The following is a 144,179-nucleotide window of genomic DNA, read 5'->3' on the forward strand; positions in this document are numbered from 1 at the left end:
TAATAATAATAATAATAAAGCTAGGTATGGAAGTAAGACATTTATAAACAACTAAAAAAAAGTAAATCCCAATTTTATCACGTCTAAAAAAAATTTAAAAACTTAAATTTTAAATTCAAATAAATATTTGTATTTTAAAATCTATCTATTTTTATTTATAATTCTATATAAATAAATAAAATTATTTAAAAAAAGAAAAGAAAAGAGTTGTTTTACTCTCATAAAAGACGAAATAAGATAATTACATATATTTTTTATTATAAACAATATCGTAAGTACATTTGTTTAAATATAAATTTATTGATATTTCTTTAATTTTAAATTTCATAAATGGAAATTTGTGTTTACAAATTTTATTATGTTACTTGTACTTTTTCTCTTAAAACAAAAATACAAGTTTAGATTAGGAAAAAAATTATTTCTTAAGCTTATATATTTGGTAAATATTAAAATTTGTAATTATTAATATTTTTATTTGATAAATACTATTTTTATTCAAAATAAAAAACGGAAAAGGGTTATGAATGGGACTAGCCCCATGTGCCAACCACTCTCCGCATAGCACATGGAGAGGTTTTTACTAATCAATGTAAAAATCGGGCTACAAGTGATATGGGAGTGAAATGGGCAAAATGGGATGAAGTGGGGAATGGAGGATGGAGTCGGGAAAATGGGTTAGATTAAAAGGTAAAATTACTTGAATATCATTCCTTATGGGTTAATACTTATATGTTTGTATTGTATTAAATAATATGAATAATAGTTTCGTGCTACAATCCACCCCCCTCAGGACCTAGCGTCCTCGTTGATACATTTTCGATTGAAAATCAGGCTCTTATACTAATTGTGACGACTCGGCCTTGCGAACATCATCCATACAAGACTTTGCTTTCTTTAAAGTTTAAAGACTAAGATGAAGATATTATCTTACAAAAGGAAATTAACTTGTAACTAGATATAATGTATTGGATTAGCACAAGGAAACATAATTACGAAATTAGATATTCATTAACCTTTCGACATGGAAAGTTTTTAGTGCACAAAAGTAGCCTTAAGGCCCTTTTACAAACCTTGTACAAATGTGCGAAAATGGCTATATGTCTTGTTATTCATTATCCAAAACTTGCTTGATATCTGGCTCAGCTAGATCCTCATCCGAAAAATTTAGGGAACTACAAGGTGAGTAACTCATTGAATGATAGTATAATGCAAGTTTTAGGATAATCAATCCAAAATGACAAAATTTCATTATGCAAGTAACAACTTAACAGAGATAATATTTAGTATAGCAAATAGGCATACAACATTGGACAACCCAATGTATAATCAATCAAACACATGCATAATCCATGGCTATGATACCACTCCAACTCTCAAAACATCCTAATATCACTGCTATAGTGCTGCCCCTTCCGACCTACATCGGCATATATCACATATGCATTTGCAAACGTTATATATCTTATATAACATGATGTCATATAGACATAGTGCCCTTACATCTCTCAATACGCTTTTCATCCAAATTTCTCCAATGCTTTTTCATCTCTTGGCACAAAGATCACAAAGTCCACCGGCTACAATGTGTCACTCCATCTTTACAACACAATATAGATCTGAGTTATATAACAATCACATCCATAGTAAGAATGTAAAGTACCATGATGATAGTACCAATGATTTCAAGTGAATAGTATGTACTAGGTAGGCTCCCAGGAAAGACTAGAGAGGTCACATTGGTCCCGCTTAAAACTCAACCTCCCTAGACAAAGCTTCCCTAAATTGTACTCATCCCTTCATGATCACCGAATAGTCTTAACTATTTATATACACATATATAAGGGATACAAAGAACATATATCTATTATAAACATAGCATTTGACTACCACATTTTTAAAGTATATCTCATGATATTTAAAAATATAATGAATACATATAACATTTAAAGCATAAGATACATAATTCTATAACCAAGTAAAATCATGCATTATAAGATCACTAACAATAAGAATTCCTAACTATAATTGTAGTAGCACTTCTGTTACGTGAAATAAATATCCTACTTCGCAATGATAACACTATATGAGTTTCTTCACAATTTTATCTTCCTTTCCTTTGTAAACACTCCTATTTGTAGTAAACGCTCCTATTTGTAAGAATCTAAGTAAGCAAGCCCATAGGTGACTTGTTGCATACTTTAGCTAGGTGTCATCCAAATGAAGTAGATTAGTGTCTGCCTTATTTTATGGCGAAGACACGTGGTGACCTACTTAATCCTTACAACTACTTTACAAATAAAGTAACTTCGTGAGTCAACATACTTATTAGGTGTCAATTGTTCACAATGGCTTGGTATCCTTTATGTTTATGGTATTTTAACCTGTCATTTCAACATCTCATGCTTGGTTGCATGCTTGGACACTTTATGCTTAGTTGCATGCCTTGGAATCTCGTACTTGATTACATGCTTGGACACCTCATGTTTGGTTATAGACCTTGGACACCTCGTACTTAATTGCATACTTGGACACCTCATACTTGGCTGCGTGCCTTGGACACCTCGTACTTAGTTGCATGCTTGGGGATAAACAAGAAGGTGATTAAAAGGAATACTTCAAAAGCATCCTTCATGAAGAAAACTTGTGGTCAAAACAACCTTGGTTTTAATAATAATACTTTTGAAGTTTCTTTTTAATCACCTTTTTACTAAGCAAGTAAAAACATCACCTTCTTTTTTTATCCCTTACCAAGTATAAGGTGTTAAAAGCATGCAACCAAGTATGAGGTGTCGAGAGCATGCAACCAAGTATGAGATGTTGAAGGCATGCAGACAAATATGATGTGTTGAAGGCAAGGAGACAAGTATGAGGTGTCGAAGGCATCTAAACAAGGATGAGGTGTCGAAGGCATGTATGCAAGTATGAGATGTCGAAGAGCATGCAAGCAAGTATAGGGTGTTAAAGGCATGCAGGTAATGATGAAGTGTCGAAGGCATTTAGGCAAATATGAGGTGTCAACAACATGTAACTGAGTATAACTTGTCCAAAGCACACAACCAAGTATGAGGTGTTGAAAACATGTAACCTAGAGGACACCAAGCCGCCTTCATCTCTTGACACCTAGTATGACATGGTGACTCAGAAAATTGTTGCACCTACCAAGTAACTGCAAGAATCAAGCACATCCCATAGGTCATTTCCATGTAATAAAGGAAACACTAATCACTTCCCTTTGATTGACACTTAACGAAAAATCTCCCATTTGTTTATTTACTTTAGTTTCCTATAAATAGGGTGTTCACCTACCAAGAAAGGAAATATGAAATGAATGAAAAACTATTATGGCAGTGTTATTACAAATATTAGATCTTGAGTAGTCATAACGAAGGTCTACGGCAATTTCGGTCTAAAAATGAGTTATCTTATAATGCATGATTTTAATTGATTTTAGAATTATATATGTCATGCTTGAAATGTTATATGTATTCATTATTTTTTATATATCATGAGATATGCTTTGAAGATGTGTTGATTAAATGTTATGTTTATAATAAATATGTGCTTCTTGTATCGTTGATATATATGTATATAAATAATTAAGATGGCTCAGTCATCATAAAAAAATGAGTACAATTTACGGAAGTTTTGTTTAAGGAGGTTAGGTTTTAAGCGGGAACCATTATGACCCCTTTAGTATTTCATATGAGCTTACCTAATATATACTATTCATAAAAATACCAGTACCATCATTATTGTACTTTATATTATTATTATGAATGTTATTGTAATATACTCTAGACCTATATCGTGTCATAGAGATGTATGGACATATTGTAGTCGATTGACTTAGTAATCTTTTGTGCTGAGAGATGATGGGACATTGAAGCAATTTGTATGAGAATCATGTTGAGAAATGTAGGGGCATTGTGTCTATATGACACCATGTTATATGAGATATATGTCGTATGTGGACACATATATGATATATACCAATGGAGGAAAGGGCACTATAGCAATTATACTGCATGACATTAGGATGTGTCGAGTGTTGGAGTGACATCATAGCGGTGGATCATGCATGCACTTGATTGATTATACATAGGGTTGTCCGATGTTGTATTCCTACTTTATTGTTATACCATATATTATCTACATTGAGTGTTACATGCATGGTAAAACTCGTTTTTTTATTTTATTTTAGACTAACCATCTTAAAACTTGCATTATATAATCATTCACTGAGTTATACTCACTTTATAGTTCTGTAAAATTTTCAAATGAAGACCTAGTAGAACTTGACATCAACAAGTTCCAAAGGACGGTCAACAAGGCATATAACCCTTAATGTCTCTTTTGCTTCTTTTTTAATAGATTACTGGCATCTAACCATTTCCTTATGTATGTGCAAGTTTTTGGTCTCTTAAGGCCAACTCTTATGTGCTCAAAACTTTATATCTTAGAAGAGCAATGATTATATGGTTTCTTTAAAATGTTTTTTTTGTGCTATACACAGTTTATTTAACTACAAGTTAATTTCGCTTTGTAGTATAGTATATCCATCTCAATCTTTAGACTAGAAAGAAGGCACCGTCTTGCAAGGATGACGTTAACTTATAACTAGATATAATGTGTCAGAGCAACATAAGGAAGCATATTAAGGGACTATATATTCATTACCCTTTTGAGATACAAAGTTATAAAGACAAATCTTTATCTTTTACAAACATTCTTATTATTTTATAATTTAAAAAATAAGAAAATCACAAACACCAATTAAAAAAAGCCATTACACCTTACCAATTTTCTTTTAATAAATAGAACATATGAGAAGGAAAAAACCACAGTAAACCATATTTTTAGGTTCTGTTTATAGAAAAAAAAACGTTGTCTTTAAAATAAATTTAAATAAATATATAAAAATAGTTTATTAATTTTAAATATATTATTTATTCTCTTTTTCTTCTACTTTCTCCTAAAATTTTCAAATTTCACAAGAACTAGAATTTAAAACATTTTTCCATGACAAATAAATTCACGATACCTAAATTTTTTTTAAAAAAAAAAAAAACTATTTTTTATATTTACCCTACAAAAAACTTTATTTAAAAAAAAAATAAAGAATAAGAATCCAATTACTATTAGGGGGTGTTTGGTATGTCGGAATAGGGAATGGAAATAATATTTTGTTTCCTTTCCTATTTCTTAGTGGAATGGAATAATTTGATGATTCCATTTCTAGCATTTGGATGAACTTAGGAATGCAAAATTGGAATGATTATTTGTTTCAATTCCAATGTTTGATAATAATAGGAATGGAAATGAAAAAGAAATAAATTTACAATAATATCCTTACATATAATTTAAAATATTTTTTTATTTTTACTTTTATTTTAAAAAAATAAAATTTGAGAGGTTTTTTGTTATTAAATAATAAGACTAAAAAATATATATATACTCAATAAATAAAAAATTAACCATAAAAAATCGTATAACCCTAATGCACAAATATTCAATTATTATTTTTATTAAAAATTTGAATAATTTGTCATGCTTAAGTAGTTATAAAATTATATTTTTCAAAAAAAAAATTATTTATTATAATATTTAAATTCTCAAAGCTAGCAAATGTTTTTCCTATTTTCAAAAGAGGAAATAAAAGAATTCAAATTTATTCTAATTTTCAACAAGTATCATATCCGATAAAATCCATAACCTTAAAAAATTTTAAATATTCGTTTTTTTTAATCAAAATTTTAAATAATTTGTCATGCAAAAAAAGCTATAGAATTATATTTTACTAAGAAAAAAAAAGAGAAAAAAAATATAAGAACATATAAATTGTCAAAGCTACCAAATACTTATTTCTTATTTGCAAAAAAGGAAATAAAAAAACACAAACTTCATTCTAGTTCTCAATATAAGTACCATATCTACTAATAAATATTAAAAAGATTAAATATTCTATGTTTGACCTCACAATCATGGGTTTTTTAATCATTAAATTTATTGGTTGTTTAAATAATGTCCATAATTTGCCTTAATCAGATGCCCACAACAGAATGCCTGGGAAGATCAGTAGTGACAATGGTACAGAGCTCATCTTGACTTTTTCTTGAAGTTGCAGATTTTAATTTAACCCCACCTAAATATTTTATTACACTGTTGCTTGAATCTTTCTATGTGCCATCGGTCGGTCATTTTGGTAATCTAATTTATTGGATCTGGAAAGGTATGAAAATCATGTTTTATTGGCACTGGTGTTGTGATGTGATGTGGCTTAGGTCGGGAGATTTGCATCATACAAACCTCCTTGGGTTGTCTACATCAAACTTAAAGTTGGGCCGATATAAATCAATAGCAGCTGGAATAAAAAAATTAATCAATGTTGGTTTCTCGGTGCTTAATGGTTTGTTTACTGTTAAATAACAATGATATGAAGAGATCTTCACTGTGGCCCATGCTAAAGTTCCAAAATGAGCCGGAAATGCAGCAGATTTTCTGCGAGACGGCAGAATCCATAGCTTTAACTAGGAAAGGAAGACGCCGATAATAATAAACAAAGAGGAAAAAAAACCAAAAGTTTTGTTTTTGTTTGTTTTTTTCTTTTTATTTTTTTCCTAACCATTAAAAATTTTCAATATTGTAAACACGTGAAATCGAAAAATCTTTTTCCAACCATTTCAATTTTTCTCTCCAGTTTCCATTAATACAAGATAAAGAAACATCAAAGATTCCAAACATAAATTAATAAAAAAAAAATTAATCGATTTATAGAGAAGAATAAACACATATAAAGAAGTAGAAGAAAAAAGAGAAAATAAGGTAAACCTGATCGAAGATGTAGAAGGGAATTTTCAGAACCTAGTTGCAGCAAACAATGACGAATCGTAGATCCAACAATCAAAATAAACATCCAAAACCCTATAAATTAGAAATTGATTTTTTTTTTTTAAATATCGTGGAAGGTTTAATTGATTCAATTTGAAAGAATCACTTGTTGCAGAGAATTGGATGATGAGTGGGTCTCTAACTTTGCAAAGAAGATAAGAAGTGAATGATGAATGGATCTCTACCTTTACAAAGAAGATAAACATCGGGTTTGAAGAACAAGATAAGAGGGTAAAATAGTAATTTAGGTTATTTTATATTATCAAATAGGTTTAATGAATTAGAATACCACCTACTTTTAATGAATGCAAATCCGACTCATAAGTTGTATGAGTCGGATTTGATTTCTGCCGGAATAATTTTTTATTTCATTTCCGCCTTCTTAACATTTATCCAAACATAGGAATAAGAGAGAAAAGGAATGAGATGTGTATTCCCACTCCCTATTCCCGTGTACCAAACACCCCCTTAGGTTCAATCTTAAAATTTATGTAACTTTCTTCATTGTATGTAACTTCCCACACATATATATATATATAACCAATGTTATAGTTTGAAATTTGTATTTTATAAACTTAATTTCGATTTTTTTCCATATTATGAAAACACACTAATGTGTAATGGGGCTGGGGTTCATTCCACCTCACAATCTGCGCGCACACACACACATATACGTGTATGTATATAAAATCCATCATACATTATATTATATACATAATCAAATGCATGAATATTTAGTAGTGAATTTTAGGAACATACCCAATCGGTAGGACACAATGCCCGATAATATTTCGCAAACATCTCACAATCCACTACCTCATCACCCTTCTTCTGCCTGCACTTAAACCAGCCACCATGCCTCACAATTTTTAACCTTTTCTATTATTTTATTCAAATCTAAAATCTTCTCCTTTTTTTATTTTTTATTTTTTATAGTTAAAAAAAAAAAAAAAAAGTGAAGTTTTACCTGTGGTACTCAATGTACCGAGTGTAGCTGTGGCGGGTCTGGTTGGTGGTGGGAAACCGGAGTCGGCCGGCGCAGTCCGCATCTCCTCCACCTTTTTGGGTAGGTTGGGCGGTGGGGGCGGCGCTTGGGAGATTGAACCGAGTTCAAGAGTTGGGCGTGGAGCTTGTTCCCCTCTCGCCACTTTGTTAACATCTCTTGCTCTCATCTCATCGTGTGGAGCCACTACTGACCATATCGACATCTTGCTGTCTCTAAAACACCACACTACTCGCTTTCTCTCTCTAAACCACACTTTCTTTTTCGTCGTGGGAAATTGCATGAACAAGAGGAAGAAGACAGTGAAATTCTCAAACCCATGAAGACACCTGGCATTTGAATAGACACGTGTGCTCTCATTGGGGCGACGTGTCTGTTGTTGAGGTGTTTTGCAGCTCTGTGGGACATGACTTCACGACGGTTAATGTATTTTTAAATTTCAAAATTCAATATTCTGGAAGCCCCTACTAGCCCACTGGTTGCATCTCGAAAATTACAAATTATTTTTGTCTTTTAATAAAAACTTTTAAATGTCTTTCTGTAGAGGGTGTCTTAATAATAATTTAATTTAAATTATTAATTAAATTACATATATTTAATAAAATAGTTTAACGGTGGGACTTAAAATGAAAAATAACTGTAAAAAAAAAAATTAACTTATTTTTCAATATATTTTTTATTTTACTTTTTTACCACTATTTATACTAATTATTTCCACTATCTTTTTTATTATTCTACAACCTACATTATTATTTGACCTCTTTTAATCCTAATTATAATTTATGAAGTTAAATATATCAAATTGATAATTTAAAATAAATTTTATTAAACAACCTTAATACTTAAAAGAATAATTAAATAACAAGTTTTAAATTAATATAATTTAGCTTAAGATCTACTTAAATCATTAAATAATAAATATTAAATTTTATCAAACATCTCCTATAAATCAACTTAATATGATTTAATAATTTAATTTAAATTACTAAATAAAATAAACATATTTGGTAAAATAATTTTAATGTTATAACTTAAAATTATTTTAAACTCAAGTATTAAATCAAAATTATTAACTTATTTTTAATCTTAAATCCTTTCTATTTTATTTACCGACTCTCTTATACTTTACAATTATGATTCGACTTTCATAACTTGTTTTTTATAATAGATTTTTTTATAGTTATTTTATACATTTGTAATCCTTTTAAGTGTAAATGTTTTATAAATAAATTTATTACTTAAAATTAATGAAAATAAATAAGTTAAAATTAGTTAACACAAATATTAGTTAAAATTAATAAAGATGAATGTGTCAATTTAATGATTTAAGATAAATATTAAGTTAACTTTATTAAATAATTTTGATACTTAAAGTAAAAAAATAAATCATAAGTTTTAAGTTAATAATTTAAGAGTAATTTGACTGAAGTTATTAAATAATAAGTATTAAGTTTTATCAAATATTTACTTAATTTTATACTTAAAAAAAAATTACAAAAGCAATGGTGCTTCTGTATTGTTATAAATAATTCTAATCTTATATTACCATATTATTTTTTAATTTTAGTTAAATTAAAAAGTAATATCAAGTTAATATATATAATTATCCAAACTTATTATTCAATGTCTTGCTTAATACAATTAATATAATAAAAGATGGTCTCATCACATAATTAGTTTTTGTTTTCAAATAATTCTCAAACAAAATCAGATTATTTAATAAAAATAAACAAAATCAAATGATTAAAATTAACTAAATAATTTTTAAAAATAAAAAATAAAAATCATGATTAATAAGATCATTTAGCCCATAATGCTAAATCATCCATTTGTTTTTTTTTTCTTAAATTTTTTATTGGAGTCAGAGATGGGATTATATTATTTCAGTATTCATCATTAAAATATGAAGTTATTAATAATTTTCCAAAAAAATTAAGAAAAAAAAAAGGAAAAAAGCATTCACAACCCCATAATTAATGTGAGATGGGAGTGTCAACTTTATGCTTTCTTTTTGTTAGAAAAAGATAGAAGGTAGTTGATAATGGAGGCCACTAAAGCATAAGGGAAGTGTTTTTGGTAATTTGATTCATCTCATATGCTGTCACATGGCAATGATCATACTTTTCAAGAAGTAATTGAATGTGTACAAGAAAAAAACTTTCCATGGAAGAAGATCCCACCTTGGAAAAATGGCAAGGATCCCTATGGTACATGGTTGTGGGTCACATGGCCTCATTAATACCTCTTTCTATGGGATTAATCCCAAACCCTTTGTGATCTAACTCTTTAATTTTATTTTATTTTATTTTTGGTCTATAAAAGCTCCTTTTTAATATAATTATGAATTAGGGCTTTTGAAAAAGAATTGGGCAAAGAACCACATGATTGCCCTATGGCAAATAGGCCACTTAGTGATTGGTCCACTATGGTTTTGCCCAATGCTTTTTTAACATTTTAGAGCCAAATGATGTCTTTACTTTGAGGATGTTGGCTTTTCAATCATGATAGAAAAATCAAATAGCCCTTTTGTGAATTGTGGTATAGGGAAAATGGTATGGACAACAATAGGCCCACAATGAGTAGCACATCAAAGAAAGCCCATGGATAAAAATTCTAGGGATGAACATGAGCCACCCATTAAAGGCATGGGGGGGCTTGACAAATATGGCCAGGCTCATATTTGACCCGACCCATATCAGTAGCCATTAAACCAACCCATGGACAGGTGGCAGGTCCCATGTGCTTAGGTAAATTAATAGCAGCTTGTTTGTTTAGCAGACCATGAAATCAACCTAACTCCTACATGGGATGTTTTCTTTTTTCTTTTTCTTTTTTTCAATTTTGTGAATAAATTGGGTTGATAGATGTCTAGTTTTTTTTAGGAAATAACAGATGAGGTGGGGAACAAGGAAGATGGGTTTTGCTTTAACAAAAGAGCAGATGAAATGAGAAAGAGGTGAGGTTTGTTTTAGTGGATGAGAGAGACGTGTGGCTTGTTGTAACATATGATGGTGACTTGGTGAGACGGTTGAGGCATGTATAGATGCCTTGTGGGATTTTCCATTTCTATTCTTAGTCTCCTTCTTCATACCTAGGCTTTAGGGTAAAGCAAAGAACCTCTAATGACATCATCTTGGTACCTTTCAGTTAAAAAGCAATGCTAATTTGCTTAAAAATAAATAAATAAATATTCTATTTCATTTGCCAAAATCACATTGTCTCCTATATATATATTTGCACCCTTCTCTACAAATTTTTTCTAAAAAGAAAGAAAAATGAAGCATTCATTAGTCCTAATCTATGCATGTATTTCTCTTCTTCTCTTCTTCCATCCTTCGCTTTCCTGTCAACTCATCCATCAAACATGCAAGAGAATTGCAGACAATGATCCCAATGTGAGCTACAATTTATGCGTCATGAGCCTTGAATCAAATCCCATGAGTGCAAATGCGAGCCTTGAAGAACTTGGAGTCATCGCGGTCGAGCTAGCCTTGTCTAATGCGACATACATCAATTGGTACATTAGCAATAAGCTTTTGCAGGAGAAAGGGTTTGATCCATATGCCAAGGCTTGCCTAAAAGATTGTCATGAACTTTACTCCGACGCCATCCCTGAGTTAAAAGATGTGCTCGATGATTTTAAGGACAAAGACTACTACAAGGCTAATATAGAGTTGAGTGCGGCCATGGAGGCGTCGACTACTTGTGAAGATGGTTACAAGGAAAGGAAAGGTGAAGTGTCTCCCTTGGCAAAAGAGGACAACAACTTCTTTCAATTGTGTGCAATTGCTCTTGCTTTCACTAATATGTTGCATTGATCCAATATTTCGTTGCAAGAAATATGAATCTCACAATCTTTAACCTATATATATAAGGTTTAGATTTGTTGTTTTTCTAACATATTTCATAGCATCTCTTTCAGCTGTGTAGTATTGATCTAATATTGCTTCTTACTTCAGCTTCATCTTTGGAGTCCTCTCAATTAAACTAGGGTGCCTATGCTGCTAATCAGATAGTGACGTTGCTTCATCTATGGCTTGTTTGACCATCAAAGAAATAAATTAAAGGAGAGCTGCACTCCTAGGAATAGTATTAATGGACCTAAGATTTGAGCAACATTTCTATGTCAAATGTTTCCTAAACAATCAGTTCCAAATTTATAATTTTGCACAAAGTTAAAGTTTTTTATTTGGGATGATCGTGATTAAATCTTTGTCAAAGGTTTAATTTTCTCAAACATTCAACTATCACAAATATATCATATATAATTAGTTTCAAATTTTATATCTTAAACCAATGGTATTCAAAATCCAAGAAATTGCATGGTAAAATTATAAAAAGAAAAATTTCTTCGCACATTTTGCTATTTTTCATTCAAAATATAAAAGGTTACCTTTTAAATTTACAAATCAATATCGACGGACCTTTATACTTTTGCACATGTAAAGTAACTTGTTAATGGAGCCAAATAACATATATAGAGTGGAAAAGAAAACGTGAAAAAATTTGTGGGAAAAACAAAAAGTATAATAAAGAAACTCAAAGGCAAATAAAGATGAAAAGAATGAATACCGTCTATCTTGGTATTGAAGTTGAAGTCTATCTTCAATCAATTTTTTTTTTCATAATTCTATTATTATTTGTTATCAAGCAACAACATTAGAATCTTAATAAATACCGTCTCTCCCACAATTTACATAGGAGGTGAACTAAAGTGAGTCACTCTTCATTCTTGACACTTATAAAAGAAGTCTAAATGTCATGAATTTTTCCATAAAGAAAAACAAAAAGATAGAGTTTGAAAATGAGAATAAACAAGTTCTCACTCAATCTAAATTATCATTATTTGCCAAAAAGCACAAGACATATATGAAACTTTGAACAAAAGCAAATAATAAAGATGACTCTAAGAAAGAAAAAAAAAACTTCATCTAAGTCAAATCTAGTGGAATGCTATAGTTATGGTGAAAAAAGGCACATTGGGTTAGATTATCTTAGTCTTTAAATAAAAATAAAAAAAAGAAATACAAATGACATGGAGTGATTTTGAGCAATGTTTTAAAAACTAGACCGAACTAGTCGATTAGACCATTGGCTATATTCCAATCTAATTCAATTCGCTACATTAGGTCAGAATTAAGTTGAACTGCTCCACCTAGCAATCCAACCTTTGAATTGTTGAGTCAGCTTGGCTAGTTCAGTTATAATAGATTGCCATGTATTGCCCTAGTCTTAAAAGAATGATAATAATAATAATAAGTAATACAAATGACTTTTTCAAGTAATGTTTTAAAAACTGGATCAAATTGGCTGATTGAACTATTGACTAAAGCCTAATTCGATTTATTTCAACACATTAAGCCAAAAATGAGTTGAAATGGTCCACCTAGCGGTCCAACCTTTGAATTGTTCGTTATTTGTTGTCGAGTGGCAACATTAGAATCTTAATTAGTACTATCTCTCCCACAATTTACATAGAAGGGGTACTTTAAGTAAGTTATTTTTTATTCTTGCCACTTGTAAAAGAAGTCTAAAGGGTCAACATGAAAGCTTCTCTCCAAAAGCACCTCACCCAATCTAAACTATTATTGTTTGTCAAAAGATTCAAGACATGTGTGAAACTTTAAAAGAAAGCAAATAATAAAGATGATTCTAAGAAAGAAAAAAGGAATATTACCAAGACTAAAAGTAAAATAAAAAAAAATAAAACTTTATCTAAATCAAATCAAGTGGAATGCTATAATTGTAGTGGAAAAGGGCACACTACCTCACATTGCCTTGGTCTTAAAAGAATTAAAAAAAAAAAAAAGTAATACAAGTAACTTAGAGTGATTTCGAGCAATGTTTTAGAAATTGAATCAAACTGGTTTATTAGATCGAAACTTGATCTAATTCAATTCAACACATCAACCCAAAAATGAGTTGAACCACTCAACGGAATAGTCCAACCTTTGAATCATTGAGCCAACTTGGGTGGTTCACTTATAATAGATTGTCTCATATTACCTTAGTCTTGAAGGAATTAAAAACTCACTTATAATACACATTAATGAATGACAAATTTATAAGCTACTTTTACTTCCTACATTTCCAATTAGGCAAAATGTCAAACAAGTGAACCATGATGGGCCACCAAGATACGCTTATGTCTATATAAAAGAAAAGCATTTAAAAAATATTTATACATTATTACAAAATTTAAAATAAATATAAATATTTATGATTTATCTTTAATAAATATCAAAATGACATAAATAAAAAACTCATGATTTTGAAAATAGTAAAATATGTGACATTGAAATCCAAACAAATTTAAATAATAAAAATTATATTTTATCTTAATAATTAAAATTTATATATTTAACAAAATTAAAATTACTAATAATTTAATAAATATTTGTGTTATCCTTATTATAATCTAAGTAATCAATATTAATAATGAAATGTGTTTAAACATTTTTATTATTTATATATTTTCTAATTTATTATAATTATTTTTATTTTAATAATACATAAATTATATATTAATGATGTAATTAATTCAACCACAGTACAACCATTAGTCTAAACATTGAACCATGAACTGATAACTTCTTTAATTTAATAATTGATCTGATTATGAAAACATTGATTTTAGGTCCAAATGAAAGAATTTAACGATATAAGAGCAATGAAAAATCAAATTTTGTTGCTTTTTATAACTTCTATGATAGCTATACAATTAGGAAATCACAATACTATTGTTTCAACTTTATAGTAATCGAGAAGAGAGTGAATTTGATAACTTATCAAATGCATATAATACTTTATACCATGAAAGCTATAAAATAAAATGTGAGTACATTAAACTAAAAGATAATATTTAGAAAGAATTCTTATATTGAATTTCGAGAATTTGAATGTATGATATTTGATAAATTGAATTTTCTTGAATTAGAAAAAAAAAATGAAATGATTGATAAGATTAAGGAACTCAATACTTAAAATAGTAATTTGCTTGAAATATGTTGTAGACTAATAAATCTCTATCTTCTAAGCTAAATAAATTTAAAAATAATTTGGGGAGTAAGAATAAGGAGTTGTGAGCATAAATGTAAAATTTCTTAAAATATAAATGTAAAATAAAAATTCCTCACCCCCTTTAAAAATAATAATAAAATATTTTATAAAATTTGTTTAATATTCATGATTTTTTAAAAAAAAAAAAAATTGTTTAAGTAATCATTATTCTAATATATTTTGTATTTGAATGTTTCTGTTTTATTAAGAATTTTCAAATCAAATCAATTTTTTTATAATTTTTTAGTTGATATTTTATTAAATAAGCTTCTTTGGTTTTTTTTTTTATTTCTAATTTTGAAAATTTTTAAATATATTTATTTTCATATTAAATTTTATGCTATACTTGATTCTGTAACACATGAAATGTCAAAAATGCCCTAATGGATCAAGAGCTAGTTGCTATCTAGCCTACTAGTCATGCTTACCCTCTGAACAATATCAACCTACTTTCTAAATAATTTAGTTATATTATTTATGTCAATTATAGTTTTAAAATAGCTGTTGTGGAGGTCCAGTGAGCAGTTGGGAAATGCCAAACTGTTTGACAGTGACTATCTAGGAAATTTCCTTTAGGAAAAAAAAAAAGGCCCACAAGTGTAAATCAGACAACTGCTTGCATGGTTCTATCAATCAAACAACAACATATCCAACATAGGAAAGATATGGAGGCATGGTTTCCTTTTCCTTCCCTTTGTTTTTTCATCTTCTTAAAAGCTAACAGAGATATCCCCCTTTCTGGCTGTTAAGGAAAAAGTTTGTGAGCAACAATGCCTGATTCTCAGTCATCATGACCATCTAGGAAGCTTCCCTCAAATAAGAGGCCCCTTCAAGTAGAAGCCTCTTACTGTAGCTAACTATAAAATGAGGGATTTAATTTGTATCCAACAGAGAAAAATGTTGCATTCTCCACTCTTTTCCCTCTCCTTCTGCTTTGTCTTCTTCTTCTTCGTCATCCTGATTCCTCAACAGAACTGTTCTCCTCTTCCACTCTCAAGACACCGCCCGAACCCGAAACACTTTCCTGTTGGTGTTGATCTGGTGAACACAACCTGCGAGCTGTGTGCAAATGCATCAGCCAGTTTCAACTACAAGTTCTGCGTATCCTCTCTCGAGAGGCTTCCCATTAGCCATGCTGCCAATTTTCAAGGACTGGCGATCGTCGCAATGGAGTTGGCGGTGGAGAATGCCAGCAACACCGTTTTGAAAATTGCAAATATGATGAACAGCGGAACCTTTGACCACCATGATATGGGTTGCTTGGAGGATTGTATGGAAACATACTCGCATTCAGTCACGGCACTGCTGAATTCCATTGGAGCTTTCATGGCCAAGCATTACGGTGTTGCCAACACATGGATGTTGCAGGTTACGAAAGGAACGAGAAGGTGCGAGCTAGGATTTTCCAGAGGGAGAAAAGAAGCTTCTCCATTAAAAAAAGAGAATTACAACATTCTTCGACTAAGTGATATTGCTCTATGCATCATCCAATTCCTGGAACCACCTACACCTCCTCGCTCCTCTTAAACTCTGTTGCGTTGATAGTGGAATAGGACCCAAGACCCAGTTGACTGTTAGCTCCATTTCCTTCTCTTACAAACTATAGCAAAAACAAATTGGGGAATTTGCAAAGATGGGTATGTACCCAATTCCTCTTTTCAGACCAATTTAATACCAAGATGCATACGTAATAGCAGATTGGCACCAAAGGCCAATGGTCTCCACCACATATTCTCTAATATCCACCTCAATTGGGTTATACCTTATTGTTAGCTCTGCATATGCAGTCTTATAAATTTGTAGGATCCAAATCAATTTTTTCTTTTGAAGCTACCTTTTTAATAGAACATGTAGCAATTACAAAATTAAGTTATTTTCAGGGTCCACTTTTTCTTTCTGCAAATCCCCACCACTTTGTTTTTGTCTGTAATTGTTGTTACTCCAGAATGGAAATGCGTAATTTCTCTCCATTTTTTACTGAAAAAATATTGCCCCAGGTCATGAAACCAAAAGGAAATTAGGTGACGGATGGGCCCTACAAAGTAAGAGTGATTCACAGAGAGATAATTACAGTTGAAGACGTGGCACATGCCGATACAAAGCTGCGAATACCAATGAAAAAAAATTCCCATTCAGATTTGTGTTTTTCTAATGTTTTTTTTTTTTTTTTTGTTCATCTATTCAAGTGAAAGAAGAAAACCGCTATAGAATAGTACAGACATGGCTACACCAAGAAAGTCAAACATTGGATACCGTCAACGCCACATCGGATACCGTCAACGCATGAACAGGATAAAAAATATTTGGTCTTCATGGGACAGTACTTTACAACCACTTAAAAGTGGGCCTGCCCTTGCAGCTTCATTGCAATTTCTTTGATTTCAGGTTTATACAGGCACGCGTTTCCCTCGGTACTTATCAAAGAACTGCAAATGAAAGAAACAAGCAAACTTCGGTTCAAAGGGTTGGACACATAAAATCCATTCAACAATGTAGAAACAACTCACATGCATGCATGGCTCAAGGGTTTTGTTTCCATTTTAGCTTTTTTCCCCTTTGTTCTTGTGCATGTGTGGGTGGGGGTGGCTTGTGTTCGTTTGTTTTGTTTAAGAGTGGGCAACAATTCATTTTGCTGCAACAACTATGGTAATTATAAGAAAACTACAAATGGCAAATGCACCCTGCTGCTCCTTGATTCCAGGGATGATACCACTTTCCAGCAAAGTCATGTGTTTGGGTGATGTTTAAGACAACCAAATCCAGTCTTCTCCTTTTTTGCTCAAAAAGCAGAGCTTTTAGAAAGGATTTTAGACCCCCGTGTGTATTATCTCACAGAGAAAGAAGGGGATGGATCATCTAGAAACATAATCCAGATTATATGATGCTAACATTAGATTATCCCCCATCCAAACAACTTCTCAGTCCACCATTCTCTCATTTCAATGCATAAGGACAAAGCAATTCCCTGTATAAACAGATCAATACTTATAACACCATAATCTATTACTTGATAGCTTATGGAGTAACTCTTTGAATCACAACTGATTCAACTTAAAGCTCAGGAAGAAGCGTCATGCTATTGACTCCTTAAAAACATAAATTTGGTTAAATCAAATTACTTAGATCTAAGTCTATGCATTTGTTTCATTCCATTGGCCATAGGGTCAGCCACATCATGTACCAACCTCAGGTGACTAGTAGATTTTTGCATCTAGCTATTCTAGATTTTTAAAAACTGTTTTAAGGCTTATGCATGAAGATTTTTTTTTTTTTTGATAAGTAACAACAATTGTATAAAGAAAGCCTGAAGTACACCTGAAAGTATACAAGGCAACTAGGCCAAAGGGAAAGAAAAAACAAAAAAACCCTTACTTACAACCCAACCAATCAATGAAATCGAAAATGAATTTACATGCACCCTAACCCAATCCGAAAACATGTACAAAAAAGATCATAAAATAGCTTGATCCGCTAATTTAGTATATTCAAAGATTCTTCTATTTCTTTCCTCCCATAAAGTCCAAAATAAGCATAAAAGGACTGCATTCCACGCCTTTTTTCTTTTCTTTCCAACAAAGGTGTCATTCCAACCAAGAATGGTTTCCATGATAGAATTGGGCAAAACCCAATGAACACCAAAAAGAGCAAAAATAAGGTGCCAAATCATAGCTGCCCTGGGACAATGAATAAGCACATGATTAGCTGATTCTTCATCCGCTTTACACAAATAACACCTACTTGGTAAGGCCCAACCCCTCATTTTTAGTTGATCCATAGTTAGAATTCTTCCCCAGATAGCCTCCCAAGCAAAAAAGCTGACTCTTTTTGGAACCCAAGGATTCCAAACTAAGCTTGAAGGGAACTCTCTACCAATGCAAGGAGCTAGGGAAGAGAAGAAAGACTTAACTGTAAAGAGATCTTTCTTTGAAACCCTCCAAGACATGACATCCTCAATCCCCCTTCTAAGCGCATGACCATGTAACCTACTAAAAAAAGTTTCCACCTCTTCCATCTCCCAATCATTGTTAAGTCTTGTGAAAACAGGGTTCCAATAACCCAAATTCCTAGACTGATCCCATAACTGAGCTACCCGAGCATCCTTGGAGGAGGCAAGATATTACAATCTTGGAAAAGCCTCTTCCAAAGAATCCTCTCCACACCACCTATCCTTCCAAAAACGCACTCTTCTACCATCCCCCACCTTAAAAGCCACCCTTTTGCTAAACTTCATCCACCCTTTCCTAATCGCCTTCCAAAGCCCCACTCCATGACTCTCCCTTGAATCGCCAAAGCACCAACCACCATCTCTACCCTTATGCATGAAGATGAGGATTAAAAAAATACATCTTGTGTCTTTTTTAACCCCGAATCAAAATGCTTTATCCAAATAATGAATATCATGTGAAAATTTTCCTATGTTTCTCTTCTCCTCCATTAAATGTTGAGGAGAATGTAACAGGATTTGCCCCAGAGATCTCTCTTACATGAAGTCAAAATCTAGTTTATTGAGTTATCCCATTAATTTTTACGATTGCATTGTATACCCTATGCAACTCCTGCAAGTTCAAGGTACAACCTAATCCCTGAGGAATCAGGTCAAAAGACACATGAAGACCACTTGATTAACCTATTCATCAGCTGCGGGTAGATCCATTAGAACTGCTAATTGACTCCCAGAATTACCAGATTGATCTCCTAATCAGTTTTCAGAAAACCTGAATGTCTCTTCTCAAAATTAGACACACTGTGGTTGTCCCTGATTTGGTTGGCATTTTCCTTGACAAATTTTCATGAAGCCTAGCCAATAATGCAAATGAAACTTGGCTCAACCTAACTTTTAATCAGATAGCACCTAAAGCTTATTTCGATCATTTCTCTAAACCTCCAATGAATTTATATTCCTTAATTTTTTCTTATAGTGCATCCCAATAATTCAGTTTAAGTTGTTACTCATTGTAAAGGTAAAGATAAAGATTTCCACCATGAATGGAAACTTCATATTTATAATCAAAAGAAAAACCCTATGGTGGTGTTTGTTTTTTTTCTTAATTCTAAATAAAACTTAACTAAATAGTGTTTAATAGTGTTAAGTATTAAGTTATTTGTTTTTGTAATATTTTACTTCTATTAAGCATTAAAAAGTAAATAAATAAAAAAAGAAAAATCAATATATGACCTTTTTTATTTAGAAAAAATCACATATTTTGACTTTTTGTATTTAGTCAAAATTTTATAATAAGACATGAAAAAGTAAAAAAACAAACAACCTAAAGTCTGAAAGCAAATTGTTTTCAGTAAAAAGATAAAAAAACAAACACCCTTTATGTCTTTTGCCATTTAAGGGAACATTATTTTTTCCTTTTTCCCACATTTTCTCCTTGCTCCCGCACCAGATCTAGCCCATTGGACAGGCTACACACACCATGAAATCTCTGCCTAAGAATGTAAGGCAAGTTTCACATCTTTTATTTACCAAATTTACCCCTAAAATCATCCTATCCTAACCATTCCCAGTCATGTACAAAAGTGACACCATTTGACCCAAAATGTCTCTAAGGGAGACAAATCACCCACCTTCTTTCTGGAGAACTCCCCTTGACAACTCCACACCAAATGGAGCTAAAGTTCACTGGCTAAAGAACCACCACTTCGCCAGAAGGATGAAGCTTCACTGAAAAGAAATCCATAGCCTCCTAGCGCAGGGAAGGCTAGAGTGATATACAACAAGAAAACGACTTCTTTCCAAATGCACATTTTAAAATATGGGACCTATTTTATTTCTATTCCTCCTTTTTGGGCCTCTACTACTAAAGGGTTAGGATAGCAGAGGGAGGAACATTGCTCTGGGTCCATTTTGGTAAGGTTCACACCAACCCTAAGGGGATGTTGAGAAGCTTTTATCGTGTAAGAATGTACATTTCCTAGTATTTCGAAGAAGACTCTTCTTTTGATCAGAGTGTAAATTTTGAGAAGGATTCCTCATCCTTTAATTGTATTTTTATTTCCATATCAATGAATGTTCCTGAAGGAAAAAATATCTAAAATATCTTACTATTAAATATATATAGATAGATAGATAGATAGATATGAATTTCAAAAGAAAACATACCGATCTCACAAATGGCTGTTGGAATACCCAACCAAGAAAGGGTATCTTCTGCAGAAAAACAGCCAGTGTTGGCCAGAAGCCACTGCACAATATACAACATTAGCAATTATGACTTCAATATGAGTGAACCACCATAAAAGCCACAAACACTGAAATTAAATCCAACAGACCTGAAGAGCACGATAAATCCATATGCCTCCAACATCATACCCAAGATAGGCCATCCTATGATAACAAAGAAGAAGCCAACACCAAAAGAAATAGTACCCTGTAGAATACAAAAACAAGGCACCGAGGGTTAAACAGAAGCAAGAAATGCATGCATTTTGGAGGGAGGGAGGGAGGGAGGGGGAGTGAGAGAGAGAGAGAGAGAGAATCATTAGGCTAACAAAACCTTATAATTTTGACGTTTCATGAAGAATTGAACAGTGGATTTCAGTCCGATGGTTAATGTCACTCCTGAGATGAAGAGGATCTGATTAGGTAACAAAAGCAAAGTAACGTTAAGCAGGCACCACATGAAGGATAAGAAAAACAGAAAGAAAAGATACTGGAAGAATATGATAATTTACACTTACATTTCCCATCGCAAGCAACCCCTTGTCGAATAAGAAAACGATACCCAGGAAAGAGAAAAATACACCAAATGCTGTCAAGCCTAGCCCAATCTCTGTTTCAAATACAGGTAAAGGTAAATAGATTTCTTTTCTCCTTTTTAATTCATATTGCAAATGTGAGCATTTTGAAAGCTATATTCCAACCACACAGGAACACATAGAAAAAGCCATATATATGGTATTTATAGTTCCAAGTTTCCATCCCTACTTCATAATGCCTTCCAAGAAGTTTTAGAAACTCATCATGGAGTCACCACGATAATACTGGATGTGATGCAACACAATATGCAACTTGCAGGTTCAGATCCCCTCTATTTGAACTGGTCCAGCAATTGCTTTTTATGTGGAAAGAAAAGAGAGTTTGCCTGCAACTCTGAAGGGATTTACCTATTGTCCTTGTATCTCCAGAACTGTCATATTATGAATTCATTAGAGGCTCATCTCAGGGCTCTATGGTTTTGTTCCTACTTCATAATACCTTCCAAGAAGTTTTAGAAACTCATCATGGAGCCACCACAATAATATTGGATGTAATGTAACATGATATGCAACTTGCAGGTTCAGTTCCCATCTAAACTGGTCCTGCAATTGCTTTTTATGTGGAAAGAAAAGTGAGTTTGCCTCCAACTCTTAAGTGATTTGCCTATTGTCCTTGTACCTCCAGAACCATCATATTATGAATTCATAATCGGCTCAATTCCAGCTTAAAATCAATACAGCATTTAATAAAGCTTATAAACAAGCTCCTCCAACAAAGATTCAACACCAAAAAAAAACAGCACTAACTTCCCTCTATGATCTAAATGAATGAAGGTGCTGCTGCCATCCTCATATACTCTCCTACATAATTTCTCATAGACCTAATGTGTTATACAACCAAAATATTATAAGAGATCAATGACAGGAAGTGATTTATATTTAAATCACAATAATATAAGCACCTCCAATTGGGTCTTGAAGTTCCAACTACCATATAAATCTTGGAAACACTTTCAAGCATGTCGGATGCCCTTTTTTGTTTTTGGTTTTTTTTTTTTTTGCCTTATTTATTTATTTTTTTACTGGTGTGAAGGCAACAATGGGCTAAGGGGGGTTGGGTGGGGATTGCCTGCCCTACAAGAGGCATAAGCTCCTTAGGTTTTTTTTTTTAATATTTTTTTTTATAAGAAAATGTATTATGATAAAAGAAGGTATACACGATGTATATAAAACAACCAAAAGACCCAAAAAAAGAAGCACGATGACACAAAAACTAGCAAATGCACCCTACAAAGAACCTAACCAATCCACAAATTCTAACACTGACAAATAACCATCCCCAATATACAATTTAACCTAATCTCAAAAAAGGTTCAAGAAAGAATTTTTAATTATTTGGTCTAAGCTTTCACAATTATTGAAGGCTCTCCTATTTTTGCTTCCTCCATATGGTCCATAACACACATAACAAAGCAACCTTCCAAGTCTTTTTTCTTTTTCATCAACAAAAGAACCACTCCAACTTAAGAGAAATCCCCTAACCAAAGAGTGCATCACTCACTATACACCAAACAAAGCAAAAATCAATTGCCACAAATTGCGTGTGCAATGAAGGAAATTATGATCACTCGTCTCTTTATCCTCTTTGCACATATAACATCTATTAGGGACCCTCCAACCCTTCCTTTTGAGCCAATCCAGAATCAAAATCCTAGCCCGTGTAGCTTTCCAAGCAAAGAAGCTAACTCTTACTAGAACACAAAAGTTCCAAACTATATAATGAGGGAAAGGCTCTATTCTCCTACTAGCCAAGAGGAATAGAAAGACTTAACTGAGAAGTTACCATTCTTTGACCCGAACCATACCACGATATCCTCAAAGCCCAACCTAATGGAATGGTCATACAATCTCCCAAAATATACATCAACTTCCTCTAGCTCCCAGTCATGCACCTATCTAACAAACCTAGGGCTCCAACAACCACCACCGTAGACGTCCTTAGGTTAACATAGTCAATCCATATCTCTGCTACGACTACTTAGAAGCTTCATTAGAAAACCTACTAGATCCTGTGAATGCCCTCACAAAGGAAGAAATGTGTATGAATGTTTCCAAAGATGAAAGCCATGTTTAATTGTGCTATTCTAGTCCCAACCAATAACTCCCAACTCAACTGGAGCCTGGAGGCAAGTAGTTGTGTAATGACAACCCATATTTATTAGGACGCTATATTACTTATGATTCTGGTGTCAAATGTGAGTATCTTTAATATACTTGGCATTTTTAAGCCCCTTGTTTTAACATCAGGATTTAACTTTCTATTAAAAAAAAAAAAAATTGAAAAGGATCACAATATGACCAACAGACAAAGCCCTAGGAATTATGACACCGGTTACTTTCCAACAAGCATAGGAGCAAATGCAGATGTAATGTGTGCATTATCAAACAGCAGGACAGAGATTTCTGATGTATATGAAATACACCTAAATTTCATATCTGAAAGCAACTCAAATACAATATCAAGAAACCATCTTTGAGTTGCCACAACCCAAAAGATCAAGGTTAGTGAAAATGCAATATCTTCAGCGCATGATTGACTCAACAACCATAATAGAAGCAAGTAGTTGTAGAAAAAGAATTTGCCCAACTTAGCTGTGCCTCAGGAAAAAATAATAATAATAGTCACAAGATTTCAACAAGGAGAAGTCCATTTAGATGATACAAAGAAGGCAAAACTGAACCTGCAGCTAATCCTTTTGAATTGACCCACGTCCATTCTAGTTTTATGAAATCGGAGAGTATGTCCTACAAACCCATTCAAATATATATATATATATATATATATTGATAGGTAAATAAAAGATCTATTGAAAAGAGACGCCAAAAGAGCGACTCAAGGTATACTTTACCTATACACCCACCACCGAACCAGCCAAAAAAGTACAAGCAAAACAAGCTCCCAAGTGGGTAAAAAAAAACCTTAACTAAAGTCCAACCAATCAATAAAACCAACTAAAGTTAAAGGACAATCAACTATAAACAACTTTGCCTCACCAACAAACCCATTCAAACATGTCAACAATGAAAATTACTAATTGCAGGTACCTTAATATTATTGTGGATGAAACCCACTGATAGATGGGCAAATTCTTATATTCACACCTCAGAAAAAAAATGGAACATATGGTTAGCCAAATATAGGTTCCAGGCATTCTTCAGACCAAACTCTGAAGCTAGCCTCAAGGAGTTCTTGGATTCAGAGAAGAACTACTTCTAGACCTTAATAAAAACACTTGTACGTATATAACTTTTTATGGATCTCAACAGCCATATCAAGCAATACATGTTTTGAAAGAAACCTATTAGAAAGTAGGCTGAACAGGGTTTTTTGGAGGTCAAAAGAAACCCATCAAAAAGAAAACCAAAAATAAAAAGGAGAGGTCAAATATTTAAGAGGAATTCTAAATCTTCATTTATGACACTGGAAATAGGCTACTAAAACTTATTATAAGGGTATCATACATATCATCTCTGCAACATATATGAGAAAGATGCATAACAACCATACACATAAATGGGCAGCTTTAACAAAAACAATCAAAGAACCCTATTTCCACCAGTAATTTTGAAAATACGACCAAATCGCCAGCTCTTTCTAAGCAAGGTTCGTTCTACTTGAACACACAATTCAATGGATAAAAAAATTAGCATATAAAGCAGTTTCATTTGAATACTTTCCCATAAATATAAAATAGTGAGAGTTTTCACTTACTTTTCCGGTCATTCATCTCAAATGAAACCATTTTGTTGGGTCAGAAATGATGAAATGCGCCAAATTCAATTCACCTTCACTGCACCAGAAATGATAATAGAAGATAAATAGATGATGGAAGAGCAGAAACAGAAATAAATAGGCATAAAATTTGGTCCAGTACTTAATGCTTTGTCCGGTTTCTCAGATGCGGAATGAATAATAATACATAAATAAATAAACTAAATTAAGTTCGGAATATCAAATTTTCCCCATTAACCGCAAAAAACCAAAAACCCTACTCGAACTGAACCAAAGGCAAAAACTGCCGCGGCTTTGCGTTTTCCATTTCCAACATCGAAAACAACAGCACGAGAAAATAAAACGCAAAAGATTGAAAACTAAACTGCTCTAGTTCTCCTATTAACCTAAGTTTGAAGTTTTCATTTGTCATGAATCCAGCAGAGCAAAAAAAAAAAACAAGATTCATAATTCCATTTTCCTTCCTTTTCCTCTCAGCATCATCCAAACAGACTTGTCTAGGGTTAGGGTTTGGACTATGAAAATTCGAATCAAACAAGATCTGCAGCATTAATTAACCTCCCTAAACCCTAAAGAAAGAATTCAAAAATCACAGATGAATACACATCTATGGAGATAGAGAGAAAGAGAGAGAGAAGAGAAGAACCTGAGAGCAGGAATCGGGGCTTGAGAATGAAGAGAGGAGATGCGCGTGTCACTCACGGATTTTTGAGCTTCATCTGGAAGAAATGGGATTTGTAATATATATATATATATATATAGTGGGATGAGGTGTTGATGTCGTTTTCTAGTCTGTTAGGCTAAGAGAGTTTTATTGGTTGGTGATGTTGCTCCGCCAATCAAAAGGGTGGGGATTTTTATAGAAAGGAAACCACATTTTTGAAGGGTTCATGTGGATTGAAATAGGGGCAATCATAAGATAAAAATATGTTATTGGTATATTAAGCCAAATTTGAATTAAGAGGTGTTTGGTAAAAATTAATTCTTATTACTTAATCAATTAAGATGATTCTAAATTAAAATATATTTAAGTTATTAATTTAAAATTTCTTATTAATTGTTATTTTAAGTATTAAGGCAATTTCATAAAATTAACTTAAAATATATTTTAAATCATCAAATTGATGTACTTATCTTTATAGATTATAATTAGGGCGAATAAATTAAGGTGGTGTTTGTTTTTTTGGCTTTTTGTTGAAAGCAATTTAGTTTTAAAATTTAAGTTGTTTTTTTTTTTCTATTTTTTCATGACTTACTATAGATTTTTTACTAAATAGGAAAAATCAAAATATGTAGTTTTTTCTAAATAGAAAAAATAACATATTGATTTTTTTTTTTACTTTTTAATACTTAATATAAGTAAAATACTACAAAAACAAATAACCTAATATTTAACACTATTAAGCATTAAGGTTCTATTTAAAATTAAGTAAAAAAACAAATACCACCTAAGTAACAATAGAAGTGATGGAGTAACTAATGAGATCGTGGAAATACCTACGAGGGTAAAAAGGTAAAATAAGAATGTGAATTTAAAAATAAGTTAATTAATTTTATTTATTGTTTAAAATTATTTGTTTATTTTAAGTGATACTATTAGACTATTAAGTATATTTTGTAAAATAACTTAATAGTATAACTTTAAGTAATAAGTAAACAATTAACTTATTTAATTTATTATTAAATACACATTTTTATTTTACCTTTTTATCCTCATTTGTCCTATTACTCCACATTCTCGTTTACTATTCCATGACCCCTGTTATTACTCAAACTTCTTTGTCCTAATTATAATATATGAGCATAAATATGTCAATTTAATTATTTAAAATATATTTTAAATTCATTGTATTAAATAATCTTAATACTTAAAAGTAATAATTAAGTAATAAGTTTTAAGTTAATAATTTAAATATAATTTAATTTAAAATTAATTTAAGTCATCAAGTAATAAGTATTAAGTTTTGCAAAGTTCAAAAAAATATAGATTTTTGTAATTGATCGCATTATTTATATACTGATTGATTATGTAATTACCTTTCGAATCATGCCCTAGTTCATCTCATTATTTTGATCAAATATCGGGAACATGACTAATACTATTGAAAAGAGACTTATGAGTTTCTCTACTTCTTAATTGTCTAAAATTCTTTCACCTTAAGAATTGAATCCACCATTTTCTTATGGGTAGGGAAGGCAGTTTCAAAAAGTGTTTTGCCAAACCCTTTTATCCAATAAAAATAAAATATCTTTACAAATTAAGTTTATGAATGTAAAAATATTTTCCTACATAAAAAAAATCCTTAGGCAATGTTTGGTTCCCGAAAATGTAAAGGAAAATGTTATTTTTTTCACTCATTATTTTTTTTTCAAAATTTCATATTTATTTTATATTTTCTCTCAGATTTTTCAAGAACCAAACATAACCTAAATAAATTTATTAGGGAATTGCAAGTTGAAATCTAGACTTGGGCATAACAACCTTAATACTCATCCAACCAAACATATTTTTGAGTTTCATTTCCAAAAAATGAGATTTATAATATAGAGTTAATTTTGTTCCCCTTTCCAATATTTTAGCTCGTTCTCATTGGTTTGAAATTATTATTATTATTTTTTATCTAAAAACCAGTTTAATAAAATATAAAAAAATATATTTCTTATAAAAGTCTTAACTCGATTTATGTAAGAAGTTTTTTATTTTTATTTTTTTTTATCTCTAATAGAATTTGTATATTATGAATACTTTCCTTTTTAAAATGACCATTTTAGACTTTTAATTTCCACTTCAACTTTGAACTTTAAAGACAAGCAAGAAAGACCATCCCAAAAATGGCCCTTGAAGGGGTACTATACCCAAGTTTTGAATCTAATCATATTATTAAAAATGTATTAGATGCATGTCATTTCAAACCAATTCAAGCTTTGTATGATGCAAATTTTATTTATTTCCAATTTTGTTACATTATTAATATAAATAGTTCTTAGATGTTACTTCATACAATTTAAAAAATCATTAAAACCTATCTTTTAAAAACATCTTATTCTCATAATAACTATTTAAAAAATCATTTTCTATTTTTTGAGTTTGAAAATTTATTTTTAAGAACAAAGAAACTACGGGAAAAAACTCGTTTTCACATATTTATGTGAAAATGATTACAAAATATAAATTATTTAAAAATAATTTAAAAGTCCATTTGACAGTAATTTTAGAAAATATTTTTAATATTTATAATACTTGAAAATTTTTATCATTAAAATATTAAAAATGATAAAAATATTTTTTATATTCACTCCTAAACGGTTCTAAATTTTATATACTAAAATGGTTAAAGATGGCATTTAAGATGATTAAAGATAATTATTTTTAAATAGATGTTTCAAAATTTTATTTTATAGTCAAGTTTTTATTTTATGGTTTTTTTTAAGGAGGGTATGAAAAGACACTTCTCCTAAAACTATTTTTAGAAAGAACCCAAATCTCGAAAATATTTTCCAAATTGGCCATTCAGTTTTCCAATTTTCTTGTTATTTTGGGTCGTTTGCGGTTTGCCCATAACTTATTTGAGATTTGGGCTGGATTAAAATTTTGAGACGACATCTATCCGGGGCGACATTTGGATCGTCCCTTTTCTTTAGTATGTGTCTTTGTGCAAAACAAGTACAGGAGCAATGGCCTCAGCTTCACGTTCGTCTACAACCCCAACCGGCGGCAGCGCCAGCGCCGGAAGAGGGTCAGCAAGGGAAAGCACAGTCAAAGCCACAATGGCCGATCAAATATCTCAGTCCGTTCAATCCACCTCCAATCTCCTTCACCTCATGCAACAATCCTCTCCTTCCCATGTAACCTCTCCTTTCTCTCGGGTTATCGCTTTCTTTTTCTCTATGAATATGTGTATTTGGTTTTTTTTATGATAATTTTTTTTTGTTCATTTCGGCCTTAATTTCCATGTAAAGCATAAATCCTACTCTTTATCTCGCTGTTCATGGTGTGAGTTGAACAGATTTTGTTAATGCTGTTGCTTGATTATAAGGAAGATGATGGAAGTTTAGTTCTGCATATGTTGGCAATACGCAAATGGGCCTGTTTAGTATTTGATAACAACTCAATATTGCCTTTGGGTTCTTATTAGGTTTAGGGTAAATCCAACTCTTTATTTCATAATTGATGGTGTGATTTGTCCAGTTTTCATTATTGGTTTTCGGTGATTATCGGAAAGAACATGGAAGTGTGCTGCTATAGGAATTGGGAATGTTTTTCAAGTTGGGTATTGACTAGGCTTATGGTTTAGATGAAAGTTTGGGAGGTTGATTATTATGTAGATCAAATATCATTTTGGTGAATAGGACTGGTGTTCTGAAGTGAAAACATTTCAATTATTGAGGCATTTAGTGCATTATGACTGTAGAAGAGTTAGGGTTTCTTGCTTCCCCCTCCTAGGTGGAATGTGACTTAGGCGCATTAAGGCTTGGAGAGCAGCCCCTACTTGCATCTTCTGGACACTTTGGAAGGAAAGAAATAGGAGATTTTTTGATAATGCGGAATTGTCGGATCAAAGGCTAAAAAGTTTATTCCTAAACAATTTCTGTATGTGGCTTAGGGTGTATATAGGTGGGGGATATACAAATTTGATTGATTTCATAGAGTGGTTGGGCATTGGGTGAGGGAGGGAGCATTTTTTGTACCCTCCTTTCTACTTTTTGCTTGTTTTACTTGTTTACGGCCTGTATACTCTTGCGCTCTTTTTGCACTTTTTTTAATACAATTTCTTACTTATCAAAAAAAAAAAAAAATGTGTGTGTGTGTGTATTCACAAGTGTTGAATAAAAGAGGTTGCAGGCCAAGTAATGCAGAAGTACATGATCATTCAAAGAATCAAATAAAAGAAAAAACGGCTCCAGATGAGCCCTAGGCTAAGTCCAATAGATGTTTAAAATTCTAGAAAAGAAGTCTTTCACTGCCCATAAATTTACTCAATGATAGAAATGGGTTAAGTAATAGATTTTTTGGCTGCAACTCCAGTCACTCTTGACCTTCAAATCTTCATTGGTTTTGTCCTTCCATAAACTACATATGAACTAGTGAAAGTATCCTTACTAACAAAGGCAACAGCCAAGAAATGCCAAAGGTGTAAGACAACAATAATCACAAACTTTGAGTCACTATACAATGGATGAGAATGTGACTAGCCGATTCCTCATCATGTTATACATACATGATACAACTGCTAAATCACTAATGTCACTTCTCATGAAAGAGAAAAAAGAAGAAACAAAAAATGAAAATCAGCCTTGGAAGAAGCAACAGATGCCCATACCATTGTGGATGGAAAAGAAATGCTAGAATTCAAACTTAGAGCCTTATAATAGGATTTGATAGAGCGACAACCTTTCTTTGAACAATATCTGAAACTAATGAAAAAGTGAAACTTTGTGGAAATTTGATGCGGCAAGCCGTTTGCTAAAATTTTCCAAAATATGCTTGTCTTAAATGTCAAATGGTGTTAGAATGTTGTAACTATGGATAATGTACCTTTGATGTAAACACAAATGGAAATTGAAAACTAAAAGTAGAAGAAACCAACAAAAACAAAACTAAATGAAACTCTGAAAAATGTGCCAGTACACTACACACCTATTGGTAAAATATAAAGGAGACATGGTCAAATGTGTAGAAACTCCTATCATACCCAATTATCTTCATTGGATATGTTAAAAAGATTTCAGTGGTTTCACAAATGTTTGTTTAAGATATTATGCTATGTATTTAAATAATGATATGAAAACTGGGAGAAAATAACCCTTTGAATTGGAGTCTAGAAAACAAATATGAAGTTAAATAAAGTTGATTGAAACATAAGACTGTAAGTGGAACTGAAAAGATTTATTCTAGGAAAGTGCTGTAAAAGAACAAAATAATTTGTGAAACCTTACTTGTCATATTTGTAAAATGCTGTTGGCACATAATTATATATATTTTTATAACTTTATATACAAAAGAGTCAAGTGTGTGCTTTATATTTTTTTTCTTTATAGTACTTAAAATGTTAATACATTTTTTTTATTACTCTCTTCCATATTGAAGAAGGATTTAATTAATATAACTTTATTAGAATTTGAAGGGACTTGGTTACTTTTTCATTTGAGGGTTTTGTGCTTAGTGTATAGGATTTTACCTCTTGCTTATTCTAAAGCTAGTGGAGAAAGGGAAGAAACAGGTGGTGGTCCTATATGGGATTATTGGGCTCCCATCAAAAGGGAAGGGGAAGATATTTTTAGTGATCATTGACTAATGAGCAATGATAATTGTAAGGCCTGGAACACTTAATTACATTTGGTCTTATAACTGTTAATGAACTGATGGAATGGTCAATGTATCAAATCAATGCTTTCATATCTTGCAACATTCCTAGAATGCTTTTGCGGAGGGAAGACAAATTCTAGATGCTTCTTTGATAACTAATGAGGCTATCAACTCGTTGTTGAAGGGGAATGCTTGTGGTGTAATTTGTAAGCTGGATATAGAGAAGGCCTCCGATAATGCCAATTGGAATTTTCTTCTTTTGGTTCTTAACAAGATGGGGTTTAGTGATAAGTGGATTAGGTGGATTAAGTGGTGTATTTCTTTTGTGAGCTTCTGAATCCTTGTTAATGGCTCCCCAATGGGTTTCTTTTGTAGCTCTCAGGGTTTGAGCCAGGGGGGCCCTCTCTTGCCCTACTTATTTGTGATTTTCATGGAGGCTCTCAGTTGTTTGCTCAAGAGGGCTAAGATTGGTGGTTTTTTGTTAGGGTGGAGAGTGAGTGGTAGAGATGGGTAGGGGGTGGAGGTCTCTCATATGTTGTTTACTGATGACACTTTAGTTTTTTGTGAGCCCTCTCATGATCAGTTAACCTACTTGTATTGGTTGCTCATGTGGTTTGAGGCCATTTTAGGGTTAAAAGTTAATCTAGAAAAGAGTGAGCTAATTCTATTGGGGAGTGTGGAGAATGTAGAGGAGCTGACTCAAGAGTTTGGGTGTAAGGTTGGTGTCCTTCCCTCTTCTTATTTGGGCCTTTCGTTAGGTTCTCCTTTTAAGTCTTTGGGACAATGTGGAGGAGAGGTTACGCAAAAGACTAACTTTGTGGAAAAGACGGTACATTTCTAAAGGCAGGAGACTCACTTTAATCCGTAGCACTCTTTCCAGTATGCCTATTTATTTTATATCCCTCTTTTGTACCCCGAGGACAATCAGGTTGAGGCTAGAGCAAATCTAAAAGGATTTCCTTTAGGAAGGAGGGGCTCTTGAGTGGAAACCCCTTTTGGTTCAATAGGCCATTATCTATTTAAGTAAAAACAAGGGAGGGTTGAGGGTGAGATGCTTGTTGACCCTCAATAGAGCATTGTTGTGCAAGTGGAGTTGGCGTTATGCTGCAAATACGAGGGCTTTTTGGCAAAAAGTCATTAGCGGAAAATACAGGGAAGAGGATGGTGGGTGGAGATCCTGTGAAGTGAGAGATGGTATGAGGTTGGTCTCTAGAAAGCCATAAGGAAGGAATGTGACTTTTTGGGAAGTAGAGTGACTTTCTCTGTTGGTATTGGGAAGAGGGTGAGATTTTGGTTAGAAAAGTAGTGTGGAGATGAACCACTAAGGTCTTCTTTCCTTTCTTTATTTGTTTTGGCCACTTCTAACGAGGCTTGAGTGGTAGATGCTTGGGGCATTTCTTTTGATAGGGGATGTTAGGCCCCCCGCTTCTCTATGAGGCTCGATGATTGCGAGGCGGATATGGTCGAAAGGTTTTTCCTGAGATTGCAAAAATGGAGGGTGAGTAGAAATGAGGAGGATAGATTGGTGTGGGTAGGGGAAAAGAGTGGTAAATTTTTTGTTAAAGCTTTGTATAATGTTTTACAGTTGAGTGGTCCTTCGAATTTCCTAGTTGCAGTCATTTGGAATTCTTGGGTGCCACCTAGGGTGAGCTTTTTTTCATGGGAGGCTACTTGGGATAAAGTTTTAACATTGGATCATTTAAAGAGGAGGGTGGTCAGTGGCAAACAGATGTTTTCTTTGTCATGAAGAGGAAGAATCGATTGATCACATTCTCATTCATTTTGATAAGACTTAAGTTGTTTGGCATCTTCTGTTTTCTTTATTTGGTGTGTCTTGGGTGCTGCCCTCTTCAGTGAGAGAGTTGCTCTCAAGTTGGCAAGGGTCCATGGTGGGTAGGAAAAGAAAAACGGTTTGGCGGGCTGCTCCGCTGTGTCTATTTTGGATGATTTGGAAAGAAAGGAATGAGAGGGCATTCGATAACAAAGAGCTGCCTGTTCAAAGAATTAAACTTGCTTTTCTTAGTAATCTTTAGGCATAATCCAATTTGTTTATAGTTCTAGGTTCTTTTTGTATTGTAGATTTTGTGGATTGGTTAAGGGCTCGATGAGGGGTGTTGTTTTTTGTTAGTTCCTCTTTCTTTTTTGGTGGCGCTGTTAGGCACCCTTAGTATACTTCCTTTGTGTACTTTGGGGTGCTTTTTTGGCGTCTCTCTTCATAATACACATTTTCTTTTTACCTATCAAAAAAAATATCTTGCGACACTTTTCTTAAGTTATGATTTTGAGATTTTGTACTACACCCTCAGGCTTAACTTAGGGGGGCAGGAGGTTGGGGTGGTGGTTGAAGGTTCCAAGTTCGATTCCATATAACATCAAAAAGGCAGTTACCTACCAAAAGAATTTTATGTACACTTTTACAAATTTCATTCTTTCAATATGGGATGTTTTTATATGCATAAGTTTTCCTAGTTATTTGAATGAATCTCAGGTCATGTTTTGGAACTCCCATCGATGGGGAACCGTTTTGTTTTACCTTATACAACATTTGAAGGTAATCCAGAATGAGGTTATAAATGAAAAGGGAACCTACACACTGTTTTTGGGAGGATTTCTCATCCTTCCTTTGTACCTTTTGATCCTTATTTAATATATTACTCTGTTGTTTCTCATAAAAAAAAAAAAAAAAAAAAAGAAAAGAAAAGAAAAGAAAAGAAAAGAAAAGAAAAGGGAACCTACACAATGCTTGATTCTAAAGTGCTTTGGGTTTCATGAAATGATGTTCTTTTTGTTTCCCTATCATTTGTATGATATGCCAAGATATTGTATAGGAAATCAACTTTTACTTGGTGTCAAAAATACCTTGTTCTTTATCTTGCTATAACAATATGAAATACACAATGTGATACACTGCTTGGAATAGAAACTGATTGTATAAGAGACAACTGCTCATATCCATCTTTTAAGGAGAATTATCATGTTGTGTCCTCTTCTTATCGTCTTATGCATTATTATTGTCATTGTTCTTATTATTCTTATTCTTCTTACTCCTTCTTGTTCTTCTTATTCTTCTTAACATCATTATTGCCATTATTGATGTTGTTTTTATATTGTTCTTATTGTTATTTTGATATTTTAAGTTTTCAAATTTTGAATAGATGAAAATATTATCAAAGCATCTAGATATGCAAAATTTGAGGGTTTTTTTATTTTTGTGTATGTGTGCCAGAAAACTTAAAGATGATTGATTTACAAGTGCTAGGACATCACAGTTGTTTTGGTCCAAAATTCCCATCCATCACCCATTATCTCTTTCAATCATTTGGTTTGTCAATATGTGTAAAGCCATGGTAAGGATCTTGAAGGTCTTTCTGGAGAGGAAGACCTTCTTGGTTAGGTTGGAAGGCGAGCACGAAGGAAATTGGTGCTCGATTACTGAGCACAGTAGAGGCTCTGTTTTTGTCTTAGGTTTTGAAAAGGATGCAGTCGGGTGGATGATCAAACATTTGACGAAAGCCATCGAAATGAAGAGTCACCTAGGATTCAACAGAAAGTTCAGGGGAAAATGCTGTGTCCACTTGATGGAAGTTGGCTTCAACTACCACGGAAAGTTCATAAGGATCTTGGAGTTTGCTACCAACAGAAAATCTTCTTTTCTGATTATTCCTGAGGGCGAGAAGGGCAGAGGATGGGAGAATATTAAAAGCGCGCTGTCTTCAATGTTGGTGGTCCCCCATTCGAATGCAGTTGAAAAAGGAAGGCAATATAGAGGGGAAAGATTTTCATACAATCACGTGGGTCCTCTGCATTGGTCATTCGCGAAAGTAGTCAGTGGAGAAGGACCAAGAGGAGGAGGCCTTGTTCCTGTTGGGAGGTGAGTGCGAGCCATGGTGTGTGAAGGCAATGATGGTAGCGTTAAATGGGTTGAGGTTGGCCGAGCGGTGGTGAGAAGCTTAGGGAAGAAAGGTGTAGTAACGATTGTACCCATCTTAGGTGGAAAAGGAGTATTTTTTGTTGAAACAACAAAGGAAGCTCTCTTTCTCCAAGATTTGAGGAATTTAAGGGTTGAGGGAAGGAATACAGTTCAGTTGCGAAGATGGTCGCTGAAGGAAAATTCGGAAATAGAGGGGAAGTTTAGAGGAGGCTGGATTGAATTTTGGGGGTTGCCATTTCATCTATGGTTTGAGGTACACCTGAAGAAAATTGTGGAGCAGTGGGGGACGGCGACTGAAATTGATTGGCAAACGTTGAAACTGTTCGATCTTAGCAAGGCGAGGGTAAGAATCGCAATGAAGGATAGGTTAGTCCTCCCAGCTTTGATCGAGGTGACAGACGGGGATTGGGTGTTTACAGTTTCCGTCGTAGTGGTCGGAGATGAAGACGGTCGAAGAGGTAGCATAAGGGGTGAGTCGACTTGGGAGGCTTTTGCATTTCAATCGGGGACAGGTGGAGGAAGGCGGGGGGAGAGAGTCAGATCAGCGGCTGGGGGAAGATGCCGTGTCGGGGAAGATAGCAGAATGAGGAAGGAGGGAGAAAGGGGTATGGCTGCGTTTCTTTCAGAGGGGACACGTGGTAAGGGTGGTCAGATTCCATTGTTGCCTAGTTTGAATTCAAATAAAACCGATGATGGGCTTGTTGGGACTGAGGAAGCGGGAGGAGTTAGGGCCAGAGGGGACGAGGCCTCCGCTGTTAAGGACTGTCGGGCCTACGAGAGGAAGGCCTAGTCATTGTCTAAGACTGGTCTAAAATATGCAAAAGTGGGCTGCAATTCCAAAGGCCCGTCGGGGTGGGGCCTAAGCCTAGGAGGAAAAAACCCAGATGAGACGGTGGTGTTGTTACGAAAGGAAGAAGATCCTTCTATAGCGGGAAAGGGGAAAACAACTTCTGTATTTCTTGAGGTTCAGTCGAGTAGTTCCATGAAGAAGAAGGTGATGTTCGGTTCAAAGAAGCTGTGGTCTACCCTTTTTCCTCCAAGCTCTGAGAGCCGACAAGGTCTTCGATGTTGTAGCGAGCCTTTATTGCACGGGAATAATCAGGCAGACAGAGAAGAGGACCCAAAGGAAGAGGCTTCCGGGGTCGATTTTCAGGCGGATCGAGGATCTAGTTCGAGTCCTCTCTTTTCTCCTCGATTTCCAAGGTTTCGGAAGAATTGTTTGGGGGAAGGGGCTTCGTCGTCAAGAAACGAAGTGACTTTGAACAAATTTTCCTCCGACGAAGACAGGGAAGGATTTTTAGGCCAAGTGGGGTCCGATTTTCGTGGCTCAGCAATCATGGTTTTGCCCTCTACGCTTGAAATAAGAGGTAAAGGGCTTAACTTTATGGGGAATTGTGGATTGTTGGTCGCGGAAAATTTGGAGGTAATCCCGTCTTCACCTATTCAGTCACCCTCGTCTTCTATACCCCCTTTTTGTGGTTTGACTTCTTCCTTTCTGAGTCCTTCTGTTCCCAATCTTCCCAGTTCAGTCTTTCAGTCTCAGTTTCCTATGGAAAATCAAGTAAACTTTGAATTTTTTTCCAAAAAAGACGACGATGGTTCTGTAGGTCAATCTTTTGTTGGCATCCCTAATCTTGTAATGGACGTGATCCAGCCTGCTTATCCATACCAGATGACCGAGAGTGTTAACCCATTTTTGCCTAAACCAATTTCGCCTAAAAAGGCCTCCAACCTGGTTACAGTTAGTCAGGGTGTTACTGCGGGCTCCCCATCGGGTGAGTTCCAAATTGAAGGACTGTCCCCCAGGAAAATAGTAAAAGTGCGTGAGGTTTTAAAGTCTCTAGATATTAAGATATTCTCCAGGAGGAAGAACAGATGCTCCATAGGTTTGTGAGACCTGTTGGAACTGGATTGGAGGATTAGGGTCTGTGAGTTTAATCCATGAAGATAATTAGTTGGAATACCAGGGGTTTGGGTTCAAGGAAAAAGCGAAGGGTGGTTAAAGATTTTTTGAGATAAGAAAAACCAGATGTAGTGGTGATTCAGGAAACAAAAAAGGCGGAGTGTGACAGAAGGTTCGTGGGTAGTGTTTGGACAGTTAGAAATAAGGAATGGGCAGCCCTTCCGGCGTGCGGGGCTTCGGGTGGGATTTTGATTATTTGAGACTCTAAAAAACTGCGTAGTGAGGAGGTGGTAATAGGTTCTTTTTCGGTCTCAGTCAAGTTCACATTGGATGGATGCGAATCGTTATGGTTATCCGTAGTTTATGGCCCAAACAACACAGTACTTAGGAAGGATTTTTGGGTGGAGCTTTCAGACATTTTTAGACTTTCTTCCCCGTGTTGGTGTGTGGGCGGCGATTTCAATGTCATAAGGAGAAGTTCAGAAAAATTGGGAGGTTTTAGTTTAACCCCAAGCATGAAGGACTTTGATGATTTTATAAGAGAATGTGAATTGATAGATTCACCTTTAAGGAGCGCACCATTCACTTGGTCAAACATGCAAGAGTATCCCGTATGCAAGAGATTAGATCGTTTTCTTTACTCAAATGAGTGAGAACAATTATTTCCTCAAAGTCTTCAAGAAGTTCTTCTTAGATGGACATTGGATCATTGTCCGATAGTCTTGGAAACCAATCTGTTCAAGTGGGGCCCAACACCGTTTAGGTTTGAGAATATGTGATTGCAACATCCTAGTTTTAAGGAGCGCTTTGGAAGTTGGTGGAGAGAGTTTCAAGGAAATGGGTGGGAAGGTCATAAATTCATGAGGAAATTACAATTCGTTAAGACCAAATTGAAAGAGTGGAATAATGCTTCTTTTGGAGAACTAAATGAAAGGAAAAAAAGTATCCTGTTTGATTTAGCTCACTTTGATACCATGGAGTAAGAAGGGGGTCTCTCCCCTGAACTTTTAGTCCAGAGAGCTTTAAGAAAAGGGGAGTTAGAGGAGTTGATTTTGAGGGAAGAAATACATTGGAGACAAAAAGTTAGGGTGAAATGGGTTAAGGAAGGGGGTTTTAACTCAATTTTTTTTTTCATAAAGTGGCTAATGGTAGGCGAAATAGGAAATATATCAAGGTGTTGGAGAATGAAAGAGGCCTAGTGTTGAATAATTCAGAGAGCATCAAAGAGGAGATCTTAAGGTATTTTGAAAAGCTCTACGCGAGCCCTTCTGAAGAGTCTTGGAGAGTTGAAGGCTTAGATTGGTCCCTTATATCTGGAGAGAGTGCGTCTAGGTTGGAATCCCTTTTTACTGAAGAAGAGATTTCTAAGGCCATTTTTCAATTGGATAGGGATAAGGCACCGGGGCCTGATGGCTTTACCATTGCAGTGTTTCAAGATTGTTGGGATGTGATCAAGGAGGATTTAGTGAGAGTGTTTGCAGAGTTTCACTGGAGCGGGATTATCAATCAAAGCACTAATGCTTCCTTCATAGTTCTGTTACCCAAAAAAAACACGTCAAAGAAAATCTCAGACTATAAACCTATTAGCTTGATCACTAGTCTTTGCAAGATAATAGCCAAAGTGTTAGCAGGGCGTCTAAGAGGGGTACTTCATGAAACTATCCATTCTACTCAAGGAGCTTTTGTTCAAGGGAGACAAATTTTGGAAGCAATTCTCATAGTCAATGAGATAGTGGATGAGAAAAGACGATCAGGGGAGGAAGGAGTTGTCTTCAAAATTGACTTTTAAAAGGCTTATGACCATGTGAGTTGGGATTTTTTGGATCATGTGTTGGAGAAGAAGGGGTTTAGTCCTAGATGGAGGAAATGGATGAGAGACTGTTTGTCCTCGGTATCTTTTGCAGTCCTAGTGGATGGAAACGCTAAAGGGTGGCTTAAGGCATCTAGAGGTTTAAGACAAGGAGACCCTTTATCCCATTTTTTGTTCACTTTAGTTGCAGATGTATTGAGCAGGATGTTATTGAGAGCAGAGGAGAGAAATGCCTTGGAGGGTTTCAGGGTGGGTAGGAACAGAATAAGGGTGTCCCATTTACAATTTGCAGATGATACCATTTTCTTTTCTAGCACTCGAGAAGAGGATATGCTGACCCTCAAGAGTGTTTTGCTAGTGTTTGGGCATATTTCTGGGCTGAAGGTTAACCTTGACAAAAGTAATATTTATGGCATTAATCTTGAACAGAATCATCTCTCTAGGTTGGCTGAGTTGCTTGATTGCAAGGCTTCGGGGTGGCCTATACTCCACCTGGGTCTTCCTCTGGGAGGGAATCCCAAGGCTTGTGGCTTTTGGGATCCTGTGATTGAGAAAATCTCGAGAAGATTAGATGGGTGGCAAAAGGCGTATTTATCTTTTGGAGGCAGGATAACTCTCATTCAATCTTGTCTCACTCATATGCCCTATTACTTCCTTTCCTTGTTTAAGATTCCCGCCTTAGTAGCAGCAAAAATCGAGAGATTGCAAAGAGATTTTTTATGGTCAAGGGTTGGGGAAGGCAAAAGAGATCATCTGGTTAGCTGGGATGTAGTGTGTAATCCGAAGGCGAAAGGGGGATTGGGATTTGGAAAGATTTCTATAAGGAATTTCACTCTCTTAGGGAAATGGTTGTGGAGATATCCTAGGGAGGGTTCAGTTCTGTGGCATCAGGTTATTTTAAGCATTTATGGTCACACTCCAATGGTTGGGATGCCAACACTATAGTCAGATGGTCATATCGTTGTCCTTGGAAGACTATTGCACAAGTCTCCCAAGAGTTTTCCAAGTTTACTCGGTTTGTGGTAGGAGATGGGGAAATAATTCGGTTCTGAGAAGACTTGTGGTGGGGGGACCAACCTTTGGGGGTCCAATGTCCAAGACTACTTAGAGTAGTCATGGATAAAAATAATCCTATTTCTTCAATTATTGGTTCTACTCGCCCCTTCTTTTGGAACTTTAACTTTCACCGTAACCTTTTTGATTCTGAGATAGAAGATTTAGAAGGCCTCATGCGGTCTCTTGATCATCTACATTTATCACCTTCGGTTCCATATATGAGATCCTAGTCTTTATCTCCTTCAGGACTTTTTACAGTTAAATCTTTCTTTCTTGCCTTATCCAAATTTTCTGGTTTGCCTCTAATTTTCCCTACTAAGTTCGTCTAAAATTCTTAAGTCCCTTTCAAAGTCAAGTCCTTTGTCTGGTTAGTGGTACATAAGAAGGAAAATACTAATGACTTGCTACAGTTGAGAAGACCCTACAAAGCATTTAGTCTCGACATTTGTAAGTTGTGCATGAAGCATGGAGAAACAGTAGATCATCTTTTTCTCCATTGCTCTTTGACAACGGGGTTGTGGCACAGATTATTTTAGTTAACAAAGACGGATTGGGTTCCCCCAAGGAGCACCTTTGACATGCTATCTACCAATTTTAACGGTTTTGGGTCTTCTAAGAGAGGGATTGTTTTATGGCAAGTTGCGTGCATCGCTTTAATTTGGGTGGTGTGGCGAGAAAGAAATGCAAGGATTTTTGAGGATAAAGCAAGGAATTTAGAGAACCTTTGGGATTCTATTCATTTCCTTGCTTCTCTTTGGGCTTTTTGTTTTAAGGTTTTTAAGGGGATTCCTCTTAACGTGTTACAACTTGATTGGTTAGCGGTGTGTAATCCCAATGGGTTGGTCTAACCTAGAGAGTTTGCTTGTTTTTACTTTGTATTTTCTTGTATTTGTTTCCTTGTAGTTTTGTTTTTTTTTGGTGCGAGGATTCCTCATTCTTCTCTTGTACATCCTTTTTATCAATATATTCCTTTGTCGTTTCTTATAAAAAATAAAAATAAAAAAAATCATTTGGAAGGATGCTATGGATAACAGAATTGAGTTGATAATGATCATTACAATTAGCAAGTTAATTGATATACCATGTTTCAAGATTATAGGATGTTATGGCTATAGCACTATTGTATTCACTGTCTTTGTCATTGTCGAAGTCCTGCTTTGGGCCCCACTTTGCTGCGCAGTTGCATCAAATGAAATAGATCGGTCGTATTCCATTTCTTTTGGTTTGTTGCTTTGATCTAATTCCATTATTCTATTTTGAGTTTAGGCTGTGAATTTTCTGTTTGTTTCTTGGATGTTTTCTTTTCATGTTCCTTTTGGTTGTCTTCTTGTCCTTAGTAACAGGATAATCCATTCTGTTATTCCAGCTTGACAATATGCCTCTGGACACTTTTTTTTTTTTTTTGATTTATTTACTATTTATTGTGAATGGTTATTCATGAATTCTATATGCTATCTAATCTGCAGGCTCAGCTAACAAAGCTCCCAAAAAACCTTTTGGCAAAAACCTCTACAATCAAGAACACAGGGCAGGTTTGTAAACTTCTGCACAAATAAAATATGGGTTGGATATCTTGACAAAAGGTTTCGATCATATAACTTTGTTTTTTGTGGCTTTTGAGGCAGCTATTGGAGCAGATGCCAAGGGTAATTTCATCCTTGGATGCACACATAGAAAGTGGATTGCAGAGGTTCTTATTTCTATTCTGTTTGGCACAACCCTGTGATTTTAGATTATAGGTATATCTGTGATAGCGTTTTAACTTCTGCTTTTAACAGTTGAAAAAGTAAAAGTAGAAGTAATTACTATTATAGTGTAATTGATTTTATGCTTGGGAACTGTATTTTAAAAATGTTCTTATTAAAAAAAGGATAAATATGACATTTTAATTACTATTATAGTGTAATTGATTTAATCCTTGGGAACTGCATTTTTTTTTTGATAGGTAATCCTTGGGAACTGTATTTTAAAAATATTTGTATTAAAAAAGGATAAATATGACATTTTGATTACTATTATATTGTAATTGATTTTATCCTTGGGAACTGTATTTAAATTTTTTTTATTAAAAAAAGGGTAAATATGACATTTTAAAAAATTCTAATTAAATAAAATTTTGCTTCCTGCCTTACGTTTGAGAAAAGCATGGGCCTACTTGCTTCTTTAAAATACGGATTAATCTCATTGGGAAGTGTGGAGCCCAGGTTAAGAGCTCTATCCAAACACTCTTAAAAATTGTGATTGGCCTTCAAACACTGCTTTTAGCATTTGAGAAGCTTTGTAAGTTTGGTTTTTTATATCCTTCAATTATATGCATTGATTACCTGCGGAAAGCTACTCCCATTTGACTGGAGACATTTTGAACTGTGAATGCTAGTAGAGAAGTAGGGCCTTTGGGTTGTTATTATTATTTTTTTTTGATAGATTGTCCTTTCAGTTGTTAATATTCTATTTAATTTCTTTTTCTTGTTCCTTCTATTTAATTAATGCTGGTTTTTAGATTCTCCTTGAAAATATGGAATGATTGACGTAGAAGGTGAATACCTATACACATGAAACACATCATTACGCACACACACATGAAAACAAAAAGTTAAATACTTCATCACCTAAAAATGGACCATTATCATGAAATGAGAGGAAGTATACAAAGTTTACATAGAATATGTAGGCTTTACTATAATGCACCCACCTTGCCATAGATCAGGATGGACCAATCAAAACTAAAGGGGAAAATAAAGTTCAAGGTTCCCTGTAAATAAATTTTAGTGGTGCTGTTAATTGTCATGCTAGTAAAGGCACTATACTTGATGGTTGATATTGAGTCCAGTCTACTTCTTTACCTTCCTTGCCACTCTCACCTCTTTAGCTTCAATAGTTTGGAACCTAAAGCTTTCTTGATGGTCATTGAGTGGGGAACATCATTCCCTTTATAGACATGTGATACTGATTGTCTTATTTTAAAATAGGAAATAAATACAAGTAATTGTGTAAGATAACAAATACTGATAAGTGATAACTTATTTTGTTAAGGCATGAAATACATAATGTTATGTGTTTAAATTTACCTAAAGATTAAACAAGCTAATCTTTTATTAAACTCATCAATTGGAAGAAACTTATAATTTTCTGAACACTTATGCGCATCAATGGTTGGTTTATGCTTATCAGTTCATTGTCTGACATCTATCAACTTTAGTAACGAACATATCAACCCTCATCTACTTCTAGAGAGTATTCAAGAATTTGGGCTGTGCATTACCAAGTTTTGCGCATGTGTGTTCTGTCTACACTTCTTATAAACTAAAAATTGCTAGAAGTAATCTTAAAAAGTTTTTTACCCATTGTTGTTACATATTTGCACTAAATTTTTGTAATTATGTTGGGAAAAGAATATAAAAAATATTAAGGGTCCGTGGCTCACATATTCTCATTATGGTACTTTATGAAAATGTACCACTGAATGAAGGAAAAGGGTTTCTTTAGGTTTTTAGCTTTGCTTCTTGTAAATCTGAAAAGCTATAAATATGCATTTATTAATGCATCAACATTACATATGGTGATCAAATAAATTAATCCATTTAGAAACCACACATCTGCAAATAAATATGCAGTTATTAATGCATCAACATTACATAAATGTGATTCAATAAATTAATCTATTTAGAAACCACACATCTACAAGATAAAATCTATCATTTGAGGACATTATCAAATTGGGTGAAACTCCTTGGAAGTTACCAAGGTATACTTGAGGATTCTTCCTAGTTCACACTCGTGCCAATATATGTGTTTCAGCATTTGCTGATGCCAATTTACAAACATAAGACACAAAAAAGATACTCTCATCCTTCTTAGATCTCAACCAATCAATGAAGTCCACCGGGACACTGAGTAGTCACCTATGAACACTCTAACCCATCCTAAGAAGTTATACATAAAATATTGTTTGATCGTTCCCAGAGTCAATTAAAGAGGCGTTATTCAGTTGGAGAGGCTCTTTTGTAGGGAAAAAAAGGAAAAAGATTTGGAATTCCATCCCGTCGTGTATTTTTTGGACGGTATGGAAGGAAAGGAATAGATTAACTTTTAGAGGAGGTTCTTTAGCTATACAGAAACTTAAGAATCCTTTTGTATGTAACTTGTGGAGTTGGGCTAGGGTGCATATTGGAGAGGAGTCCTCTTCGGTCTTAGGCTTTTTGGAGTGGCTAGCGGCCACTTAAGGGTGGGTGAGGTTGCTTATTTTTTGTGTTCTTGTTTTAGGCTGATTTGTATACTCCTTGTATGCTTTGTGGCCTTTGCCCTTTAATATATTTGTGATTATCTATCAAAAAAAAAGAAGAAAAAAGATTGTTTGATCGTTTAATCTGCATTTTCAATGTTTTTAAAAGCTTTCTTATTCCTCTCATTCCATATAGTCTAACACGCTTTCTTATTCCTCTCATTTCATATAGTCTAACACGAAGGAGCTGCTTTTCAAGGTCTCTTCCTCTTTTTCCTGACAAAGGATCCATGCCAACCCAAAAATATGCTTCTAACAGAGGAAAGCATCACATTTTATTCCACAGAGAGTATAAATGAGTTGCCACAAGATGACTACCTTTGTGTAATGGAGAAGGATGTGATCAACTCGTTCTTTTTCTTGTTTGTAAAGATAATAGCAGTCCGACGATGTCCATTTCCTCATTTAGAGTTGGTCTAACGTTAAGATCCTTGCCAAGTTGCTTCCAAAAAAAAAAAAACACCTCACCCTCGACAAAACCTAAGAATTCTAAACCATGCTCAAAGGAAAAACTTCCATTCTTATGTTGGACAAAGATGGGCAGAGAGATTTAATTAAGAAATTACCACTTTTTGAACTCAACAAGAAGATATTGTCTGCTACTTCTTTACCAATAGGTTGATCATGCAGTCTCCTAAAGAAAGTCTCTACTTGCTCGAGCTCTTGGTCATGGATATGTCTTGAGAAGTGGGGTTCGGGCAACCCCCCTCACCTTCTTGCTCTCATATCTCAACTAACCAAGTATCTTCAGCAGAGGCTATAGATAGCAGCTTGGGAAAGGACTCATCGAGTGATGAGTTGCCACACCACCTATCCTTCCAAAATTCCACCCTTTGTCTATTGTCTGCCTTAAATTTAAAACTCGTTACACTACTAACAACCTCCCACCCATTTTGGATTGCCTTACACAAACTCGATCCATAACCTTCTCTTACTCCTCTTGAGCACTATTTCTCAACTTCCTCCCTATACTTTCCTACAGTCAGCCACTTCTAAAGTGAATACCCCTTAATGGCAAATCTCCAACACCATTTGTTGAGTAAGGCCTTACTTGATATAGAAAGACTTTTGATACCTAGGCTCCTGTTTCTCTCGTCCCTACAAACTGTTGACCAACTCAACAAGTGCGGTTTACTCTCAAGGGCACCTCCCCCTTGAAGGAAATCCTTTTGAAACTTTTCAATTCTTAGGCTAACCTTTCTAGGGATGACAAATAAGGACATGAAGTATAATGACTAGCTTGATAAATTAATTTTTATTAGAGTTAGCCTTCTTTTTTTTTTATAGGTAATGTCTCTTCCATATGGTAAGTCGTTTCTAAAATCTTTCCTCCCCACATCCCAACCTTGGAGCGATGTAAAGTTTGCACCCAATGATAGGCCTAAATAAATGGAGGGGAGGGAATCCACTTGATAGCGCAAAACATCAGTCGATTCCTTCACCTTCTCTAACCATTGGGATCGATTGATTTTTCTCCAAATTGATTTTTAAACTTGAGATTGCTTAAACCACATGAAAGACCAACTCAAGTACTTGAATTGGTCCTGATTGATGTCACAAAGGATAAGACTATCATCAACAAATAACAAATGGGGAAACCTCTATACCTCTTCCACTAACTGTGAAACCCTTGATGATTCTAATGAAGCCCCCCTCTCTTGCCCTATTCAGAATGCTTGAGAGTGCTTGCATAGCCAAGATAAAGATGTACGAGGAAAAACTTGATGGGGTCCCATTACCTAAGATAGAGAAGTGAGCTATAGTGATGCACCACTTAATATATTGAATCGACTTGGAACCAAATCCCATTTGTTCCAAAACCACTACTAAAATACCCAAATTGACATGGTCATTTATCTTCTTGATATCCAGTTCCCCATTAATGGAACTCTTCAACCTTGAGGCAATGGCTTCATTCGCTGTAAGTACCATGTCCCAAATTTAACGTCCTTCTGAACTGCACCTTAAAAGAATGGTTTTCCCCCAAGTTTAGGATGTTGGTTGCAAGTTATAAAATTTATAAAATTCCCAATGAGCCGGGTGTCGAAATACAAGGAATCAATTGTAGCAAAATTGGTTGAAAAGATGGGACAATTGATACTTCAAAATAGGTGATTTTGGTTCAGAAGATAAACTGCTTAAATGATTGAATTCAAAAACAATAAATGAAAGATTAGGGCTTCAGGTACTTTGGTGAAATTCCCTAAGTAATAATTTTAGGCTCACTTTGTCTTTCAATTTCTTCTTAAATGGAATCTCTCAATAATTTTTTAAATTAATTTTACCAAAGTTGCTAATTCAAGATAGTATTATGAATTAAAAGCCCATGCTTAAGCACTCCTAATCCATACAAGTGTTCAACAATCTGGAAATTAATTTAACAAATATTCAATCACTGAAATGTTCAATTCAAGAGTTGATTGAATGTCAATTAGAGCATGAAATTTAACCTAGAAGAATTCCAACAAAAAAGGTTTTTCACCTTACTTAAACTCTAGGCAATCATATTGTAAAAGAAACTCATTATGAAAATTCCAATAAATGAAATATTAAGAAAACTATTTGAATAAGAAAATGGAGATGAAAGATTAACTGCGAATTAGAGTTTGTACATTTATAAACCAAACTAGATAGAAGATCATATTCCAAACTAAATTGTTCTTGAAATAAAAAAACCATTCATAAAAATACCCTGTTTCTGAAAAACTTCAACATTCCTCTTCTGCTCTCATGTGGCTTGCAAAAAGGTCCTCATAAATTCCTCCAAAGCTAATATTTATACTTGGTTGAAAACCCTAAGATTCTGGGACAAGTGGCAACATGATATGTAATCCAAGATGATCAAATGACTTTAACAACGGGTGAGGAAGAGGTAATTGTGCACCCAACAGAGGGGCTGTGCCATTCCTAGGGTGCGGCATTGGATTCATTTTTTTGTCTTCAACCAACTTGGTTAGTGATGCAGTGGGAACTCCTACCTTTAGTGTGCACAAACCTTAGGTTTTTGAGGCTTTTTGCTTTTCAAAAATCTTTGGTTATCCTTCATTATCAATTAGGCATCCTTTACCATCTTTTCACAGAAAACCACTAAAAACACCAAAAAATACGTTAAATTACCAAGAAAACTAAGTTGACTAAAATAGATGACTAATGGTTATGATTTGCCCAAAAAATAACTTAAAATGGACTTAATTATTCGCATGAAAATAGCAATTCTTGGTGCAAATCACATTCCCCAACCTACCCATTGCTAGTCCCTTATCAATCCTGGTAAGGAAAAGAATCAAGAGAAATAAAGGAACAATGAAGATACTATCAATTTCATGTGTTACACAACTCCAAAATAAATATCTTATGATCAATAATACAAATTTTCCACTTCGATCCCCTTAAGTGATGAAACTCAATTCAGATACCACCACTAACCACTGGGTAATAGAATAATCACATAGGATATCATGTTTATAAACTCTTCCCTCAACCAACCATATTAGATTTTTCCTACTCAGTTTTTGGATTTCCCTTAATGTGTTAACTTAGCTAGCAATTAAAAGTAACTATGTTGGCCTTTGATTCCTAACTGTCATACACTAAACATTAGGTTTTAATAATTCAGACTGAAATCGGATATATCTTTCTCAGTTGATTTTTTTTTTCTTTTTTCTTTTTTCTTTTTCAGAAATCGATGTAGCTTTCTGACCCATGTAGCGTGGTAATGGGCATCAAGGTCAATGACTCCCAACAAGTTGACTTAGGGCATTAGGGTTGAATAGCTTCCTTAGGGAATTTCACCAAAGTACCTGAAGCCAAAATCTTAGGGAATTTCAGACCCAATCTCTATTTCAACTAAAATAGCCCCATTTCTACGTGAACACCCGATGTTTCTTGAGGTGAGGGAGTTCGGTTACTAGGGGGAACTCTTGTAGATTTTTTTTTAATTTTTTTTTTTTTCAAAATACCAAACTTGAAAGCAAACCCCATAACAATCTTAAAGATGTATTGCCCATTACTTTATTATGTTCAAATTTGATTTTTAAGACCCTTAAAAATGTATTCCCCATTACTTTATTATGTTCAAATTTGGTTTTTATGACCCTTAACCTACCCAAAATTGCCAGACACACCGTGTGTGAGTCAAGGAAGCACAAGAAATCTCTTATAAGGCACTAGCTTGTGAGTTTTAGAGTTGAGTTCCATTATAAAGGCTCCAACTTGACAATGAATCTGTGCTGAATGCTATAGATAATGAGTTGGAATATGTCATTTATTGGACATATAAATGGCTTGGGAGGTAGACATTAATTATTGTTTCATAGCATTCACTTTCAAGGGGACTTATAAGGACACAATGCATTAGAGAGTAGAGATCATGTACAGGTCTTAGGAACTGATCATGAATCCATTGTTCTTGCAAGTTGAAATGATGTCTACTGTGATTTTGGTTTCAGTGGAATGGATGGTCTTTATCTTTATGATAGTCTGAAGCCCTTTAATGGCTATTTAAACAATAGAATGCAGAATTGCATGTTGAGGCACTGCATTAGTTCTCACTCTCTAGATCTGATAGCCCGTGTAAATGCCTTAATTCTTCCCTTGAAGCACCCTCAAAAGTCTTATATCCGCTCACTTGCAGTCAACTGCATATCTGGTTGGAACGATATAGTTTGTTTTCTTTTCCCTAATGTCTTAACTTTGGGTTAATTGGCTCATCAATTCTGTCAGTTTTTCACATCTCAAGACTGTTATCTAGTTGCTAACTCACTAATAATCAACTGAATATTTGGCCTAACTGCATAGTCAGTTTCTAAATCTCTCAATTTTGGCCTTTTTCAGTTTCTCATTCTTGACTTTGGCTTTTTTGGGTTATGATTTTTCCAGTGTTCCACATCTCAAGACTGTCATCCAGTTGCTTGCAAACATGGAGAGCTGCCAGCTTAATCCTATGTCAGAAGCTCATCTCCCTGAAAAGGTAACACAGCACATGCATACACAATCTCTATCACTCGTCTTTCTGTGCCCCAAAGACAAGTATCATTCATGTCTAAAAGTTGGCAAAGATCTTTTCACACTTAAGTTGTTTCCAAGCAATCTCCATCAAAAAATAGTTTTGGTGAATTTTCCTTGATTCATTTCCTTTTTTCCCAGGAGCCCGAACTAACAAGCCAACCCTCAGAGCCAAGCTAGCAGACCAACCTCCGGATCCATCCTGTTGAAGGCCTAAAATAGCAGCAAGTAGGTGAAGACATACAATTTGGTCATGCCAAACTCATATAATTCACTCAGGTAACTCCAGGCCTCCTAAGCATTGTCGATTATTGCTCCAACTCCTTGTACATTGAACATAGCAAGAGAACATCCCATCATCCTGCCGCTTTCAAGCGTGTGAAACACGATTATCTTTTTCCTTTTTAGAGTACGGGCAGAACCTAATCTAAGTGTAAACAGATCATCTTATTAATTCAAGGTCTATCCTCTTAAACACTCTCAAACTTGTTGTCCCCAAGCATGAATCATGTAGCTATGTACTTTCTTTCTCATCTCACATGTGGTATGCAGAAGGCCTGGTCCAAATTAGCTGCCTTGGTAGGACCACTCTACTGCTGGCCCCAAGCTATTTCTTCCAAACTTTTTTCTACACCTTTTGAAAGCAATGAAGAAATTATCTCTTGGGTTGGTAGTGGGTGCATACAATGGCACTCACATTGACTAAAATAGATTCTGGATTTGATGTGGATGTGAATGCGAATGCAAATGAGAATTTGAATTTGAATGTGAATGTGAGAATTTAAACCGTGGTGACTATGCATTTGGGTCCTACCTGTAATTCTATGTTGAAGAAACAAATTAGGACTAGGACTCCTCATCCAATAAGAATTTAAGACACTATAAAGTCACGTTTGAAATGCTATTACTACTTGATAGGATTTTTATTCATCTTTTCCATATCTCGCCTGATTTTTTTCCTTTTTCAAGTGCCAAAACTATCTTATATGATAATTAATAAATTACAAAAAAACCCTTTATAGAAAAAAATCAATTTGCATAAAAAAGAAGAAGAAAAAAGCCATCCTCTTTGATAGTGTCATGCTGCCAATTTGCTTTAAATATTGGATAATTTAACATTTAGGGTCATACCATATATGCCCAATTATTTTTTTGAACAATTTTCTTCCTTTTATAGTTCCTGGGTCTGCAAAAATCAATCAATTTGCTCTACATACAATAAATTCAAATCAAGTATAGGCTTCTTCAGATGCTGCGTTCCCGCATTCCCGCCCTCTCTAAAAACGATGTAGTGTTGGAACAAAAAATCTGTATCCAGATTGAGTCAACGTCAATTGGATCTCCAGTCAATCTGAGTTGGACTAATTTAGTTATTTGAGCGTGTTTCACCACCGGCACTCCGTGCACGCAATACACATGTAGACACCTTATCAAAACGCAACACACGTGTACGGTGGTTATTCGAGGTTTGAGAATACGGTTTATTTTTTGGGTATGCCGTATAGTTGGAGTCTTGGAGATGTGGGTCTTGTCATGGGCCCCACGATCCAATCCACAACTACGTGGATTGAGATGAGCCACGTGCCATATCAAGAATTTTTAAAAAGTGCAATAAATCTTGACCTGGAATCACTTTTGTCATACGTGTGTCGTTTACGTGTCTTTGTGGTTTTACTTTGGTGAGAAGATGAAACGACGTCGCTTCCACCCACGTCCACCTGTGCCAAGTTGCCAACTTTTGCTCTTTTAATTACAAATAAAATCCGAAAATAGTGGACGAACAGCGAGAACCGCCATTTTAGAGCAGAACTCTCACCTCTCCACTCACTTTCTCTTTCTCTTGCGCTCGCACCAAACCCTAACCCTAATTCTCTGCCTGTATCATCGATTCGTGCGGACATGGCGTCTCTGTCTTTGTCCGCTCCTTCTTACCATGCCGAATCGCTGGTTTCTCGCTACTCGCTCCGCCAGTCCAGCTTTCTCCCCAACGAGTCCCGTTATCGTTTCCAAGTCGCAAGCGTCATCGTAAGATATTTTTGTCTTTATCTTTGTTTTGTTTATTTGTTCGTGTTCGGTCTCTGAGAATGTGGGGATGTGGAAAGAGAAGGTTTTGGATGCTTCGTGTTGTGTGGTTTTTGAGATATGAAAAATTGCAAGGGTTTTTATTTAATTTTTTTAATGTCCTTTTTACCCACTGATTGGGTGGTGAGGAAGTCGAGGAATAGAAAAAGAATGGATTTTGAGGATTCTTGTTTCGGGCTGGTTTCGTTTTCGAGACATAAAAAAATTGCTAATTTTTTTCATTCGTTTTGTCAATGTGTTTTACCCTCTGTTTGGGTGATGAAAAAGTTGAGGAAAAGGGAAACAAATTGGAACTTTTGGGTCTTGTGTCTCCTGTTTATTTAGTTTTGAGAAACATAAGAATGGGATTTGCTCTTAAGAAAGCCGGAGAGTAATGTGATGTGGGGTTGAGCTGAGTTTTTTTTATTCTGATTTCTCTTTTTCAGAATTTCCTACATATTCAGCAACTAAACAGAGTTTATTTCTTTTCATAGTATAGGTGGGGATCTAGAGCAAATTTTTGTTGTAGTATTTGTTAAAATCCTATTGAGCTGGTGTTTTCTGTTTCAGAAATGTGACATGAATGAATCGTTGAAGTTTGAAAATGGGAAGCCTTGTGTTCCTGTCCTTAATGATCGAACATTTCCAAGCTTTTTGGAATCAAGGCGCATGGAGAAATCAGTTAGTAGGAATAGTGACCGGTTGAAAATATTCTCTGGCACAGCAAATCCCACACTTTCTAAGGTATTCATTAGCCGTATGGAATTTAACTATCTATTTTTTATTTATAGTGAATATTTTGTTGCAGATTTAGGATTTTATGGGAATACACCAGAGTAGCTTTCTTTTTGGATACATATTTATTTGGAAATAAATATGAAAACCCGCAACCCAACCCCAGCCGTTTGCCAGCTAATCCTGGCCCAAAGGGCTTGGTAATAGTTGTTTTTTGTGTATTTGCACTTCATAGTGTTGGTACTAGGGAAGCATTACTTATTAATCGATTTGCAAAATTTCCTTGAATTGCTTTTATCGTGCAGGTTAAAGACTGATTATTTAATGAAATGATGCCACGTATGACATGCAAATTGACATTATTCATTTAAAAAAGAAGACTATACAGAATATGTGTTGCAGCAGAAATCCAATTTATTTTGCATGTATGTATATATATATATATACACCATATGGCTTATCTTGCAAGTTGAGAGTATACTTAATTATTTTTTTTACCAAATGCTTGATATCCCTTCTTCTTCTTTATAATTTGGTTCTTTTTACTGTATGAATTTTTTGTTAAAACACTTGGAACCATATGTTTGCCTGCTCACTGCCATTTGTTTCCTAGGAAATTGCTTGGTACATGGGTAAGGAGCTGGGAAAGATCAACATAAAGAGGTTTGCTGATGGTGAAATTTATGTTCAGTTGGAAGAGAGTGTTAGAGGGTGTGATGTTTACCTAGTGCAGCCGACCTGCCCTCCCGCTAATGAGAATCTTATGGAGCTTCTAATAATGATAGATGCTTGTCGAAGAGCATCGGCGAAAACTGTCACAGCAGTAGTTCCGTATTTTGGCTATGCCAGATCTGATAGAAAGGCAAGTTTTACTTTGTGCACAACTTTTATAAGATGAACTTAAATGGTTCCAAGGACATGTTGTAGGCATGTATGATTTGATATTTCACTTTTAAGTGGGTTCCCATTGAAGTTGTTGAGGGCTAGGCATCAAAGCAATTTAATAATGTGTAGCTCTTCAATGTTTATTTTCATTTTCTCTAATTAAAAATGTTGAGTATTAGAACTTGAGATTGATTGAGAACCTTGTTCCACATGATTGGTGTTACTATTTTTTTTGAGTTTGTGCTTTAACTGAGAAATGATGGGTTGAACAATCTACGTCATTTCTAAATTGGATGCTAGAAATTTACATGTAAATTACATCTTCTTCATCTGTATTTTTCTCTTCAGACTCAAGGGCGTGAATCCATTGCAGCTAAACTTGTTGCAAATGTTATCACCAAAGCAGGTGCGGACCGTGTTCTTGCTTGTGATCTTCATTCTGGGCAGTCCATGGGTTACTTTGATATTCCTGTGGATCACATATATTGTCAGGTAATTAATTTTTAAGCCATTGTTTGATCCTTATCTTTTTCTGACTCCATATCACTGAATGAAATTACTGTTTGTTTTGTGCACACAAGCCTGTGATTCTTGATTATCTTGCCAGCAAGACAATTTGTTGTAATGATTTGGTAGTGGTCTCACCTGATGTTGGAGGAGTTGCAAGAGCACGTGCTTTTGCAAAGAAGTTGTCTGATGCGCCTTTAGCCATAGTGGATAAAAGGCGTCAAGGACATAATGTTGCTGAGGTAATTTCCACACCAAAACTCAGCCTACATTATCTTTTTCCAACTTACTCATTGGATTGCCTTGGTTAACATATTCATTATAATTTTTTTCTTTTGTCTTTTTGTTTTTTGTTTTTTGTAATGAGGGAAACACCACACTTTAACCTCTTTTTTGTGCACAGTCACCTGTAAAACAGGTGTATCAGGCAAATCGGGTGTTTTTAGTGCCTTGTGGGAGTCAAACCCAGGATGTCCAAATTTATGATTTGACCCAACCTCACACCCTACCACTGAGCCATCTGTGAGCATCATATTGATTGTATTTTTTAAAGCATTTTCCTCTTAAGAGGTAATTTTGTTCCTTGGCCAATTCTAAACTTGTTGTCTGATGGGCATCAGAACTGTCCTCCTGTGCCAATGGTAAGTTCCACATAACAATTGCAGTCTTTGCTCACCCTTCAATAGGAAATTTCCAACACAACTGCCCTCAGAGATACTTCTATACTGTTTCCTGTCATACTCCCTTTTGCAGAGGATCCCCTTAAAAGTAATGACGTGTCTGCAATTCATGCTCCAGCTTATAAATATTGTTTTCGCTCTACCTAGCCACATCATATCAGACATGAAAATAGGATATGTTTAGGCCCAAGGGGTTCTAGTACTGGCTGATGTAAACAGCCAATACTAGATTTTCATTTTCGGTCCTGATCTACAATAAGTTGGGCTTATTTTTAAAAGGAACTTCTTAAATGTTTTCAGTTACTAGAATATTCTGCAGTTGTATATATTGTTGGAAATTATTGTGTGTTATGGATGCCCAACTCATGTATAGCTGCATTGTTTATGTATCCGTAGTTATTTAGCTTATTTTCAATTTATTATTGTTTATTGGTGGCAGACTCCTCCATCCTTCTCAGGTATCTAAGATGATACATGATCTCCTAAAAAAGGGAGGAACATGGCTTGTTCTAAAGAGGATCCTTATTAATGATCATCCATTGTCATGTCTATCCTACAAATGTGCCACATGTAAAGGAAATGGCTTGGCAATGAACATTATGAGTTATAATCTTGCATCGCTATGCACATGGAAATGTCATAATAGAGTTACTTATCCATGCATGAATAGCAGTAATTTTTTATTACTGTTTGTATGAATTTATTTTTCAAGTGTACAAATTTATGTTTCAGGTGCTTTTCTTTTCTATAACTTTACCAGGGATTCAAATTCTGGTTAATTAAGTGAATCACTGATATGAACTGTGGTTAATATACTCCAGTATTGGTTGTCCCACTTAATGTCATGAGGATTTTTGGATTAAAATTTCCATTATTGAGTCTGACCAAATGAGTTGGACTTGGCTCATGATGCAATCCATTTGTAGGCCTACTTGTTGTGTTCCTATGGACATTGTTATTAGGTCTGCTTATCTGAACTTCTTTAACAGTTTTAGTGTTGATGAGGTTGTGTTCAGATGAAGTGCATAGACAGTCTTTGTATGGCTAAGTTGGTTAAGAGCAGAATTTAATAAATCTCAGCTGTAACAAGGTCTATTTCAAAATAAATTATCTTGTTCATCTGTCTACCTTTCCTATCAGATGGTCAAGAAATTGATTGATTTGTTTAGTTTCAAGCTTTGAAGATATGGATGGAAAGATGTTGAATTCTTTTCTTTGTTACTTATGAGATGTCATTCCTGGAGTCAAGTCTGTATTTATTGTTTACCTTACAGGTGATGAATCTGATTGGTGATGTCAAAGGAAAAGTTGCAGTCATGGTGGATGACATGATTGATACTGCTGGTGAGTTAAGTCATCTTGGATGCTAGAATACAATCATAAATTTCCTCTTGTAGATGAAGACTGCAAAAGTTTTAAAAATAAAAAATGTCAATAAAGAATGAAGAAGCAAATCACCTTCTTAATCCGTTGTTTGTAATGGTGCAAGTATGGTAGGAAATGACCAATTAATAATGCTTCTTTCATTGATTAATAATGATCGTTTTCATATTCACAATTTCCTCTTGATAAATCCATTTTTTTGGCTCCATTTCACCTGTTCAAAATTTCTTGTTCGTTTTTTGTATTATTTTTAATCTGAAATTATTATTTCCTGTGTGTCCATTGGGCTTTAAATGATGGACCCAATACACACTTGTGTTCTTATTTTGGATTCAAATAACTTGTGAAGTGCCCATTTTCTGTAGGGACTATTACAAAAGGGGCAGCTCTGTTACATCAAGAGGGGGCCAGGGAAGTCTATGCCTGCTGTACTCATGCTGTTTTTAGGTATTCTCTTCCTCCTGTTTGATCTTTTCTTTCGTCTCTATAGATGCTTGGTTGAAAGCTTTGTATCCACTCCAGTGGTGAGTGTATCTCTCTTGAATAAATTTGACCAGTCTGGAACCCACCATCCTCAGCCTTCCCTTCTCATAATCTGGTTTCTTGATTGACCTCATTCAAAGGTGACTAGGCCTGGTGGTTCTGATTTTCCCAAATGTATGGTGCAAAGATGCCCACAAGATTTTCCCCCTTCCACAATTTCTAGAAACAAGTTCAAAGGTCAAGTTTGATCCTGAGCAGGAGAAATGGCAATTTGTCAAACCTAAGAAACCTCATTTATTGGTCAGAGCCCAATTGATTTTCTGGTCTAGATAACAATTTTCATAGTGATCTTCTCAAGGTTTGTGTGCTTCACACTAAGTGGTTTCTGCTCCTGTCTTGCATAGGGATATCGCAAGAATGCCTGCAGTTTTTCTTGATTAGTGCTTTAAGGCATCTTAAAGTACAAGTGGTTAAAACTTCAAATATGGTGCATTATATGTATTAACAGGTGGCCTGTTTGATCTTTATTATTACTTTCTGATTGCAGCCCTCCTGCAATTGAGAGGCTGACAAGCGGCCTTTTTCAAGAGGTGATCATTACAAACACAATTCCAACGCAGGAGAAAAACTACTTCCCCCAGTTGACTGTTCTTTCAGTAGCAAACCTGCTGGGAGAAACCATCTGGCGTATACATGATGATTGTTCTGTGAGTAGCATTTTTCTGTGAGTGAAGCTGGATGATTGAAGAATAAAACGGCAATAATACCATTTTAATTAAAGCATTTGATTGTAGAACTGTTCAAAGCTCATCTTGTACTATAACCCACCGCACATAGGAGATCCATTGCTTGAGGTGGGGATATGGTCATGGTCATGGTCATTTTTTGTTGAATGGGAGCCAAATACAAAAAAAAAAACAGACTAGGGTTTCAGTCACTGAAAGAGAAGCTGTTTTGTTTAGCATGCGAATTTCTAGTACCTTTTTAGGACAGAGCCCATTTGATGTTTAGCATGATAGCCCATTGCTCCTTTCCACCTCTGAGTTCTTCCTCATTCCCCAGATGTATTGATGCCCAATGAAAGCTCTTAATCTGTATAGGACTGTAAATGGCCTTCGCCCCATAACATATCAATATTGGAAAAATGGGTAAAAGTAAAACTCAGAAGTACGAGAAGCTTTGTTTGGGTTTGGGGACTCAATTTCTGTATTTATGAATAAAAGAGCAAAAAATATGAAAACATATTTGGTTATTAATTATTCTCAAAATAGGGTTTTGAAAATTGTTCTAATAAAATATTGTCTTGTAAAAATATATTTTAACTGTTTTTATTTGTATTTTTAACATAATTTCAGAAAATAATTATATAAATACGGAGAGATTAAAAAGAATGCAGTAAAAAAAAATATTTTTAAGAAATATTTTAAAATGTTAAAAAAACAAGTTGATAATATTTTCAAATAGATTCTTTGTTTTAGAAATTCCGTACAACTGTTCTAAAAAATTGTTTTCAAAAACATTTTCATGCAAAACCTTTTAATTCTTTTTGTTTGGCCCACGTTTGAGTTGGTGAAAAGCTAGCTCATACCTTGCAATTTAGAGCTAATCTTCCCCTGATGTTGAATTAAATATGGTTCGATTTGGATGTCTGTTTACTACAAATTAATTTCTATTGATTAAAAAGGGAGCTTTATTTAGAGTTGGAGGCTGTTTAGTAAATTAATTTAATGATTTAATATGTTGTAATATTTTATTTAAAATAGTAAACAAGTTTGGTAAAATAACTTGATAATGTAATTTAAAAATAAAAAATATAAAACAATTAACTTTTTCTTAATTTCAAATTTTTTTTATTTTTTATAATTATCTTATATGCCTATCATATTTTAAATATAAATATTTAACAAATGAATTTATTACTTAAAATTAGTGTAAATATAAATATTAGTTAAAATTAATAAAAATAAATAGGGAGAATTGTGCTCGGCCCAAAAATTAACATTTGGTCCTCCTACCACCCATATTTAAGCGCAAGAACTAAACAAAGTATGAAAATTAAGATGAATGATATTGTCTTTCATTAATTCCTAAAATACCCTCATCCCTTATATGCCTACAAGTGAGTGTGAATTTTAATTTTTTTTGTGTTTTTTTTCCTTTTCTATTCCCTATTAAATATTACTCATTTCTAACTTTTTTTTTTCCTTTTTATTCCAATATATATTTCTATTTTATGTCAAATAAAAAACAATAATATTTTTTTATTTTTCATTTTTAAAGATATTGAATCTTTTTGCTCTTATTAAAAGCAATGATAAAAATTTTGGGATTTTTCATCCAAATATTTTTTATCTTTTTGTATTTATCTTTTAGTTTAATTTTCATTTTTTATTTTAAATTTATATTACCCTTTCATCTATATTTTTCTCTTATTTTTAATTATTTTTTATATTTTCTACATTAACCATATTTTAAAAAATTTTAAAATTAACTATCACTTCACTTTATTATATATATATATATATATATATATATATATATATATATATATATATCTTTTTAGCTTTTTAATTTTTAATGTTTTTATTTTAAAATTTTTAAAAAGATAAATTTGTTGAAAAAAAATAACTAAGGTATGAAGTTCTAATATTATATTAATAATTTTTCTTATCTAGATAGACTAATGCAAAGTATTTTGACCCACAACAAGAAAATTGTCAATACAATTTTTTAGTTAAACTTTAAAAATTAAGTTTCAAATAAAATATATTATATAAAATTTTATCTAAAAATTATTGAAAGTGGTATTTAATTTTTTTATTTATTGACTTTGAAACTTATCTAATTTTTTACTTGAAAGGTAATAGAACATGTTTACAAAAAAAAAGAAAAATTAATTTTTCATTTTTTAAATAAATGAGTATAAATATATTAAAAGAATTAAAGATAATCTTAGTAAAAATTTTGATAAATATGATTATAATTTTAAATATAAATTTATTTGGATAAAATTTCACAAAAAAAAAAAAATATAGTGAAAAGAAATAACATTGCTAAAACTACAAAAACAAAATATACAATTACAAATTTTTGATGATGAAATTTAAAAATAAAATTCGAAACAATTCTTGAGTGAGAGAATTTGAGTGGGGGAAAAATCTTTGAGTGGAAAAAAATAGGAAAATTTTTCAAAATCACTTGAAATCCTTAACAAAAAGTAGTTTTGTACACCCTTGTACAATTAGTAAATTTGTCTTGTACAGTTAGTGTAATACCTTGTACAATAACTCAAATAACTCAAAATTTTATTTCTTATGTGTTAATTTTTATAGGAAATGTCTTAATGAAATAGTTTGGTAAAAAAAAGAAAAAAAAACTATCAATAATCGTCTTAATATCAAATTCAAGTTGTTTAAAAATCGTACAAAACCTATTAGGAGCCTTGTACACTTAGCACATTTCCCTTGTACAATTAGTATAATACCCTTGTACAATGACATAAATTTCATATTTGTCATAACTTAAACGTATTTTCAAAAAGAGGTAATATAGAAAATAAAAATAAAAACTAGAAAAATATTTTAAAACCAAACTCAAATATAATCTATATAATTTTTAGTTACTTGTTTTCATCTAAAACAAGTAAATATACCTTTCAACCCTTTTATATATATATAAAAAAACCAATCTCTACTATGTATTGATATTTTTAATTTTTAATGTTTTTATTTTAAAATTTTTAAAAAGATAAATTTGTTGAAAAAAAATAACTAAGATATGAAGTTCTAATATTATATTAATAATTTTTCTTATCTAGATAGACTAATGCAAAGTATTTTGACCCACAACAAGAAAATTGTCAATACAATTTTTTAGTTAAACTTTAAAAATTAAGTTTCAAATAAAATATATTATATAAAATTTTATCTAAAAATTATTGAAAGTGGTATTTAATTTTTTTATTTATTGACTTTGAAACTTATCTAATTTTTTACTTGAAAGGTAATAGAACATGTTTACAAAAAAAAAGAAAAATTAATTTTTCATTTTTTAAATAAATGAGTATAAATATATTAAAAGAATTAAAGATAATCTTAGTAAAAATTTTGATAAATATGATTATAATTTTAAATATAAATTTATTTGGATAAAATTTCACAAAAAAAAAAAAATATAGTGAAAAGAAATAACATTGCTAAAACTACAAAAACAAAATATACAATTACAAATTTTTGATGATGAAATTTAAAAATAAAATTCGAAACAATTCTTGAGTGAGAGAATTTGAGTGGGGGAAAAATCTTTGAGTGGAAAAAAATAGGAAAATTTTTCAAAATCACTTGAAATCCTTAACAAAAAGTAGTTTTGTACACCCTTGTACAATTAGTAAATTTGTCTTGTACAGTTAGTGTAATACCTTGTACAATAACTCAAATAACTCAAAATTTTATTTCTTATGTGTTAATTTTTATAGGAAATGTCTTAATGAAATAGTTTGGTAAAAAAAAGAAAAAAAAACTATCAATAATCGTCTTAATATCAAATTCAAGTTGTTTAAAAATCGTACAAAACCTATTAGGAGCCTTGTACACTTAGCACATTTCCCTTGTACAATTAGTATAATACCCTTGTACAATGACATAAATTTCATATTTGTCATAACTTAAACGTATTTTCAAAAAGAGGTAATATAGAAAATAAAAATAAAAACTAGAAAAATATTTTAAAACCAAACTCAAATATAATCTATATAATTTTTAGTTACTTGTTTTCATCTAAAACAAGTAAATATACCTTTCAACCCTTTTATATATATATAAAAAAACCAATCTCTACTATGTATTGATATTTTTAATTTTTAATGTTTTTATTTTAAAATTTTTAAAAAGATAAATTTGTTGAAAAAAAATAACTAAGATATGAAGTTCTAATATTATATTAATAATTTTTCTTATCTAGATAGACTAATGCAAAGTATTTTGACCCACAACAAGAAAATTGTCAATACAATTTTTTAGTTAAACTTTAAAAATTAAGTTTCAAATAAAATATATTATATAAAATTTTATCTAAAAATTATTGAAAGTGGTATTTAATTTTTTTATTTATTGACTTTGAAACTTATCTAATTTTTTACTTGAAAGGTAATAGAACATGTTTACAAAAAAAAAGAAAAATTAATTTTTCATTTTTTAAATAAATGAGTATAAATATATTAAAAGAATTAAAGATAATCTTAGTAAAAATTTTGATAAATATGATTATAATTTTAAATATAAATTTATTTGGATAAAATTTCACAAAAAAAAAAAAATATAGTGAAAAGAAATAACATTGCTAAAACTACAAAAACAAAATATACAATTACAAATTTTTGATGATGAAATTTAAAAATAAAATTCGAAACAATTCTTGAGTGAGAGAATTTGAGTGGGGGAAAAATCTTTGAGTGGAAAAAAATAGGAAAATTTTTCAAAATCACTTGAAATCCTTAACAAAAAGTAGTTTTGTACACCCTTGTACAATTAGTAAATTTGTCTTGTACAGTTAGTGTAATACCTTGTACAATAACTCAAATAACTCAAAATTTTATTTCTTATGTGTTAATTTTTATAGGAAATGTCTTAATGAAATAGTTTGGTAAAAAAAAGAAAAAAAAACTATCAATAATCGTCTTAATATCAAATTCAAGTTGTTTAAAAATCGTACAAAACCTATTAGGAGCCTTGTACACTTAGCACATTTCCCTTGTACAATTAGTATAATACCCTTGTACAATGACATAAATTTCATATTTGTCATAACTTAAACGTATTTTCAAAAAGAGGTAATATAGAAAATAAAAATAAAAACTAGAAAAATATTTTAAAACCAAACTCAAATATAATCTATATAATTTTTAGTTACTTGTTTTCATCTAAAACAAGTAAATATACCTTTCAACCCTTTTATATATATATAAAAAAACCAATCTCTACTATGTATTGATATTTTTAATTTTTAATGTTTTTATTTTAAAATTTTTAAAAAGATAAATTTGTTGAAAAAAAATAACTAAGATATGAAGTTCTAATATTATATTAATAATTTTTCTTATCTAGATAGACTAATGCAAAGTATTTTGACCCACAACAAGAAAATTGTCAATACAATTTTTTAGTTAAACTTTAAAAATTAAGTTTCAAATAAAATATATTATATAAAATTTTATCTAAAAATTATTGAAAGTGGTATTTAATTTTTTTATTTATTGACTTTGAAACTTATCTAATTTTTTACTTGAAAGGTAATAGAACATGTTTACAAAAAAAAAGAAAAATTAATTTTTCATTTTTTAAATAAATGAGTATAAATATATTAAAAGAATTAAAGATAATCTTAGTAAAAATTTTGATAAATATGATTATAATTTTAAATATAAATTTATTTGGATAAAATTTCACAAAAAAAAAAAAATATAGTGAAAAGAAATAACATTGCTAAAACTACAAAAACAAAATATACAATTACAAATTTTTGATGATGAAATTTAAAAATAAAATTCGAAACAATTCTTGAGTGAGAGAATTTGAGTGGGGGAAAAATCTTTGAGTGGAAAAAAATAGGAAAATTTTTCAAAATCACTTGAAATCCTTAACAAAAAGTAGTTTTGTACACCCTTGTACAATTAGTAAATTTGTCTTGTACAGTTAGTGTAATACCTTGTACAATAACTCAAATAACTCAAAATTTTATTTCTTATGTGTTAATTTTTATAGGAAATGTCTTAATGAAATAGTTTGGTAAAAAAAAGAAAAAAAAACTATCAATAATCGTCTTAATATCAAATTCAAGTTGTTTAAAAATCGTACAAAACCTATTAGGAGCCTTGTACACTTAGCACATTTCCCTTGTACAATTAGTATAATACCCTTGTACAATGACATAAATTTCATATTTGTCATAACTTAAACGTATTTTCAAAAAGAGGTAATATAGAAAATAAAAATAAAAACTAGAAAAATATTTTAAAACCAAACTCAAATATAATCTATATAATTTTTAGTTACTTGTTTTCATCTAAAACAAGTAAATATACCTTTCAACCCTTTTATATATATATAAAAAAACCAATCTCTACTATGTATTGATATTTTTAATTTTTAATGTTTTTATTTTAAAATTTTTAAAAAGATAAATTTGTTGAAAAAAAATAACTAAGATATGAAGTTCTAATATTATATTAATAATTTTTCTTATCTAGATAGACTAATGCAAAGTATTTTGACCCACAACAAGAAAATTGTCAATACAATTTTTTAGTTAAACTTTAAAAATTAAGTTTCAAATAAAATATATTATATAAAATTTTATCTAAAAATTATTGAAAGTGGTATTTAATTTTTTTATTTATTGACTTTGAAACTTATCTAATTTTTTACTTGAAAGGTAATAGAACATGTTTACAAAAAAAAAGAAAAATTAATTTTTCATTTTTTAAATAAATGAGTATAAATATATTAAAAGAATTAAAGATAATCTTAGTAAAAATTTTGATAAATATGATTATAATTTTAAATATAAATTTATTTGGATAAAATTTCACAAAAAAAAAAAAATATAGTGAAAAGAAATAACATTGCTAAAACTACAAAAACAAAATATACAATTACAAATTTTTGATGATGAAATTTAAAAATAAAATTCGAAACAATTCTTGAGTGAGAGAATTTGAGTGGGGGAAAAATCTTTGAGTGGAAAAAAATAGGAAAATTTTTCAAAATCACTTGAAATCCTTAACAAAAAGTAGTTTTGTACACCCTTGTACAATTAGTAAATTTGTCTTGTACAGTTAGTGTAATACCTTGTACAATAACTCAAATAACTCAAAATTTTATTTCTTATGTGTTAATTTTTATAGGAAATGTCTTAATGAAATAGTTTGGTAAAAAAAAGAAAAAAAAACTATCAATAATCGTCTTAATATCAAATTCAAGTTGTTTAAAAATCGTACAAAACCTATTAGGAGCCTTGTACACTTAGCACATTTCCCTTGTACAATTAGTATAATACCCTTGTACAATGACATAAATTTCATATTTGTCATAACTTAAACGTATTTTCAAAAAGAGGTAATATAGAAAATAAAAATAAAAACTAGAAAAATATTTTAAAACCAAACTCAAATATAATCTATATAATTTTTAGTTACTTGTTTTCATCTAAAACAAGTAAATATACCTTTCAACCCTTTTATATATATATAAAAAAACCAATCTCTACTATGTATTGATATTTTTAATTTTTAATGTTTTTATTTTAAAATTTTTAAAAAGATAAATTTGTTGAAAAAAAATAACTAAGATATGAAGTTCTAATATTATATTAATAATTTTTCTTATCTAGATAGACTAATGCAAAGTATTTTGACCCACAACAAGAAAATTGTCAATACAATTTTTTAGTTAAACTTTAAAAATTAAGTTTCAAATAAAATATATTATATAAAATTTTATCTAAAAATTATTGAAAGTGGTATTTAATTTTTTTATTTATTGACTTTGAAACTTATCTAATTTTTTACTTGAAAGGTAATAGAACATGTTTACAAAAAAAAAGAAAAATTAATTTTTCATTTTTTAAATAAATGAGTATAAATATATTAAAAGAATTAAAGATAATCTTAGTAAAAATTTTGATAAATATGATTATAATTTTAAATATAAATTTATTTGGATAAAATTTCACAAAAAAAAAAAAATATAGTGAAAAGAAATAACATTGCTAAAACTACAAAAACAAAATATACAATTACAAATTTTTGATGATGAAATTTAAAAATAAAATTCGAAACAATTCTTGAGTGAGAGAATTTGAGTGGGGGAAAAATCTTTGAGTGGAAAAAAATAGGAAAATTTTTCAAAATCACTTGAAATCCTTAACAAAAAGTAGTTTTGTACACCCTTGTACAATTAGTAAATTTGTCTTGTACAGTTAGTGTAATACCTTGTACAATAACTCAAATAACTCAAAATTTTATTTCTTATGTGTTAATTTTTATAGGAAATGTCTTAATGAAATAGTTTGGTAAAAAAAAGAAAAAAAAACTATCAATAATCGTCTTAATATCAAATTCAAGTTGTTTAAAAATCGTACAAAACCTATTAGGAGCCTTGTACACTTAGCACATTTCCCTTGTACAATTAGTATAATACCCTTGTACAATGACATAAATTTCATATTTGTCATAACTTAAACGTATTTTCAAAAAGAGGTAATATAGAAAATAAAAATAAAAACTAGAAAAATATTTTAAAACCAAACTCAAATATAATCTATATAATTTTTAGTTACTTGTTTTCATCTAAAACAAGTAAATATACCTTTCAACCCTTTTATATATATATAAAAAAACCAATCTCTACTATGTATTGATATAATCCACTTCTAAAATTAAGTCATATGAAAACATTTTAATTGAGTACTTAAAATAAAAACTCTTCATCCATCCTCATTTTAATCGAGTATTTAAAATAAAAACTCTCAATCCATCCCCTTTCTTTATTTTTCTTTTTCTTATTTTAATAAATTTTCAATTAATTCAAATCATTAAAAAAAAATCCTTAATAAACAAATTTGTAGCATTTCATATAACTTATTACTAAAAGTCATGTTCAAAAAGTTGTTAAAATAAGGAAGGAAGAAGATTAAAAAAAAAAATTGAACTTTTTATTTTATAATAGTAAAAAAAAACTTTAAAATACTTTTTAGTATAAAAAAAAATAAAATAGTGAATATATTTATTTTAAATGGTATTTTAATCAATAAATTATTTACTTCTAAAATGTAAATGATAAAAATAAATATAAAAGATAATTTTTATTTATTTAAATTAATATTTTTTTAAAAAGTATTTTCTAAAATAGTCTTTGAATCATTAATATAATTTTTGTTTATTTATAATTTAAAAATAAAAAATAATGTAAATTTTCAATTATTTATAAAAGAGTTTTAAAAAAATGAAAAATCCAAAAATGGTTAAATAAGAAAGAAGAGTGATAAGTAGTAGAATAAAGACAAAAATGAGTCAAGTGAGTATTTTTGTCAATTACTATCTTATATCCTTGGACTTAAATATGGGTGGTCGGAGGACCAAATATTAATTTTTGGGCCTAGGGCCCAAAACACAATTCTCCCAAATAAATATCTCAAGTCAATAAGTTGATTAATTTGATAATTTAAAATAAATATTTAATTAACTTTACCAAATAACCTTAATATTTAAAATAAAAAATAAAAAATAAATTTTAATTTTTGTTTGATTTTAAAATGTATTTTTTTCCTTTCACTATATATTTTTTTTATTAATTTATATTTTAAATATTATAGTAATAAACAATAATATAAACATGAACAATTATGATCTATTTGGAAGATTGATTTTGAAAATAGTTAAAATAAAAAAATTTCTTGAATTTATGACAAAACTCGGTTTTCTAAAAATTTGCTCTCAAATTGTTTTTGAAAATATATTTGAGATGTTTTCAATTATTTTTATAATATTTTAATTAATAATTAAAAATATAGATAACATTTTAAAAACTTTTGTTTCGTACTTGAATACATAATCTTTTTTGTCAAGAATAAGTTTTAATTCTCAAATAATTTTTTGTTCATAAAAATAAGTAAGAATTATTTTTAAGGACGTTAGCAGATCATATATCTAAATTTCATCCAAACATTGAGATTACAATGTGTGGACCCCATATTTTGCTCGATGCGTTCCCATTCGATGGCGAAACTCTCTTTTTATTTATTTATGAAAAATTGATTTGTTGTTTAGAAAATGACATGGAGTCACCACTTATTTTTGTTTTATTTTTTAAAAAAGGGTAAACAAAATAAGAAAGAAAATCCTAAGTGTGACTCCTTATTCGGAAAATGTGGTCTATGAAAAACCAAATCGGGGCTCAAGGGTCAGGTTACTTATTGAGAAGGTACGGTAAAGACCATAACACCCTTTTAAGTCCATAAAAAAATGGGTCTCTACTAATAAAATGAAACACGTGTGACAATTGATTGATTAAACGTGGATACCAAAAGATGATCATACATTGAGAGTCAAAACAAAGCGTAGAGAATGGTCAGAGTGAGAGCGGGCGCATACCTTGGTAGCAAGCGAATAATGCGCTATCATGAAATGGGGTTAGTGTACAAGAATGAGTGTAAAATATATCACATGCATCACCAAACAGAATATGAAATCACTTATGACACACGTGACATTTCACTTAAGTTCATTTTTATTTTAAGTAATACTTCTTTGATGTTGGGCTCCCACCAAAGCCCAATTTATCTTTCATGAATTGGTCTCACAAATTCATTTGTTTTAGAATTATGAAAAAAAATCATTTTGCTTATGTAAAATAAAAAGAAACAGAAGATTATTTGAAAAACCAGAATGGAATTAAAACTCTTCGAGGGAAAATTGAATTTTTGAAATTTATTTGAAAATTAAAGTTTTTGGAAATTAAATTTAAGAATGAGAATTTTAGAAATTAAATTTAAAAGGAATTGGAATTTCGAGATTTATTCGAGAATTGGAGATTTGTAAATTAAATTTATGAATTGAAATTTCAGAAATTAAATTTGAAAGAAATTGGAACTTTGAAAATTATTTGAGAGTTTGGAATTTTAAAAATTAAATTATGAAAATTGGGACTTTGGAAATTAAATTTTGAAAGAAATTAGAATTGAAAATTATTTGAGAAGTAGAAACTATGAAAATTAAATTATATAAATTGGAATCTTGGAAATTATTCGAAGGTAGAAATTTTAAAAATAAATAATAAAATGATAAAAATGATAATAATAATAATAATAATGATAATAAATAAATAAATGTGAAAATTGGAATTTTGGAAATTGGAAATTAAGTTCGGAAATTAGAAAATTGGAATTCCAGAAATTGAGAATTAAATTTGGAAATTGAGAATTCAATTTGGAAATTGGAAATTTGAAGAATTATTTAAAGATGGAATTTTAAAAACAAATAAATAAAAATAATAATAATAACAACAAAAATAATAACGATTAAATAAATAAATGTGAAAACTAGAATTTTGGAAATTGGAAATTAAATTTGGAAATCAGAATTTTTAAAAAATTGTTTAAGGATGGAATTTTAAAAATAAATAAATAAATAGAATAATAATAATGACGAAAATAATAATGATTAAATAAATAAATGTGAAAATTGGAATTTTGGAGATTGGAAATTAAATTTGGAAATCGGAATTTTGAAAAAAATTGTTTGAGGATGAAAATTTAAAAATAAATAAATAGAATAGAATAATAATAATGACGAAAATAATAATGATTATATAAATAAATGTGAAAATTGGAATTTTAGAAATTGGAAATTAAATTTGGAAATTGGAATTTTAAAAAAATTGTTTAAGGATGAAATTTTAAAAATAAATAAATAAAATAATAATAATGATACAAATAATAGTGATTAAATAAATAAATGTAAAAATTGGAGTTTTAGAAATTGAAAATTAAATTTGGAAATAGGAATTTTGAAGAGTTATTTAAAGATGGAATTTTAAAAATTAAATTTGAAAATAATTAAAGTTTGGAAAGTCAAGGTTTTGAAAATTTAAATTAAAACTGGAGTTTTGGAAAATTATCTTAAGATTAAAATTTTGAAAATTAATTTTTTTTGCATCAAAAGTTGAAGAAAAATAAGAAAAAGAAAAAAAAAACCCATGATGTAGGCATCACAACGTGCACAATAGCTCTACAAACCCATTTTTATCTTGCAATAATGTCATACCCATACCACTATCTCATTTTCCAATGCACATATCTCTCGTATTCACACCACAAACCCATTTTTTATGCATGTGCTTGTCATACCCACACCACAAGCCCATTTTTTCAAAATTATAACACAGATTTCACCTTTTCACCATTTTCACCCTCTTCAACACCACCACCACCACGGACGCACAAAAACAACAAAACCTAGATTACTATATGAAAAAGGAAAGAGATTATTCTCTCTCACTCTGCCTTCTGCCTATGTATAAACCCCAGAACAAAAAACAATTAGCAATGCTAGAAGATTTGAACCCAGTCCTCTGCAGAGGGAAATGGGGCTAAAATTCTAAAGTGGAGTGATAATATTATCAAGCTAGGCCTCAACGGTGGTGGTGGTAGTAGCATGAATACTTTGAGCCTTTGTAGGAAGAACCTTAAAGAGCCCGAACTGTTTTGGAAAACATAGACTTGAACTCTGCATGATACTTGATATCCGAAGCAATGCATTTAGAACCTATGGTGGAGGAGATCGGAGCGCTTGATGGTCTGTGGGGAGTGATGAGTTTGATGGGTGTTAGAAAATGAAGATAGGGTGATGATGGGCATTGGTGGGTAAAGAGAAGGTTTCGATGGGCATGAGGTGTGATAAATGGAGCATAGTGATAGGTATAATACTTAAGAACGGAGTGAGATGAGGTTTCCATGCATGGGACTAAGAGAACGGGTTTGAATGGATGAGGTGGTGAAATGATGGATGGATGCATAGGTATGTGGTGGGTATGGGAAGAGTGAAAATGGGTATGGGAATGAAGTGGGTTGTTGCAATGGGTGTGATGGATAAATGAACGGGTATGGGGATGGGTTTGAAGGTTATGATGGATGAAGATTTAGAGAGAGAAGTGGGTGTGAAGGTGGCTATGGCATGGGAATTCATGCACGTGGAGCTCGCATCATTGAATCCCTTTTTCATTTGGGCCATCTTTTCTTTGAGCTGCTTTGACTCCTTAGCACATAGTCACGGATGGGGTCTTGAATAGGGCTATCACCATGCTTCCAACCTGGTAATGGGGTCCAGTATGTGGGCCTGAGGTACAACTACTAGGGTGGGGTATGAGATAATCAATGGGTGTAAGGGAACCATAGAGACTCCTGCTGCAAACTCACCAATGTGATCCTCCTCTTGTAGATTCTAGCATATCGGGATTGAAAATTGGGTTATGGTCATAAACGGGCAACACCATAAGACCCCAAGAGAAAGGTCTTATCCCCAACTTTGCAAAAAAGGCAGCTTCAGGTGAACCCGCTTTGTCACCCTTCTTAACAAACTATACAAGAACAAGTGTCTTCACTGCACCCTTGTTGCTTTTGATAGGAGTGTTAAACATCTGGACAAAGGTAGTATGAACAGGATCCAGTCTTGTGCTTCCAGGTTGGACAACAACATCTTGACATCCTTGTCATTCACTCCCTGGATTTGCACTCTCAGATGGAGATGCACTAACCAAAGCACACCACGGACAGACACCAAAAGCAGAAAAGTATAGGGCAAGGACCATTAACAAAAAGAAAACAAGAATGAATGAACCAAAAGGGCATTAAGCGAAGCCTCATTTCATGAGTTATCCATGGGCTTGCAAGCGGGTTGAGGGACCATAGGTTCATACCAAAAAAAAAAAAAAAAAAAACAGGGGTATGAATTCTAGGATATCTCACAATGTAACTAAAACAAAGTCAAGTTACTCTTAAACAAAACCAAGGAAAAGAAGTGATAAAACAATGACAACAAATCCATAGATATTCTAGAGATCAATGAAAACTAAACATATAGCCTAATACCCCTACCCAAAACAAACAATAATATCCAAAAATAAGAAGGAGAAGATAATGAACAGAAGCAATGGTGAATACAAGGTCCTTACCTGAGAAGCCTCTTCTCGAACGAAAGCTCGCCTGACTCCAAGCTCTGTTTTATGCTCTCTCCAAAAAATCTTCTATCCTCTAACTATCCACCCTCAAATTGGTTTCTTCTCAAGCTCCCTCAAATTTTCCTCTGAACCCTTCTTCAACCTCTCTTGCTCCCTTTTCTAGTTTTTTGCCCCTCCCCTGTTTCTGTCTTCTCCCGCAAGCCACTACCTGCTCTATTGCTCCTTGTCCAGGGAAGACGTCATCATCGTCAACCACCACCATGGTGAGCCATGCTCTTTGCCACATGTCCATGCAGCTTGTTCTTGGCAGAAAGGGGTCCTCCCACTTCAAAAGATGAAAAAAAAAAAAAAAAAAAAAAACTCTCCCGGGTGGTGTCCACAAAAGGGGTCTACACAATGATTGGTAGTTTTTCATACGAGTATGGATTAAGATTTCATTAAATATATGTGTTAAGAGTAAATTATGTAATGTTATATAAATAGTGGTAAAGCCTCTTGGACATTAGTTGAATATGTAACTCGTTTAATAAATAAGTTATTTTTAGGTCATTTTATTTGATTTTAATTAAATCGTTTAATAAACTAACTTAATAATTTAAAGTGATTTAATAATTTAATTTAAGTTATTAAGTAAATTAAGTATATTTGATAAAATAATTTAATAGTATGATTTACAGTAAAAAAAAAAAACTTTAAGTAATAAGTAAAATGAATTAATTTATTCTTAAATCTACATATTTAATTTATCTTTTTATTTTTATTTGTCCTAATTAACTCCACAGTCTCCTTTGCTATTCCACCACATTTCCTGTCATTCAACTTCGTTTGCTCTAATTATAATTTATGATGATAAATATATTAATTTGATGATTTAAAATATGTTTTAAGTTAATTTTATCAAAATAATTAAAATAAAAATTAAATAATAAGTTTTAAATTAATAACTTAAGTATAATTTAACTTAAATAATTAAGTAATAAGTATTAAATTTTATCAAATACCTTTAATAATTAAATCATCTTTGAATTTATGTTTTTAACTTACTATTATTCCTATTAAGAATGCAATTTGAATGGATTGGTCGGACCAAATCTGAACCTAACCTTACGTTAATCTAATTAATTTGACTCTAACTTGATCAAATTAAACTTGAATTTTAAAAAATAAAATTGAGTTGACTCGAGTTATAAGTTGAATTGAGTTGATTGTTTCAGGTTAAGCTCGGAGTAATAATTAATTTAACCAACTCACACTAATTGCCGCCTAATTCGTATCATAATCTCACTTATTTGTACCAAATAATCGTTTTTTTATTTTGTATTTTTTTTTATATAATTTCGAAGTTTCATAAACCAATGGTTTACACGTGGCTTGATTGAACATCGCCGTCATACACCTTTTATTTGGAGACAATTTTGAAGAAACGAGATTAGGGTTAGGGTTTCACCTATTTGGGCGTATCCCCCGTATAAAATCCTAGTCTTTTAACAACTAATTCTCCTCTCCCTCGCCCCCCACTCCCTCTCTGTATGTTTTGCTCTGCAATTTTTTTTTCTTTGCCTGGTTCTGTTCCTGTTTAGGTAATAGCCGTGATGAAACTTCAGTTCTGTGTACCAAAGACTCTCTTCGGAGTTGGTCTGTGACGGCAACACAACCCTCTAAGAAGTTCTGAGCATTTTTTTTTTCTTGAAATGTTTTCGCATACGGTGTAGTTTGATTTTAGATCTGTCTTTTCGAAAGCTCATTTTTTGATTTTGGGAGTGTTGTGCGTGGTTTGAGATGGAAAAAGCGAGGTGACGATAGAATTCATTGGTCTGTCAATCCACTGATATCAACATCAGATGATGTTAAACAATGAATCCCGACAGGTTCTGATCGCCTTGATCTCCCTCTTCTCTCCAACATCCCACAAATCCACATCTCATTATTATTTCTTTCTGACACATATTTTCACATGGTTTTTTTTTCTAATTTTTTCTAATGAATATTGAAGGTTTTTCATGAATTGGAAACAGAGGAAGTTTATGTACATATAATTGCTGTGAGTGCTAGTGATTTGAATTTGGTTGGGGCAAGTGATGAATCTCATAAACTTATGGGTAATTTGCGTCTGAATTTTTTCATTGATGCTATATCACCTTGGAGACCTGATGCCGCTTACCTTCTTCTTCTTCTTCTTCTGCTTCTTCTTTTTTGTTGAAATTGATTTGCTTATTATTTATTGTTTGAAGTTTGGTCAAGAACCTGTTTTGGTTTTGGCTGTTCAATTCCATCAAGTTTATGTCTGCTCATTTTGATGCTAACATTCGCATTATGACAGGTTTCTAAAATTTGTTTGGACCCCTTCATGTTCCTAACTTCGGATTATCTGATTTAGGTTTGAATAAAAACCTCTGTTTGAGTTTCTTGGCTATCAAAATTGCTCTGATGTTTCTCAATCAGTTGTTCAGGAATTTCCTTAAATCTTTTGGGGCTTTAAACCATGGTGTGGTCTGTAATCTCACAACATTTTGTTTTCCACGTGAGGCGGGCACATCTTTGAACAATAGTTTTACAACATGCGGAAAGATAATATTTTGTTCGAAAAAGGGCCATTTTGATAAGGAACATTTGAAGGAAAATCACTATCTTTTCTCTAACAATAAAATATGATTGTATAGAGAATTGTGTGCTGAAGAATATCATGAACTAAACAATAAGAATGATATGGTAGAATTAAGAGTCTGTTTGATTGTGTTTTAAAAGAGATAAGTGTGTTGAAGCAATATCGAATGATAGAGTTATAGGCTGTTTGTTTTTTTAATTATTTGCTAAAATCAATTTGTTTTTAGATTTTAAATTGTCAATTTTTTTTTAATTTTTAATGATTTATTATAAGTTTTTTTTCGAATAGAAAAAATAAAAATATTTGGTTTTTTTTTAAATGATAAAAGTGATATGTTGGTTTTTAATGTGTGGATTTCTTGTTTGTGCTCGATGTATCTTATCATTGGAATAAGGTTACTTATTTTTAGATTTGGAGTTGTTCCTTATTTGGGAAAAACATTATGTGAGAAACTAAATATAAGTTCGGGTGCTAGGTTACTTATCGAGTAGATATGGTAAAGACATAACATCCCTTTAAGTCCATAAAAACGGGTTTCTACTAAATGAGATGAGATAGATGTGAAAATTGATGAGGAATATCGATGAAATAATCAAATAATCAAGTGAATCATGTATCGGAATAAGCGAAGTGGGAATGAGATTGTATCTTATTAATAATTTGCGTTATCAAATGCATATCAAAGAGCAGGACAAAGATAGGAAAAAAACTCAAGTGTAGGGTCCCTACCAAAGAAGAAAAAAACTTAAGTGTAGGGTCCTTACCAAAGCTTAATTTATCTTCTATGAATTAGTCTCATAGATTTTATTATTTCATTATTTTGGAATTGTGAAAAATTCATTTTTATTTATTTAAAAATCAAGAGAAACAAAAAAATTATTTTAAAATAAAAAAATTTTATGAAGGTGTTTGCCTGAAAGAAAAGGGGCAACAAGTTTACTAAAAAAGGGATTTTTGGTGACCTCGAATCTTTAGGAAAGATGAAGAGTGATAGAATTAAAGAAATATTTGAAAAGAGTGGTAGAATTAAAGAAATATTTGAAAAGAGTGGTAGAATTAAAGAAACATTTGAAAATTGGAGTGAAATCAAAATTATTGGAAAGAAAACTAAAGTTTTGAAATTTATTCGAAAATTAAAAACTCGAAAATTATTTGAAAATTGGCTTTTTGAAAATTAAATTTAAGAATTGGAATTTTGAAAATTGGGAATTAAATTTGGAAATTGGAATTTTGAAGAATTATTAAAAATGAAAATTTGAGAATTAAATTTAAGAAAATGGAATTTTAAAGAATTATTAGAGAATGGAATTAAAAAAAAAAAAATAATATTAATAATAAAAAATAAACAAATAGAATAATAATAACAACAAAAATAATAATGATTAAATAAATAAATATGAAAATTGAAATTTTAGAAATGCTTAATTGGTTAAAGGGGTTAAAATAACTCTCATTTTTGCAAATATAACCCACCAGTCAAAACACAAAAAAGTTGATCCGGTTGAGACAAAAATGCCCTTCTTCTTTTATCTCTCCAACACATACAACTTCTCATATTTTCCTTCATTTACAGAACAATTTCTCTTCTTTTCCTTTATTTATAGAACAACTCCTCATATTTTCCAAAAAAATTCTCTCATCATCTTCTTCTACTTCATTATCTTCCTTTTGGTGCATAAAACGGAAAGATCATCTCCTCTTCCGCTTCATTTATAGAACGAGTCCTCATCTTTCATCATGTTCTTCTATTTTATCATCTTCCTTTGATGCACAAAACAAAAATCTCATATTTCCTTCAAAAACCCTAGAAATCCTCTGTTTCATTCCGAATCCTTGGAAAAATTGTTATTCTATTTTTTTCAAGTTATCTCATATTATATCTTCAAGAACGAAGGAAACAATGAGTTCATTGAAGAGTGATAGGAGAAAAAGATTTAAAAAGTTGAGGAAAAACAAAAATGCCAATTGCGAATAGAAGAAAAAAGTGAAGCATAAGAAAGTGAAGCAAAGAAAAACGAAGCTACTAAGCAAAAATCCCAACTACTGTGAAATAGTGAGTGTGAACTTAACTATGGTTAAGTTTTTTGTTAATGAAACTCAATTACTATTAAGTTCAGGTGAAAATTCAGACTATGAACTTAATTGTGGTTAAGTTCTTTGTTAATGAAACTCAACTATTGTTAAGTTTAGGTGAAATATCTAACTGTGAATTTAACTATGGTTAAGGTTTTTGTTAATGCAACTCAACTACTGTTAAGTTCAGGTGAAAATTCTAATTGTGAACTTAACTGTGATTAAGTTCTTTGTTAATACAACTCAACTACTGCTAAGTTCATGTGAAAATTCTTTGAGCGAACTTTTCACTTGTTCAGAACTAACAATGGAGTCTCTATTTTTTACTTACAATGTTGAAGTGAGATTTTGAATTTTCAAGAAACAAAAAAAAAAAAATGATAATATAAAAAGGAAATTGTTGGTTGCTTACATTTTTTTTTCTTCATATTTTTGTAACCAAGAATGAAGAATAGATGAAACAATGGTAAGAAGTTATTAAACTTGATCTTCGCAGAAAAAAAGAGAGAAAAGCAACCAATGACCGAATAAAAAAATTAGAACCTAATCTACTATAAAATAAAGGGAAAGAGAATGTTGTCTTGGAGGGAAAAATGAGAAGGGAAAGGGAAATGAGAAGTTGTATGTGTTGAAAAGAAAAAATAAGAAGGACATTTTTGTCTCAATCAGGTCAATTTTTTTGCTTTTTGATTGGTGGGTTATATTTGCAAATATGGGGGTTATTTTGACCCGTTTAACCAATTAACCCTTTTGGAAATTGGGAATTAAGTTTGGATATCAGAATTTTGAAAAATTATTTAAAGATGAAAATTTTAATAAATAAATAAATAAATAGAATAAATAGATAAAATAATAATGAAGAAAATAATAATGATTAAATAAATAAATATGAAAATTGGAATTTTGGAAATCGATGATCAAATTTGGAATTTGGAAATTTGAATAATTACTTAAAGATGGAATTTTAAAAAGTAAATAAATAGAATAATAATAATAACGAAAATAATAATGATTAGATAAATAAATTTAAAAATTGGAAATTAAATTTGGAAATCAGAATTTTGAAGGATTATTTGAGAACGGTATTTTGGAAAACTAAATTTTGAAGATTAAAATCTTGGGAAATTATTTTGAGAATGAAATTTCGGGAAATTAAATTAAAGAAATTGAAATCTTGAAAATTTATTATGAGAATGGGATTTTGGAAAATTAAATTTCAAAAGTTGGAATCTTAAAGAATTATTTTGATAATGGAATTTCGGAAAATTAAATTTCGAAAATTGAGATCTTGAAAAATTATTTTGAGAATGAAATTTTGAAAATTGGAATCTTGAAAAATTATTTTGAGAATGAAATTTTTATAAGAAGGCGATTTAAGAGGATGACATGTGGCCTAAGGAAAGGCAGACATGCATAGCCAAACACTCCAATGTATGCTTTATATATAATATCAAATTCAAATCAAGCTTGTGGGACCCCATCCCAAAATTCATTTCTCCATGTGTTTAAGCCTATTCCTAACTTTATTGTGCTGTCTCCATTACACAACCAACCCATTTTCATATTGCAATAATATCATACCCACACCACTATTCCATTTTCCAATGCATATATCTATCATACTCACACTACAAACCCATTTTTTTAATGCATATTCAATGAGTGAATCTCATACTTGGGATGTGGTTTGTGAACGACGAAGAGACTCGTCTTATATTTATACCTCCCGGAGTCCAAAAGATGGCAAGGGCCATTATCATAGGTGCATAAAGGGATTGTGACGAAAATGAATGCGATTAATGGGTAGTGGTAGAAGTGGATTGGTGGGTATTGGAAGATGATGGTTTGAAGGGTAGTGTGTGAATTTGATGAATGGGTAGAAGACAGTGGGTGTAAGAGAAGTGAGGACGGCCATGCATGCATGGTTCCTATGCATGAGTGAGAAATGAGCAGTGAGGCAGTTGGTGGGGCATCTTGGGTGTGATGGGTATGGTTATATGTAGGGTTATGGGTATGAGGATGTAGAGAGACTGAAGGTGGCCATGCGCTTTGGACGCCATGCACGTGGGAAATGGAGCTAAACGGGTAGGGAATGAATGATAGATGGTGGGGGTGATAGGAAAATAGTGAGGGAAGTGGGTGATGGAGGTATAGAAAGATGAAAGGATGTAGTGAGATGGGGGGAGATAGGTGGTTCAATGGGTATGGAAAATGGGTATATGCATGAGGAGGCATGAAAGATGGGTGTGGAGATGGGCAGCGGGTATGAGGATGTGATGGGGTGAAGCTTTCTTTAAAAAGGAGTAGATGAGAACCGAATACCCAATGAACATGAAGAGACCCATTTCATTTTTCCTTCATCTGTGGGCTCAAAAATTGGTGGATTAAACTAGAAGAATGTCTAAAAAAACAACGAGATACGAGGAGGTCCTCAAATATGAAACAAACAATCAAAACATAGTTAAATCATCCTTGAGTGAAAACGGAGAAGCATGGAATGAAATTACAATAACCAAACCAAAGCCAACTCACAAACGATGCAAAGTAATTACCTGAAAAAGAGATGAGAGAAGTATGATGATATAATGAATGATGAACACAAATAAATGTACCAGGCAATGCTTTTCTCAAACCGAAGTTTGCTTAGCTCCCCAAAACTAACTTACTTTGCTCAGCTCATTTTCCTTCCACCCGTCTTATCCTTTCTGCCGAGCTACTAAAATATCTATATGTAATAGCAACGAAAATCTCATTCTCTCTGTAACCAACAGTAGAAATCACCTAACACGTTCCCATTCTCTCATAGCCTAAAAAAATGCCCATTTTTCTCTCCAAAACCTCTCCATTTTCTTTCGTTTTTTCCTCCAGTTTTTCGCTCCCCTCTAGATGTGCTTTTCTCTTGTCAACTCTTTCTTTTCATGCAAGTTGCTACCCATCCCCCGATTCCAGTCGTGCTTTCTTTTTGCTCAGTTATGTCCCTTCTTTGCCTAGCTGTGTAGAGCCTTTTTGAAACAACTCACCCATCAACTGCTTTTCTTCTCGCTTTCCATTCCATCTAGCCACCCAAAAACACCTCATTCCTAATCCTCACTGGCCGCCTAAAACGGCTCATCCTTGGGGTGGTAAGAAAAATGGGAAACCTTCTCTCAAGGGGGTCTACATAATGTTTAATAAAAGTAAAATATTAAAAAAATAAATTATCTAATATTTAACACTATTAAGAATTAAAGTTTTATTTAGAATTAATTATAAATAAATAAATACTACCTTAGAGTCCAATTTTGTTTTTAGAAAATATTTTTAGAATAAAAAAAATAATTTTGAAGAAAAATAACGTACAAAATTTGGAAAAGAATTTTAAAAAGTTGAAAAATTAATTGTAGTGTTTTTTGAAGAAGTATTTGATACTTGTTTCTTTTAAAAATTCTTTTAGATAAAACACCTTTGCTTTGAAGAATTTTAATCAAAACTACTTCCGATATAAACTTGAAAAGTGATTCTCCTAAACATATATATATATATATATATAAGGAAAACATCTTTACTAAAATCATTTTGAATTTAAACATTCTTGAAATGTGTTGTAGCGATTTTTGAAAGTGTTTGAACTTTTTTAGCATTTAAAATTTTTTATCAAAAGAATTCTATAGAAACGGTTTTTTCAGAATTACTTACAAATAAACTTTTAGCCGCATAACTTTATGGGATTTATTGATTTTATTATTATTATTATTATTATTTAAGTTTGACAATGTAAAAGTACAAGACTCATGGCCAAGCAAGAAATTAAGGCATGCAACATGCAAAGAAAATGGGATTTTAAAAAGAAGTTCAACATAGAAAATACATCATTGTGCAACTAAGGTTTGATTAATCCCAATTTTAATGATAACAAAACAAATGTTAAAATTAATTATTTATTTGATGATAAAACAAATGTTGAAACTAATGATTTATCTTAAGTGTATTTAGATAAAAAGATTTCTTAAGAAGCAATTAAAAATATTTCATGTCAAAGGAGAATCAAAAAGAATAAAAAAACCTCAAAGAGAAGAAAAATTAAGATTTATTCTCTAAGGTCTTTTTATAATGTTGTTGGTACACCATGTTTATATTGTATTACATTTTTATTAAAACAACTAAAATTATTTAAATGCCTAAATTGAATTTTATTTATTTATAAATTAGATGGTTTTTATTTTTTATTTATTTTATTAAAACCCTAAATCTAAGCCTTTCTAAACTTATTTTAAAGGGTTTGTGAAGTGGAATACAAGTTGTTAGGGGTTTTAGATTTCAAATCAAGGTCATTTATACATTTTACAATGTAACTGTTGTTGAGGTAAGAAGGAATTGATGGAGCTCAATCGATGAAGGTGCACTTATACTCTCTTTCTCTCTTTTAGTAGCATGTATTCAATTGGTCAAGGTTAAGCCTCAATTGGTCGAGGCTAAACCTTAATTGGTTGAGCCGAATGGACACCGATAAACTCTAATGGCTAGTAGCCAATCGATTGGTGGAACCCAAACTATGTTAACAACTAGTTTAGCTTCCAATTTCTATTCAAAGGCTTCAAACTTCTTTTTTTCAAGAGGGTGGGGGGTTCTAAATCATTATTGAATATTATTTTAGTTTTGTGGGAATGTTTTTAGAGTGCACTTAGCACATTTCATGTTAGTGCACCATTCAATCGATAGTTTCCTTGTACACTATTGTGTCAAATTGTAAAATAGGTGTTTCATTTTCATCAAATCTTTTCTTGTATACCATGTGAGATGAGATCAAGTGTGAGGTATCGCTTTACGAAAAAATTTGAGTATGAGGCATCACTTAGGGTTTGCCAAGTGTAGGTTATCACCGAAAAAGTTCAAAAGTGAGATATGTTTTCAAGAGAATTGTAAATGCTCGTTAAAATTAGTTAATTAAATAGTAAAGTTTGAAGACTTGTGTTGGAAGCCTTATTAGTGGAACCCTCACTTGAATTGGGTTCGAGAAGAGTGAATGTGGATCGGATTGTGCTAAACCACCATAAAAATCTCAAGTTTGCATTATCTCTTTTCTCTACTCTTTTTTACTTTATATGTAATTATTTTCTATTATATTTGTTATACATTTACATATAGTTGTCATTTGCACCATCTTATTTATATTTCTAAAAAGTGACTATCACCTTAATCACTCATCTCTAAGATGATTACCTTAAATCGATTTAACTAGAATGACTACCATACCAAATGAGCAAGAAAACAATAGAACAAAAGAGCAAGAATGAATGTAGCTCCACTAATATGGGTATTTGATAAAATACCCTCTTTAAATTTACCTACATAAATTCGAATACTTAGGCTAATATGATCTTATAACCACCTCATATTCTCTTTGGTGTTAGTCAATGTCCATATACCTTGATGACTTTTTTGCCAAAAAAGAAGAAGAAGCATTTGGGGCATTCTAAAGTGGCACATTAAGAGAAGTTTTGTGGAGATTAAAATAGACAAAAAATTTAAACAATGTGAAAATCCCTCAACTATCATAAGGAACACTGGATGAATACCATATCCAACTCACACCCCTTTGAACATCAACAAACTATTGAGCATGGGAAACATCAATTGAAGTCACATCAACTATATATGTACAAAAAAATTATTAACAATAATGATATTAGGATACTGATCCATAGAAAATGAGGATAAAGACCATATCAAATCAAGATTGATTTAAATAATGCAATCATGTACCATCCTAAGATCATTAATCTTGACATAGAGAAAGTATTAGAGGTGTTATATCGAGAAAGTAATAATTTTAAAAATTAATGAAAAAAATTGAGATATCAAAAAATTGAGGTGTTATATCGAGAGAATATATATATATTAATAAGATGTTACACTTTTGTATAAAAGCTTCTAATTTTAAAAACAAAATTCACTAGATAAATACTTTTCCCCTTCAAATTTACTTGCTTAAACTTATAAAGTGTTAAGTTCTAAAGTAGAATGACCACTTTACATTCTATTTACAAGATGGGGAATACTTTAAAAAAATTGCTACATAATTTATCAAACATTTTGGTGTTTTTTTTTTTTTTTTTTTGTAATTTTAAAAGAAGAAACGAATTTACAACTACCAACCATGTTTCATATTTATAGAAATTTAAAATATAATTGAAAAATATTTATGTTTTCTATACATAACAATAGTAAATAGAAGAGGACCCAAGCCACAGCTAACTATATTTCTTAAATACAAAATTATTATATTTTTGTAAATGTTTTTAAAAAATAAAATAAATACACATTACATCTTCAGATATTTCTCACCTACCAATAAAATGGGGAGATTTGATTAATATATATGGGCTAGGTTGTAAGTTTTAACCTAGCCTAAAAACAAGAGCCAATAACCTTTCTTTTTCTTCGATTTACAATTAATAAATCAATAATTTTAGAGCTTTTGTGGTAATGATTTTAAGAAGTGTTTCTAATTTTTCTAATACTTGAAATATAATTTTTTTTTTCAAGGGTTAGAAAAGACAAAAAACACTTTCTAGAATCATTATCAAACATACCTTCAATATTTACTTATCAGGATTTCCGGGCTCCCCATCTAAGGATTCACAAACCTACAATTTTTTCTAACTTCTCCTTCATTTCCTGTGAGTACATTGATGTTTCCCATCTTCACAATTGAATTCACATATGAAGCAAAGAAAAGTTGTTGATCAGAAGCATATGCCCGCACTTGCTCTCTTATCTCCCCTTCAAGATCTTCCCTCACCAACACATTATCTGATTGTAGTAAACCTTTTCCTTCAATAATATTATGGAAGTATAAGTTGTCGAATCTTGTAGGAGTCTTGAAATCAAGTGCTCCCAGTGCATCGTCTCTCCCTGATTCTGGGCATATGGACCGTAAGATCCTTCTAAATGTTGTGTATCTCTTGTAATAATCAAAGTTTTCTTCTGTGCTCTTCTCGTAGATTCTCTGCCTGAAGCTTACGCACCTGGCCTTTCCCATTGTGTGGCTACCTGTTGACAAGCACTGGTAGATGTCAATGTGCTATAGATGTTTCCAAAGAAAAGGAAAGAAAAATTTGAAAGGAAAACATCTATTTGGCTTCTGGGAAAATGGTAGAAACAATCAGAATCATATAGCAAACAACCAAAAGCCAAATGGTTGTAACATTCCAAGCTTTGTGCAAGACTGTATAGACTGCAACATTGATTTGTTAGCTTGGAGGCATAGTTTGATCACTGATGATGTTTGAATACTCACCAGATAAAGTAACCAAGTCTCCTGTGTCGAGACCCTGTTGCTTAAAATTGGCGATGAGTGTCTCTAGTGAGGAATTTGGAGCAGGTATGAACTGGTTGGCTCCATCAAAGCTTGCTTTCAATGAGTCTTTCCTGCCTAGCCAAACCTCCCATCTGGGCCCTCCCCTCTTTTGCAAAAGAAATAGCACATGCAAATAAGAAAGTACATGAAAGTTGCAGAATCATTCAGAGGTTAGAGAGATTGATTAGAATGGTAAATTAAATTGCAGTTGTTGCTAGCTCATGGAGAGAGTTGATAGAGATCTGTACCAATACAACAGCATCACGAGCAACTATGGCTAGAATATCAGCACATGAGACTGTGTATGGGCATGCCTCTTCTACCAAGTGCTTGATATTGTCGATCACCCCAAATCCTCGTACCGAGTTCAGGTTAGGCCCAGCTTGTTTTTCACTTATCATATCCCCAAAGGTGTCCAGAAGAATAGAGGCATCGCATCCCTGCCCAGAAAGAAGATAACAAGAAAACCAAGGTTGTGATCATCACTGAATAACCAATAAAAAACCTAGCAGCAGTCTATAAGAAAGGATCCAAACAGTACTCTGTAGTGTTTTGTTTCCAATTAACATGCATGACTGTGTGTGTATGCGTGGAAATGAGATGGAAAGAGAGGCCTGACCATAACAAAACAGTCATGAAAATGTAAGCGAAGGAGTGAGGCAGCCATGCGAGGATCTCTAAGCACTGCAATCTCAACATTACGTCTCACAATCTCTTCGACTAAAGGGCATGCTTCTTTGTAGTAGTCAAGAACAAGAACCCCGGCCTCGCTCAAAACTCCAGTATTGCCATGGAATATCAGAACCAGTATACTCAACAGTATTCTCATAAACTCCATGGATGATAACCAGAAAAGCAAAAACCTGTTGGTAATGGGCAAGAGTCAGAGAGAATGGTGTAGGAAAAGAAATTAGTATAAACAACCCTATGTATAGGATATAGGTCAGCAAAGATATGTTTGCTTGCACTGTTTTCCTATGTTTTCTCTTTCCCTCGTTTTCAAACCTACTTAACTAGAATAATTCTTTTAATGTTTTAATCAAAGTTGATACAACTAACCCAACCTAATCTTCTTTTTGTTTTTCCAATATTGAAAACTGCTCTCACAAGGCAACTATTTGGTGAAGACATGAAGGGCAGGTCTGGCTATACATGAAAGGAAAATGATATGCATCACAGGGCTTGTTTAAAAAATGCCCTCAAGTTTATTAAAAATCCACAAAATAGGATTCAGTCCTTGCCAGTAAAGTGTAGGGCTTGAACCCCTGAGTCCTAATCTGAACTAGTTTGAAAGTTTTTTGAGTACCAGATAAGGGCTCTTGTGGTAATGCTTGCTTTGACTGTGGTTTCTTTTGCCTTTGTTCTCCTTTTTTTCTTTCCTTATTGTACCATTCTAATCTATGGACACGGGAGAATTAGCTGCAGCCAAGCTATCAAAATGAAGTAACAAGACAGTGACCAAAACTCGCACGTTATATTAATCACAGAATGTTTCCCTGACGTTTTTACAACAACCAAAATCAATAGACCAACTAAACAGAATAGTTACAAGGCTCTCCTGGGAGAAAATTTATTGTATAGTCATAGCCGTATACATTCACCCCTTAACACAAAATAATTCACATGTTAGGAATACAAATTCTCATGAACACTCCGTCTCAGACTGCATCAAATCCTTGTTATCAACTAGAAAAGGTGGAAAACATCGAAGATTTTGTGCATGATTGTCTGACAATAATGGTATTCAAGGGCTTCATCCTAAAGAAGTTTGAAATCCATCTGTCAAATGGGGCATCATCAATATGCTAGGCTTGTCAAAATGGTTAGCACCCTCGATCCTGTTTGAAATAATCCCTGATTCAATGGCAAATCCATATGATGGTCAGTATTTATGACTTGATATTCTTCAAAATATAAGAACATCAAGGTGTTAAAAACTTCAGCACCATCTACAAACTTAAATTTATGCTTTGGAAACTGATTTTATCCTCACTGCTCAGCAGTCTCTTCAGACATGGGTTATATGAGGAGAATCACATAGAGAAACAGTAAAAAATTTAAAAATACGAGCAGAAAAGAGAAGAATGGAGTGAGGATTGTATTCATAACTCCTGCATTCTTTAATGGGGATTTGCAAATATATGGCCAATGATGCAGAAATTTCAGTTTCAGGTCATTGGGGTATAGCATTCATAGGCATTGCTTAGTGATTTCCTCTTTGTCATCTCACTACCTTTTAGTGCAGAGCTTCATGATTATGATTATAAAACATGATCAAGGCACATAACATGGATTATATGATCAATGAAATATGAAAATGATTACCTATTATCTGCTATTCATCAAGGAAAATCTCTGGGTGTACTCTTGCATCGGTGGGTTTGAGAGCCCTCTGAAGCTTCCGATGGTCAAAAACTTCAACCTCAACCATGAAATTTGAACTAACAGGACGATGATCTGAAACTCTTATCTCTGCTCGATTGTAACAGAGCTGCTTTATGCCTTTCCCTAACCATAGTATTCTATCACACCTGCATGATAGTGAAAGTACATGTTAGCAAAAGATTATCATTAGTGTTGCCAGGATATCTTGATTAGAACAGTTAATTGGTGAGAGCAACAAAAGAGTGCAACCAATATTTTCCACTAATCTCTTCTCTAAGTCAGGATAATGTAAAATTGCTTGTTCCAAGGAAGTTGTACATACCATGCTGGAGATCTTTTCTTCTCTCCCTCTTTTGGGTTTTCTCCGACGTATCTATCAGAGTTGATTTCATACTTGTATGTGGGTGGGAAGTCTATCACCCCCTCCTTCCATCCCTCAAATACATGGCCACTCCTTAGCTCTTTGCTCAGCTGCCATACGCATCATGTTGTCATTAATTTTCTTTTCTTAATTACAAGGCACATTTTTCTTGTGGGAATGAAAACCTTCTAGGAGAATATCCAAAAGAACCCCTTAACAAGATTTGTTTCTGTGAAAACCACCATTAATTCATGTATAGATCATCCAAAATAATGGCTTTGCTATTGACATAAATTGAAAAAATGTCAGATTTATTCTTGGATTTGTCAATGGTATTGGTTGTTGTGGACACAAACATGGGTTTCCCTTGAACAGCTTCCTATTCCAATGAGTCCCTAATCAGGTTGAAATAGTTTAGATTTATGTGTCTCACCTGATCACTGTTGATAAGTTCATCCCACTTTTTCCTAGCAACAAGCTTCCTTATCTCTGCGTCCAACATATTGAGACGGTAGTTTAAATCCCCAAACCAGAATATCTGGCTGTTTAAAAAAGAGCTGAATCAAAAATTCATGTTCCATATAAATAGGGATACAATAGTAAAAGAGCATGAAGATTCTCTAGTTGGAATTGCTAAATAAGCACAACGAAAAAAATTAGCAAGCCTAAATTTTTAGATGTAATCACAATCTACTAGATGTAAGATTCAATTCAACCATGATCCATCAGCCGAACCATCAATAATTGTTTTGTACAAGATTTTTCTGAATAGACAAAAGCTCACTTAGTCAAATTGTAGTAAGAACTCTTAAAGCCTTTTTTGGTGATGTTGTACCCTAGTTATATTAAATCAACTTAAAAGGGGAAAAATTGCCTTAATGCAACTACTTGTAATCTTGTTTTATATTTAAGTTTTACACTAGCATAATGCTTACTCATGACTAGGAATTGTCTCTGGCTGATCAGCATCAATGACAGATGAGAATTGGGTACGCCTTAAGATCTCATAAACATCAGAATTACGCCTCTGCTTATCACCGTCCTTGTGACCAGAAGTCAGATGAGAGCAAACAAAGCATATCCGAGTTTGGAAAACTGACATGCTAACAGAAACTGATCCCTGCATCAGTAACCATGCCATGAATTATATAGATAACCAGTAATGAGGCTAATACGTTGAGTAACAGGTTGTTCTACTCCTCTACAATCATTTCAATCACCAGCATTGCAACACATCATGGTTTGAAGGAGCACTGATGTTTTTTCACCTAAAAAGCAAAAACAAGTGAATTCTCAAAAGTCCCCTCACTCTATCTGCCAAACAAAGGTGGGGCTCCTCCTCCACAACCAAGATATGGCACAATTTTACTCATATCAGGTTGATTACAATAGTTGTGTTAAAAAATGATAATTATAGCATTTCTGAATCAATGATGAAACTGATGTATTATTGCTATTCTTTTCTTCCATGTCATTTTTAATCTATTTCTGTGTAGAAAACTGATGTATTATTTCTCAGGATCTAATTGATAAACATCCAGCACCCTAGTTGGTGTGATCATCCAGATTAGTTCATTTTTGGCCAGAAAGTAAGACATTACCTTGTTTCCCATGTAGCCCATAAGGCCGACTCCAACAGGAGAAACTTTCAAGTTGTTTATATGTCTCCTCAACCTTTTTCGCACCCACACTGATATGTATATCCCTACCATCTGCTTGCTAACTATTCGCACATAGCTCTGACGTGACTTCATGCAATCTTTATTTTCTCCATCTTTGAATTGATGTTCAGGTATTTCAATAAGAGATTCATCTTCCTCTTCAGAAGACCTGTCAGAAACATCAGAGAGATAATCACAAAGTTTAGACCTCTCTTGCTGCTCCATGAAGATCAATCCTAGGTTTCCAGAGCTACGGTATGACCTTTTCATCCCCCCACCATCCAATGTGACCTTTTGAGGACTAAAATTTATAGGAGTCTCCATCCAACCAAAGCCAACTCTTGCTGAGCTGCTCAATACTCTCCGCAATTTCAAATTAGAGAGAACTTGAGGGACTTTATCTAATGAATATTCAGGCCAGTCTAATCTAATGTCGCTGTCACCACCATATAATCTCCTTAGCTGGAATTTCTTCCCTGTGCCAATCATACCATTTAGTTTGTGTCTTTCTAAGTTACAACCGTTAGTGGGAGCTGCAGTCTCATTGTTCATCATCTCTAATGTAGGACTGTCAACCTCTTCTTTAAGTGCATCAGCAACACAAGATGCCCTCAGTACAGGAGAGGTTGGAGCACTATAGCTTTTGTACTCGGATTCTGGTTCAAAAGATTTATTCAAGGTTCTACGAATGATTGCCTCCCATTTTGGAATTGGTTGACTGTCCTCTGCTCCAAGTACGTTCCCAGCATTCAAAGGAACCACCTCTTGGAAACTGTAAAATCAGGATATGAGTCCATCACTAAAATCATGACCGTATTTCACATTCAACCATGTCAAGAGATTAAAGGTTGTATTCCAAATAATAATTGCAGTCATGAAAAAACATTAAATGCAGTTAAAGGCTGCAATAAAAACAATTCCAAGCATGCAGTATTTAATAATGTTAGAGTTATTAAACATAAAATGATGATGATGATCTGTTGGAAAGCTTTAGCAATCAATTATGTCCCATGTTGGTCTTAAAATTACAACACAACACATTTGAGGCCACCATTTGTTGCCATGGTAGATTTCCCGAAAGGTACCACACCAGAACTCAGCTTCCATGGCACATCCGAACTGTTTCTGGGATATTCATGTCAATATCACCAGCATGAATACTGTAGTAACAGTGATCTGGGCAGTAAATTGGCTCAGGTCAAGACCATGATGAGCTTTGGAGGCTGTATTTGGTCTGATTGGTGAGGGATAGGAAGTCCCATAGGTCAGCCTATCCAGACACATTCAGTGGGGCTCTAAAATGGAAGGCCTTAGAAAAAATCAAAAGGTAGGCTCACTTATTTAGGCTATTAGTTTACAGTCCCATTGCCTTCTTCAATTTTTGCAATCCCATCAACTGATTTTGTAGAACATTTTTGTAAAATCATCCCTGATTCACAATTTTATTATTATTGACAGTAATACAATATTATCCATGTCAATATCACATTATAAAGACAGAAAGTTATGCTTCTGTTTGTCTGTTGCTTAAAAGAAGAAAAGAAAATTGAAGAGGAAGGAAAGGGAGAGATGCAAGAAAAGTTTCCTGTCTGTTCACATGAAATGCAGGATGAATTAAAAGAGGAAAACACTGTGGCCTTTGCAGAGAGTATTATACACAACTTACAAGTTTTCCCACTGATTAGCTTTGAGAGAAGAAAATTGAAGTGGACTAAAAAGGAAAAATTTTAAAAGCAAACTTTCACCCTTACGAAATGGACTTTAAAGAACAAGCACAAAGTTTTTACAAGAAAATTTTGGCCGAGATTTTATCCATATTCAAATCTAAAAAATGTTCCATCTAGCTGAAATCTATTCTAAAAAGTTTCAGTGACTAAAACTACCCTCAACTTATGTTGGAAGCTTATATTCTGAGAGTCACTGAAAAATTAGAAAAGGAACCTGCAATAATGTTAAGTGTGGAAATTTCCATATGGCACATCACATCATATCCTAATCAAACCAATTAAATGACATCTAGTATTTGGGATGCTGTTAAAATGATATATATCCGGATTTTATTAAAAGTTAAGTTAAATGGCTTGGAGGTGTTTAGACATCTAGCACAAGTTGAGAAAGGGATTGGGGGAGGGGAAGTTGTCCAAGATGCAACAAAGACCTGTGCATGGTCCAATATGGATGTAACTTGATTCAAGTAGAATACACCAAAAAACATGGTTAGATGCACTGAAAAATGACATGATCATCAAGGATAAAGCTCTAGACCTCAGTAGTTGAGATTGAGGTTTTTTTTCGTGAGTTGTTGATTGAGTTTTAGCACTGTCTAGATTTCCCATGATAATTAAGTAATTATCTTTCAGAGAAGGTGGTAGAATAACTTCATCCCTGGCAAAGGACCCGCAATTATACAGCTGGAACAACAAAGCTATGGGAGGTCAATTATTGAAATCCTAGGATGCCCCTACACAAGAATATGATAAAGATGATTGAATGATGTAGCACTGCAGTATTGGTGCACCTTATCACAATCTTCTAAATTTGAAAAGGATTTATTAGGATTTGATTTTGAGTACTTGAAAAAACTTTCTATCCCATCTTCCGGTCTACTTCTATATACTTCCTTTCAGTGTTTAATTGTAAACATCAAGCCATCTATTCGATACAGTTCAGTCTGTATTCGGCCCTAACTTTAGAAGGATTTGATAACAAAACATGATGATTTCAGTAAAACCTAAATGACTAATTTAACTTCCATGGATGGAGCCTACCATATAATTATTGACATCAAACTTTCCTAACAAGCTCCTAAGTCAAGCAAGATTGAATTCTCTCCACAGATCATCACGTTGAATGCTTTAAATAATCATTGTGGTCAATACCTAATTACAGTTTCCCTATTTGTATGCTTTATTACTTTATGACTTTTCTATTCTTCTAATGAATGTTGTATCGATACCTAATTTATGTTTCTTTTTTTATATGATAGATTGGAGCCAACTAGAATTATCATTGAGGCCAGTAAAATGGATAGTGAAATGCTTCGCTGATTTGGGCAAGCTTATTGTCAAGTACAATGGTTAGATATTTGCGGTCATCTAGGATTGTCATCAAGTCTTGCTTCACTTTGTCTTTGCTATTTTTCTTGATCTTCCCATCTAGTTCTACTTTATCTATCATTTAGACAAGACTTTTTAGTAGTCTTGCTATGATATGATAAAACATTATTAGCAGATTTCTTGGTATAAACAGTACAAAACGTACCATGCATAACATGCTGCATATGACAGCTAATTTGAGCAACTACTCACTAAATTTCCACCGCCTAAGAATTTTGATAGCTGGTCAGAGATAGCCAGCTAATTAAGATTGTACTAACAGCACGCGCGCGCACACACACACAAACACACACGGATAATAATGAAAAGGTCTAGTTTCAGTGAATCCATCATGTTCATATGCATAAAAATTTGTCACCATGCCAAATAAATGGCCATTAAATTCCGGATTTAAAGGATTAATCAGCATGAGTATCTACTCACCCAAGAAAGAGGATGGGAAGAAATCTGACAAAAGGAATAAGAAGAAGAATTAGTACTCACCCGAGAATGTAAATATCTGCAGGTTCTTGCATACAGAGCCACTCCTCAATCTCAAGATCCTCATTTGGAAGCCTTCCAGCAACATTCCAAGTGCCAATTGTCAACCTATGGAAAACCACCAAGTGCCATAAAGAAGTTCAGTTGGAACCATAATATCATTACTTGCAGGCTTCTGCTCCCAGCAGAAGCAGAAATCCAACAGCATTAATTTGTAGCCAAACCTGATATCCTTTCTGTTTATGTAGTGAACACGCAGAGTTTCTGATTTTCCTCTTCTGTGACTTGATGAATAGCCCTTCGACTCTGTTCCAGGACAAATAAAATTATCAAACCCATACATAAATGAAGAGATTTCAAACTCATATTTTATCAAATGAGTAAAAAACATGAAGGAGATGTTTCAAAAGTAATAATGTTTGTTGGCATTATAGTCATAACTTTAAGGATCCAAAATAACCTCCATTAAGACTGAGAGACTGAATTACCAACGATAAGTGAAAAAAAAATATTATTAAATAGAAAAGAAAAGGTAAAGGAGAACTGGTTCTCAGACTTGTAAATGATTTATTAATTCGAAATCAAATGATCCTGTTCCTGCAAACTGGTCTTTGCAAAAGCAAGTTAAGAAACACTGAGAAAACCTCTAGACTTTGATAGCAAAGATGAGACAGGATGGACATAATTTTGATTTAAATGGCAATTTTAAGAGGATCAAATTAATGAAATAGAAATCAAATATTGCCTGAAGTTTGATTCGTGCATACGGATTGGTTCCTCTGCATTCTACAGGCATGGTCCTCACCCATCTGTACTCTTGCATCCTTAAGAGAGCAAGCTGAACGAGAATTGAAGAAACACTATCAAGAAGAGAAAGTGTTAAAAAAATAAATTTCTTGTTTAGCATATTACAACCATACCATCATCCTCACTCTCTGTCTCAGTGTCAACCTCATCTTCACTGAAATCATAGGCCTTGGGCTTAATATTTAGCCATTTCTTCATCACAATGGAAGGCCAAAAGGCCTGCAAAGTCAAACCATTCAAATAACTCATCAACAAACATATTTAAAAGAAAAAGAAAAGCTCAAAAAAGCACTGGAATGCATTAAATCATACCTCAGATCGCTTCCCTTGCCTGGTTCTCATCGAGTTTAGAGTGAAAGCTTAGAAATACATAAGCTGTTAAATATGCATGGAAGCAGGCACAGGTATCTATGTGCCACTGTTCTTGGAGTTTAATATTTAAATAAGAAATTCTCAAGGCCCCTAAAACACAAGAGGTGTTCCGGGTAGGCGCGTTTGATGCCAATTACAAGGAAGATTCATATTAGGACCAAATGGAAAGGACAGAAAAGGTATGGCCCTATTTCATAGACATCCACAACCTCAACTTGCAAAAGAAATATTCAAATGGTCCTTCTCCCAAGTAGCATTTTTCTGATATGAAATACCACAACATCATACTATTGAAAATTCAAAAACTTTCAATAAAAATGGGATGTCGTTTTCATTAATAACAAAACAAGCACAAACACCCTAAAATCAACTGGTGCTACAGCCATTCCTTTCATTATAGGTGGTTGGCAAGCAAGATAGGTAATTGACTTAACAAAAAAAGAAAGCATAATATTATTATTGCAAACCCCACATAATACAGTTCAGCTGCAGATCTGAGATTACAACAAGATAATAAACTTTCAATCAGCCCAAAAGCTAATTAAGTTAAAACATCAGCGAATTCCAACTGGGCATTTTCAATTTTTCAGTTACTGGCTCCTCATGATACCTGAATTCCAAATTAAAGAGGCCCCAAATATAATAAGCCGTTTCCCACCAGAAATCTAAGTGTGGGTTCAACACCTGATCTCATAGTACATCAGCCAAACACCAACTTGACTAGGACCAGTAACCACAAAGCAGAAACATGTTCCACTCAACAGATTTGAATTAAATTAACTGTGGGCTCCATAGCCAAACCCAAACATTGATTTCGACCAGCAAGCACAAACCAAAGACACCGCCTAGTGAACAGATTTGTAGCACTCTAAATGAGGATTTAGAAACTCAGAACCTTCACACAAAAGCCAAACAGAAGCATGGATTAAGACCAGCAACTAGGGACTAAAGACAAACACATAATGTACATACTTATGGAAACTGTTCATACCATCACCGCCAGCATTTGGCATGACCCCACCCACCATACACTAACCACAAACATGAACTAAGCCAATTAAAACAAAACCCAGGTCCGCATTAAAAACAAAAGGGGTATATGGAAGTGTGGTCAAAGGGGTTATCGCATTGCCCAAAAATAAACAAGATTACAATTAAGCACAGCTGTTAGATTCAGTGGAAAAGGAAGGTTAGAGGAAGGATTAGGTTTGGACTAAAAGGGGTAAAGTAGAATGACCACATGGTTGAAAGGGAATCATATGGAATGGCCCAAGGCTGAGCACTACATGTGGGGGTGATGAAGCCTCCTACTGTTTTCTAGGTTGATCTGGAGGATGACTTTTGATTACAGCCATGCAATTGGAAATTGGAATTAACCGGTGAATATGAAAGGTGGTGGAACTGGGAAGGTTGATTTATTTATTTTTTCAATACAATTTTGCTTTTTTATTTTCAAAGTAAGTTGTTGTCTTGTGGGGGCTTCTGTACCATAGCTGTACTTTTGTGGGATCCAATTGGGCATGCCTTGTCACAGCCTCTTCACATTTCCTTTTTCCAGACCGACTTAACAATTTTTTATTAAATTCCTTTGACGATGAGAACCAAACACGATCAAGAAACTATCTTAGAAGAAAAATCTCATAACAACTTAGATTCTATTGAATGTATTATTGTAATCATATAGTTATGCACCCTTGTGTTTTTATCTAATAGACACTAAAAAATTTCAATACAAACATTTAAAAATATAATGAACCAAATGATTAATAAAAAATAATTCTTATTTATTTATTTTTTATGCAAATAAGATGATAATACTAAAAAAAAAAAAGTATTTAGAATAACATTTTCAATGGAAATATGAGGATTTAAAAGCTAGTTTTGGAGAATTTTGATGGGATAGATTGGATTTTAGAATTTAGAATTTGTTATGCATTTATTATGAAAATTTTTATTTAAGCTACAATTATCTGGTGGTAGATTTTATTTTTGGATGAGAAGAGAAAAATAAAAAATAAAAAAAAAGGTGGGAGTTTATGGTTTGAATGTTGATGGCATACAGCAAAGCACCTTATCCCAAAGCATCTCATCCACCTTTTAAATCATCAATATTTACTTATGATCATATTCTTATCCTCAACTTTTTTATTTTTTATGTTTGTACCTTTTTTAAAATATCATCTTTTACAAAGGATTAGTCGATAAAATAATCTTGTATTTTTTTTTTTTTGTCAAAAATGGATATTTATAGGTTAAAATATGTGAAAGATTAGATTCGCAAATTTAAGATTATTCCATCTTTTTTAATTAAATAACCATATCGGATAACCTTCGATTCTTGGTTTTAACAAGCTTTTATGTTAATTTTTTTTAAGCCATAAGCTCTTTCAATAAAATTGGCTGTTAATAAAAGCTCTTATTAAATTTGATTTTTCTTTTTTTTTTTTTACTTTTCATAAGTGCATCTAAATAGGACCTAGACTTATCTTCTACACAATAAATTTAAAGGTTGTGTTTTTATTTATTTATAAAAGATAACTTTTTTTATTATCACACAAATTCAAAATTCAGCATTGAAATTGTTTCTTAAAAAATAACTTCCAATAGTCACCACACAAGTAAACCTAAATTAGAAATAATTTTTCAACTACCATATTTTTTTTTTAAAAAAAAGATATTGTATTTTTTAAAATTACCCAACTTTTTGAAATTTCTTAAACTCGTTATTTAATGAATTAGTGGGTTAAAAGGGATTAAATAATACAATTTTTTTTTGTGAATAAAACCCTCATATTTTTACCTAAAAAGTAACTCATTTTTTTACATAAATATCATTCACCATTTTCAAATATTTACATATAAATTAAAAAAATGTTATTTTTATAAAAATAAAATAAAAATATTTTTATAAAAAAATAGATTAAAAAAATAAGAATTAAAATTTGAAATTTAAGTTTTCAATGTTTTAATTAAATAACTGTTATTTAAGTCATCGCCCATGACTTAGTTTTCAATTTCTTCGTATTTAGAGCATTTTAGGAATTATTTTTACGCAAAATATTTTTAATAAAAATGTTTTTAGAATAATCATCTATTAAAATGATTTTTCAAGACTTATTTGGTAATTGTTTTTTATGTTTTAAAAATAAAAGTATATTTAAAAATTTGAAATGTTTTTAATCCATTTTAAATATTTTTAAATATATTATAGAAATAATTTTAATATCAAATGTTTTAGTTTTAATTATTTTATATGTTTATATAATTATTAAAAAAATAATTAAAAGATGTTTTTTTGAAAACATTTTCTTAAAAACAAAAAACAAAAAATAATTATTTGGTTTATTTTTCTATTTTTTGTTTTAAAAAACAAAAAACTGTTAACCAAACAACCCCTCAATTTTAAAATTTTATCAAATATAAATATTTTTTAAAAATCATTTTTTAAGTTAAAAACGCTTTCATTGCAAAATCTATTGTTAATTAATAATATTTGGAGCAGCTGTGTTTAAAAATAAAAGAAGTAAAGAAAAAATTGAAAATAAATAAAAATAAAGCAATGGCGGTACAGTTGTTCCTCTTCCTCACTTGGGCGCACGAGCGTAGCCGCAGCTTGAGTTGTCACTTGTCAGCCATGTCCATTATTGAGTTGTCAACCATCTTCATTGTAGTGTCAAATTGTCGTTGTGTCATTCATAACGTCACGTGCACAAATAAAAAATAAATTAAATAATAATAATTATTACGCGTACGTTTGAAAATAATTTGATAACAAATAGTAATTTATAGTATTTAAATATTAAAATTTATTATAATAATAAAAAATTTAGAAATCAATAATTTAATTATTAAAAAAAAAAAAGACAACCATAATCATTTCATAAAAAGACATTCTTATCTATCACAATAAAAAATTAATTTAAAATTTACTTTATATAATAACTATTATAATAATAAAAAATTTAGAAATCAATAATTTAATTATTAAAAAAAAAAAGACAACCCTAATCATTTCATAAAAAGACATTCTTATCTATCACAATAAAAAATTAATTTAAAATTTACTTTATATAATTAACTATTATAATAATAATAAAAATAATAATAATTTTAAATTAGATTTGGGAGTGACGCTGAATGGCATAAAGAAATGCGGGCGGTGGACTTCTTTGAAAGAGAGTACAATTTGTATTTGGATGCTTGTGTTAATTTTAAGCACAATTATTAGACCAAAAAAATATTATTTTGTTTACAAAATATTATTTAATATATTAATAGATTTTATCATAACCTGGATGTAACATTTTTCTATTTTTTTTTTTAATTAGGGCATTTTTGCAACTTTTTTATTTATTAAATTATTTGACCAAACTAGTTGCTGAAAATTTTAATTAAATTATTATAAAGTAATTTATGAATAAACATGACGGCATTAAAAAGGGTTCTTTTGAAAAGGGTGTAAGAAAAAGCAAAAAAAGAAAAGTTGGCTTTCCATAATCAATTGATAGAGACATTATTGATTGATAAGTCTAGATTTGTTTAAGTTGAAAGTTCAACCCTAAAGTGCTTTCAAAAGCTGATTTGAGAGACCATTATTAGAAGTCAAGTGCGAATTTGGTAACTATATATATATATATATATATATATATTAAGAATAGTTTTCTGTTATTTTTTTAATTATTATTATTTTTATAAATAATTAAAAATTGTTTTATATTTTTTATTCTTAAAAAGAGAAAATGAGTATTTTAAAATAACATTTTTTAATTATTTTATATTGTTTTCATTTATTTTTTAAGGATTATTTTAGTAAATAATTATACAAATATATACAATAATTAAAAATAAAGTACTGAATATAGAAATTATTTTTAAAAAATATTAAAAACAAGTTTAAAAAATTTAAGTTTATAAACACACTTTTGTTTTACAAAACATTAAACAATAGTTTTCAAAAAAATATTTTCAAAAACTATTTTTTAGAATTATTTTAAAAAACAATTACCAAACATAACATAAATTTTTGATGGATTAATTGAATCTAATTAGATTTTGATGAGACTGAAGCATTTAAGAGTGTTTTTACTCAAAGTATTCTTAGTTGAAGTGTTTTCTCAAAAAGAAATTTTAGAAAAATTATCCATAAAATATTTCTTTACAAAGCATTATAAGAAAATTTTGAAAAATTTTAAAAGTATTTTTAAAAAATTTTCGAAACACCTAATGTTTTTTTAACAATACTTTTTCAACTAAAAATGTTTTTTAAAATTATTATCAAATAGACTTTATTGGAAGTTAACAAAGGGAAGAAAAAAAAAATCTTAAATGGATTTAAGATTTGATATTATTAAAAAAAATTAAAAATTGTATGAAGTGACTAATAATATTTGGCATTTGTGGAGGTTGTAGGTTCAATTTCAAATTTACAATTTATGATGAAAAAAAGAAAAAGAAAAAAAGGAAGAGGTAATGAAAAAAAATGAAATGAGAAAATGACTTGATATCGAGTAATTATAATATTATAATCTTTGAATTCTACATTTTTCACTTAGCTAATTCAAATATATAAATTCTAAAAAAATTAGGCTCTATTTGGTAATTATTTTTTAAAACAATTTTGAATAGCAGTTTTTGAGAATTATTTTCCAATGTTTTCTATAATAAATGTTTGTTTGAAACCTAAAATATTTTAAAATGTTTTTTACATTTTTTAAAATAAATTTTATATGTAGTGTTTTATTTTTAATTATTTTTTAAATAACATTTACAAAAATAAATTAAAATAACTAAAATACTTTTTTTTTTTAAGAACAAAAATACTAATTTTTTTTTAAGAACAAAAAAACTGTTTTTTTTTTATTGTCAAATATATTTTCATATTTTTTTTGTTCTGAAAAACAGGAAAAAAGTTATCAAACATGAATTTAGAAAATATAGTGAAAACTATTTAAAATTTTTATATTTTTTCCTTATTCTTTATATAAATAAGGAATATATATAGTTTGAATCTGTTTTTTTTTTCTTTTCTTTCCTTCTCAAATATTCCATGATCCAAGCAATTGCCGCAAAGCAACATCAGCCATTTTTAAACCACTCATTTTTCAAAGGTTATTTCAAAAAACAATCCAAAAACATGCTATCAAACATGAAATTTTCAAAGAAAAAGAAAATAACAAATTGTCCTTCGTATAAAGGAAAAGAGTGTGGAGGCAAGGGAAAGAGAGTGAATGAAAATGAAATGCACTGAGGGTAAAATGTTGAAATGAGACCTCCTCACCCCACCTGCATAAACACATCCATCCATATGTCTCCCTCAACCCTTTTCAGTTTTGCCCAAAATGCTCCCCTATCTTATCTTTCACAAAAACCCAGAATCCATAAATAAATTTAATTCATATTTTTGTATTGTCATCATGTAAAGGAACAAAAGATCTTGGTCCGAGATGATCGAGTGTGGCATGAGGGGTGGTGGGGTTTGTGGGGAAGTGGTAATTGGCCTTCCTCACCAAGGTTTCTCATGATAATTTGACATTTTGTACCCAAATGGAATACTTCAAACTTCATGTCTCATTTTTCTGCCTGACTATTTAGATGCAAGAAAGGAATCAATATGGTCCATGGGATAAGATTGGGTTGAAGTTACCATCATCTTTTCTTTTAGCCAACTCATCTTTTTAACTGACTTCTACTCGTCTTTTTTAAATTAAGATTTTTCTTTTAGCCGACCTGCCTTTTTAAGTGGCTTCTGTTTTGTCTTTTTTAAATTAAGGGAAGACTTCTGGACTCCTATTTTGGAACTAGGATTCCAATACACTGAACCTCTGGCTGGATGGCATATTTATTTAAAGCCAACCTATGGAGCTGTGGAGCCAGGGCCGACCACGAAAATAGACACAATGTTTCTGATATCATATAAATAAGGTTTCTTGGCTTCTCTGTTCCTATCAATGCTTCCAATACATCATCATAACAGCTCATTGAACAGGAGATTGTAAGTTCAAGCCCTGATTTCTACTCAACAACTATCATAGGTAAATGAAAATGGCTTAGAATTGAGTTTTCTTAAAAAATTTGGCAGGGTGCGTGTGTTTTATGGACCAAACTTTGAATAACTCGATGAATCAAAATGGGGGAATGGATCCAAGGTTTGAAAAATCAAACAAAATACAACACAAGATACACTATTGTCATTAAAATTGAATAATCAGGGAAAAGTTGGTAAAATAGCCTGTAGCTACAAGGTTATGTGTGAATCATAATGGACCAGGTAGGATGTCTTCTTGGATTTGTCACCTAGTCTAAACTCATCCTGCAACTCCACAAGAAACCCAACATTATGATTCAATTTTACACCCCAAATGGTAGTCATTTGAGGGAGGAGGAAGGTGTGTTTGACAAGAAAGCAAATGGGGAATGAAGACATGAGTAGAACTCCTGAAAAAAATGTTGTATTGTACACAAACTCAACAGAAACAAAAAGATCGTCTCATTGGACACACAGAATTGTCACACCCTTGTCTGAGAACATCAGTTTCAGAAACTGGAATCAAGCAAAACCCACATGCCTAAGTTATCACATGATGGTGCATCGGCTCCTTTCCTCTGTTGGCTGTTGCTGCCCTGGTGGATACCTGTTTGACTCAGATGGGTTGTACGTGAACTCGGAAGTGTCAAGGCCATACTGATTTACATGCAAAAAACAGATCACAAGGAATATCAGCAACATTCGGAAGTAATTGAAATAGAAAGCTAAGCAAAAGGTAAAGAATCACAATCATATGAAATTGGGGTTCCATGTCTGGGTCTGTATTATATGGTACACCATTGACAAAAAAAAAGGAAAGATCCACAGGGGGATCCAGCATGCAGATATTGCAAACAATGAGACAAATTCATAATCCAAGAACTATCTGGTTCAGAAGGTAATTGAATTGGCAAATTAAATGGCCAAATGTCATGAAAGAAGACAGAAATCAATGAAGCAGTAAAACTCACAATACTCAAATAATGTACAAAATAAAATTCAGAGGAGGGGGGGAAAGAGAAGCCATGGATGTTATCAGAACAGAGCATTTCTACAATTTTAAAGTCTTGCTTGGATTGGGTTCTGAGAAGCCGAAAGCTCTATTTTAAGACAAGTCAATTCTTTTTTCATTTTTTTTGGCAGTTTTTGGACAGTTGTAACTAAACGGCTCATGGTTTGTCAAAAAGCTTTCCATGGAAGCAAGGACGAGGTTGCTTCTTGTGGAAGATGATGTTGAACTTATACAGGAAGCTCTTTCAATATTAATGAAACTTCTAGAATACCATTCTTACCCTTTTATTTATAAAAGAAAAAATCTACGAAACCGACAAATCATGCTTTAACCTCAAACTACTCAACTCAAAGAACAGAACACGTCCATTAGGTACCATCAAGGAACAATAAATCCAACTTTCATAAGGTATATTTTATTTATGATTTTTCTTATAATTTGAATTGCAGAGAAAATCTTACTTTTAACCTAAAATTTTTAGGGTTTGGGTGTGATAATTCTGCATTTTGATATTTTATTTCTCTCGTTTAATTTATTTATCCATTTCGATGATTTGAAATTAACCATGTTTTCATACTATCTTTTAATCCAAAGGTTCTACAGTGTGACAATTTTGTATTTTTATGTTTTATTTACCTAATTATCTGGCATTTGATATATGATCTTGTTCCTTTTTATATTGAATGGTTCAGCATGATGATCCTAGGATTTGGTAATAGGGTATACTAGCATGGAATCTACTCTTTTCCTATTATGTTCATACCTTTCTTCATTAGCAACACCTCAATGAACTCCTTTGTTTTTGTGTTTCATAGATATAAAAAATGCGTATGCAGAAATAGAGATGAATTAAAATTTTCCTCACTAAAACAGTAGTAAAAAGTTATGCAAAAACAGCTACAATTTTTATATTTAAAATTTTAGCAAGAAGAACAGTTTCTGGAAATTCTTATCAACCAGCTACTTACAAAACTATAATTACATGATTTTTTTTTTTTTTACAAGTTTCTTAGTAAAAATCTAAAAATGTATAAGAGATTTCACCAAGTGTGAAACATGAATCGTATTACATCATCTTAGACCGATTTCTTATAACATATCATGTTAGGCATTATTAGTAAAAACCAAAAATTTTAGGTAGTAGTGGTTTCCTTAAATTATAGGTCTATAATTAATTATATTGTGACATTGACCATAAAGCAACCGAGAATACACATTGCCATGATTTGCATGGAATCTTTAAATTGAATGCTATGTGGGTTTTAAATACAGATGTTTCTCAAACACTCCACATACTTTATAACATAAAGAAAACAATCTCACCTTTTCTGACATGTATGTTTCCCCCACATACTTTATAATATAAAGAAAAAATAATCTCACCTTTTCCCGCATGCGTGTACTCCAAGCATCATTTCTACTTGGACGCTGATCAATGGCACCAGCGACAGGTACACCTGTTGCTGCAACTGGTGGCCTATTGATCAATGGCTGCCGCACAGATTGTCTCTGAGCAATGAACTCATCATCACTGTCATAGTCATCTGGTTTGTTTGCTGCTCTTACCATAAGAGTCAACACGAAAAGCAGAGCCTGCAAGTCCCCCAAGAGTCATTAAATATCAAGCATTATGGAAAAATAAGCAAATTAAAGAGTCTGTTAAAGGTACGAGACTACCAGAGGTAATTTTATGTAAATACAATCTATTATGTTCCAGAAGCACCACAACACATTATTTGGTTGGAAAAGAACATCATACAATCAATCAAGAATACAAAAGAATCAACCCAGTTAACAACTGAATTTTCTAAAATTTCATTAATGAAGTGCTAACAAAAGCAGATGCAACCTAGTATACAGGAAGCAACCTAGTTGACAACTCAAAACTGCTCTACCATCTTGATCAGTGACTAAGGTCATTCTATGGATGTCAAGATGGAAATCATGAATTGGACATCAGAATTCCACCCAAACTATAGCCATACACATCAATTTGTCATGCCTGAAGACAAGAAGATGTATATACCATGACAATATTCAACAGTAATACTCACCTCAAATTTGACACCAGCTTAAAGAGTCAACCACCAAAGATGAAAGCAATCGTGGAGCAAACTTGCCCCCGAAATATCTGAGTGTTCTTAAGCCAGGCCAATAAATTAAAAAGATTTAGAAGAAACAACATAGGGAACTGACTCACCTAATTGCAATCAGTGCACCTTAACTACCATTTACACAAACATCAATGAACCTAAATTTCCAGAAAACCCTACACAAGGCTTAAAAATATATCATGATATCATACTTTTTACTAACGGTAAATCCTTAGGTTGCATAACCATACACTGACAAATAGTAAGAAAAATAACAGTTGTTATTACAACGGATGCAAGCCATTATACCTTTGGACTCCAATAATGTTTAAATATTTTACTTTGGCTGCATAAAATCATTTCTCTGAAAAGATTATGAAATAAAACATCTCAACTAAAAAAGCAGTACAAAAGATAGAACAAAATAGGTGTAAAAACAGCCATCAAAACTGTTATAACATTATATAATGACTGATGACCCCTTTAATTAAAAAAAAAAAAAAAAAAAGATTGAAAAAGTGGCAAGTGACCATATGTAAAAACAGTCATCAGAACCATTATAACATCATTCAATGATTGATGAGTAGGGGCGACAATGTGTGTTGGTGAGTCATGTTCCTGTCGTGTCTAGGAGTGGCAATTCGTGTAAGTGGGTCGTGTTTTGTGTCATGTCAAAGCCTAAGCATTCTACTACATGGGTCTACCCAAACCCGACACGAATAATAATCGGGTTAAAAATATAAACCCAAATACTACCTAATTATTAAATAGGTAACACATCGTGTAACCCATTAAACTTATTTAATAATCAGGTTCTCCTATTTAATAATTAGGTTGAGTGAGGCCTTCTATAAATATATATGATTAATGTCTCAATTAAACATGTTTTTAACTCAATTGACCTATTTATTTAAAAATAAATTTAAAATGAGTCAGATATGGGTTAAATAGTTTAAAATTATTATTAGGTTAATTAAAAAAATTATTAAATGGGTTAATTTGAATTAAATTTGTGTTGTGTTAAGCAGGTTGACAAAAAAACTACCAATTTATTAAACGAGTTATGTAGGTTGAGACGAATTTAAACCAAACTCGATTATACTCAACCTAAACCAGTAAAATCCATGTTGGATTCAAGTTGTGTTGGCAAATCGTTTTAAACTTTGTCACCCCTAGTCATGTCAAAGTCTAGGCATTCTATTACATAGGTTAATCCAAATATAACACGAATAATAATCATGTCAAAAACATAAATCCAAATACTACCTAACTAATTAAATAAGTAACACATTGTGGAATCCATTTAACACATTTAATAATCAAGTCTTCTTATTTAATAATCAGGTTGATTTAGGTCTTGTATAAGTCTACATGATTAATGTCTCAACTAAACATTTTTATTCTTCAATTGACTTATTTATTTAAAACAAATTTATAATGAGTCAAATGTGGGTTAAATAGTTTAAAGTTATAATTGAATTAATCAGGTAGATTATTAAATGGGTCAATTCAAGTCAAATTCATGTTATGCAGATTGACTAAAAAATTACCTATTTATTAAACGAGTTATGCAAGTCAATACGAATTTGACCCAAACTCAATTATACTCAACCTAAACCTATGAAAAGCATGTTGTGTCCAAGTCATGTTAACGAATCATTTCAAACTTTGGTACCCTTATTGATCAGCCCTATGTTATAAACAAAAAAATGCCGAAACTTGACCTTGGCACCTTATATATATTGGAAAAAAAATCAACTGTTGGATCCAAATATATACACTTCGTTCAATTAAGGCACAATTCATGGCCCATTAAATAAGAAATTCGTCTCTAAGACAAGCTATCCTCACTTTTCAATTCCACACCAGAAGATAAGGAGATATATGTTTCTGAATCACGAGGGAATCCATTCAAGATATCAAACAGTAGAACCATTTTGAAGTCATTTGATTACATGTGTTAAGATAAAGCCCTTAAAAACATGATATAATTTAACAAATTTAGAGTTTATTATTTACATAATATTATTCCAGTTGCGCTTTTATCTATCCTTGTTCCATGCATTATATTTTATGAGCATTCTAACTTGCATCTCTTGCATTGTACATGACTTGGGTGCATTAGGAGTTGCATGGAAGATCTAAATCATGGGTTCCTTGCAAGTTGTTGATTTGTTGACAACCGATTTGTGAGCTTAGACAATCCATTTGAAGCTATAATGCACTATCTCCTAATTAGAGGGGTAACTAGTCTTCGCAATCAGGATGAGGTTCCCATGATGAGTGCACTACTATGTATTATTACACATTGGATAGGACTTACGGTGAATCACAACATAAGAATATTAGGTAGTCATGATTTCACCAAAATATTATATTGTATTGTCTCTCAACCTTGAGAGAATACTGAGCTTGTGCCAAAGTTGGCAATGACTTTGACTTACGAATGAAATCCTAAAGTGATCATATATTTTCTATAGATTTGGTCATTGTTAATGGAAGTCAGTAGTAACAGGTATTTTTAATAAAGACATCATGACATTGTATAAGATTAAGACAATATGTCTCCTTCGATGATCCTAAGAACGTGCGTTCAAGTAAACTATAATCATAATAGTTCTTTAAATGGAACTTGACGTAAACTCTTTGTGAGCTAAGACTTGTTAGTTGATCGCACAATAGGAAGATCTGTAACTTAAGGATGGTAGAGAATTTTGAGAGGCTGATAATTTTCACTTTATTAGATTATAGACACCAATTCATGAGAAAACTATAAACAATGGATAACAAGTAACGAACTCAAACACCTAGTGTCTCATTGTAATATTCATAAAGCATTGGAATACAATTGACTTTCTATAGTGGGATATTGAGTTAACTTTTAGATTTTGAGGGAGCCAGTACTGTCCTATGGGTCCCAATGGTCCCTATCAGAACTCATATACCTTGATAATATGATTTATGAGGGTTGGATTAGTTCTTAGTTCACTTATGCGTATAAGGGCATTTTGGTAATTACTCAAGATTGCACAAGAACTAGTGAATAGTATCTTTGGATTGGGCTAATTAATTAATTGGAACCTTGTTAGGTTAATTAATCAATTAAAACCATTTTTGAGTTAGATTAAGTGACCCAAACTTGAGATAAGCTCAAGTCACTTAAGCCTAATAAAAATCCTATAAATACCCCTTATAAGGTTATGGTTTCAGTCTTCCACTATTTTCCTTGACATTCCAAAAAGAAAGCCCTCGCCTCCATCTTCAGAGATCTCCACAATCTCAATGCCAAGCTTTAAGGAAGAGATATCGAGTTAAGATCAGGGGTCTGCGAGATTGTCTTCGACTTCTGAGGTATTCAACCACAATCTTCACCGTAAATAATCAATCTAGGAACATCTAGATCTTGGTAAGATATTCAAATCTGTAATCTAGATCTATAAATTGTTTCTCATATTGATAGTTTCCACTATGCATAGATCTAGATTAACCTAGGAAATTTTGCATGCACCAAACTAATCTAAGGCCTAGGAATGGAGCAATCCAAAGTTCCCATCAACATGGATAAGGGACACTAACCAACCCAAGTCTTAAAAAAAAATGATAATGGTTGTTTTTTCCCATGGAACTCATTTTCCTTGTTCTTTGTCGTCTTATAGCACCATTTTTTATCAACAAAATCATTTTGAGTCGAAAAAAATATTTGAGGATATTTAACTTGCAACATAGCGACACTTGTGCGGAAGAATGACATAATATGCACATACTTCAACACAAAGAAAAGCATGTTGACTACCACAATTAGATGTATCAACTAGCCATAATCACAAAGAAATTCTTTCCAGCATATTTTTCTATGAAACAAATGAAGCCTATATAGAAATGAAATCCCAATTTTTGGGATCAAAACATGATTCGGAAAATTGTGAGCAACCAAAAAAGAAATGGGCAATGAGATTGAGCAGGAAACAGACAAGACACTACACTCACTTTATCACATCTATCACTCAATTCAGTAACAACCTTGGGTCTTCACCCCAATTCAATCATTTGGAAACTAGTTGGAAGAATTTGGATTCAGTAGGAAACACATATCAGTTAGCATGAAATTTAAAGGTACAAAATACTAAACTGTGAATTTTCAAGTTCTGTGGGACAACTTAAGATTTTAGTTAAAATTTTCAGAAAGTCAGCTGTCTTAACATATTCCTTTAATTTGGCTAGAAATTATAACCACCCAGCTAGTTGACATTGAGAGAAATCTGGTCAAAAAATCAAAGAAGTAATCAAAAGTCAGGTTTTTCAAAGTGAGCTGCAAATTCAAGATATTAGACAAACCTAGGTTAGCACCCCAATCAAATTTTTCATAAATTAATCAATTAGAAACCATGGTCCTCTGAAGGGTGAAGGACATAATGTGATTACCTCCAAAATAACAGCCGCAAGAGCAACCCACTTGACAATTTTCCAGTTCTCTTTCAGAAAATCATAAATCATATCAAAATCTCCAGTTTTGTCAGTTGGAATGTCCTGAAACAACCCTCATGCCACTTATGAGATGACCATACATAGCATACCATCTTTAAAATTCAAGACAACAATTAACATAACACTCACATCCTCCCAGCTTTTGTCAAAGAATATGAAAGCTGCACATCCAAGCTCTATCAAGATCAACAAAATCACCAGTACTGCATACTGAGTCAGCTTAAGGAAACCACTATATCAATCTTGCATAGTTCCATCTAACAGATGTTTCCCTCTTAGGAGAAAAAAGGTCCATACATGGTTGACTGATGTAAAGAGTAGTCATAAGCCCAGACAGTTAACTGATTTAAAAAATAGAGTCATCCCATGTGAATGGCAATGATACAGTAGAGCTGAGGCATGGAAATAAACCACTGTGCAGTAAACTATAGATGTGTAAAATAATGGATCCATACTACATAATATCAGCAAGACATCATAATTGTCATACAGAATAGCATCAGTGTAGAGCACTACTGTAGTTATGCCACAACAGATGACAATTTAACTGTCCTTAAATTAGTTTAGATAAAGAATGAATCGAGTACTTTTTTTTTTATTAAAGTGGAATGCATGAGTAAATTAGGATACACAAGACAAACAGCAGCCATTCCGTGTCACCGCTCCAACACAACCAAAACAAGATATGACAAAGAGAATTACTCCAATGGCAAAAAAACAGTATATGAACCTGCAAAAGGAACACAGTGATGATGTAAAAAGATTGGATGATCTACTAAAAGATACAGATCCAATAGTATCAGCACAAGATAGTAGGCAGTCACTTATCAGAACATGCTGATGCAAGAAATTTCAAATCATTGCCACAAATCAAAGTAAACATACAGAAATGAGCATATATTTGGAGAATATATAACAACGTTAATTGTATAATGTCCAGTCCTCAAGCGCTAAAGGTTTGGGATGGGTTTATGGAAGGTTCAGGGTTCAAGTCTCTATGGAGACAAAAAAAATTACCTGTAAAAAATAAAATAATGTCTAGTCCTTGATGCAAGTTCCTTCAAACAGTTAAAGAAAAAATTGCTTAACAAATCATGAACTTGGAGATGTATGTATATTGAGAGAGCTAAGGGTGCAAACAAGCCAAGTCCATCTGGGTATGACTCTGATAAGCACAGGTCAGTTGAACTTATATTATAAGTTCAAGCTCACCTCCAATGCAACCAAGCAAATCTTTTCAAACTCAATTCCTCAGGATTTGGCCTTGGTTGAGCTCAGTTTGTTTGCTAAAGTAAGTTCAACCTGCCTAACACAATGGTCAGTATTTCCATCTCATGACAAAGATCCCATAAAAAGAGAAATGAACCACCTGTATTTGGCAACTTCCTAATTCCACATCATGGCCACACATGAAATTGGTAGATAAGATTAGGCTAAATCAGGTTGAGAAAAATGAATAAAAAAAATCATGCTTGACAAATCATTGCAATAGGGCAGTAACTCGGTAATCATATCTTTTGTCAGATAGCAACACACTTCAATACCTGACAAAGGGTTGGTACAGGTCAATTCAAATGTGGTAGGATCCAAAACCATTAAACACAAACTCACACAGAAAACCTTTAATATCAAAACAATAGCATAGAAACACAAAAAGTAACAGGTTTTATACCCTCATTTGGTTTCAATAAAGAAGACAAAGAGGAAAGAAGCTTCTCATACATTATGGCTTCTTTCCTAGCACTTGGTCATGGAATTTTGAATTTTTTTTTCTACCTTACATGTATGATTTTGGAGCTGTGGGTAAAGCTTATGATTATTTTGGTATTCTCCTTTGTAATCTTGCTTCTATATATTTTGGGGTGTTTTGGAAATAGGAAGTAGGCATACAGAAAAAAGGATCTCTTTGTCCTTTTGGTTTTTAACAGATTATGACTTATGGGACTGTGTTTTGATAAGTACAAAAAAGGGGGTTTCATAACATCTAGATGGTGTTGCAAAAATGACAAAAATTCTTGTGGGCCCAAGTTTTTACAAGAAGATTTCAGTTCTGTGAAACAGTTCCTGCAAGAGCTTTACCTTTGAGAAACTCAGTCTTTGACAAAATTTATGCAGTTCACCAACTACCATTCCTGATCTACGGTAAGATATTGGTCATCCCTAAACATTGTCAGGGTTAAAAATGGGGTTTCTTCTGTTAAGTAATAGACTGAAGAACAATAGAGTCCATTAATTACATTCCTTTCCTTGGAGATAAGATATCAATCATCTCTATAAGTGGAAGATAAAAAAATAAAAAATAAAAACAAAGGGAGAAGTGCAAAACAATTCCAGTTTTGTGAAACAGAGATCAATAAGGGAAAGCATGAGCGTGAAACTTGGGTCAAGTGGAATGACAGAGATTGGTTCTTGTGAAAAATAAGAAACAAATTGTGCAATTTCCAGATAATACCAGGATCTGGTGGCAATATCATCATGAGCGTGCAACACTACCATGCGAAAGTATATGCATATGAACTAGGTGATAGGGGGCCCAGCCAGCATATGAACCAGGTGAAATAAATTATCTCCACATATCTTAATTGAAGACTAAATTCTAAGTACCATTGAACAGTGATACATTTTACAGGCCAGCAAGCAATGGAATTATTATTATTATTATTATTATTTTGCATATGTAGGTTATGGGTCAATAAGAAACATCCTAATTCAAACAGGATGACATTCAGACTTTCCCCCCTTTTTAATGAAAATTATAGGGCACCAAGTCATAATTCTAAAGCAGAAAATTATCCAAAATAAGGAGGACACAACATGATCAATGCTTCTCAGCACTGGTTTTTGAAAATAAAAGATAAAAAGTAAAAATAGTAATAAATTCCATATATAAAGTAAAATCTCTTGAACAAAAAATACAGATTTACTTCGTGTCTTTGAAAATCACTTCTAAAAATTATAGGCATGTCTTTAAAAATCACTTTATGAAATTTTAAAATTTTAGATACTAAAAATTTTTACCTCCAATTTTTTTTTTTTTTTAAAGGTTTTTAAAATCATTACTTTTCCAAATGAGTTTCTAAAAGTTAAGATAGAAGTGTAACTACTATTTTTTTTATTCTAAAAACAAAAGTGCATAAGCTTAATTAAAAGCTACAACTAAGTCTAAACAGATACAAATTGCCTCACTACAATCTATAGTGAGAGCCGCAGTCTGCACTCATTTCTCATCCAAATTGGCTCCCTTATTTTTCTTCTCACTGCCCAAACAATCAAAATTTAGTTAAATTTTCTTTCCTACCCTTTTCTTATAAACTAAGCAAAGCATAAAAATCTTAAATGTTGATCATGTCCTCATACTCAACTTGTAGGAGATCTAAACACACAAATGCAACAGTGAGATTAAAACAAGTGAACCCACTATAGATTAAAACCAAACCCAAAAATTAAAAGAGCAAGCATACCAAGCTTTGGGCAGATTATCCAAAATGCTGCTTGATAGAGTCACTGCCATCATGACAGGCCGGCCGAGCTGAATCACATCACTGTCGCCCATTACCGGCGAGATCGTAAGGGTTTCGCCGGAAGATTTTTTATATTCTACAAACAAGTAGATCCCATATCCCACCATGGCCAGACCCACGAGAGTCAACAAGAAGTTCAGAATCTTCAATAGGCATTCTAAGCAACCTCGGCACGCCATCTCCACAATCCCTCCGATCGATTCGAATACAAGCTGAATTGGCGCCTTCTATTTCATCAATCCACGTTCACCTTCAACAAAACACCCCCAAAAATCAATCACTCAGTATATGATCAAGTTTACACATTGACCCCCCTATTCGGCTGCTGAGGAAATGTGGAAAAGAAATGGAAATCAAAACTTCAAAGCTCAAAACCAAAATCCCATCAACCCATCCCTACAAAGCGAGTTTCCCACTTTCCTTTTCCCCTTTCCTTTACTTTCAAAAATTTTCTCGATAACCAAACACAAAAACAGCATAGTTTGACACCAACCCAGTTCCTCGTAAATTCAGATTTCAAATACCCAAACAAAAATCGAGAAAAAAAAACGCACAAAAAAACAAAATAAACTCAACACAATTAAGAAAATTTTTGGTACGGATCAGAAATAAAAAATCAAAACCAACAGAAGATGATCGAATGGAAAATCAAGAAAGAACCTACAGATTACAGAGATGAGCTTAGAGGGAGAGCTCTTTGGATTCCAAAGGGAACCAAAGGAGAGAGAGGAAAGAGAGTTGAATACAGCGGTGGTGAGAATTGATGATCTTTTGATTCCTTTTCTTTTGTTTTTTGAATTTGGAGCTGGTGGCCTGTTGTCAATTGATAAATACACTCCCTAATGACGATTTTAGCCCTTGTCGTATGCGAATAGACGGCTACCACCAATAAGAATTTTTGGGGTAGCATCGTCAATTCGGAGCTGAAGTGCCCACAGATGGGTAAGAAAAAGGAGGTGTGGCAATAGCGTTTTCTGATAAATGCCATGATATTTGCCGCAAATTAAAATTTGGAAATGCCGTAGCTACCCCGATTTGGCATTAACAACGTGGCAATTTGACTTCATTTGCCGTTATATTTTCCCTTTTTTTTTTTTTTTTGCCGGTTTGAATCCTTGATGGTTGGTTATAACTTATGAACTAAAAAAACAAATATTAAAATTAAAAATATTTCAATTTAAATATTTCAAAATTAAAATATTATTATTCATAAACTCTTTTAAGCATTCACTTTAATTATTTAATAATAAAAATAATAAAACAAAAATCAAACCAACAATTCACAAAAAGCAAGCATTTGAATCAAAAAGTTGCTTTTTAGTTTTGAGATTTGTTGGGAAAAAAAATGAAAAAGAAAAAGCAAAAAAGTGACCCAATAATCAATAAAATAATGCAAAATGTGGGCATCATCCTCTCATTTATTTGGTCCCAACTTTGATCAATTGGGCTCTTGGTATCATCATGCCAAGCTGTTCCAAGGCTTAGGGTAGGCCCACGTGTAGGTAGAGATGGACGGTTGGGATTCAATAATGTGGATTGGACGGCGCAAGGGAAAAGGTTGTTTAAAGATACCCTCTTTTGATTTTTATTCCGTTCATTTGGGTAGAAGTTTGAAGGCATTATGGTATGGGGTTATTTAAGTCATTTTGAAAAAGAAAAAATTTTAGGAATTTATTTTAATTATCTTAGGTTGAAAATGGAAGGACAAATTTTGTTTTCCTTTAATATTAATTAGATGTTAGGCACATAATTTGAATTAGGTGAGGGTCAAGGGTTGAAGACTTAATTGTTTTTAGCTTTGAAATAATTAAATTTTTCTAAAAGTTAAATAATATAGATATAGAAAGGAGGGGAAGATAGATAAAATTTTGTCATTTTTATATCATTTTTTTTATGAATGTGAATAATTTGAAAATAATATTTGAAATCTTCGATAAAATGATTATAAAGAAATTATGTATTGACTTTTTATGATATTAATATAAAATTTTATCAGTATCGTGATCTTGAACTGTCGTTTAGATTATAAAATTTATTTATATATTCATTATACTACTTAACGGTTAAGACATTTTCGTATTTATTCTCGTCAAATCACTTAGAACATGTTTTCAGTCGCTTTACATTTGATTAGGTTTTTTAGAATTTTGACCTTTACTTTTTTATTGTGCTAAAATATAATAGCAATTTAACACGAACACGAAACCAAAATCTTTTTATAAAGAATCCGACATAAATAAATTTATTTATACATGTTCGGTAAACTTAAAGGTCAAGACATTGTCGAGTTTCTTAACTACGACAAGTTCCACAAAGTAATAGATTTCACATATCATATCCTTTGTCACGTCAATTTTATAAAAACTTTATTTATTTATTTTTTATTGTACTTAAATACGATGACAACCAACTATTGTCAATGATCGATTATTTTGTATATGAAATCAGACAAAAATAAATAAATTTGAATACGTATATTATAAAACACATGTGAAAAAAAAAAGTATTTTATATAAACCTAGAAATTATAATAGAATTGTAGTAGAATAAGATCATGATATCAAACAAGAATCTTATTTTAGCAAATAAGAAAAACATGAGCTTTCATAGATGGTAAAAATTTGTATAGGTAAGATGTAGAATGCATGTCTTACAATACATAATGTCTCCTAAAATAAGGACGGCATTGCCATGACAATAAGACAGATGTCCTTTTTCATAAGTTTCTAAAATTAAAATAAATAAATAAATAAATAAAATGGAGGGAAAGATCCAACGGTAGGTCAAGACATGAACTACCAGTCAAAGAGACTAGGCTGAAAGTATGATGGAAAAGAAGCCAATAATTGATTAGCTGTCATTAATAATTTCACAACCATGTCACCCCAATTTCTTCATCTTTCACTGTCTACCATCTACTTCTTGTCTTCCCTTTTTTTTTTTTCTTCTTTTTTAAAATTCTCTTATTTATTTAAACTCCTTAAAATGAAAAATGTGAAGAAAATATTATTCATTCATTGCAAAGTAAAAAAATTAGAGTGAATTTTTGGGTTTCTTGTTAATTATTTGCCTTTTTTTTTCAATTTTTTTTCTTTATATGCCAAAAATATTGACAAAAATTAATGAGTTCCTTCACTGATTGCAGGTTTGAGTTTTATGAATGAGTTCATCTCTTCTTATTATATGTCATTCATTCCTCAATGCTTGCTTTTTAATTCTTGGTCCCTTTTTTTAAAAAAAAATAAAAAATTCTCTATATGTGATAAAGATGGACCAATTTTTTTTTTTAAAAGTTACCACTCGAGTCTATTTAATAGTGATTCTATAAAACGTTTTTAATATTTTTAATATTTGAAATTTTTTATCATTCAAGTGTTAGTAATGCTAAAAATGTTTTCTAAAATAACTAACAAACGCATTCTAAGAAATGTTTTGGAATGCTCTAAGAGTGCATTTGAGGGTAATTTTAGAAAGCATTTTTAGCATTATTAACACTTAAATGATAAAAAATTTCAAGTATTAAAAATATTAAAAGTGTTTTCTACAATCCCTATCAAACGGGCTCTTACATTTTGTTCGGTAGTGATTCTAAGAAACGTTTTTGTTTTAAGAAACATTTTTTTTTTTTTATATATAAAAAAAATTAGGTGTTTGGCAAAATTGAGCACAAAATCATGTAATCCCATGTGATGAAAATGATTTGTTTATGGGCTTGATCGCTTAAGGAGAAAGTGATTTTCTACCAAGTGTTAGGCTAGTAGAAAGCTCTTTCAAGCGGTTAGTTCAATTGAGCTAGTCAACCTCCTATACTCCAATCAGGACTTCCTCTTAGGCATCATCCACTTTCAAGTTGAAGGAAGAAAGTCGGCGTTTATGATGAAAATATTTTTAATTAGTGTTTATATTTCTTACACTTATATTAAAATGTTTTTTCTTTTTTTGAAGAATTAATTAGTTTTTTTAATATATATAAAAAAAATAGTGATTTTATAGTGCTGTATGGAGAGGTGGCTTGAGCCCATAGCCTCCACTAAACTAAGTTATGATATTATGTTAAATTATTAATTTTTATATATTATTCTTTAATGGTTAGGAATAAAAAAATTATTTATATAAAAAATGTAATTTAATTTATATTTTTAAATATTGTTTTTGAAGTAATAATTTTTTTTAATATCTTAAATTTGTAAATAGTTTTTAAGAGTTATTATTTTTTTAAAGTAAATTTCAAAAAGTTCTTATCTTATATAATTAAAAATGAATTTTAGGAGAAAAAATATTTAATAAATATTATTCCAATAATTTACATAAATAATTCTTTAAATTTTTAAAAATGATTTTTTAAAATGTTGTTAAATATTTGATTTTTATAATGAAAATATTTTAAGCATTAACAAGCGCTTATAGATATCACATAAGCACTGCAAAAAAGTTCTAATTATAATAATTAAAAAAAATCCTCTTTAAAATTAAGGATCGTCTATTTAATTGTTTGCTATTTTGATTTTAAAAAAGAAGAGAAAAGTGATCTCTAAAGACAAGAATGATTGGGCTTCAACATATGAGCTCTAGGGTTGAAGCCTGAGCCCACAAAACAGGAAATGGGCCCATCTTGGCCAGGCCCAGTAACTAGAAGCCAGATTTTGTTAATTTTGCACGGGCTTGAACTCGCACTTGATGTCATCTATTAGCTACTAAAAAGCGAATTTGAAGGTTCCCTATTCCCTTTTTTTTAAAAAAATTTTTTTTTTAAATTTTTTATAAATAAAAACAAAAACAAAATTCTCAAAAAAAAAAAAAAAAATCTAGTAGGGACTAGGGAGATATGGATTTTCTTTAAAATTAAAAGCATAGTTATACTGTATGTTTTTTATTTTTATTTTTTAATTATTTGTTAGGAAAAAAACCATAAACGGTAATAATGATAATAATACATATAAACAAGTAGAAAGGATAAAAAAAAAAGTAAAAATGATCAAGAATGAAAAATGATTTATCAAACAAATTAAAAAATAAAAATAAGGATAATGTTGTAAAATAAAGGAATTAGAAAAACAAACTGAAAGAAAAAAAAAACTATTAGAAAAAACTTAGTGAATGAAAAATAGTAGAATATTTCTTGGATAATTATGACTGTCTCCTTAAAAACTTATTGGGTAAAACCCAGTGGGACAAAACCTAGATAAAGAAAAAAAAATTGTAGTATATTTATATTAGTATTCTCTCTTTATGCAAATATGATCATGTTTTTTTTTCAACACTTAAAATGGTAGATCTCTCAATCTTCTCATTTCCATGTTTATATTAACTTTTTTATTACAGTCAAAGACAAGGTCTTTGTGAATAGATTTGTTAGATTATCACATGACCAAATATATTGAATATCGATTTCACTTTTATCTTGGAGCTTATAAGTATAGAAGAATTTGAGACAAATATGCTTCGTTCTATCATCTTTTATGAATTCTTCTTTAATTTATACATTACAAACAACATTATCTTCATGTTACTTAGTAGTGTTATCCTTGATGAAGGATAGCCCTTTTGATTCCCGAATATGTTTAATCATTGACCTTAGACATACACATTCATTACTTTCTTCATGATTGCAAGAATCTCTGAATGATTTGAAGTAGCTACCATTGTTTGATTCTATGATTTAAGAATGTGACAACTTAGTATATGAGCTAATAGCCAATACTCTCTCCTTTCCTAGGACTTCAATGTTTTCAAGTTGGTATAAGTCTATACCTTTCTAGTAAACTCACAAAAAATTATATATCTAATCTTATATAATTTACGAGATACATCAATGCACAAATTATACTGAGATATGATATTTTTGGACCAAATAATTCTTCATTATCTTCTTTAGGATGAAACAAGTCTTTGTTCACTTCAAGTATGTGAACAAGCATGAGGAACTTAATGTGTGTGATCTATTCATATGAAAGGGCTTTAAGATTTTCTCTATATATGTTGATTAATGAACAAACTTTCAATTTAAAAAGTACTTAATCTACAAGACGAGACAAAATTTTGTTTTTCCAAAATCTATCATTTCAAATTTCATTTTCAAATAGTCAATTATTCTTATGAGCTCTTTAGGAGTTCCAAGAAGATTCAAATTTTCCACATATACTATACTGACCAAAAAATGTTATTCCACTATATGTAAGGTGTTGTAATATGATCTCTATTGAATTACCCAAATTAATGTACAAATGTGAATTACTTATCAAGGATTCTATGATTTTTGTTTTCTATATATCCACATATATCTAAACTACTTGATCAAGAAAAATGCTTATAAAGACAATGATCAAATAAATTAAATATCCATAAAAATGTGTGCAAAATAAATTATACTACCATAATTAATAATATATATTTGCTCTAGAAGTTTTGCTTTCCAATAGTTAAAACCTTATATATCTTGTGATTTTATTTCATTTTTATCTTAATATACCATCAAAGCAACATTGCAGCTTCTATTAGCACAACATTTTAGATTTTACACTTTATGCATGAATATTTGTTTATCAAGTTACTTTTAAGATGATCTTCTTGATTTTATTATTAGAGAGTATGACATCCATTCTAGGTTCAAATCCTACGAGTTTAAAACTATTTATCTAATATGGTATCAGAATCTCGTTTTATAAATAGTTTTATTTCTTCACTTTATTAAGACTATATGTAAACCTAAAGGAAGATATTTTTGGTATGTTTGATTATTATATGCCTTCTACGTGAAAGTATGAGGTTCATGTGAAGAAGGATTTTGGAGAACATAATATACATCATTAACCTAAATTGTACTAATTTAAGCTTTTAGAAATATTGGTTATCCAATAATATTTCTTTTAATGTTATTAAATGTCAACAAAGTGAAACCTATAATAATTCAAATTCTTTGGCCAAACAATATTTTAAACGGGATTTGATGCTTAATGGTTGTAATTGTTGGAAGATTGCTCGAGTTTCCTTGTCTTACATAGGAAAATGATAGGAGTTGAAAAGTGATTGATAGTGGATCCTACTTCTTTCATCTCATGGAATTATGGAGAAAAAATAGAAGCCTACACTTGAAGGAGACCCAAACCCATTTAGTGGGATTTCAAACACTTGATCCAAAATTTACTTTTATTGGATTAGCAAATTAGCCCAAAACAAAGTTTACCTTTTACTTAGTTTTGATTCCATGTATGACAATCAACAATGTTTAGCAACATTTGTTCTTTTTCTTGAAGCCTATTGGTTTGTTAATTGAAAAAATAAAAAATTATTTTTCTCCTCTTTTGTATTGTGCAAAGAATAGAGAACCTCCTTGTATTGAAATTCAAAAACAAAAGACCACTTATCATCATTTTTTATGCCATTAAAGAAAGACATGGTTGGGGAAGTTAAGGAACTTGCTTCCAAAGCTAATATGCCAGAAGAGAAGCCTAAGAATAATAAAAACAATAATAACAAAAATAAACTTTCAAATAAAAAATCCAACTCAATTTTATGAAGTCCAAAACCTTAAATTAAAAAGATGGGGCTATAAGAAGATCATCCAACTATAAGCATATATATCCAAAATATCAAAATCATTAGAGTATCCAAAAAACAACCTAAAACAAGATCCAAAATATGATATGAGAATGCAAAATGACTTAGATATATGAAATATCTCCCCCTTTTTGGTAGCATCAAAAGGGAATGGGGCAAGGACATTCAAGACTAGGGAGGAAGGTGGGAGGGGTCAACAATATGAGTATCAAGTCGGGTGGAAGTGGCAGAAAAAAGAGTAATGGCTACAACAAGGTTTGCATGAATCTCCTTAACCTAAGCATCAATAATAGTCATCCTTTGATCTAGAGATTGAAGTTGGGATGAGTTCTAAAGACTAATATCCTTAATCCGGTTACCCAAGACATCAATGGAGCCTTCTTAGGAACGTGTATTTTGGTGAAGTATGAATATTGGTAGCTATAAGGTATCAAGTGTAACACTTATGCTTAGTTGCTACCATTAACTTCAACATCTAAGTAGACTATCGGTGATAAGCTAAAGAAAGGTGAGGATGCCATCAAAATCATCATGCCCTTTATAACCTTAGCAACATACATACTATAGTAATTAAAATAAAGGATCGTGACCATATGAAGGTGAGCTAAGTCCAAAAACACGTCCTCAACCCGAATTGCTAATTGTAATTTGTTGATGAAAAGTTGAAATTAATAGAAAGTGCAACTCTTAACTATATATTTGTAGTGTCTAGAAAAAATTTATCCCTAATATAATAGATAGACTCAATTTTCTTTCACCCATCATCCTTGAATAGAATATACTTTGCAAATAAAGTCCTCAAAAATGAACCAATTCCTGAATTTATACATGATGACAACCTTAAGGTTTTTGATTGAGAGCATGAAAGCAAACCTCAAACCTACTTTTATTTTGAATTTATTATACATGTATATATTAGTTTTAAAAATATATGAATAGAAGGCATACATTTTTATTTTTTTTTAAGTGGGAGCATAACAAGTTGAGAGCAAGATAAAACATATGAAATGGAGAAAATTAAGAACATATTTGACAATAATTATAGGAAGTGTTTTTAACATTTTTAATGTTTGAAAAATAAATATTTTCAAGTATTAGAAATGTTAAAAACATTTCTCAGAATCACTACTAACTGCATTCTAAATCATTGAGAGCAAAAAATTTTTAAAAAGAAAATTTTCATACCTTTTTAATAATGATTTTAGACATGTCCATAAAGATCTTTTAATTCATAGACCTTTAGGCATCTAACTCTATTCATCAAATTATAACTCTTAAATAATCTCATATATTTGATGGTGAGACAAGTACACCAAACCTTATTAGTTTCCCTAAACCCTACTCTAGACTTGAGAATGTGTGAAACATTTGGGTATCATGCTATTAGGTACATAAGATAGAGGCGTAGGAGATATCTTGATAGAATAATAATATAACAAGGTGATCCCTTATAAGAGGGAGATAGAGAGCACCCAAAAATAATCTCTTAAAGAAATAAGAAGAGCTAAGTAAGCTAACAAATAAAGATGGAAAAATAATCTTGCATAGCCTACATTAACATGTTGAGATATCATCAACCTCATGTACACCATGACATGGACATTCTCATCTCGAGATGCCACTATAGGCACTAGCGTTAATAAATTATCAATAAGTAATTTCAAAGTGCATTATTAAAAAATTTCACATTCAATAAGTAATGAAATATTAAACACTAGTCCTTCATCTGATCCCAACTTAAAAACCCCTCCTTCAAATCAAGTTCCATGAATCATGTTCCCAAATCAATTTAACAAATAAGGATCTAATTAAAAAGTATAACCAATCACATTGTAATACCCGTGTATTTAACTTTTATTATTTTACATTTATTGTTTTGTATCTTGATCTGATTCATTTATACTTTAATCTTGTTCTTTATACTCAATCTTATTTATACTGTCATCAACCTACTTACAAATTTTTTTTATTAGCTTTCAATGATTCCAATGAGAAAGATGAGTCGAAAGAATCATGAACTTAGTTTTTTTCCAACAAATAATGCATGTTAATAGAAAAGATGAAGTTGATTAGATGTGGGATTTGGGGGAAGCGAGGAAAAGCAACATCTAGATTCTCAAAATAGACATGTAAACCAAAAAAAAAAAAGTCCCATCTTCATATCATCAGACGAGACCCCTCATCTTATCTAAAACAGCCACCTTCCACCATAACACCACCGCCTCCATTTTCTCTCTATTATTTGCACACCAACCCCACCCCCACCCACCAATTAAAAAACAAGAAAAGCCTCAACTAGTCTCTATTTACAACCACACATCTCATTTGTGGCGTCCAATTCACATGCGCGGCCCCCTTGTCAACCGTCCCACCCTCCACCTCAGAGATGCCTTTGTGGTCCCACTTTTCGTCTGCAGCCGATGCGGGATATGTGTGGCATGGTGCTGATTCAGTAGGGACGGGGGGTGTTGATGTGAGGTGGGATGGTGGAGATGCCCTGGCGGGAGAGCTCCGCCAGCACGCTCTCGGTGGCCGGCGGTTTCAGGCCCAATGGCAGTGGCATCCACGGCTTGCTTATTGCCTCCTTCACTACCCTGTCAATTAACTCCTCTGCCTGTATAATGTATATCAAAAAACACAATGAATTCTATGGAATGAAATTTTAGACCTACCACCATCTCAATTCCTGAACAGATATATGGAGTTTACCGGATAAAGGTCAATAGGGCTCTGTGGTATGCCAGTGTTGTATATTCCACTTCCATTATTATGATCAAACCCAGATGGATTCTGCATTTTCCCAAGTGATGATTAATTATTAATGACTAATTAGATGTAAATGAATATGAATTCTTTCTTCACTATAGTCATTAATTATCTGGGCATACTCACTTGAGGAAAGGAAGAGCATGGAGTATGTGTTGGTGTCATCACAGGGCAGCCCCATGCATCGGCATTCATCTGAAACGTGGATGTTTAAAGCCTTCAATCGACATGTTTGTAGCATAAAATAACAACACTATCAAAATTTGAAGACAGACAAAACATTACCCCTGGATAAGGCTTCCAAATCCAACTTTCTGCGGGCTGCCATGTATGATAGCCAGGTGTGCTCCACATCTGAGCAGGGTGGCTGCTGGGTTGGCCCCATACAGGGTAGAGCTGAGCAGCTGGGAGGGTGTGACTGGAATGATATGGAGGGAAGGCCATGACAGGTTTCTGTGGATAATAATTCCTCTGCATTGGGTCTCTCTGATGAGGCCATCTTCTATCATCTTCCTTTGGCAGAATGTGTCTCCGATGCATTCTGTATTTCTGCTTGAAAGCACGAGCCCATTCATTATAATTATCCAAGACTCAAAACAAGGATTCAATCAACACATCATAACAGGGTTCTGAATTTTGGCTTGGATATCCATTTCCATCATTTTGGCCAAACCCTATTTCAAAAGTTTTGAAACACACTGAATGAATTTTATGGAGTTTTAGACGGGCAAGTTTCCTACTGACCTGGAGATGACTTGCTACATTATGCCTCGTCAAGCCTTCCACTTTCATCAGCTCTAATATTCGAGATGGAATGGCTTGATCCACACCCAGCTGCTCCACTGCCTGCACAAATTTCTTGTGCAGTTCAGGCGTCCAGTCTACCTGCAACCCCAACAAAGACAGATGCAAATCACATACAAATATACATTCAAACATGTATTAAGTTCATTGTCACACTAGCCAAGAGCCAGTGCTAGGGAAAGAAGGAAAAGGGAAAGAACACAAAAGGGGATATCTCACCATGAGGAAACCTTCAAAGTAATCCAAGGTTCATGTGAATCATACTCAAATTATAGACACATTTACAATAAGTTGAGTTAGGTAGGTTTAGTGAAAAGGAACCATTCATGTTCAAGCATTTTTCAAAAGTCTTGAAACAGCTCCTACTCCAACAAGATTGAGAGCTGTTCAGGACATGTTGACTTGGGTGCAGAATGGAATTTTATAGAAACACATAAAAATACAATAATGTTTGAGAGGACTCAAAATTCTCCAACCTCGAAATAATTTTCCAATAAAGTTCAATTTTCAAATACTGAAAGACCCCATTTTGGCCCTTGAAAAACATTACAAAAAAGAATTGGCTGGGAGCTATATGTTTTCAGGAATAGTTTGGAATTCTAGAATTAAAGGGGGCAAATAAGTAGAGGAAGTTGGAAAATTGTCAAGAACAAATTACTTCCTTTTCTCTACATATGTTTTATACAGAAAGGGAGGGGGAGCCTCAGGTCTGCATCACATTTAAAAAAGAAAGGTAAACAAAAGCTTAGACCCTGCTTGGTAATTATTTTTAAAAACAGTTTTACGTTCTCTAAAACAAAAAAAATGGGAAAATATGTTTGACAACTAGAAAATAGAAAACGGTTTTCTATTCTTAAAAATAAAAAACACAGTGTTTTAAGAGTTTTCAAAATTTGTTTTTTAGAACTGTTTTAAAAAACACTTACCAAACAGAGTCTGAATTTACTAATGTAGAGTTTTACACTAATTCGAAGTCATTCATAGTAATTTTAGTCTTTTTCTTTTTTTGGGGCAGATAATAATCATGCTACACTCTAACATAACATGAGGTTAGAACTCCTGGTCTATTATTCTAAGGTCTCTCTGGAAGCCCCTGAATGCCATTAGACAAATGGGTCATTAGCATTCTTAGTATTCTTGAAATTTGTGAATAATTCACAAATTAATGAATTATCTGGTTATACAAGATTAAATCAAGTTATTCACTCCTAATAAAAAGTTGTTCAGAGTTTAAGGTTTCTTGAAAATTTTTTCCATAATTTAATGGATCGAAATACCTTCATTTTCTTCCGATTGGCTCTTGTCCCACAAGGACTATGAACACCAGATGCCTTTCTGGGGTTTCTAGCATCACCACCAAACTCACTGAGACTGTCTTTATTCTGTGGATGAGGAGACATATTACTTTCACTCTTACAGCCATCAGCTGAATCATCTTCCTCTTTGATAACGCTCTCGCCCAGTCCTTGAGGTGGAGACACCTGAGCAGTAACTTCAGCAACTGAAGTGCCACATGTAGTTTCGACAGATTTAGATTCCCCATCCTGCTCCCCACTCTCTTTCTCAGTTGAGCAGTTAGTTTGATCTAGGCAATCCCCATCATCCAATGATCTCCCTCCTTGTTTTAATTGTGGGGTTGAAGGTGCCGGGTATTTATCAGTTCCAGCTGACTGCATATGGTCATTTTCATGGACATTGGACACATTCAGTGTTTCTGCTGAGCTTTCATTCCTTGGTTCTTCATTTTCCATTTGGAGCTGCAGCATGGAAGCCACAGATTCTTTGACGGGCTTTAGTGATTCAGGAAGGACACTCCCTCCTGCATTAAATGCCTGCTCAGGACAATATCAGAGATTCTCTTTTCTCCATATTAGCATAATAATATAACAGTTAATCCAAACGAATTGAAACTAGAATCTAGACAGACCTTATGAACTACATGCTGCCAAATATTCCTGAGCTTGTCCTCGGACAGTGGTTTTCGAAGGAACTCAACTGCACCGAGCTGAAACATTTGATTGTCAAACACATCCATTAACGATATAGTGAGGAGAAAATGCATACCAGCTCCTAAAGATTACAAGAACTAAAATGTTTGAAATAAGTTTTGTTTGAGCATAAGAATTTTTATATAGAATATATGGAATAAAGTTTCAAGAATTTAAATCAAAACAGAACAATGAAATGCATAAAATTATAGCAAAATCTGGAACGAGAAGTATGGAGTCCAGTGCAAGATTTCTCTTCCCTCCAGGGGTTGTAAAGAAAGAGATCTAACCATATCCATCCATAAGATTTTGTATTCCTATGCACATTGACCTTGGTCGGTAAACTCCTTATACTCTGACTCTGGCACAACCCCATGATAAGAAGTACAGTGCATATTTGCTCATATATGTTCTGGACCATAGAGTTACATGTGCATAATTTGGGGGTTGGAAAAAAGAACTTACTGCTATGCACTTCATCATGGTGCTCAGGCAATGGATGCTTGAAATCACTGTATCAGAAGATTAGTTCTGTCATGTTACTAAAATGCGTCAAAAGGATGATAATCTTTCTTCATTCACTTTCTTGCATTACAATTCTATTCATGTAGATAGTTTTCATTTACATAGTGATTTTACGGATTGTCCGGAATGACAAGCACGGTAATTAACAAAAGGACAAGGAACTTTAGAAGAGCCCAGAGGAAAAAAAAGGAATTTGATACTCAACCCAAAACTAAGCTAAACATTAACATAGAGCTAATAGAGATTAAACACTTATGATAAGACCAAGATGCTTCAGTAAGGAAACTTACTAATGGTGGGTAAATCCTTAGCAGTTTCGAGAAACTTGAAACTCCCATTGTTGCCTGTACTGACCTGTGACCAACAATGAGATTTATGATGGGTAAACATGTGGGAATAACACAAAATAATGATCGGGCTTTCTTTATAACGATGGAAAAAATCAAGAAAAGGATTGTATTAGTGTTGTTTAATGACTTTTTACTTTGATATTCACCCAAAAAAGAAGTACCATTGCGATATTAATGTTGGTATGCTATTAGAGAATGCATGAAGCATGTGTAGCCTTTAGACATTTTCTGGAGAAACAGAATCATTTTCCTTCACTTTAAGAACTTATGGCATTTTCTCTCACCAAAACTGTTTTTTTTAAGTAAGAATGTATATATTGTAGTCCCGATATTTTTAGCTCCTGTGGGTTAAATTGAAGGCCATTACCTCTACAATAGCAACATGGAAGCTCTCAGGTTTGCTTGAAATTGCTGACAAAGCTTCATTCTCATTGCAGAATGTAGAAACTGGGGAAAAGAAAAAAAGCCATGGTGGGATTATCTCTAATATGCAAAAATAAATGTCTTTTTCAATTGCCACAGAAAAAAATTCAGATGCATTAGAAGATAAATAGAGGAATTCAAACAGTTTATAAATTTTCCATGGATTGACAAATAAGAGCTTGTTTGGCACATATGCACCTTCTAGCGAAATGCTCTTTTGGAAGGATATGTAAGGGAAATATTTCATTTCAACGAGTAAAAGGGCAGAAAACATCCCACCCTCAACATTAACTGAAAGATCTTTTAAGCCTCAAACCCCTTCTACTTTTCCAGCAATTAGAAATGACTTAAAGAGATTTTAGGAATCAGAAAAGCTGTGCCCAAGGGAGGCTAAGAATTACAACAAAAAAGATCTCCAAAAGAAACAAAAAACAGAAAAACATTATCCATTGGTGATTCTTCCCATAGTTTTAACTTTGATTCACAGAGAATACAAGGTTCCAACTCGACAAAGCCTTAATCCCAATTACTCAGCGAGTTACATGGATCTGAGAGAAAGTCCAAAACATAAAAGAGAGAGAGAGAGAGAGAGAGAGTCAAAGCAGTTTCCGGATTTTGAATAATTGAAGTTCTAACAGCACAGAACTCCAGAATAGCCATAGTTTCTATAGCTTTCTTTTGTCATTTCAAGAAACCCATTCATAGAATGGTTGGGCATTGCAGAAAAAAGTGATTCCTCACTCACGTCCTCAGGGTCACAATCAATACTAAGCTGTCAAAACAAAACTCCAATCCACATTGTGTGAAGAATGTCAAATACAAACCATCCAAAGCATGGTGCTTTAGATGGCTTCAATCACACCTATGAAGACCCAATAAGCCAGCCAAGGTTAGATGAAATTGGAAGAGAGAGTAACCAAATTTCTAGTTCAAAAGAGGAATTAGTACTAGAAAAGCTAAGTAAGAAAATGGAATCTCAAATATCTAACCAATATAGTCCATTTCCTCAAGCTTTGATCTTATCTCAGCAGCAGAAGTAGTGTCATCATCAAGGAGAAGGACCCTAAGTCCCTTAGGAAAATCCTTCCACTCCTGTAAATCATTAGCAGTGCAAACCATAGCTGGTTTGGCATCCTTTCTCAGGCCACCGACGAGTGTAGCGAACCGCCTCGTACCAACATCCAATCAATTCTGCACAACCCACATGAATTTCCCATCAAATTTTTGTCTCTTGATCCAATAATCTTAATATACAAGATCAAACAAGGAAGTTAAAAAGAACCCATTAATTTCATTTCTATTGTTGACAAATGAAAATTTTCCAGTCTCTTGAACACCCCCATTTCCTGGAAAATATTTGCATAATGTCCACCGGTAAAACACCAAAATGCCAGACTGATCCCTGAAGTTTGACTCGTAGTAAGATTATATCAAACACAAACACAAAAAGTTGGATTATGTATGCAACATCTCTCAGATCATACATAAATTCCAAAATAATTCAGTACCGAAAGTGCTAAAATTCATCCAATCCAAGATGCACTGCTGATAAATATTCTCACCAATATATCACATAAAGAATTCAGAGAAGAAGATCTTGCTGAAGTCCTAAGATCTAGCTTATTAATGCCAGTCATGGAAAACAACAAAATAAAGAAAAACCCATGTAAGATCTTTGAAAAAATACAAAGAAAAGGACAAGAACATGACAATCATAGACAGAAAACATGAACAGCCAAAGAATTCTATAGGGAAAAAAAGAAGAAGAAAATAATGCTAAAACCCCAACAAATGCAAACAACGCAGTGAAGAAACAACACCCAGAGAACTCAGCAAACCCCATCAAAATAAAGATTGACCAAGTCACAGACTGAATACATCAACAGAAACTGCTCAAAAAAATGCACTCAAAAACAGCCTTTTTTCACCACCTTTGGTTATATAGTTGATGAAAAGCTCTTCTTCTTCAACACCCTTGTGTCTCTACTTCTTCAGTGGTCTCCAGGGAGAAACACAGACAAAGGGAGAGAGAAATGGAGATAGAGAGAGAGAGAAGGGAGGGTTTAAGTGCGATTTCTGAAGCTGTCTGTGACATTTGTACAGTTGCCATCAGTTGTTACGGACCACAGAATATGCAAAGCCTCCAAAAAGGTCAAAAATACTTTATTGGATTTCATTTCTCTCTTTTTACCCCCTCAAAAAAAAAAAAAAGGGAATCATCATTGTGAATCAGACTTTCCAGATTTTAATTAGCTACTCAACAGCCCTGCTTTTGATCACTTGATTGCTTGATTAGCTGATTATCACTTTTTTACCTTTATTTTCCTCCCTTTTCCTGATTATCTCTATCTGTTATACCATCATCACAAAGCATCAATAATGATAGCATTGATTGATTTAGGTTGAGGTGTTGTGAGCTTTTTTTAAATAGCTTAATAGCTTATTGTATGTAACTTTTTTTTGAATGGTTGTTCTTTATTATAGAAATTATTAGTTTTGGGTATGGTATTTTATTATTGATTTAGCTTTGATTTGCATTTAAAAAAGAATAAAAAAAAGGAAAAATATTTTTTAAAAAAAGGTGATTGATTTTGTGATAATTTAAAATATTGAAAGTTATTTGATGCTATTCTTTTAATTAGAAAATATTTATTTTAGGAAAGAATCTTAACTCGTAACTATTTTCGAAAATATTTCTAAAAAATAATTTTTGTAAACAGTTTTTGAAAACTATTTTATAATATTTTGTAGAACAAAATAACTTAAAATATTTTTAACCTATTTTTAATATTTTTAAATATATTTTAAAAATAACTTTTATATCGAAATGTTTTATTTTTAATCATTCTACATGTTTGTATACTTATTTTCTAGATGTTTTTCTAAAATAATATCATGTTTTTTGTTCTAAAAAACAAAAAATAGTTTCTAATTGTCAAACATTTTTTTTTTCTGAAGAAAAAAAACTATTATCGAAAATAGTCGTGAAACATATTCTTAAGCTTTTAAAAAGAGAATTGGAGAATGTTTATTTTAAAAATAATTTTTTATATCACATATTATAAGAAAATTCAAATACCAACTACTTTTCCTATAATAGAAGTGTTACTTATAAAAAAAAAACTATAATTAAAATATTTTACTATAATCACTCTATTTATAATAAAATTATTCAAAATCAATTATTAATCATTTTCAAAAATAAAATCCCATTTTAAAAACTTAAATATGAAAAACATTTTTCTCGACATATTTTCTATAAATGTAGGTAATGCCAAAAAAAAAAATTATCTTTTCAATTATTTATCCAAATATTTTACAAAAATAAAAAAAATGAAAACAATTCAATTTTGTTCTAAAAAATAATTTATTTTTAGAACAATTTTTTCCAAAAAAAAAAAAAAAATCCATCGAAAGTTTATAGACCATTTCTTTGATTTAAAAAATAATTTTATTTTCCAAATAATAATAAATTACTTTTTTTTTCTTTTTTACCATACTCTTTGTGTGGTTATCTAAAATACACGTGGTGTTGAAAAAAAGAAGAAGTCTTAAGACTTTTCTTTTAGATAGTCCGAAGAAAATTCCGAAGCCGTTGAAATTGGGTGTGTACTTTAGCATGGCGCGATTGTCTGCCGGTAAAGAATTTCTCACAATCGAATTATTTCTAGCATCGCAAATTTTTCAAAATGTCATAAATCATAGCATCGTAGCATCAGTCAGTCAATATTATGGAATCTTTTTTACTTGGACCACATGATATGTAGATGGGTTGTTGTGGTCCGAAAATTTAATTTGTATATTATATTTCTTATTTGCTGCGTATCAAAAATTTAATTTGTACATTATACTTTTTATTTTCGGAGTAATAAATATTATTGATTTTTTTTTTCTTTTACTTGGACCACATGATATGTGAATGGGGTTGTTGCGTATCAAAATTTTAATTTGTATATCATATTTCTTTTTCGTAGCGGTCAATATCATTGAATTTTTTTTTACTTGGACCATACGATATATGAATGAATTGAGATCTTTCATTAAATAAAATTATATCATGTTTAATTACCAATTTTTTAAAAGGTTAAGCTTTCATAAATTGAACTCAATATGCATATTTTTGTTATTTAATAATATTTTTAATTTTATTTTCAACTTTTTTTAAAGGTTTATATAAAATATAAGATTTTTTTATATAAAAATAGGTGTACAATTTTTTTCTACTTGAAAACACGTTTTAACACTTATAATTGTTTAATAAGTTTAATAATCACAAAATTGTTTTTTTATTTTTTATTTTTAAAAATAAAAAACTAGGTGTTTTTATATGATATTTTTTAAGGGAGAATTATCCAATAGGATGGGCCGGGCATAACAATTACTAGAAAGAATGGTCTCTTCTAATAATTCTTGGGGAGGACTTTAACTTAATATACCAAAACTGACATTTAACTAAAACTTTTAAAATTCAAAGCATTTAAAGCACTTTGCTTAATTTGTCAATACATTTATGGTACATGGGTCCCACATTTATTGTAATTATTGATAGTCAAATTTTAAATCAAAATTTTGGGTTTAACCCTTACAATTATATATAATTTGTTATTTAAATTTACTATTTAAAACAAAAATACTTTTAAAAAATACTTTTAAAAAATATTTTCAAAATATCATTTATTGTTTTTTTTACATTTTTTAATTTTATTCTAATTTTTAATTTTATTAAGAAAAAATAAATTTTATAATTATATAATAAAAATGATGATTTTTTCATATATATATTATAATTTTAAATTGATAAATTATGTTTTTATATTAAATTCAAGGAAGATAAAATGTTTCATTTTCATTCAGATTCCCTAAAAGGAATAAGAAAATGATAGAGAATGTTGAATCATTTTTTATTTTTATAATAAAATAATTTAAAAAAATTTATATGATTTTTTTTCCTTTGTATAATGTTTTTTTTTTAATTTTCATATAAATTTTGTTTTCTCAATGCATCGAGTGGATGATGTTAATATATTTGATATGTTGAATATTAATAAGGTATAAAAGGTGATCCTCAATATTATTACTTTTATTATAAAATATAGGTACAACAAAATATATTGTAATTACAATATAAATACACTTTACATTACAGTACATTACAATAAAACCTAATTAGAAAATTTTTGAAATTTTTTATAAAAATGATAATTTTGTATGATCATACTATATTTCACAACATACCTATATCATAAATCATTTTTGAAACCAAATGAAATACTAATTTGAATTCACGAGACTCGTAGTTTTTTTATATATATATACAAAAATTATTAAATAATTTCAAAACACTAAATAAATGTTGTTAATATATTGATACGATGTGTTAATACCAATAAGGTATGAATAAACATTTTTAAAATTATTACTTTTATAATGAAATATAGGTACCACATAAATGCATTATACTTACTGTGAAACCAAGGTTTGGTTAATCTTAATTTTGATGATAATAAAACAAGGTTTAGAACTAATGATTATATTTCAAGTGTGATTAGGTAAGACGATTTCCAAAGTGACAATCATAAAGACAAATCAAGTCAAGGAGAAATCATGAAGAAGAAGACCACCTTAAAGAGAAGTATTTTTCAAGATTCAAGTTTCATAAGATCTCTTTGTAAGGTTGTTGGTGCACTATGATTTTCATGCATTATATTATTTATTAATGCACCAAAATCATTCAAGAGTTATTTTGTTTTTAAATATTTTAAGAATTTGATGATTTCATGTTTTCAACTAAAATCTTGTATTAAATGTCTTTCAAACTTGTGTTAAAAGGTTTTAAGTTGAAAAAGTTGGTTGTTGAACCAAAAAATGGCTCAACCGATTGAACCGGGTGAGGAACCGGTCGACCGCAAGCTCAACTGGTCGAGGTCCGGGTCGACTCCCAGCTCAACCGGTCGAGGTCCAGGTCAACCCATAGCTCAATCGGGCAAGGCCCGGGTAGACCCTCAGCTCAACCGATCGAGGGTGCAAAAAACTTTTTATTTCTTCCAGAATGGTTATTCAATCGGTCAAGGTTAAACCTCAACCGGTTGAGGTCCGGTCGAGGTCCAACGGTCACCTGCCAAGCATTAAATGCTAATGGCTAGTCAACCGGTCAACCTAATTCGCTCGGTCGAACCCCCGACTAGTTTGGTTTTTCTCTTTTATAAAAATGCTTCAATCTTTATTGTTTAAAAAACTTAACCTTCCAAAACCTTTCTTGATTATATTTGAGCCTTCAAAGAGTGTTTTTGAGTGCACCATTGTTCTAAAACTTGTATATCCTTAGTGCACCTTTCAATCCTAGTTTTCTTGTATCATTTGAGCTTAAAGTTCTTGTACTAGGATTTTTGTGAGATCATTTATTTGTAAACCTTTGAGAAGAAGTTTCTCAAGAGTGTGGTATCTCTTGAGAAGTGTAAAGGGTGCTTGGAGCCAAAAGTCCAACAGAGTGAATTGAAACCATAATTCAATTGTATTGCTTGAAGGCTTGGTATGGAAGCCTTGAATTAGTGGAACCTCAAGCTCGGGATTGAAGCTAGAGGAGAGTGGATGTAGGCCGAGTTGTGCCGAACCACTATAAACTCTTGTGTTTGCATTATCTCTTCCTTACTTTTTAATTTATGTGCAATTGTCTTTATATTGTTTATTATATACTTGCATATAATTGTTTCATACATTCACTTAGTTTAAATTTGTAAAAAGAGATCACCACCCTATTCACCCCCCCTCTAGGGTGATTACCATAGGTTGGATTAACCTAATATTTTTAACACTTACAATATAAATACACTATCATTACATTATATTACAACATAATTTAATTTATTTTTATTTAATTTTTTCTCGTGCTATGTTACCCAATGAATACTTATGAGTTATTCCATTTAATAGGTGTGTGTTAGTTAATTGAATATTTTATATATTATTCAATTGATGAGTGCTTGTACAAAATAATTATTTAATATATTATGATAACAAAGTTTTTAATTATATGTTTTATATATAAAACGATATAATAACTTTAGGATATGATTTTTATTTATGAGATATTGAAAATTATTTTTTTTACAAGGTTCTTTAAAAAATCTCAATTTTTTTGAAAAAAAATAGCAAATTTTTAAATAGTCACTTGATTGTTCAAAAGTGAACAACAATTTTTTCAAGCTAAGAAATGTAATGTTGATTACCTATCAACCTATACTTATCATCATGTATGAACCCCATATCATTGACAATCTCAATTTATTTATAAATAATATAGAAAACATATTCAGGTAAAATTATTATCTAAAGGAGTAAACCTTCATTGTAATTATTTTTTTCAGCCTACCCTATTCAGTAATTCTCCTTATTTTTTAATTGTTTCAATTTGATTTTGAAATATATAAAATAATTAAAAATAAAATAATAGACATAATGATTATTTCAAAAAAATATTAAAAATATTTTACATTTCCAAACATATTTTTGTTTTACGAAAGGTTAGAAAACAGTTTTTACTTCTCACACATAAGTGGATATAATAGTAATTTTAGCCATTTCATGCAGATTCATGAAATTAATTAATCATACTCTGGCGGTTAGTTGTCAACTCGGTAGTCCTATTAAAAGAGCAGTAATCAGCTGGGTCTGACCCCACCACATTGTGATGTACAGATATCTGATTGGCTACAAACTGCCCAAAAAGCTAATCCAGCCAATAATCAGGCTCCACGTTATAATCCACGTGAACGGAGATGGGATCGAGTACATTGTGATAGGTCTAATTTTTTAATAATTGAAATTGATTAGCGTACAGAATGCCACGTCGTATTAAATTTGGATAGGTGTAAAAGAATACTCAAAAGTCCTTCATCCCTTAATTTTTTTTAAATAATTAAATAGTACTTTTCATTTCCTTTTCTTTTTTCTTCTAATCCATTTTTCATTTCTTCAATATATTAATTTTAATATTTTTCAACTTTTTATTTCTTTACAAGAAATTTTAATTTTTCCTCATACATTGAAATTTTTGTAATTTTAATTTAATGGAAGTTTTATAATTTTGTGTTTAAAATTATATTAAATATTTTGTTAATGATAGGTTGTCATCAACAATAATAATAAAGAAGTTATAAGGAGACTTAATTATCAAATTATAAAAAATTCTTGAATAAAAAGTTTCATTATTCCGAACTTATTAATATTGGTTGTTCAAAAAAATTCGATATTATTGAATCATTGTAAAAAATTTAAGATTTTTGCAACAAAGTTATGATTATTGAATTTTTTTTAAAGAAATCTCTTGCTATTATCATATATTTTTTTGAAAATTTTCTTTAAAATTTTCAAATGTTTTAATAATTTTTTTTTAGCAATTTTTTTTTTTAATATTTAAGTTGAATAATTCCATACATAGTTCATAAAAAATTTATTAAATGATGAAAATATATTGAAATTCATTAAGTTTCACAAATTTCCTATTTGCACTTCATAATTTTTCTACTTCCCCCAAACACCATCTTGGTGTGAAGGCTCCATTTCTACCATGAATTATGCAAGAAGGAAATGGATTAAGTTGCACTCAATTTTTTTTTTCAATATTCAACTTAAACATTCAATCTTAGAGATTACATATTAATTGGATTCCATTTAAACCAATATTCATTCCTAATGGAAAGAATAGAGTGAGGTCTTTGTACAAGATAAACCCTTAATTGCAACTTCTCTTCCTCAAAGGCTGCTATTTTTTAAGGGAATAGAGTAAGGTAAGATTTTTCGACATTGAAGGATTATAAAGCACATATTTCAAAGTTAAATAAAAAAAGTTCAACCCCATCATTTCTAATAATTTTAAAAGTGATTGAATCAACAAATATTATAGTCTTAGGCCCTTAAAAGAAATATTTGCTTCGAGCAAATATTAGTAATCCTAGCTACAAATGATTCCCAATAATACTATCTTGAGGAATGGTAGGTTCACGTTTTCATATCATCTCGAGGAATGGTAGGTTTATGTTTACAATATTTACCAATTTTTATAACAAATTCACTTCATCACAAACAAAATAATTTAATTGTTGGTTCTTAATTATTCATTTTACTTCAACTTTCTTTTTTATTTTGATAATTTTTTTCATTCATATTTTCCCTATTAGGCCTCAATTGAGAATTTTTAAGAAAATAACCATTGAGCAAGTTATTACTTTCGTCGGGAGTATTACTCTCTTGTATGAGTACATCTTAACCTTTTACTCCCTCTTCTACACAAATGTATATGATCAAGATTTTCAAGACATTCAAAGTTCTTATAACCTTTAGTATGTAAATTCAATAGTCTATTAACATATATGATTATGATAAAAAGGTTATCATAGAATAATATAAATATTAAAATGCAATCACAAATAGTATTTTTCAAATATTAATGTTGTCAAAATTTTATGAGGTCTATTTAATTGGAATTTGATGAAGAAGGCAAACCAAACAATACAAATCATTTTTACATTTTCTTCCATAGTTTTACTTTTTATTTTTAAAGGTAAAACATACAAATAGAAAATATTTTCAAAATGTCATTTTTAGACTTTGGGAAGTCTAGGCCCTGTTTGGGAAATGCTCTCAGAAATAGTTCTAAAAACCACATTTTAAGAAACAAAAGTCTGTTTAAAAATTTTAAATGTTCTTAACTCTTTTTTTTATATACATTTTTAAATATATTTTAAAAATAATTTTTATATGTTGTATTTTATTTTTAATCATTCTTTATATTTATATAATTATTTTTTTAAACAATTATTAAAAAACAGTGAAAAGAATAAAAAATTATTTTATAAATTTTTTTTTTTTTTGTTTTTAAGAATAAAAAATTATTTTTTATTTTCTATTTTCTAGTTGTGAAATATATTTTCCAATCCGAAAACTTGTTTTAAAAAACAGTTGCAAAACAAAGCTAAGTAAGAATAAAAAGGTAGAGAGTGAAGGAAGAACATGGGGAGACAGGGAACAAAATTTCGGATCCTTTGGAATCCGGAGTGGTAGCAGAAAAATGATCCAAACATGGTGGCAAAGGCACATAAACTTTGAAGCATGTTGGGGAACACATCTTGTTGTGTATGTTTAATGTCTCACACAACCTATAGCTCTATAGCTCTATATTATTCCCTCATTTCTTGTGACCTATCTTGTAAGAGCCTTTTAATCAAAAATAATTTTTGAAGACTGATTCTTAAAAATAGTTTAAAATTATTTTTAGAAATACAATTCTAATAAAAAAATCTCAAATATAAAAATAGTTTTTTCCTATTTATAAAGGGATTATATACTAATGCATCATGTAAAGATGTTCAAAATATTTTTATATTTTTAATTGTTATCAAATTATTAAAAAAAAATTAAAACATTTTAAATTTGTTTTAAAGATAACCTATTTTCATAATAAATTCTTAAAAAAATAATGTCATCAAATAAAATACGATATTCTAAAAGCCTCTAATTATTTAAACCTTTGTGAAATATTTTGGAGTTGGTGGAAAATCTGAAAAGGTATAAAATTATGTAAGGAATACAACTATGTTTGGTTCTGACAAAAAAAAAAAGAAAAAGAAAAAGAGTAAGAGAAAATGTATGGGAAAAAAATATAAAGAAACAGTCGAATGAAAGAAAAAGTGAAGGAAAATAAAAAAATAGATTTAAAATCAATAAATTATTTTATATATTATTTAAAATTTATTTTACTTATTTTTCATCTTTTAAGTAAATATTAAATAATTTTAAAATATGTAAATTTATAACTACTTTTAATTATATTTGATTTTCTTTTTTATTTTCTATGTTGAAACTAAGTATAAGAAAATCATTTTTCTCTAAATTTTTTTTCCTTTAGTACTTTTCGAGAACCAAATGTAACATAAAAATATAATTGTAGAGAAAATTCTCCATGACCCTAAAAAAGGGGTAATAAACTTTTCGTGTTTACCTATGGTTTATTTTTTAAGTTACGTTTAATGTTGAATAAATTGATTAAAAAGAACATAATAATCCTCATATTTTTTAATTTAACTCATTCCATGCTTTTGTTTGAAGAAAAACCTATTTTTGACATAAACGTCTTTAACTATTTCAAGTATTTACATATATGTGTTAAAAGAAATGAATATTTTTAAAAGAAAAAAAATAAAAGCATTTTTATCAAAATAAAATCAGAAAAATGATAAAAGATTATATTTTCAAAATTAGGTTCTCAATGATCCTTTTAATCAAATAACCTTTTTATCTTTTAGATGTTTTGTGAATATAAAAGCTTAAAATTTTAAAATTTTATTATCATCAATTTCTATTCAAATTTAATACAAATTCAAATTTACTTAAACTTTTAAAAAATCTTAAATGCCAAATTTATGCTCATGGAAATATAATTCAGGTCAGTAAAAGTGTATGATAAAATTTAGATCTTGAATGAGAGTATTTATATTTAGATAAAGATACAAACTATAAGATCGTACCTTATACTTTAAATAAAAAACAAATCACACCTATCCTTTTAAGTGAACTTTTAATCCTTTTTAAGTGTTAGGACATGTGTTAAAAAGCTATAAAACTCTACAAGGCATGATTTAATGAGAAAAGGAAATAAAAATTTAGGAAGGTGATGGTTTTAATGCTTTGCAACACCATATCAAGCAAGTCTTAGGTCATATGGCCCTAAACTAGATGGGACAACACTGCTCCCATGTGAACATTTATGCAAATTAATGTGTTGTCCTTGTATGTTACACCCTCATTACTTTAGTGTCCACATTGAATGGCAACTTAAAGGAACCCATGGCCTTTTATCAAATTGAACTATTTCATTACCATTATGTTTTACTAACTAGAAATGTTGCTATAAAATCACTAAATTTAGCATTTGTAGATTTTTAATTGATGCAACTTCAAATTTAAAAGATAAAAAAAAACTATTATTACTATTCATATAAAAAAAATACCTACCTAAAGAGTGAATTTAGATTGTATTGAAAATGTCACTCTTACTTATTATATCACAAGGCAATATATACATGTTCATAGAATATTTGTTTTAACATGGATACAAATACAAAAGGAAATCATGGGATATGCGTAAATGGTAATTATAATATGACGACCTATTTTTAGATCATAGAATATGCAACATGAGTATTGGGTTAAATTGATTCATTTGGAAGTTGACTCAAGAAAATTAACATCTTCTTACTTTTATACCCTTGTAAAATTAAGAATGACAAAGAGGCCGGTTAGAAAGGAGTTACTCTCGTTCTAACATTATTTTTGTTATTTAAGCCTGTTCTCGTCTTTGTCCCAAAGACCCAAAAATAAATAAATAAATATAAAATTTTCCTATATCCTTTCCCATTATAATTTGAATTTTTCTAATTAGATTAAAAATGAATATAGTTTACAAATAAATAAATTTTACAATTTATTTTTTTAATAAATAGATTTTTTTTTACTATATATGGGTTAAAAAAGGAAATGAAAAAAATAAATTAAACTATTTTTTTATTTAATTCTATATAAAGCAAGGCAAGGGGGAATAAGACAATACTTGAACTTACCTTGAGTTTAAAAAAAAATCCAAATGTGATCTAACTTGTTTATTGTTATTCTAAACCTACCTATAAGAGATAAGGTGAGACAAATTCTCAAAAATAAAATAAAATAAAATAAAATAAATCTATCCATTATCGTCATTATGCAAGATTGGGGTTCCATCATGAGGCCCAATCTTAGTCCAAAGGTTGTGCAACCTCAAGGAAGATGATGACTTGGTGAGAGCATTACCAAGTTTAGTTAATCCCATATTGGACAATAACAAAACTCGGCTTGGATTTAATGTTTTGTACTCAAGTGTGATGGGCAAACATATTTCTAAGTAATAAAAAGAAGTCATATCAAGCCAAAAGATGATTAAGAAAAGGAAGAGGAATATCAAAAGAAGGTTAATCAAGATCAATCTTTAAGAGTTTTATTATAAGATTATGATTGCACTAAGTTAGGAACGCATATCATTTTTCCTAACACTCCAAAACTCATTCAATTGAATTCAAATCAATCTTAAAACTTTTTTATTATTAAATGAAGAATCTTTCTAAATGAAGACTACCTTTAATTAGTATTATTCATGGCTAAAAAGGTTTTCAAGATATTAAAAAGTTTATCTAGTCAGGTTCCGAAGGAATTTATGTTATAGATACAAATGTTTCAAAAATTACCAGGCTAGCTCATTTATACATTTTTAAATATTTTTTTTTTAAAAATAGATTGATTATTTTAACCATAAACCATTAAAGGTCATTTGTGCATCAATTCTCTCTCTCTCTCTCTCTCTCTCTCTATATATATATATATATATATATATATATATATATATATATATATCACCAATGGCTACATACGATAATTAATATCACCAATGGCTACATACTATACTTAATATCACCAATGGCTAGTAAATCAATCAACTACCCAAGTCAACAATTTGAGGAAACTTGTGTTTGACGACTAGTTTCCCTTTACAAATCCTATATAAGACTCTATGTACTTTATTTATTTGAGAAATAATGGTTTCAAATCTTTGTTAAAAAAATCCTTTGAGCCTTTGAATTTTTTTTAATGTACTTTATGCTTAAATTGACATTTTCCATTTAGTGCATCGTTGACCCTACTTTCATCTTATATCTTTGTAATGAATCTTGTAAATTAGAAATTTGTACTTTTGATAGTTTCATTTCATATCTTGGGAAGTTTACATCAAGAGTAAGGTATCACTTAAAAGCTTACCGCAAGTGTGCGACATCACTTATAGAATTATTTAAGAGTAAGATAACTCTTGAGAAAAGTGTGTGAAGCCTTAAAAATTTTGGAACCTTGGGATTGAAACAAGAGAAGAGTGGATGCAAGTTGGATTGAGTTGAAGCATTATAAAAATCTTATATTTGCATTTTCTATTCATTTGCATTCATATTATAAAAATTGACCATTACCTAATTCATTCCCTTTCTTAGGTAATTAACTTAGATTAGATTAGCATAAATCTATTAATATTGACATGTAAGACATGAAGTAACTTCTTAGAAACTTGATCTTGCACAAATGATAATCAATGACAACAAGTTTCATGCAAGAGTGAAAGATTGGGTTAATGCATCAATGTTGTTGCAATAACATGTTTCATGTAAGAGCAAAATATTGTCTTAACACATCAATGTATCACACTTGTGTTGTTGTAATAGATAGTCAGGGTAATAAAAAGTCAAACAACAAGCTTAGCAAGAAGATTTTGTAACCAGTTAAGTTTTGCTGCTGTAGTTGCCACTACTTCATACTCAACCTCCATAGAGGATCAAGTAATAGTTTTCTATTTCTTGGATGACCAAGAGATTGGATTAACACCACGAAAGACCACGTAAGTTGATGTTGAAGTTTTATCATCTTTATCACTAACCCAGTCTACATCAACAAATGCAATGTTTGGTCCTTGGTTCATTGAAGATGAAGACCATAAATTGTTCACTTAAGTAAATGAGGACCTTTTTGTGGTTGCCCAAGGAGTTATAGAAAATAGATGCAAATATTAAAAGAGATTATTTATTACAAATATTGCATGGCACCAATGACATGGCGATGGAGGGTAGCATCAATGGGAGGCAGGCGATCTTGAAGAGTAAATGCCTATATAATGGATAAAGGAGTTGAGATCTCCTTTTACACCTTGTATTTTGGTCTTCTCAATTTAGTCTCGAATATACTTATCTAGACATAAGAATAATCTTTGATTGGTAAAAATTGCTTCAATACCCAAAAAAATAGTGTAGAGTATCTACATCTTTAATCTGAAACCTCTAAACTAGAGACTAAATAAACTTTTAAACAAATGGAAAAGAGTTTCCTATAATCACAAGATCATCCACATATACTAAAACAAAAGGCTTTAGTTGGCCATGAGAATAAATAAATAAAGATGTACCTACCTTTTGAGTTATGAAACCCAAATGTAAATAGAATGTTTTTCAATTCATTCTACCATTTTTTTAGGGGCTCACAAAGTCCATGAATGGTTATCTTAAGTTTGTACACATAATTGGGACATTAAATATCAATGAATCCAAGGGTTGACTTGTGTAGACATTATTGGCGAGGATGCCTTGAATAAAGACATTATTAACATCTAGTTAGAAAAATAAGCCACATGCTGGTTATCACAAGGAGAGAACAATTTGGATACGATTAGAAATTTTACTACATTAGAAGAATATTATGATTTTAAAACTAATTTATATTTTTTTCCTACTTTATTTTTGGGTTAAGTCCAAATTAATGGAGATTGACATGTCATCATGCACTACTCAAGAAGAACAACTCAATGGATGGAAGATGAATCATTTGGGTGAAAAAAATAATTCAAAAAAATCAAGGGCCATTCATTGCACCACCTTTTACGTGTACACATATTCATCACAAAATGAAAAAATAAAATGGATAGATGTAGAGAAACAAGACAAATCTTTTTCAATGAGCTTTCAAACCCTATCCATGTATAAAAATCTGGTTGCAACATTGATTTCAAACACGGATGTCTCACACTTTCCTAGCTTTCCCTTCCAAGTAGAACACATTTTCAAATCTTTTGTATGGTACTCCCTGCTTTTATCTCCATTTGCATGTCCGCAAAAATTGAAAGAAACAAAATGAAATCATGTTGTGTCTATCAATGTTTTCATTTTCAAGTAAGCTAACTTAGATGGGGTCATGATAAAATGACTTTTATGTCTTTAATGAGTTTTTTCCTTAATGCCTAAAAACTCGAGATAATTATGGTTTAGGGCGTGAAAAAAAAAATGTAATTGGGGTAAAGAATATGAAAGATATTTCACCCCATGAACCATGAGTTCTATTTAAATTATTTATGAGGGTATTTGACCATTAAAAAAAACCCCAAAATTATCATTTTTTTAAAACCTTTTTCTACCATTTCTTCTTTCTTTTTTGTAATATTTTTTATTTCTTTTTTTCAATTTTTTTGTTGTTGTTATTATTATTATTATTCCCTTAATATAAATATGTCAAGGGGCTTCCCATCTTGGAGAAGGGATAGTATGGTCAAGATGGACTCTTTTTTCCTAGAACTTATACTAAGGATGGTATTATTTGTATTATTTTTAATAATAAATAATTACTTCTAATAAAAAAATAATACTAATAAGTAATAAAATTATTGATAATATTAATAATTATATAATAACATTATTATTAAAGATGATAATATTAATGCCACCATTGATAATATTTTAGTAATAATAATAATTGATATTAACATAAATAATATTTATTTTTTAAATAATAATTAATTATTTGAAATAACACAACAAATAATAATGCTAATATTAAATAATAATAAATAATATAAAATACTAATATATATATATATATATATATATATAATACATATTTCACGATTGTGCTAAAAAATACTAAAAAATTTCAAATAATAATAAAAATAACATTTATTATTATTATTATTATTATTATTAAAATAGTAGTCATAATATAAATAATAATATTAGTATTAATATTCATAATAAAAGTAAAAAAAGTAGTAAGATGAAAAGGATAAATAATAATAAAGAAAATTAGAAAATGATGGAATAAAGAAAAAGACCAAAAAAATAAATAAAAGAATTTCTCCTTATTTATAAAGTTTTGTAACCTATAACTGGTTACATTTTGTTCACACCTTAAAAACATTAGGTTTAAAAACTTGATTTTAATAAAGAAAAATCTATAAAAAAGACGTGTATTTTTTTTTCATTGTTTTCTATAGATTTTCTTTATCTTTTGGGAATGAATATTGGATATGATGGAAGATGGTAAAAATAGAATAAGTATAAAAAAATTCTCTTATGTATGTAACTATAATTTGTTAATAAGAGGAAAGAAAACTTTCATCTTTAAATAAAAGTATAAAACTATGCAAATATATTTTAAAGTTTTTTTATTTACAAAAAAAACTATCCCGAGCAAAACCTTAGTATAAAGACACTAAAACCTTTTAGTGTCTAACTCTCAAAAATCTAGAACAAAATACTTCTTAATGTCCAATATTTGTTGTAACACATTTTAAGACACTATACTGATAAGCTTGTGATATTGTCTAACATTGTATGAAACTCTTCTTATAAATAAACACAATCTACAGGTTTACTTATCATAAATTGAAACCCATAAATTTGTTTAACATAAACACCAATACTGTTGATGCCTAATTTTGCATACCCAACTTAGACCTATATGTCTATACCACGTGTTTCAATAGTATATACCAAACCATGTGGAACACTTTTCTTTATGCAATTCTTTGATAAAATGAATAGTGTATCTTATATTGTTACATATGTGCTTTGACTCATGTCCCCGTGTTAGGTTAGAAGTCATACTTGGCATAGAGGCCTATCGCTTTTAGTATATGTATGTCCATATTGTGGATGCTCTCTTGTAGCTAATGCTAGCTAAGGAAGTACACTTATCACTTTTCAAATAGGAGGATACTAGTTGAGCAAGGTACTAGTTCTCTTCGTGCATGAAGAAAGAATGAGGATTATCCCTATTAATTTTTGGAGGTAACTCCAATTGAGTCTCCATCAATCCAAACCCTCATTAGGCTAATGTCAACTCAAAGTTTCCTCCTATATCTTTCAAACCCTCATTAGGTTGGTGTCAACTCAATCCTTTCTCTTATATGTTGGCATTGATATGACCTGTTTGTGTGGATGGTGTTGGCACTTACTCTCATACTAGAGGGTTGCTTCCTTTAACATACTAAGTTTGTAACATTCATCCTTAACTTTTGCATTTAACCTCTACACTTCATTGAAGACATCCCAGTTAGGATATGACATCCCAATATTATTATCTCCCTAAGTTAGAAGTTAAGTTTAGGAATCCTTACTTGAACTTGGAAACTTCCATGGTAGGTTTGGCGTTTCCCAGCATTGAACTCCTAGGACAAATTAATAGTCTTGATTTGATTACTAGAATTGAAGACTTGTTAGTGTGAGATAGGTTAACACATATATGAATCTGTTTAAAATGGATTTAAAAGAGGGGGCATGAGCCAGGGATCAATCCACCACTATCTAACACCTTGTGTTACAAAGGGCATAGAGGTGTCGATGTAAGGGTTAATTAGTAAAAGTCAATGGAGGTCTCCTATTGGTTGTATTTTATTAGCCAATGAGTTTCAACCTTAACCTCTATAGAAGTGATCATTCAAAGATTCATTTTTCAAAAAAGAGACAAACAAGATTAAACCTCTATAACTTTAGACTTGCTTTCTTATGGTCATCAAGTAAAAGTTTCTTATTGTTTAGTCTTTAACTATAGCATCACTTCTAATAACTCCTCTAATCACATCCAACTCTCTTCCTAAGTCTTAAAACCTCATATTCTTCAACAAACGCTAATGATCACAAGACCCAATTATCAAAAATCCTATTACTTTTAATCTAAAAATCTATAATGAGAGAGAGAAAAAAAATCAATATTCACAATAAAAGCCTATTAATAGGTCCAATCCACAATCAATTTGAGAAAATCTAATAACTTTTAACAACTAGTGTAAGATATAATGCATTAGAAGTATTAGTGGAATAGCCCCCACAAAGATCCTTATATGGATCTTTGTCTCTCCTTTCCCATACATCTCATTATCTCTTATGTCATTTTGTTTAAAACTCCACAGGCTTCTATCATTTTCAAAGTCCAGAGTTTTCTCCTCATCCTGCCACATAACCTAATTTTTGAATTCTTGCCTAAACATGGATGAGTACTGTTCGACTCACACCCATTATTTCTTTTACTTTGCCTTGTAAATTTTTTGTTTTTTTCTCTAGGTTTATTGTACTTGATCATGCAGAGTCACATCTTGAATATGAAGGTATTAACATCACATACATTGCATCTTGTTTTTTTTTTTTTTTCTCCCTCTCTCTTCTTCTTCCTATTAGTGTATTCTTAGCATGTTGCTACAATAAAAGAATATTCTAATATTCTCTTCTTAATTTTCTCTCCTTTTAACTTCTTTACAAAGTCTTATAAATTCTTTATAGTTAAAGAAAAATCCCAAAATAAATTTTGGTATATATTTTCGAGTCATAAATATATTATCGTTTTA

General features: G+C 31.5%; 10 protein-coding genes, 1 long non-coding RNA gene and 3 other non-coding genes across 21 annotated transcripts; 8 read left to right on the top strand and 6 right to left on the bottom strand.

Annotated features, from left to right (window-relative positions):
• Positions 1-678: 678 nt before the first annotated feature.
• On the bottom strand, positions 679-8,169 carry LOC132252816 (uncharacterized). Of its 2 annotated transcripts, none has more exons than XM_059734124.1 (2): positions 7,856-8,169; positions 679-1,143 (listed from the first exon to the last, which is right to left on the bottom strand). In XM_059734124.1, the coding sequence occupies exons 1-2, from the start codon at positions 8,094-8,096 to the stop codon at positions 1,106-1,108; spliced, it is 279 nt and encodes a 92-aa protein (XP_059590107.1). In that variant the 5' UTR covers positions 8,097-8,169; the 3' UTR covers positions 679-1,105. The 2 variants fall into 2 exon arrangements, with proteins under 2 accessions (XP_059590107.1, XP_059590108.1); XM_059734125.1 differs by having other exon boundaries at positions 679-859; positions 7,856-8,167.
• Positions 8,170-11,034: 2,865 nt separating this feature from the next.
• On the top strand, positions 11,035-12,065 carry LOC100250600 (putative invertase inhibitor). 2 transcript variants are annotated; one of them, XM_019225762.2, is made up of 2 exons: positions 11,035-11,623; positions 11,814-12,065. In XM_019225762.2, exons 1-2 carry the CDS (start codon positions 11,167-11,169, stop codon positions 11,819-11,821), a joined length of 465 nt encoding a protein of 154 aa, XP_019081307.1. In that variant the 5' UTR covers positions 11,035-11,166; the 3' UTR covers positions 11,822-12,065. The 2 variants fall into 2 exon arrangements, with proteins under 2 accessions (XP_019081307.1, XP_002282311.1); XM_002282275.5 differs by having other exon boundaries at positions 11,074-11,623; positions 11,851-12,065.
• Positions 12,066-15,847: 3,782 nt separating this feature from the next.
• Positions 15,848-16,477, top strand: LOC104882452 (putative invertase inhibitor). The gene has a single exon (XM_010665738.3). The coding sequence runs from the start codon at positions 15,848-15,850 to the stop codon at positions 16,475-16,477; it is 630 nt and encodes a 209-aa protein (XP_010664040.3).
• A 582-nt stretch (positions 16,478-17,059) lies between these two features.
• On the bottom strand, positions 17,060-26,347 carry LOC100255785 (vesicle transport protein GOT1). Its single transcript, XM_002282230.5, has 7 exons — positions 26,095-26,347; positions 25,428-25,506; positions 21,638-21,729; positions 21,454-21,534; positions 21,230-21,327; positions 21,060-21,141; positions 17,060-17,376 (listed from the first exon to the last, which is right to left on the bottom strand). Exons 2-7 carry the CDS (start codon positions 25,456-25,458, stop codon positions 17,338-17,340), a joined length of 423 nt encoding a protein of 140 aa, XP_002282266.1. The 5' UTR covers positions 25,459-25,506; positions 26,095-26,347; the 3' UTR covers positions 17,060-17,337.
• A 2,660-nt stretch (positions 26,348-29,007) lies between these two features.
• Positions 29,008-50,226, top strand: LOC100257452 (tobamovirus multiplication protein 2B). 2 transcript variants are annotated; one of them, XM_010665723.3, is made up of 5 exons: positions 29,010-29,294; positions 41,922-41,987; positions 42,081-42,145; positions 49,616-49,706; positions 49,883-50,226. In XM_010665723.3, the coding sequence occupies exons 1-5, from the start codon at positions 29,124-29,126 to the stop codon at positions 49,919-49,921; spliced, it is 432 nt and encodes a 143-aa protein (XP_010664025.1). In that variant the 5' UTR covers positions 29,010-29,123; the 3' UTR covers positions 49,922-50,226. The 2 variants fall into 2 exon arrangements, with proteins under 2 accessions (XP_010664032.1, XP_010664025.1); XM_010665730.3 differs by lacking the exon at positions 49,883-50,226 and having other exon boundaries at positions 29,008-29,294; positions 42,081-42,194; positions 49,616-49,707.
• Positions 50,227-51,495: 1,269 nt separating this feature from the next.
• On the top strand, positions 51,496-57,418 carry LOC100260851 (ribose-phosphate pyrophosphokinase 1). Its single transcript, XM_002282196.5, has 8 exons — positions 51,496-51,766; positions 52,373-52,546; positions 53,151-53,399; positions 53,771-53,914; positions 54,004-54,171; positions 55,884-55,953; positions 56,358-56,439; positions 57,023-57,418. The coding sequence occupies exons 1-8, from the start codon at positions 51,641-51,643 to the stop codon at positions 57,201-57,203; spliced, it is 1,194 nt and encodes a 397-aa protein (XP_002282232.1). The 5' UTR covers positions 51,496-51,640; the 3' UTR covers positions 57,204-57,418.
• A 15,188-nt stretch (positions 57,419-72,606) lies between these two features.
• On the top strand, positions 72,607-73,792 carry LOC132252817 (uncharacterized). The gene is made up of 2 exons (XR_009464623.1): positions 72,607-73,072; positions 73,198-73,792. It is a non-coding gene; the product is annotated as an uncharacterized LOC132252817 (long non-coding RNA).
• LOC132253386 (small nucleolar RNA U61) lies at positions 72,789-72,880 on the top strand. The gene has a single exon (XR_009465225.1). It is a non-coding gene; the product is annotated as a small nucleolar RNA U61 (small nucleolar RNA).
• Positions 72,993-73,083, top strand: LOC132253388 (small nucleolar RNA snoR14). Its single transcript, XR_009465227.1, has one exon. It is a non-coding gene; the product is annotated as a small nucleolar RNA snoR14 (small nucleolar RNA).
• LOC132253378 (small nucleolar RNA Z101) lies at positions 73,271-73,363 on the top strand. The gene has a single exon (XR_009465221.1). It is a non-coding gene; the product is annotated as a small nucleolar RNA Z101 (small nucleolar RNA).
• An 8,415-nt stretch (positions 73,793-82,207) lies between the features above and the next one.
• LOC100262575 (peroxidase 20) lies at positions 82,208-84,558 on the bottom strand. Its single transcript, XM_002279172.5, has 4 exons — positions 83,841-84,558; positions 83,470-83,661; positions 83,162-83,327; positions 82,208-82,914 (listed from the first exon to the last, which is right to left on the bottom strand). Exons 1-4 carry the CDS (start codon positions 84,057-84,059, stop codon positions 82,493-82,495), a joined length of 999 nt encoding a protein of 332 aa, XP_002279208.1. The 5' UTR covers positions 84,060-84,558; the 3' UTR covers positions 82,208-82,492.
• A 118-nt stretch (positions 84,559-84,676) lies between these two features.
• Positions 84,677-92,647, bottom strand: LOC100267737 (type I inositol polyphosphate 5-phosphatase 2). 2 transcript variants are annotated; one of them, XM_002279152.5, is made up of 11 exons: positions 92,344-92,647; positions 92,145-92,250; positions 91,970-92,062; positions 91,449-91,530; positions 91,228-91,332; positions 87,569-88,400; positions 86,903-87,087; positions 86,401-86,509; positions 85,929-86,077; positions 85,547-85,752; positions 84,677-85,075 (listed from the first exon to the last, which is right to left on the bottom strand). In XM_002279152.5, the coding sequence occupies exons 1-10, from the start codon at positions 92,371-92,373 to the stop codon at positions 85,557-85,559; spliced, it is 1,887 nt and encodes a 628-aa protein (XP_002279188.2). In that variant the 5' UTR covers positions 92,374-92,647; the 3' UTR covers positions 84,677-85,075; positions 85,547-85,556. The 2 variants fall into 2 exon arrangements, with proteins under 2 accessions (XP_002279188.2, XP_059590110.1); XM_059734127.1 differs by having other exon boundaries at positions 86,401-86,524.
• A 6,921-nt stretch (positions 92,648-99,568) lies between these two features.
• Positions 99,569-111,336, bottom strand: LOC100245417 (tobamovirus multiplication protein 2A). Of its 2 annotated transcripts, XM_002279134.5 has the most exons (7): positions 111,203-111,336; positions 110,479-110,788; positions 107,648-107,747; positions 107,147-107,227; positions 106,955-107,059; positions 101,823-102,032; positions 99,569-100,084 (listed from the first exon to the last, which is right to left on the bottom strand). In XM_002279134.5, exons 2-7 carry the CDS (start codon positions 110,715-110,717, stop codon positions 99,977-99,979), a joined length of 843 nt encoding a protein of 280 aa, XP_002279170.2. In that variant the 5' UTR covers positions 110,718-110,788; positions 111,203-111,336; the 3' UTR covers positions 99,569-99,976. The 2 variants fall into 2 exon arrangements, with proteins under 2 accessions (XP_002279170.2, XP_059590118.1); XM_059734135.1 differs by lacking the exon at positions 99,569-100,084 and having other exon boundaries at positions 101,665-102,032.
• Positions 111,337-120,142: 8,806 nt separating this feature from the next.
• On the bottom strand, positions 120,143-127,036 carry LOC100250547 (two-component response regulator-like APRR2). 3 transcript variants are annotated; one of them, XM_002279114.5, is made up of 12 exons: positions 126,883-127,036; positions 125,941-126,142; positions 124,896-124,975; positions 124,469-124,532; positions 124,119-124,165; positions 123,593-123,670; positions 122,943-123,497; positions 121,606-121,746; positions 121,147-121,410; positions 120,988-121,056; positions 120,805-120,885; positions 120,143-120,709 (listed from the first exon to the last, which is right to left on the bottom strand). In XM_002279114.5, exons 2-12 carry the CDS (start codon positions 126,068-126,070, stop codon positions 120,545-120,547), a joined length of 1,674 nt encoding a protein of 557 aa, XP_002279150.1. In that variant the 5' UTR covers positions 126,071-126,142; positions 126,883-127,036; the 3' UTR covers positions 120,143-120,544. The 3 variants fall into 3 exon arrangements, with proteins under 3 accessions (XP_002279150.1, XP_059590121.1, XP_019079891.1); XM_059734138.1 differs by lacking the exon at positions 126,883-127,036 and adding an exon at positions 126,234-126,827; XM_019224346.2 differs by lacking the exons at positions 124,119-124,165; positions 126,883-127,036 and having other exon boundaries at positions 125,941-125,974.
• Between the last annotated feature and the right edge of the window lie 17,143 nt (positions 127,037-144,179).

This window comes from Vitis vinifera, chromosome 2 (genome assembly GCF_030704535.1).
Source record: "Vitis vinifera cultivar Pinot Noir 40024 chromosome 2, ASM3070453v1".
Classification (NCBI taxonomy): Eukaryota; Viridiplantae; Streptophyta; class Magnoliopsida; order Vitales; family Vitaceae; genus Vitis; species Vitis vinifera.

Bases quoted from the DNA above. Each gene is read 5' to 3' on its own strand.
- LOC104882452 (XM_010665738.3), top strand. From the start codon at position 15,848: ATGTTGCATTCTCCACTCTTTTCCCTCTCCTTCTGCTTTGTCTTCTTC.
- LOC132252816 (XM_059734124.1), bottom strand. From the start codon at position 8,096: ATGTCGATATGGTCAGTAGTGGCTCCACACGATGAGATGAGAGCAAGA. The intron at 1,144-7,855 runs GTAAAACTTCAC...ATGAGGATCTAG, and splicing joins CGGTACATTGAGTACCACAG to CTGAGCCAGATATCAAGCAA.
- LOC100260851 (XM_002282196.5), top strand. From the start codon at position 51,641: ATGGCGTCTCTGTCTTTGTCCGCTCCTTCTTACCATGCCGAATCGCTG. The intron at 51,767-52,372 runs GTAAGATATTTT...TTTCTGTTTCAG, and splicing joins TCCAAGTCGCAAGCGTCATC to AAATGTGACATGAATGAATC. The intron at 52,547-53,150 runs GTATTCATTAGC...TTTGTTTCCTAG, and splicing joins CAAATCCCACACTTTCTAAG to GAAATTGCTTGGTACATGGG.
- LOC100257452 (XM_010665723.3), top strand. From the start codon at position 29,124: ATGGCCTCAGCTTCACGTTCGTCTACAACCCCAACCGGCGGCAGCGCC. The intron at 29,295-41,921 runs GTAACCTCTCCT...TCTAATCTGCAG, and splicing joins AACAATCCTCTCCTTCCCAT to GCTCAGCTAACAAAGCTCCC. The intron at 42,146-49,615 runs GTTCTTATTTCT...TGATTTTTCCAG, and splicing joins ATAGAAAGTGGATTGCAGAG to TGTTCCACATCTCAAGACTG.
- LOC100250547 (XM_002279114.5), bottom strand. From the start codon at position 126,070: ATGGTTTGCACTGCTAATGATTTACAGGAGTGGAAGGATTTTCCTAAG. The intron at 124,976-125,940 runs GTTAGATATTTG...TCTTTTCCCCAG, and splicing joins TGAGGAAATGGACTATATTG to TTTCTACATTCTGCAATGAG. The intron at 121,747-122,942 runs GTATTTCGATCC...TTGGGGTTGCAG, and splicing joins CCAATCGGAAGAAAATGAAG to GTAGACTGGACGCCTGAACT.
- LOC100245417 (XM_059734135.1), bottom strand. From the start codon at position 110,717: ATGGCGTGCCGAGGTTGCTTAGAATGCCTATTGAAGATTCTGAACTTC. The intron at 107,748-110,478 runs GTATGCTTGCTC...TTCCTTTTGCAG, and splicing joins GATAATCTGCCCAAAGCTTG to GTTCATATACTGTTTTTTTG. The intron at 107,060-107,146 runs GTGAGTGTTATG...GGGTTGTTTCAG, and splicing joins TTGACAAAAGCTGGGAGGAT to GACATTCCAACTGACAAAAC.
- LOC100267737 (XM_059734127.1), bottom strand. From the start codon at position 92,373: ATGAGAACCAGGCAAGGGAAGCGATCTGAG. The intron at 87,088-87,568 runs GTAATGTCTTAC...TTACTGATGCAG, and splicing joins TGGGCTACATGGGAAACAAG to GGATCAGTTTCTGTTAGCAT. The intron at 86,525-86,902 runs GTAAGCATTATG...TTTTTGATTCAG, and splicing joins GAGACAATTCCTAGTCATGA to CTCTTTTTTAAACAGCCAGA.
- LOC100250600 (XM_002282275.5), top strand. From the start codon at position 11,167: ATGAAGCATTCATTAGTCCTAATCTATGCATGTATTTCTCTTCTTCTC. The intron at 11,624-11,850 runs GTGAAGTGTCTC...TTCTTACTTCAG, and splicing joins TGGTTACAAGGAAAGGAAAG to CTTCATCTTTGGAGTCCTCT.
- LOC100255785 (XM_002282230.5), bottom strand. From the start codon at position 25,458: ATGGTTTCATTTGAGATGAATGACCGGAAAA. The intron at 21,730-25,427 runs GTAAGTGAAAAC...TATTTGAAACAG, and splicing joins TGAGATGAATGACCGGAAAA to AGATTGGGCTAGGCTTGACA. The intron at 17,377-21,059 runs GTATGTTTTCTT...TTTCATTTGCAG, and splicing joins AACAGCCATTTGTGAGATCG to TTCTTTGATAAGTACCGAGG.
- LOC100262575 (XM_002279172.5), bottom strand. From the start codon at position 84,059: ATGGAGTTTATGAGAATACTGTTGAGTATACTGGTTCTGATATTCCAT. The intron at 83,662-83,840 runs GTCAGGCCTCTC...CTTTCTGGGCAG, and splicing joins TTCATGACTGTTTTGTTATG to GGATGCGATGCCTCTATTCT. The intron at 82,915-83,161 runs GTGAGTATTCAA...GCTTGTCAACAG, and splicing joins AGACTTGGTTACTTTATCTG to GTAGCCACACAATGGGAAAG.